The 120,940-nt window shown below is 37.3% G+C and overlaps 1 protein-coding gene and 2 long non-coding RNA genes across 3 annotated transcripts; 2 read left to right on the plus strand and 1 right to left on the minus strand.

Moving 5' to 3' along the window:
* Positions 1-5,870: 5,870 nt before the first annotated feature.
* On the minus strand, positions 5,871-12,180 carry LOC137254550 (uncharacterized). Its single transcript, XR_010954025.1, has 4 exons — positions 11,920-12,180; positions 11,529-11,860; positions 11,327-11,470; positions 5,871-6,353 (listed from the first exon to the last, which is right to left on the minus strand). It is a non-coding gene; the product is annotated as an uncharacterized lncRNA (long non-coding RNA).
* A 23,435-nt stretch (positions 12,181-35,615) lies between these two features.
* On the plus strand, positions 35,616-36,152 carry LOC137252339 (uncharacterized). Its single transcript, XR_010953534.1, has 3 exons — positions 35,616-35,808; positions 35,877-36,009; positions 36,071-36,152. It is a non-coding gene; the product is annotated as an uncharacterized lncRNA (long non-coding RNA).
* A 25,422-nt stretch (positions 36,153-61,574) lies between these two features.
* LOC137252239 (uncharacterized) lies at positions 61,575-120,580 on the plus strand. The gene is made up of 5 exons (XM_067787669.1): positions 61,575-62,054; positions 114,016-114,197; positions 118,685-118,842; positions 118,918-119,095; positions 119,330-120,580. Exons 1-5 carry the CDS (start codon positions 62,019-62,021, stop codon positions 119,511-119,513), a joined length of 738 nt encoding a protein of 245 aa, XP_067643770.1. The 5' UTR covers positions 61,575-62,018; the 3' UTR covers positions 119,514-120,580.
* The last annotated feature ends 360 nt before the right edge of the window (positions 120,581-120,940 follow it).

Genomic DNA, 120,940 nt, shown 5'->3' on the forward strand with positions numbered 1-120,940 from the left:
AATTGTTTCGAAAGGTATAAAATTTCCCATAGGAGGTCTTAAAATCTGGGTTGGATGCTTCGTCATTTTACAAGTGTCACATTTTGCAATATAGTCGCGCACTGTACGCAAAAGCCCTGGCCAAAAGAAATACCGTCGAATACGCTCCGTAGTTTTAGCAATGCCACCATGAGCACAAGTTGGATTGTCGTTCGAGTTGCGTATTACCTCTTCTCTTAAGCCTTCCGGAACCACTAGTTTCCAAGCAGAGTTCTGTTGCGCGACGTCACCTGTGTAGTATTCTGTCCGATGATATATGTAGTAAACGAGTGCTGGTGGAAGAGAGTCAGCAAATACCACCAAAATCAGAAGCAGTCATCTGGGCAAAGGTTGATGGAGATTGTGGGACAAACAAATTGTAGGCTGCCGAAGCAGCAAATAAATCAGCACTGAACATACTTGTAGGAAAAACCCTGGCTATGACAAAACAAGATGGACGTATTCCGGTAAGAGTACTCAATGAGTTCAAGTCACCATTCAATTTGACCAAAGGAGCTATTTTGGGAAGATGCCAAGAGGCCGAAGTAGTTATTAACTGTGAACAGCTCCAGGAACACGTTTCATTTAGTAATACTGATCTTTCAAATGATATCACGGCATGGACGCAAGAGCTAGAGGAAGCCTATCAGAGTAAGGCAAAACAACTGCTCATAAAATACGCGAACATATTTGACCAGGATGGTTCCAAACCAGGCCGCACCAATGTTGTGAAACATCAAATTGACACTGGAGACGCGAGGCCGATACGTCAAGCTCCACGTAGTGTTCCACTGGCGAAGCGGGAAGTGGTGAGTCAAATTATACAAGAAATGAGCGACAGCGGCGTCATCGAACAATCAGCTAGTCCATGGAGCTCACCGGTAGTACTTGTAAAGAAGAAGGATGGAAAAATGAGGTTTTGCGTGGACTACCGGAAATTAAATGACGTTACGAAAAAGGATAGCTACCCATTGCCAAGAATTGACGACACTGGACTCGCTATCTGGTACGAAATGGTTTTCCACACTGGACTTGAAAATCGGCTATTGGCAAGTTGAGGTGAAGGAGGAAGATAAAGAGAAAACAGCCTTCAGTGTCGGTGATGGTCTTTGGCAATTTACAGTGATGCCTTTTGGACTTTGTAATGCACCAGCTACTTTTGAGAGACTCATGGACCAGGTACTGAAAGGACTACATTGGAAAACATGCTTGGTGTACCTGGACGACATCATCGTATTGGGCAAGTTTTGATGAACATCTTAAGAACTTGGAGGAAGTTTTCCAGAGAATAGCTGGCGCTGGTCTGAAGTTAAGTCCCAAAAAGTGTACGCTGTTTAAAAAGGAAGTAAATTATTTGGGCCACAAAGTAACTACAGAAGGTGTCTGTACAGCGAATGAAAAGATAGAGGCAGTAAAGGATTGGCCAAGACCACAGAACCTACATGATTTGAGAAGTTTTCTTGGGCTGTGCACATATTACCGCCGATTTGTACCAAATTTTTCCAGCGTAGCCCATAGCCTCCAGGAGCTTACAAGAAAAAACAAAGCTTTTGAATGGAAGAAGGAGCACGAAGTGGCTTTCCGAACATTGAAGGAGCGTTTATGCACTGCCACAATGTTAGCATATCCGATTCCAGGAGCAACATTTATTCTAGATACAGATGCGAGTGGATATGCTATAGGAGGCGTTTTATCACAACTGGTCGATGGACAGGAGAAGGTAGTTGCATATTACAGCCGTTCGATTGGAAAACCAGAGAGGAACTACTGTGTTACGCGGAGAGAGCTGTTGGCATTGGTAGAGTGCATTAAACATTTTCACAAATACCTCTACGGCCAGCGATTCCGTGTCAGGACAGATCACGCAGCGTTGAAATGGCTTCTGCAGTTCCGTAATCCGGAAGGACAATTGGCACGGTGGATCGAGCGACTACAAAGCTACGACTTTTCCATTGAGCATCGGAAAGGTAGTACCCATGGAAATGCTGATGCAATGTCACGAAGACCATGTAGTTTGGAATGCAAGCACTGTTCAAAATTCGAGGCTAAAGAAGACATTATAGATGTCCGGCTAATGAATATAACATGTACAGATGAATGGGACAAGGAACAGCTAAGAAAGTGCCAGCTAGAAGATGCAGATCTGTCACGTGTTATGCAAGGGCTCGAACGAAATGAAAGACCAAACAGAGAAGAGATGTCAGCAGAGAGTCCCATTGCGAAGTCATATTGGGCACAGTGGAACAGTTTAGAATTGATATCCGGTTGCCTTCATCGAGTATGGGAGAGTGAGGATGGTAAATACAAGAATAAACTGATAGTTGTTCCCAGAAAGAGGATTCCTGACGTGCTCAGCGAGCTGCATAATGGTCCAAGCGGAGGTCATCTTGGAATCACGAAGACGCTCGAGAAGATTAAACAGAGATTCTATTGGGTTGGTTGCCGTCAGTCGGTCACTGAGTGGATTGCGAACTGCGAGGTTTGCAGCAGAGCGAAAGGGCCCAGAACACGAAGTCATGGCCAGATGAAGCAATATAACTCAGGTGCGCCATTTGAAAGGATCGCCATGGATGTCGCAGGTCCATTTCCTACTAGCAACCGCGGAAACAAATACGTACTGGTGGTTATGGATTATTTCAGTAAATGGCCAGAGGTATACCCAATCCCAAACCAAGAAGCAGAAACAGTAGCAGAAGTGGTTAAAAACGAATGGGTTGCAAGGTATGGTGTACCAATGGAGTTACATTCTGACCAAGGCAGGAATTTCGAATCAGCTGTGTTCCAGGAAATGTGTAAGTCATTGGGCATTCGAAAAACACGGACAACTGCATTGCATCCTCAATCCGATGGTATGGTAGAACGATTCAATAGAACATTGGAGGAGCACTTAAGGAAAGTAGTAGACAAGTACCATAAATAATGGGATACCCGCATACCATTATTCTTGATGGCTTACCGATCAGCAGTGCATGAGACAACGGGCCAAACCCCTGCAAAAGTAATTTTTGGCAATGACCTTAGACTGCCAGCTGATTTGAAGTTTGGGATAGATGCCAATGCGGAGAGAAATGTCAGGAAATCCACTAGTGATTTGGAAGAAGAGCTAAGAGAAATACATGATCTGATAAGGCAACGAACAAAGATTATGAGTGACAAGATGAAAGCCAGATATGATAAAGCAATTAATTCAGAAGGTTTTCAGGAAGGAGATTTGGTGCTGTTATACAACCCACAACGTAAAAAAGGTTTGTCCCCGAAATTGCAGTGTAATTGGGAAGGCCCATACAAAGTTCTGAAACGGATCAACGATGTAGTGTACCGCATACAAACCATCGGTAAACCACGAACCAAAATGAAAGTGGTCCATTTGGAAAGGCTGGCAACGTTTAGATCGAGAGATTTGTCTGATCGGGACGATCAGACTTAGGTGGAGGGCAGTGTCACGGATATTAGCATCACTAAGTTATCCCATCACTAAGGCCATGCCAAGCAGTATTTACGTTAATAATCAAATCAAGTATACACATATATAAGGCAGCCCAGAGAGATGTCACACACAGATGCATTTACTTATACGCCTATGTATGCGCGAGAGACTGTAAACTACAAACATTCACATCAATAATTCAATCATTATGTATCTACATAAACGAATAAATAATTGCGTCTACACATATGTACGTATACGAGCAGCGGAGCGGCAATGCACAAACACATGCATATATCTTATCTGAGTTGTCACAAGAAAGAGCAATAATTTGTGCACGTAGTTGTGGCTGGCGATTTTGTAGCCGAAACAAACTAGTAAGTTCTGGAAATCGAAGAGCCTAGAAGTATGCAGCGTAAACTATAAAAGCGGGGCAGGCGAGTAAGAAGTAATTCAGTTTGAGTTGAGCTATCCATCAGTTATTGATTAAGCACGCGATCTGGTGGCCAATAGTAGAGTTTAATTTGAGTTATCAATCAGTTTGGTTATTAAGCCAGCGAGTAGCAAAGTATAAGTGTTATTGTGAAGTACTTTAATAAAGGCCATTTTTCCATTATTCAATATTGGAGTTATTTATTCAACAGTTTAGTGATTCGAACTTAGCAGAGGATTGCAAATAAGAGGATTTGCAGTAAATTCGTTACAATATGTTATACAAAGGAGATAGCCCTAGTACTTTTTACTTAGCAGCATTCATTAGAGATGCCAAATGCAATTTATATTAACCCTACAAATTTTTATGATGGCCTGGTGAATCGGGCTCTTTTTCAAATTTTCTGCCTTCTGTACCTTAAAAAAAGAAACTTTTTTTTATTGATTTTTGATTGAAATTGATACAAGTGCTTTACACCTGCACCAAACACCCTATTAAATAATTGCCTCCTAAGACCTTACTTAATGGGGCAAGTCAATTTACAATGAAACATCATAATTTATTTACAAAAAATCAGAGGATTAAAATTTCCAATATATTTGCTCTGATCAGAGAATTTTTTGGTAACAGACGAACAGAGAAAATCGTTAAGAGAATTTTCTGTTACGTCTTGCACCCTGTTAAGTTAACATGAATTTGGGGAATAGTGGTGAAGTGCAAGACGTGTCACATGCAAATGGATCGTAAGCAGTGGATGCAAAAAAAACGCCTTCTCATTAGGGGGATTCATGTAACCGTATAAATGCCTTATAAAGTGTGTAAACGTATAAATTTATCTAGTGCGTAAACGAGATGTCAAATTTTGTATGAAAAATCATTTACACAATTTGTATAAATTTACGCGCACATTTCATTCTGTAAACGCGGTAAACTCAAAGGAATGCAACCTTGCAGACATTACAGCAGGCATTTTCATCAGAAATCTCCAACATTAGCAAGTCATTTACAAGTATATCTTAGTAAAGACGTTTTAGTTTTGATTTTTCACTTAATCGTGGCATTTTTTAATTTGTATAACAATCAAAGAAATGTTGTTCGGCAATAATACAGCCGATAAACAATCAAGTTTATCAAGAGTATTACTAGGTGCGTTCATATAACAGCGTGTGTAAATGGATATAATTTTACACCTTATAAGTTTATATGCTTTCATGAGTCCCCCTATTGTGTTTAAATTCTCTGTAACAACACAACTTGTACATGCATAAGTGAACTAGGCAACCCTAGTTCAGTTATGCATTAGAAAACACATCTGTATGTACAATGACTAATCATTAAATAAAGCATGAGGTTGAAGACAACACCAGAGAATTTAAACACAATGAGAAGGCGTTTTTTCTAGATTCCAACTTTTTTGCATGTGAACACGTCTTGCACTTCACCACACACAATCCAATTTCAATGTTAACCAGTTAACAGCAGAAAATTCTCTGTCAACAGTTTCAGCTGGTGTATAAATTCTCTAGATTTTCTCTTAATATGATTTCTTTGTGGGAATATAGGTATTTAGTAGGATTAATTATATTTAAATTTTATTATTTGTAGCAATATATTTGCATGTTTTATGATTTAATATGAATTTGAATTTAATTAAGTATTTAGTAGGATTAATTATATTTAAATTTTATTATTTGTAGCAATATATTTGCATGTTTTATGATTTAATATGAATTTGAATTTAATTAATATAATTTAGAAATTTAAAAAAAGGTAAAATAAGCTTAATTTCAATGGTAAATGGAGGGTTGAAAATGGCCTTTTGGCGTGCAAATTCGTATATACGATCAAAGTAGCAGATAAGACAACATGAAAGTCATAGTAGGTTTGGCGCACCTGTTAGGCACTCGTTTAAGGCTGCATGTCTTTCAGTTTGGAACATCAATAAAGCTTGTTTTATATATATTTTTTTTTATTGATGGAAAATCCCGTTAACATATCGAATTATGAATTTTCGATAAGCAAAAGCCGTAAAGTCGATGTCGTTTTGCTTATTATATTTGTTAATTATATCATTTTTTCTGTAATTTGAAATAATATTCCAAGTATACAGTTTTATAGCCCTTTTAATTCTACCCTTACAAAGTGCAAATGTCAAGTTCATAGAAAATTCCGCCGGTTTTTTGCAATTTTTTCCGTTTTTGACTATTTTGCGTTTCAAATCTTTGATTACCTTATTCTGACCTGGAGGTCGATTCTGGAACTCTTCACAATAACAAATGTTGTTAGCGTAGACAATCATTTTTGCTGTTTGCACTAACAATTTGTTATTCTGTAACTCCGTGTTAGCAATGATAAACAGCTGATTATTTTTTATTGCTGAAAATTGTGATAGGTGGCACCTCAGGCGAAAAATGCGAAAAACACAAAGGAGAACGTCAAAATAAATTTTTAAGCGCCAAACAATATTGTGTGAATCTGGAATTGCAAAAGTGCAAAATAATAATATATTAATTAAAAAGCACACATTTTAACCCAAAAGTGGAAAAAATTGAAAATAAGTATTCAAACATAAGGGTAAGTACCTAATACTGCGAATATTTGGGTGCGCTTTAGTTTACAGCCGTACTTCTAATATTAAGCGAAAAAGTGGCTGCGATTTAGCTTGGAGTCGCACGAATTGCACTATTTTTGCTATGGAACGGGAGAGGAAGTCATTGTGTAGTAGTACAAGTGTTCCTGATCACAAATATATAAGTTTTACCACGCGCGATTTTATAGTTCTCCAGTGCATGGTGTCGGATAAACAAAAAGTGTCAGCAGCCATGTGAATCGGTGGTGATCCACAAAGAAATAATGTGTCTCTTCGGGAAGACGGGTATTTGATCGGCTATGGGTTATTTTTTGTAAGCGTAATTTACAGTGTGCGGTCAAGTGTGTAAACTTTCACTAAAAGTGTGTAAATAATGATGAAAAACGCTGTAGGAGTACGTAAAACGTCCAACTTTAACCACTATTACCTCGATTACTATAAAGCTCAGTATGCTAGGAACTATATGTTTGTGATCAGAAAAGCCTCCTCTACCTTCCTATAACAATGGTTTTTTCTAAATCAAAGGGAAGGATTTGATTACTTTTTTCGATTTATTTCAACAGAATGTCTTCGCAATCAAAAAGGAGTTGTGCATCGGGGGAGCAGCTAAGCGGCAAATTAGAAAGCCGTAAGAAGTGGCCTGAAATGGGCGCGAAGCTGAATGCCGTTGGAGGCGCGGTAAAGTCGGTTGAACAGTGGCAAAACGTAAGTATGAGAATTGAGTGAAGTAGTACTATATCGTTCCCCAATTCAATACCCACCGATCTGTATAGTCGAATAACTAATAGCTCCCCATACGTATCGAGAAATGGGCTGTTAAAAATTTTAAATTCCATTGGCGCATATGGGAGAGGCAGTTAGTTTTTCGAGTTTTTTGAACATTGTGATTTTTTGTGTTTATCGCTGTTTAGATCTGGGTGTGCGATATGTACATATGTATATATTTGTAATTATTTGGTACTTACAAATATTTTTCGACTTATTTGTTATAGGTTTGGCGGGACTTAAAAAGTCGAGTTGAAAAAGGAACAGGGGAAGACTGGCAACAGACCCCTTGAACAACCGCCCCTTAGCGAATTAGAAAATGGGGTAATAGCAGTAGTAGGGAGCACCTACATGGAAGGATCCTCGGATGTCACTGAAAATATTCCCGATCTAGAGGTAATGTGTGTTGTGTCATATCAATATATACTCCATTTCATAGTTGTAAGGTTACTCATATTGGCATGTTCTAATTTTGTTTATATTTGGTTTTTAATATTTCTTTAAAGTAAAGAAAATGTTTTCAAAAATGTTGATACTTTTTTGAAATATTTCAAATTAAAATATCGGAAAAATCTTCTTGAATATTTAGAATTTTTTTTCAAAACCCATCATCCATTAGAAAAAAAGTTCTTCAGACTTAAGTATTATAGGTACCTATAGAATCTAGAATTTAATGGCTAAAAAAAATAATTTGAAATATTTTAAAAAAATTTCAACATTGTTCAAACCGTTTTTTTACTTTAAAAAAATTTTCAAATAAAGTAAAGTTTCAAAGTTTACACAAATTTCATCAAACTTCGATAAATTGCCATGAAAATTCGCAGCTTTTTGGACAGAAGTCCTAGAAAATTTTTTAGCGCGCAGTTTTGTAGCCCATTAAATTTTACTACAATAATTTGCAAGTACGAAGTACCTCCAAATATCCAACCCTGTTGTTTCCTGGGACTTCCGTTAGAAGAATCCAATGACAATCCACCATATGGACGTGACAGTTAAGCAGGGTGAAAACACTGCTAACACAACAACAAAAATTTAAAATTTCAGGGAAAATCTTGTACTTCTAACTTGCATATTATTATACTAAAATTTAATGGGCTACAAAACTGCGTACTCAAAAAATGTTTGGAATCTCTGCCGAAAAAGTTGAAAAATTTGATAGCAATTTTTCAAGGTTTGATGAACTTTGTGTAAACTTTAAAACTTTTGTATGAGTTTTTGAGCGGGGATTACCCTTATTGCTTTAAATATATGAAAACATTTATTTGAAGCAATTTTTATTTATAATTTATTTAATAATTTGGGAAAAATTTAAACAACATGGTATCAGGACGGACAAGGCGACAGCTGTTTCGATTACACCTTTTTTAAATCTCTTCAAAGCCTTTTCTCCCGGGAATGGGATACGAACCCTGTAGTCCTACGATGGTTGACGTGTTATAAACGCATTCAGCCACGTCATGCCTTAGTTAAATTTAAAACTTTTATTTATAATGTTTCTGTTATAGATTTAAATAAGCCTGTTAAATTTAAATAATGCTACTTCTAGGAACAACAATTGAACATGGAAGACGAAGGGGGATATTTTCACTTGGTCGTAGATGAAGATGACACTCCTCAATGACCCAGCGTGTCTGAAAGCGAATCGGAGACTCGGTGTACAACTCCGAGAACGGCAAAACAGACACAACGAAGGGGAGCGAAGAGGAAACGGAATGCAGGTTCACCAACAAACCAAACAATATTTTTAAAGATTGCGGAAACACAAGCCGAAACACAAAAGGTATACACACGAAGGATAGATCATAGTTTTTCAGTTTAAATTTGTCTTTCATTTAATAGATGCTAACAGATTCCTCGCAGGCCCAGGCTGAGGCAATAACCAGAATGGCAGCCGCAACTGTAGAAATGGCAAACGCTGTTGGTGAGGGGATGAATGCTTGTGCTCATGCTTTCACGCAGTTAAAATTTTCATTACCTGCAACTTTACTTTAAATGAGAATTAAAAACATTTTTTTTCTTTAATAGTCATTTTTTGATTTTTAGTAACAAATCAGTTTTCGATCATACGGCTTTCTTAAGACCGCTATTCGGTGACATGAAAATCAAAAATCAAATATGTACTACATATATATTTTAGGATAATTTTTTATTGGCAATATAAAATTCACAAATCGAAAAATGAAAAACCGAAAACTGACATATCCTTCTCATTGTTAACTAAGATGTTCTTTGGTTAATAAATAAAAATATTTAAGAATTATTTATATGTCTTCAAACTAATAGACTAACCATTTTGATATATATTGTATATGTATGTACATTAAGCTGGGTCGATTTATTAACCTATATCGCGCCATCGATTTTTCGATAGTTTTTGGGCCCAGGAAAAAAAAGTTCCACTAAGCATACCCAAAAAAATAATTTTCGTGCCTGCAAAATTTGAGTTTTTTAACTTTTTTTCTTTGATTTTTAAGGTTTTTTTCACGACCTACTTAAAAAAGTTTAATTTGATTTTAAAATTTTCATGTATACCCTGTCCGGCTCAAAATTGTCCGCTAAAAACTTTGGCGATAACATTTTTTTTGAAAAAAAAAACCTTAAAAATCAAAGAAAAAAAGTTAAAAAACTCAAATGTTGCAGGCTCGAAAATAATTTTGTTGGGTATGCTTAGTGGAACTTTTTTTCCTGAGCCCAAAACCTATCGAAAAATTGATGGCGCGATATGGGTTAACTTTCGTCCATGCAAATCAACCCATGTACATGCAATTTTTTATAAACTGAATTTGTAAGCCTTTGTTTTGATGAAATATCAGAAATAGATTTATTTATAGATCTAACTATTTTGATACATATTGTATATGTATGTACATTAGAGTCGTCCAAAAAATAAAAGTTGTTTGCTTATCATCTCAAAAGCTTTGTTTAGGTAAAAAAAAAATTCCCTTCAGAGCTCAGCTTGATATCTCAATCCTACACTGAGCTCAATCAATTTTTATTTTCCTATATAAATTACTATGTAAATATTTTTTTTCAAGTTTTTATACGATAAAACTACGTAAAAATTTTTTTCGGAATTTTCCATTAAATAAAATTAAATTTCCTACAACAAAGTTAACCGTGGGCCAATAAAATTTATCAAGAAAGACGTTTTTTTGGTGGAAAATTCCGAAAAAAAATTTTTACGTAGTTTCATCGTATAAAAACTTGAAAAAAAATATTTACATAGTAATTTATATGGGAAAATAAAAATTAATTGAGCTCAGTGTAGGATTGAGATATCAAGCTGAACTTTGGAGGACATTTTTTTTTACCTAAATTAAACTTTTAAGACAATAAGACTTGAAAATAATCAAAAATGTTTTTTTTTTGGACCACTCTAATGTACATGAAATTTTTTATAAACTGAATTTTTAAGCCTTTGTTTTGATGAAATATCAATAAAATTCGTTATAGCTAAAATAACTAAAATAATTTTATTTAAGGGGTATATTGTCCATACAAAATTTTTAAACACTTCGACAATTTCGAAAACACTTAATTTTTGTAACTTTTTCCATTTTTGTTTCAAATTCGACAGAACTTGCTTTCGCATCACAATATAGAGTAATCCCCCTGACTGAAGCCGCACCGAGAATGTTCAACAGGGATAGGGATAGTTATGAGGAGAGGGATGGAGGTAGGACACCTTTTTAAAAGAAATTTGCGATTAGCCGTTCTTGTACACGTATTGCAATCGAGCTTGGAACAACGACATCGGAAACAATTTCTGTTTCGATTTCGGGATCATAAACAACTCTTTCGTCGAAATCGGTCTGTTGTTCACCCAAACGAATATTGTGCAATGTTGCGCACGCGTTTACTATTTTTCCTGCAAAACCAGGTTCATAGATTAGTACCCTTTGGCGTGATAAGCACCGCCATTAACTTTTAAGGACACCAAAAAGTCTCTCGACAGGATTACGTGCTTTACATAGCGCCTCATTGTACCGAAACTTCGGTGTTCCTTCTGGCTGATTTGGCAAAGGTGTCATCAGCAATTATTGCAATTATTTGCTTTTAATATTACAACCCACATGGAATTGAAACACCTTACCTATCAAAAACAAGTTGTGATTTCTAGATTCGTATGACCGCTGCATTACCCTACGTGCTGCAAATGAGCTCCAAATAAACGAATCATGTCTTGCTCCTGGAAATTTGGCGTTCACGTTTAAAATTTTAAGGCTGGATCACATATCTGCAAGTTTAAAAAAAGGCATCATTAATATAATTATTGTGTGTTATTTCCTTCCTACCATTTGTACGTTGATCGAATGGTATCCGTGGTGGTTGACGTAACTAGCTTCGTAATCTTTAGGACCCAAAATCGAAACGTGACTGCAATCGATTGCACCGATAGTGCCCGGTACAAACGGAGCAGGCGCTGATGAAAAAATTTCCTTTGCCGCCTGGCGCTCTGTTTGCGTCATAGGGAATTTCACATGTTGGGAAAACAAAGAATGTTTATTGCGCCTGTCACACGGTGTACGGAACGGCTTATTGACGTTTGGCTCATCGATATTCCCCATTGTTCCCCTACTGATCGTTGGTAGCATCCAGTGGCATAAAACCGTAACGCTGCTAGAACCTGCGAGTTATTTATACATTTATGCAAGTATATAAATAAGCCGATTTTTATAAGATTACCTGCTTTTCGGCTGATAACGCCGTTATCCTTTCTCCTTTTTGACTGGCCACTTAACTGCGATATTATATTTTCAGTTAAGCTGGGACTTAATCGGTATAGTTTACGGAACTCCGATGGTGTCAAATCGAAAGGGTTATCAACTTCCCGAAGCCTGCGCCGGTCAACTGTAGGCACATTAACTTCCTCATTACACAGATGCATTGCAACATATTCAAACGCCATTAAATTAATTTTTTACCCACAAAAAACTGAAAACAACAAAAAATCTTCTTAATAATAACACAAACTGAAATACCTTTAGCTTAGCCACAAAAATAAACAAAGCAAATCAGCTGATTGTGATTGTTGACAATAAACAAGGTCAAGTCTTGTTAAAGGTGCTACAGAATCGCTTAACAACAAAAAAAGTTGTTAAGATGTAGAAACAACATGGAATGTTGTTTAAATTAGTTATAGAATATAATTTAAATATTAAACTTTCAAAATGTAGTCTCGGTGTAAATAAATTAAATTTCTTAAGTTGCGAAATTTCAGGCAAAGGCATTAAACCATCTTTAGATCGAATTGAAATTATAACAAATTTTGAACAACCAATTTCTATAAATAAGTTACAAAAATTTTTAAGTATGATAAATTACTATTACAGATATATTAAAATGTTATCAACAGAACTTAGTCCTCTGCATGAAATGTTAACACATGCAAATAAAAACAAACTCAAACAATTTTTGTTGTTATATCGGCCTACTGATTTTAAGATCGCGGGTTCGAATCGAGCTCAAGGCCTAACAATAATTTTTTTATCATTATTATTGTTATGATAAAATTTTTCTTAATTGAAAAAATTTTTAAATTAGAACAGAAGAAAGAAAAAATTTTAGACAACTACCAAAGCTCGTTGTATAGATCCATTTCGGGAACTGCTAAATTCCTTCATCGGCAACGTTTAGGCGCCGCTGCTATAGCCATTCAGCCACCACAGCGGTTTTTTGTTTGTCTTCATTAATCCTACTTCCATTCTGGTTCGTGCCAATTGATATTCACAACACTGCGACATCTGTTGCAGAATAGCTGTGAAAATTGGACTTGTTTGTTGGCAATCAAAAAAAAATCAATTAAGAAAAAATTTATCATAACAATAATAATGATAAAAAAATTATTGTTAGGCCTTGAGCTCGATTCGAACCCGCGATCTTAAAATCAGTAGGCCGATATAACAACAAAAATTGTTAATACATCCCAGAGCACGGGGAAAAAGTGTCAATAAAATATGACACTATGGCAGCATTGCCAACAAACAAGTCCAATTTTCACAGCTATTCTGCAACAGATGTCGCAGTGTTGTGAATATCAATTGGCACGAACCAGAATGGAAGTAGGATTAATGAAGACAAACAAAAAACCGCTGTGGTGGCTGAATGGCTATAGCAGGGCGCCTAAACGTTGCCCATGAAGGAATTTAGCAGTTCCCGAAATGGATCTATACAACGAGCTTTGGTAGTTGTCTAAAATTTTTTCTTTCTTCTATTCTAATTTAAAAATTTTTTCAATTAAGAAAAAATTTATCATAACAATAATAATGATAAAAAAATTATTGTTAGGCCTTGAGCTCGATTCGAACCCGCGATCTTAAACTCAAACAATTAAATTGGACAAATTAAACCACAACAGCTTTCGAAAATGTTAAAAACCTTTTTGCTAAAAATACAAAAATGGTACTTTATCATTAGCAGTAGATGCATCAAATGTTGCTATTGGAGCTGTTCTTCAACAAACTAGCAATAATATACCAGAACCCTTAGCTTATTTTTCGAGAAAATTAACTACAACAGAAACTAAATATTCAACATTTGATCGTGAACTTTTGGCAATTTACAATCAATTAAACATTTTAAACATTTCTTGAAGGTAGAACGTTTACAATTTATACTGCTCATAAACCTTTAATTCATGTTCTAATTTCTAAAGTAGATAGATCTCCACGTCAACTACGTCATCTTGAATATATTGCCCAATTTACAAATGATATTCAATATATACGAGGAAAAGACAACATAGTTGCCGACACACTTTCCCGTATTCCAGAAATAAATGCAATTTCAACTCAAGATATAAATTTAGAAACTTTATATAAAGAACAACAAACTGATACATTTTTACAAAAAACCATTTCTGATCAAAATTCTAAAAATAATTTAAAAGAAATACATATTCCAGTTATTAATTTAAAGATATGGTGGGATATTTCTCTACAACCTTTTCGACTTTATGCATTCTATGAGAAGAATTATATTTGACAAAATTCACTCATTATCTCATCCAAGTATAAGAGCAACTAGAAAATTAATTCAAAATAAATAATATTGGCCTAACATGCGTAAAGAAATTAACGATTGGACTTCACCTTGTATGAATTGTCAAAAATTCAAAATTTCAAGACATACTAAATCTCCTATTCAAAAAATTCAAATACCATCAGGTCGTTTTGAACATATTCATATGGATATTGTTGGACCTCTTCCAGTTTCAAATGAAAATTGTTATATTTTAAAAATTATTGACAGATTTTCTTGTTGGCCTGAAGCTTATCCACTTAAAGATATTTCAACAAATACTATAGTAAAAACTTTTATTCAAAATTATATACCACGATTTGGTATACCATTAAATATTATAGTAGATCAAGGTTCACAATTCACTTCAAAATTTTTTACGGAATTAACTAAACTTTTAGGTTCTCATAAAATTCATACATCTCCTTACAATCCCCAAGCAAATGGCATGATAGAGAGATTTCATCGAACTTTAAAAGCAGCAGTTATAGCATCAAACGACTCAGTTCATTCGTCTGACATTTTACCATTCATTCTACTTGGTTTACGAACTTCTATTAAAGAAGATTTAAGATGTTCATCTGCTGAACTTGTTTATGGCCAAACACTTAGAATACCTGGTGAATTATATATTCCAAATAGAAATAAAGAACATGATTTTTCTAATGACGCTCTTCACAAAATAAGAGAATATTTTTTACTTGTTCGTTCTGAAGTTTTTTATCATAACAAAGAAAACTTTTTCTTTCCTAAAAAATTAGAAAATTGTTAGTAGGTTTTTGTTAAAGTTCTTTGTAAATCTAAGTTATCTCCAAGAAACATAAAACATTTACAATTCAATACAAAAATACTATTAAAAATATTTTAATTAATTTACTTAAACCAGCAAACATACTTATTAACACTAATTTAAATACAAATACAAATATATTAAACAACAAAAAAAAGGTTACATTTAATATTAATTAATAATTTGTTTGTTTTAAATTTTCTTGGAGGGGGAGTAAATAAAGTGTTAACTACTTTGTACTCTTTACTTTAATTTTTAAAATAATTTTTAATTGAGTTTTCGTGTTAACTTAAAATTTTTTGAATAACTTCAAAAAAGAAAATTCTTATTAGTATGAAAATATTTTAACTCAAAAATAAATAAAAGTAAATTTTGAAAAATAAAATAAATATTTGGTTTATTACCAAATATGCATACTCCGAAAATTTGTTTATTGCTGTTAAAACGATATGTTTGTCAGTTAGGTGAATATCGATGTGCAAAATTTGTCCAGGATATTGGAATGGGTTTTTGGCCTAATGTTGGTTTACAGGGGTGTCGGTCATGTTTGTTTTCTTTACAGACTGTACATTGTTGAATGATTCTATTGATTTTTTTAGTCATTGATGGGAAATAGTAATTTTCAAGGATTTGGGATTTATTTTCTCTACAGTTTCTATGCGCTCTCTTATGGGTTTTGATTACTATTTCTTCCTGTTGGTGTTAATCTGTGACGTCTTGAACTTACATTTGGGTGAATCGGATTTTATAGTTACTAAAGTTTGTAGGATAAATTTCTTGGATTTTTCCCATGATTTTTCATCTGTTTTGATGCAGTTTACCACGGGGGGATTAACGTATCTTTTCAGGCGGTTTGTCAAAATTTCCAGACTGTATTCTGGTCCCTCTAAAATATGTCTGTGATATGTGGGAAATACTATTTTAAATTGATACGTTGAAGTTTCGGCTACTCTCAGAAATAGATGATTTTTGAATACACTTATTGGGGTTTCTACGTGAGGAATTAAATTATCGGATGAGCTTTCGTCGCGGTGTTGGGTTGAGGATAAGGAATTAATTGGTTCAGGTGGCATTCTTGAAAGGGCGTCGGCTACAACATTGGTTGTACCTGTTTTATAGTGGAGTTCATGATTATATTCTTCTAAAATAGATTTCCAGCGTTTCATTTTAGCGTTGTTATTTTTATTACTAAGGGCTTGCGTAAGGGGTTGATGGTCTGTGAATATTTTAACTTTGGCTGACCCATATAGATAGTTTCTGAAATTGTTGAGGGCCCATATTATGGCTAAAAATTCTTTGTTCTTTGTTTAGTGTTCTGGAAATGAACGCGATGGGTTTTTTATCCTGAGAGAGAACTGCACCTATAGCATAGATGCATCGGTTGTAAGGTGAAATTCCTTACTAAAATCGGGGTATGGTAGTATTACGTCGTCAGACATAAGGGATCTCTTAATTTTGTGGAAGGCGTCTTTTGCCTCTTCGTTTAGATCAATATTTATTTTCGCGGACTTGTTATTTGATATTCGTCCCTCTTCCCCTCTTAAGAGTGTCGTTAGGGGTTTAGCCAACATGGCATAATCTTTAATAAAGCGGCAGTAATAGTCGGAAAGGCCTAAAAATGAGCGAAGTTGTTTAATTGTATCGGGGTAAGGTATTTTTGCGATTCCGTCCACCTTTGCTGGGGTACAGGGCTGGGGGGGGGGCATTTGGGGGATCCACTTTTGGGATAGCACCTCACTTATCTGTGGTTTGAGGCTGTCATTACCAAGGATGTCATGGAATGAGCGCAATGTAGGAAGAAGGTAGAATTTCAGTTTATTCGGTGTATTGAAAAGGTGAATTAATATATGTTCGCTAATTTTGATATCGCCTGCTATAGATTTAGCAAAGAAGTTTGATTCATTTTTGATAGGATTGGGAACTATGGATGGTTGTATGTATAATTTTTGGTTGATCCTGTATCTACCAAAATTTTTGCTATGGCTCCACTCTTCAGTCTGCATTCAAAGTAAGGCAGTGAAGAGTGATGCATTCTAAAAAATGTAAGTCAGTAGTGTCAAGGTAGTTGTCATCCTGCGGGTCCTTTTCGTAATAGTCTATGTCGTAACACGTCTGGTAGTCATTCGTTGTCAGGTATTCCTCATGAATATTATCCGGCGGTGGGTTTGTATCTATGTCGCAGTTCCTCTGAATTTTGTTAGGCACTTGTGTAGCGGTGGTGGTCTCTTGTTGGTGGGATCGTTCGCTTTTGGTCTATTCATGTGGTAATGTTTCTAGTCCGTAACGACTGGTCGATGTCCATTGGTTCCGGATGTGGTTGGGGTTTTTGTAATGGACGAGGTGGTGGGTTATTTGGACGAGGAAAAATTGGTTGGGTTGGTGTGGGGTTTGGTATTGGTTGTAGTGGTTCGATTGATTTGGGGTTTGGTATTGATTATAATGGGGAGTCCAATACGGTGGAGCGATATTCAACCTCGGGGGTGCGTTCAGCAAAGGAGGTCGAACGATGTTTGCGGGATTAGCCATTTTCGTTTTCTTAAGAAAATTATTCACTTTTAATGCTTATAAAAAATTTTACACTTTCTTATTTTTAATTAAAAGGGGAAAAATTATTCACTTTTAATGTTTATTAGAAAAAAATTATTCACTTTCTTAATATTAATCAGGGGGAAAAATTATTCACTTTAATGGTTATTAAAAAATATTTGTGATTATTTTAGTTACTCTAATCCTTATTTTGAGATTATTTTGTTATTCTAATCTTTGTTTTTTTTTTTTTCTTTTCACTTAATTTTAAAAGTTCATAACCAATTTTTATTTTTTTTTCTTTTCAATTCTCAAACACTTAAATTAACTTATTTTTAAACTTACATCCCAATTGCTGACATATCTAATGGTTCTAGTGGGAGCTCTTTTCTGCACACTTTTCCCAATTTCCTTGGGCGTGCCTTTGTTGCTTGATGATTAAAGCGGTATTTTTTCCGATTTATCACCTGCTGCTATCTTTTTTTCTTTTTATCCGCGAATTTTTCCGTGTTATTTTTCCGCGTTATGAACGTTTAAAATCTTTAGCGGTATTGTTAACTTTCGCGTTATGAACGTTTGAAAACTTTAGCGGTACTGTTAACTTTCACGTTATACGAAATTTTTGCGACAATTACGCGATAACACCACAGGCTCCTTGTTGAGCGCCAGTTAAGGATTCTTTGGTACAAGAAAAAATAATAATAATTTTTTATAGTCAGTGTAAGATCTAAGGATCTCTTCATATTTTATTAAATCTCAAACACGTCTTGTCTCTTGAAATATTACACAGCCAACTGATTTATTTAATTTTCATATTTCTGACACATATTTCTGAGAGTGCTATATAAATCTAATATTACTCTTTTCTTTTAATTTTTTTGAAAATTATGTTGCTATCCTAATCTTCTTGATATAATCACCCCTATTCTGCATTTCGATTACGTTCACGTTCTACGCTCCGCTTTAATCGAAGTTTGGTATTCTGCATTACGACGGAATCGTAAAGAGAAGAGGAAGAGCAAATGATTTTTCGAAATCAGCTGTTGGTACGGAATGTGTGAACATTGGAACAAAATAAATTAAAGAAAATTTAAAAAAAAAAACACTGAAAAACGTTTATATTTTATTATCCACGCCATTTTGTACAAAAAAAAGCAATAGAATATATTGCCGCAGTGTTATATTTTTTTGAGTGAAGTGCTTTCATAATTGTAAGTGTGTTTTTGTCGTTCTTTTGGCCAATTCCCTGCCGTGGCCACCGAGTTTTGTTAAAACGGATTCCTGCACGAATATAGTTGACATTTTCTGAATTTTAAGGATGCTAATTTCATTGCACTGGCCTAAAGTACTTTATAAAGGTTTATATATTCTTTCCGCAAGGATTGTTTACGTTTTCGCTTCACCTTCCTCTACGCCGGCAGCTTGCTTTGGCATATAACTGGACCCAACGAACAGACACAAATTATAGCTGTCTATTATAATGGAATCAAGAGACGCGACATTATTTATGGAGTTGGAAAGCAACGCATACAAAAATTGCCAGGCGAGAATGGAAAGGCAAATATTGCGAGATTTGTGTAATCCATTTGAGATGAGTGACGAATTGTAAGAAATTGAACATAAAAGTGGTAAAGTTTAAAGACTTATTTTCTTATTTAGGTTCAAAAAAAAACTTTCGACTTAACAAGAATGCTTTCAAGTATGTGTTAGATACTTTTGCGGGGCAAATACGTCCAAGGACTTCGACGTCGACATGTTGTTTTTGACCTGGAAATATATAAAAAACAATCATCATCAAGCCTTCTACGTTTCTTAACAAGTTTTACTTGCATTTTTGTTAAAATTCTGTTATAAATTAATAAAAAAATAAAAAGAAAATATTTTTCCGCCAACTAATTTGCAACTTAGAAAAACGGAACTACGATCGAAATGCAGAATACAAAAAATCGAACGATTCGAAGTTGGATCGAAAGAGATTGGAACACAGAATACCAAAATTGCCAAATCGAAAAAATTCCAATCCAAGTCGAAATGCAGAATAGGGCTGAATAAGAATTACTGCATGTATCGCTGTGGTAGCCGTATTGGCCTTTTATTAGATGCCGGTGTTGCTGGCTCAACAGGAACCTTCTTAAGATGTGCCACATTTCGTCTATATATTTTATTAGTCGCATGATTTTGGATTACTACATCACTTCCTTTCCTCTTTGTGACTTGATGCATTACAGCAGCGATGGGCAAAACGGCTCGTATGAGCCTTTTGCTCATACGGGCACGCTTTGCACATTTAAGTGCTTGGTGAGGGACGATCAAGTGCAGGTATGTGGGGCGAAGAACAAAGGAAGAGAATAATATACAAACACACATAAGATTGATAAAGAGAGAGTATTTGGCCCATTGTAAACTTTACCAAGTAGCGCAACTAACAGCTGATCGCTCAAAATTTGCACACACACACAAACTTCACTAATGGCCATATTACGGAAATCTTAGGGAAATTGAAGTTAAATTTTTAAACAAACATAAAATGTTATAATTTTAGAATATATATCATCTAGGACACCTTAATTGCAGTAATTGAAAGAAAATGTTTGCTTATACTCAAGTATTTAATTATTTTTACTAAATTTATCTTTAATATTGATGCAATGATTGATCCAATGCAACTCTGGTCTTCCTACTGTTCTTCATTCCACTCCATTCGAGTGCCTATTTTCACGGCCTGCGAGTGCCTTCCACTCTATTCGCAACATAACCTCGAATTAAGCTGCCAAACTATATAGTAAACAATGATTTGGCCTTATACATCTGTGCCAGAGCTACCACCGCTCTTATTATGTTCTAATTATTAAGCAGAGAATTTAAACACAATGAGAAGGCGTTTTTTCTAGATTCCAACTTTTTTGCATGTGAACACGTCTTGCACTTCACCACACACAATCCAATTTCAATGTTAACCAGTTAACAGCAGAAAATTCTCTGTCAACAGTTTCAGCTGGTGTATAAATTCTCTAGATTTTCTCTTAATATGATTTCTTTGTGGGAATATACATAGGTATTTCGTAGGATTAATTATATTTAAATTTTATTATTTGTAGCAATATATTTGCATGTTTTATGATTTAATATGAATTTGAATTTAATTAATATAATTTAGAAATTTAAAAAAAGGTAAAATAAGCTTAATTTCAATGGTAAATGGAGGGTTGAAAATGGCCTTGTGGCGTGCAAATTCGTATATACGATCAAAGTAGCAGATAAGACAACATGAAAGTCATAGTAGGTTTGGCGCACCTGTTAGGCACTCGTTTAAGGCTGCAGGTGTTTCAGTTTGGAACATCAATAAAGCTTGTTTTGTATTTTTTTTTTTATTGATGGAAAATCCCATTAACATATCGAATTATGAATTTTCGATAAGCAAAAGCAGTAAAGTAGATGTCATTTTGCTTATTATATTTGTTAATTATATAATTTTTTCTGTAATTTGAAATAATATTCCAAGTATACAGTTTTATAGCCCTTTTAATTCTACCCTTACAAAGTGCAAATGTCAAGTTCATAGAAAATTCTGGCGGCCACCGTGGTGTGATGGTAGCGTGCTCCGCCTATCACACCGTATGCCCTGGGTTCAACTCCCGGACAAAGCAACATCAAAATTTTAGAAATAAGATTTTTCAATTAGAAGAAAATTTTTCTAAGCGGGGTCGCCCCTCGGCAGTGTCTGGCAAGCGCTCCGATTGTATTTCTGCCATGAAAAGCTCTCAGTGAAAACTCATCTGCCTTGCAGATGCCGTTCGGAGTCGGCATAAAATATGTAGGTCCCGTCCGGCCAATTTGTAGGGAAAAATCAAGAGGAGCACGACGCAAATTGGAAGAGAAGCTCGGCCTTAGATCTCTTCGGAGGTTATCGCGCCTTACATTTATTTATTTTTTTAAATTCAAATTCATATTAAATCATAAAACATGCAAATATATTGCTACAAATAATAAAATTTAAATATAATTAATCCTACTAAATACCTATATTCCCACAAAGAAATCATATTAAGAGAAAATCTAGAGAATTTATACACCAGCTGAAACTGTTGACAGAGAATTTTCTGCTGTTAACTGGTTAACATTGAAATTGGATTGTGTGTGGTGAAGTGCAAGACGTGTTCACATGCAAAAAAGTTGGAATCTAGAAAAAACGCCTTCTCATTGTGTTTAAATTCTCTGGTGTTGTCTTCAACCTCATGCTTTATCTGGTTCCTCGCTCTCGTCTTCATTTTCACTTTTGCTTTCATCTTTCTGTAAACTTTTTATGTATTTCTTCCGTTGTTGTTTGTTGTGACAATACATGGCGAAGTGGTTGGGCTTACCGCAAGCATGACATTTGACACCTGCAGCTGGACATTTGTTTTAATGAAACTGTCCACACTTCGTACATTTCGTTGTTGTCGTTTGCTCCTTCTTAGAGGGCTTTCTGCGCTTGCTGTTTGAACGCGTCAATGCCGCAATGGTGCTCACTTCTTGTTCTCCCGAGTTTTCAAGGACGTTTTTGTGAGCTGTAGCTAATTCAATGGATTTTGCTATGTCGAGTGCTTTTTGCAAGCGTATGTCACCTTCGCTCAGAAGCCTCTCCTTTATTTTTGAAAATTTGTGTGACAGGCCACATATAAAAATGTCCCGGACAAGGTCGTCACGGAGACTGCCAAATTCGCACGTCGAACGTAATTGTTTAAGACAGCCACATATTCATTTATGGATTCGCCTGTAAGTTGAGCACGTGTGAAAAATTTGTGGCGCTCCATCGCTGTTGGATTTTGGCACAAAATATCCCTCTAATTTTTTAATCAACTCACTGTATTCGACCGTGTCCACATCTTCATTAAATGAGTTGAATATCTGTAGGGACTCTGCCCCGAGATGGTGTATTAAGCGACTTTTCGCGTGTTTGGTTGGTCCTCCAAATTTGACGCGCGTAAAAAAAGTTTGAATTGAGTAGACCAATTTTTCCACTCTACTGCCAAATTACTTGCAGCCAAATTTATTGGCTCAATGGTTGAAGCGAAAGTCATTGCTGGCTTTTGTGAATTTGCCACAAATTCTTCTTTTCCGTTTGCCATGTTTAATTTAGTTATTATTGATTAAATGGTTCTAACACCTGACACCATGTTATAAATACGTGTTGTCTTCAACCTCGTGCTTTATTTAATGATTAGTCGTACATAGAGATGTGTTTTCTAATGCATAACTGAACTAGGGTTGCCTAGTTAACTTATGCATGTACAAGTTGTGTTGTTATAAATAGTATGGGTATACATATACAACAAACACATGCCGATTTTGTGATGGATCAGCAGACGGCGGACCATATCCTTCTAGAATGCGGCGCAATTTCAAGACGTAGGGCTAAGTTTATGGGCTCACCATGGCCAGAGCATTCCCACATTTAATCCCTCAAGCAAAGAACACTGCTAGGGTTCATCAAGGAAGTCGGCTAGGATGAGGTGCTGTGAAAGAGATGTGGAAGTCACTGTGCAATCATCAATAAATTATCTATCTATCTACGTTCCGGTAACAAGCACCATTGAGGTACTAGCCCCACCATCTCGGGAACCATTGATATGACTACATTAAACCTTCTAGGGATTGAATATTAATAATGACCGCAATGCGAAAGTCTGCTAAAATATACCATTCTCCATGGAATGCTCGATATATAACTTTCCACGTTTTGAAACAGTGATGAAGAGCAAAATTTACTAAAATTTTAACTGGCTGTGGGTAATAAGGTGTTGATGTCCTCTCCTAACGCAATGTAATGACAACTGCGACGAAGGGAAAATGACAAAAATCTTGCAAATCTACTGATAATAATTAATTAATTCCTCCCCTTCTATGCAGTTCTATGCATACATACATATGTATTTTGCTCTCCAAACGCTAATTAAAAAAATCAATTCGTATTTACATGAACTTCGTACTCTGTCGTATTTGCATTCTTTAGTTGATTATCAACAAAAGCATGACAAATTATCACTAACAAATTCATACATGTTGTATATACATATATTTAATATGGTAGACAATTTGCTTACCCTTTCTGGTGCGATAATTCCTGCACAATCGGGCCTGACTAGACGCGATTTTTTTGCCTTAAGAGAGCGTGCTTAACGCGAAGCATATCATGTTATGGCACACCTTTGGTGATGCAAACAATCAAAGAAATGTCTGCTTCTAATGCTTCTAGGATAGCAGCAGCAGCTCCCGGTGGCGCCACATAAATAACAGTTGCATGCGGATCAGTTGCCTTTTTTGCTCCGGCTACCTATTCAATTTTAATTAACATTACATTATCTACTATTGCAATTTTTAATCAATACAAATCAATATAAATTACCGAAGCAAATACTGGGAAACCAAGATGCGTAGTTCCACCCTTTTTTAGGGAAATACATCCAACCAGTTTGGTACCGCATTCCAAAGCATGTTGGTTGTGTAAAGTACCTTGTTTAGCGGTAAATCCTTGGCAAATGGCACGTGAATCTGCATTTAATTGTAGGTTTCCTGTGGTTTTGGCATATTCTGAGCTGAATCGCACTCCGGCGGAGATGCTATCTATTAGAATAATATAACCTTTTTTTTATTATTTAAAAATGCACATACGTATGAATGAAAAGCAGAGAGTAAATAATGTTGTTGTTGTTGTAGCGATAAGGACACTCCCCGTATCGACTTTGTTGGTCCTTTGCCGGATGCAGATCGGGTACGTTCCGGGAACAATTAAGGTACTAGCCCGACCATCTCGGGAGCGATTTAGTATGACATGAAACCTTCTAGGCCATCCCGTCGATTCTATACAACTTAATATGGTAACGATTTAAAAGACGGTGCACCACCTAATTTTTATCAAAAATTATCAAACGTGGAATCAAAAGACGCGCCTCGAGCTCCGTTTTTAGTATCCGAAATATTCGAAAATATAAATCTTTATTTCTGTCAAAACATAATTGTGATAATTTTTAAATTAGGTAGTGCACCGTCTTGCAAAACGTTACCCTTAATATTATTTTGGGTGAAGGCCGCCAACGCAAAAAGGTGTTCTCTGCAACAAAATTTTTAATTTCCGTCAGATGTCACAACTAAAAGCACAAGAATTGTTACTTTTTACACACCAGATTAAGCGAGAGCTTGTAAGAGTTTTATTCATAATGTAATAATAATAATAATTGCATCATGGGTTTATTAACATCTCAACAATTATATTTTTTCTGCGTTTTAATGTTTTCCGGAATAATTAATGAACTGTCATTTCGATGACAGCATGAAACGTCGATGTGTTAGTGGAGAGCGAAAAAAGCTTTGAATGTGTGGGTGAACTAGTTACCTCCGTCTTGTAGGGTAGTTGAACCATGCATTCTTTAAACATGTGGTTGTGTTAACAGTGCTTCGCGGTGCGACCAACCTAACCTAACCGGGCGCGTCCTGGCAAAGGCGTTTACAGACTCTGTGTAGATTTTGTATAGGGCCTTATTATGCTTCTCTGGGCCAAGCGGCTGTGTTGGCAGGTGCCGAACCTCATCATAGTGCTTATGGAAATGCTCCCTCAAGTTTCTTGGAGGCGGGGCTAGATCAAGCAGTTGTTTGCTAGACTGCCACGGTTCCTGACGATTTACAAAAACTGTTCAGCATTTCGTTATGCTCTTTAATGTTGAGCTCTTTTGCCTCTATGTAGATCATGCTAAAGAGTCACAAGAAGACATCCCGTGGCAGCTCTGGGTATAGCATTTTGCAGGCCTGCAGCCTTTTCCAGTGTGTTTTTTGGACCAGGCGCCCAGATTAGTGACGCGTTGCACATCAGCAGTTGGCCTATTGCTTTGTTAGTGGTTAGCAGCGTTCCTTTATCTTTTGCCCAAGTCTGTCGTCAAACGAATTGATTGTTGCGGCTTTGTACTTTGGATATGATTTCGGAGGCATGCGCCTTGAAGGTGAGAGTGTTAAAGAATGTTAACCCTAAGATTTTTGGGTGACTGACAGTCGGTAGCGTAACACCAATATTTGCGTTATCTGTTCCTTACACATCAGAAACATGCTGGTCTTGGATTTTGTCGGTGATAGTACCAGGTCGCGCGAGGTGAAGAAACCAGGAAGATTGGGGATAAAGTTTTTTATTCTAGCAACTAATTCGTCTATTGAAAGGCCAGCTCCTGTTGCCATTATCGTGCAGTCGTTGGTTCAGGAAATTATAGTAACTCCTTCTAATAGGGAAGACAGCTTTGATATGTAGAAATTAAACAGTAGTGAGAATAATACACCACCTTGTGGCTCAATTTTTGGCTGTTTAATTTTTCTAGGTTTTCAGTTTCGTTCCAACCTTCTGTCTTGCAGTAGCGTGCTATGGTTGACTGTATCAAAGCTTTTGACAGGTCAAGTGGCACCGTCTTATCAGTTTTTGCTTCTTCAGTGCGTAATTTATCTGGGTGTTTATGACGTTTAGCGCGATGGTAGTGCTATGCATTTTGCGGAAGCCATGGTGATGGGTGGCTTAGCGGAGATTCGCTGTGAAATGAGGGAGAAAGACAGTTTCCAATGTCTTCGCTACTGACGAGAGGAGTAATTTCGATCGATTCTATATACCGGGGCGACGCGGTTTTTTTCCCGACCGAGGGCTGTCATTTCCAATCTCTTGTTCCCAGCTTGTTGTTGTTCTGTTGACAGTGCTCCGCCCCATTTAATGGGCACGACCACTCAAATTGTCATCAAAGTTCCCATCTTCACTTCCAATTTCGGATCTGATATAGAATAGTAAATTTTAGAAAATCCGAATATGGTTTCGCTTAACTCACCTCCGTAGCAGCCCTGTAGGTATGTATGTATGTAAATGTGTAGCCTTGCTATATTTTCATTACAAATTTCACCATGTACGCGACAATTTTAACAATTTTATAATGCTACCAAAAAATAATAACAGCTTTGAAACTGAAAGCGGTCTTTAAATATTTGACAAAATGAAGATGGACAAGTGTTTAGTCAGTTCCGAATACTCTTCACTTGGTATATCAAAAATAATATTACATATTTCCTTATAGCCATATACATTTGTACATATGTATGTATGTATGTATTTAGTATCTATGAAAAAAGTATATCGAGACCCGTGAGTTCAATGCACACTGAACTATTTTTTTTCAGCTGCAGATAAAATCTTGGTAAAACAAAAAGAAAGTTTTTATGACTCACCCACAATGTCGTTTGACATTATATAACTATTGACAATAAAATATATTTCATTAGATTTTGCTAACCATTCTACTGTACGCATGTGCATGTTGCCAAGTATCTCCCCGAGTCTATTCTTAGTTGACGCTTAACCGGCGGGCCAATCTTGGGCCAGTCCAACCAAGCGTAGTTATGAAGGCGGAAATGTGTTATGCACAGACCGTGAGTTTTAATCATCACTGCGAAGTTCTACGATATAGAACTCCTTCTCTTTTGGAGGACTATTCTCTTAAACCTAACCTTCTCCAGCATGTGAAACTCTCCATGCATGAAGACAGCATTTAACATTATTTCTGGTAACGATGAGAACTACTATGGCTACTCTCACACGCTAATGGGTTGAGAAACCATCTCTTTGGTGAGAAGTATGTGCCTTGCGTATCTTCTGACCGTATTTAAAAATTGCTTCATGTAGAAGTCGATCTCTCTAGAATGGGTTCAATTCGGGAATAATTCTCTAGCCGGATTGCGTTTAGTATGCTCCGGATGTAGCATCTGGTACTAACCGACTGCCTCAGTAACGATTTCTGCGAACCTTTGAATAAATCGATTTTAATGGCCTCAAACGACAGCAAGTCTATCTCTCTTACCTTCTTTACAAATTCCGGCTCAGCGTATGTTTGTTCAACCCTTTTGGTACAAGGAGAACGGCATAGACTGCCCCAGCGGGTTAGGGGGTTAGACACGCACATAAACACAAATTCAGCGCGTCACCAATCACCATCACCGCTAAAGAGGTTGAGGACGCCATTGGTCGCGCTAAACCATCCAAAGCAGTGGGCCCAGACTGCATAGCCATGCCGATGCTTAAAAGCCTAGGGAAAGAGGGTTTCAAATATTTAGCTCATGCCTTCATGCCTGTCTCTTTCCACCTTTGTCTAACCCGAGAAATGGAAAATGGCCAAGGTGGTCCCGCTACTAACGCCTGGGAAACCAGCTAACATAGGAGAGTCGTATCGTCCGATATCTCTCCTATCGCCAGTAGCAAAGACGCTTGAAGCCATTTTGCTCCCTTATTTCCAAGCAAATTTGCACCTAGTCTCTCATCAGCATGGCTTCAGAAAACTCCATAGCACTACCACCGCGCTAAATGCCATTAGCACCCAGATAAATTGCGGTTTAAATCAATACCCCCACCATAGAACAGTACTCGTAGCGCTAGACCTATCAAAAGCTTTTGATAGGGTCAACCATGGCTCGTTATTGCAAGACCTGGAAGGGTCTACCCTTCCCCCATGTCTTAAAAGGTGGACCGCAAATTACCTGGGTGGTCGGCAGGCATCGGTGCAATTCAGAAACAAAATATCAAAGCCAAGAAGAATTAAACAAGGGGTGCCTCAGGGTGGTGTCCTATCCCCACTTTTATTTAATTTCTACATATCTAAGCTACCTTCACCACCAGAAGGAGTCACTATCGTTTCATACGCTTATGACTGCACAATAATGGCCACAGGCCCAGGCCCAAAGATCAATGAGCTATGCAATAAAATAAACGGCTACCTCCCTGATCTCTCCAGTTTTTTCGCCTCGCGAAACCTGGCATTATCACCGACTAAATCTTCCGCGACCTTATTTACAACATGGACGTCCCAAATGTCGACCAGTTTGAACATCCACGTCGATGGCACTACGCTACCGACTGTCCTACACCTCAGGATCTACATTTTGGTGAGTATGCAGCCGCAAATGTTCCGAGAATTCAGAGCCGTATCAAAATCCTCAAATCCCTCGCTGGCAGTACCTGGGGAAAAGATAAAGAAACGCTCATGACTACATACAAAGCAATTAGCCAGCCGATTACGTGCTACGCGTCACCCATATGGTCGCCAAGCCTAAAAATTACCCACTGGAAGAAGCTACAGGCCTGCCAATATACTGCTCTCAGAATTGCCACGGGCTGTCTTCTTGTGTCCCCAGAACACCATCTGCATAATGAGGCGAGAATACTCCCCATCAGGGAGAGAAACGAGATGCTGACCAAACTGTTCCTGTTGAATATCCAGAAACCTGAGCATCCCAACAGACATCTGATTAATGAACCATCACCGCCTAGGGGCTTAAGCAGTCATCTCCGTAAGCATTTTGAGGAAATACGGCACCGGAGAAGCCCGCCGTATGAAGCGAAAAAACACAAGCAGGTCCTTGGTGAACTCCATAAACAGGCGTCGGACCTTTATGCCGGGAATTGCCCGGTGAATCCAGTACTTAAAGAAAAGTATCAACAACTCGCGGAGGAGGAACGCATACTCCCCAGGGAAACGCGTGTCACTCTTGCTCAACTTCGTTCTGGATACTGTAACAGGTTAAACTCTTACCTATCCAGAATAAACCCCGACATACAAAATGCATGCCCCGCTTGCAATGTGTCCCCACATGACACCAACCATCTCTTTAATTGTAATGTGGAACCAACACCTCTAACACCCCTTTCCTTATGGTCCACCCCTGTTGAAACGGCAAGTTTCCTTGGACTCCCGTTAGAGGATATTGATGACAATTTGTGATCGGTCGCGGCTGTTAGGTGGGGCGAGCATTGCTACAACAACAACAACAACAGGGGGTTAGAATATACCCGCGGTAGGTATGCCTGTCGTAAGGGCGACTAAAATACCAGATTCAAGGGGTTGTGTAGCGAAACCTTTTCAGGTTGCCAGCGCAATATATAGCTGTTTCATTAACAGCTTAGGCTCTGGCGACCCCGAACTCCTCATGGATCTAGGGGAAGGAGGGCGCTATGGGCTAGAAGGTCGCATGTGGTCATAACAAATCGTTCCCGAGATGGTCGGGCTTGGTACCGGAACTTACCGGATCTGAATCCGGCAAAGGACCATAAACTCGATAACACTCCCCAAGGCCATCGGGGAGTGTCCTTATGGCTACAACAACAACAACAGGATAAGAGCTCGGTATTCAAGGGACAACCCCGCAACTCTTTCAAAGGGTTGCCAGGGCAATTTATAGCTTCTTCGAACCAATTTCCAACTTCACCTACCTGTGGTGAATCCTGTTTCTTTAGCAGGTGGGTCCCTGGAGAACCTAAGATTCTCATCTAGTTGTAGTAGTGCTTTGTCCCTATCCAATAGGTCTGTCCGATCACAAATTGTCATCAATGTCCTCTAACCGGAGTCCAAGGAAACTTGCTGTTTCAACAGGGGTGGACCATAATGAGAGGGGTATTAGAGGCGTTGGTTCCACAATACAGTTAAAGAGATGGTTGGTGTAATGTGGGGACACATTACAAGCAGGACATATGTTTTGTATGTCGGGGTTGATTCTGGATAGGTAAGAGTTTAACCTGTTACAGCATCTAGATCGAAGTTGAGCTAGAGTGACGCGCGTTTCCCTAGGGAGAGTGCGTTCCTCCTATGCTAGGATTCACCGGGCAATTCCCGGCATAGAGGCCCAACGCCTGTTTGTGGATCTCATTAAGGACCTGCTTCTGTTTTTTAGCTTCATACCGCTATGTTCTCAGGTGCCGTATTTCCTCATAATGCTTACGGAGATGAGTCCTTTAACCCCTGGGCGGTATAGGCTCATCAATCAGATGTCTGTTGGGATGCCCAGGTTTCTGGGTATTCAACAGAAACTATTTGGTTAGCATTTCATTTCTCTCCCTAGTGGGGAGTACTCTCGCCACATTATGTAGATGGTGTTCTGGGGACATAAGAAGACAACACGTGGCGGTTCTCAGAGCAGTATTTTGGCAGGCCTGTAGCTTCTTCCAGCGAGTAGTCTTTAGGCTTGGCGACCATATCGGGGACGCGTAGTTTGTAATCGGCCTGCCAATTGCTTTGTAAGTGGTAATGAGCGTTTCTTTATCTTTTCCGCAAGTACTGCCAGCAAGAGATTTGAGGATTTTATTACGGCTCTGGATTTTCGGTACAATTGCGGCTGCATGCTCACCAAAATGTAGATCCTGATCAAACGTCACACTCAAGATTTTGGGGTGTAGGACAGTCGGTAGCGTAGTGCCATTGACGTGGATGTTGAAAATGGTGGACATTTCGGACGTCCATGTTGTAAATAACGTCGTCGATGATTTAGTTGGTGATTATGTCAGGTTTCGCGAGACGAAAAAACTGGAGAGATCAGAGAGATAGCGGTTTATTTTGTTGCAAAGCTCATCGATCTGTGGGCCTGGGCCTGTGGCCAATATTGTGCAATCATCGGCGTAGGAAACGATAGTAACTCCTTCTGGTGGTGAGGTTAGGTTGAACTGGCCGGTCCATGAGGACCTCACATAGACTGAATGAGTCCGTGGTGTTACCAGAAGTTTGTTTTAATGACTAAAGTGAAAAACCCTATAAAAACCAGGACCTACGTTATAAAATAACTCCGTCCTCTTGGCAAATACTAGAAGCTTTCTAGGGCTTAAGCCACTTGTTGCTTCTAGATCTGACAGCTGCATTAATCCTAATAGCTGGAGTCTTAGCCTGCCAAGCGCAGGGCACGAGGACAGAACGTGCTCGATCGTTTCCTCCTCCAACCCGCACTTCCTACATCTGCTATCACTGACCAAGCCTAATTTAAAGGCATGTGACGCCAGAAGGCAGTGCTCAGTCAGAATACCCGTCATGAGTCTAAAGTCCTCTCTTTTTAATGATATAAGCAACTTTGTTAGTCTAAGGTTGTAAGACTTACACATAATCTTCGACATTTTACAGCCCGCGCTTGAACCCACGCCTTTCCTGCTTGGTCGATCACGTGCACCTCTCGCCTTCGCTTAATCTCGCCCAGTCTAAATGGGACGTCTACGGAGCAAGCTTCAAGGGATGCGCCCTTTTTAGCTAGTTCATCCGCTTTTTCATTCCCATCTATTCCCATATGCCCTGGGACCCAATATAGATGTATGCTTCTCCCTGTCCCGATTCTCTCCAGAGACTGCTTACACTCTAACACACATTAGGTGCTGTGCTATGCGAGATTATTGCCTTAATTGCTGTTTGACTGTCAATATAAAAGTTAACACGGTTGCAGCTTAAGCTATTCTCTTCCAGGGTTTCTACTGCTTTGGTTACGGCTAATATTTCCGCTTGGAAAACGCTACAGTATACCGCAGACCCTACTCCTTCTACTACTTTGGAACCATCTGTGTACACTGTGTATCGCCTCGTCCGGCATTTGAGCACCCTTGCGCCAACCATCCACCTCTATTGTGGCCTTTAGATCCTCCTCGAAGCGCAGATAGGGAATCAGGTAGTCTGTTCGTCTTCTGATTGATGACGCTATACTACTATGGCCGTATGGTCGGCGCTCATGCTGCCCCGAGGCACCGAGCCTGGTTGCAGTTGCTAACGCTATGTTCTTTACTACCAGGTCTACAGATGGAATGTGCAGAGTGGCATACAGTGCAGCCGCCGGGGTTGTTTTAGGGCTCCCGTAATGCTAAGTATTGATAGTCAGCATACCCCCTCTAATTTTTTGACGTAGGTTGTTTTTTGTGTGGGTTTCCACCAAACAAGAACTCCGTAGTATAGAATAGGGCTTACAATCGCTGTAAAAACTCAATGAAAAAGAGAGGGCGATAAGCCCCACGTACACCCCAGCATTCTTTTACATGCATAAAGTGCCGTTGAAGCCTTCTTGACCCTATCACCCACGTTGAGTTTCCATGACAGTATGCCTAGTATGATTCCTAGATACATATTTTGTGCGAGGCTTCTCCTGTAGGGTCACCCCTCCTAACATAGGCCTGGTTCAATTTGGGACCTTGTACCTCTTTGTAAACAAGACCATATCCGCCTTCTCCGCGTTGACTTTCAACCCGACATTAGATGCCCAGGTATAAATATACCGAATATACCGCCCGATCCATCAGCTAATCGTTGGAAGGCACTTTCCAATTATGACGTCATCTTCATAAGCCGTAAGTTTTACGGGTCCCTTATCGAATCGCCTGAGCATTTGGTTGATGACCAGCGTCCACAGCAGAGGTGATAGCACCCCTCTCTGCGGAGTGCCCCTGTCTGCTTCAGAATTTTGCAATTAAACTGTAATGGATGATCTGGGAAGATCACGGAGATAGTCGATTTCATGAAGCGGCACAACATCCGCATTGCTGCGGTTCAAGAGACTAAACTCACAGCAAGATCTGCTCTGCAGACCTGTTCTGCGAATAATGTCCACAGAAAAGATCGCAAGAGCGGAAATGGAGGCGGCCTCGCGTTTATCATACACCACTCTGTGCTATATCATATATTTGATCCCGACATCGGCCGCAGGGATAGTGTCTTAGAACGTCAAGGCTTATCTAATATCAGCGCTTTACTCACTGGCGATAATTGCATTATCTTAGGCGATTTCAATGCCCATCACGATCTATGGCATTCAAACTTGCAGGCAGACAGTAGGGATGAGATGTTGGCGGATCAAATAGAACAAACGACGTTCTGCATAATAAACGGAGACGCCCCCACACGAATGGTAGGAATCTGTCACAGTTCGCTGGATATATCAATCGTGAGCAAGGGATTCGTGTCAACTGGCATTGGCAACTGGTAACATTGGCATCCGACCACCTGCCTATACTTATTTCGTTCGAGTGTACCGCTGACTTTATCGTCACAGAAAAACGCACTTTCATAAACTTTAAAAAAGAAAAGTGGGACGAATACAAATCCTTTACAGACAACCGCTTTGCTGCCCTCTCTATCCCGACTGATGCTCGCCAAGGGGAGCGTGCTTTCCTCAAGGTCATTAAATCCGCCTCGGCTCTCTTCATTGCCACCGGTAGAATTCCCGATATTCGGCCTCTTTTTCCGGCTTAGGCCGCAAATTTAGCGAGAGAACGTGACCTTATAAGACAGCTCGATCCCGGCGACCCCCAAATAAGGGATATAAACCAACGCATCAGATTGCTTGTGGATGAACACACGCGGGCGAAATGGGAGGAGCACCTAAGTGGTTGTAAACTCTCTGCCGTCCAAGCACAATGACAAAATTTCCATGGCCTTTGGCGATGAAGTGCTGTCAGATGCGAAAAAATGCGCGAGCGTTTTTTGCCAACAATATATAATGCTTTCTACGGTCGACAAAGATAGACGGATGGCCAACAGACGCGCACATAAACATAAATTCAGCGCGTCTCCAATTACCATCACCGCCAAAGAGGTTGAGGACGCCATAGGTCATGCTAAACCATCCAAAGCAGTGGGCCCAGACGGCATAGCCATGCCGATGCTTAAAAGCCTAGGGAAAGAGGGTTTCAAATATAGAGATGGGGTTAAAAATAGATGCTATTATAAGAGTTGCCCAAAAACAAAATTGGCAAATTAGTGGGTTTTTATCAAGCACTCTTTTCTCAGCTTAGGTTTAGAAAATGATTTTTGAATAAAAGTTTAATTAAATTTTTTTTCTTTTTTTGATAACTTCACCGGAATTGCGATTTACCTATCGCGATAAACAAATGCATATCAAGTTGTTGTAAGGTCGTGTTTGGTCATTAGCCAAAGTCAAAACCATTGAGACTTGCTCAGTTACTTTCGCTAAATGACCAACGCGACGCATGCGCATCATAAATACCAAATGCTTGTTGCCTCAATGTGCCGTCCATTTCCAGAGATCGTGCCAATGAACGCTTTTGGGCATTTAAATAAATTTTTCTTTTCTGCATTCGCAAATCGTAATACTTTATATAGATTCGATATGGTGGATTTGATTTTGACAATCGGGCAAGTGACGTCAATTTAATAACGCCATTGCTGTCGCATCCATCAACACAGTGTGAGCGAGCAGTTATGTATGTATGTTTAAAAACATCAACATACTTGTATGTTTTTAAGTTTTAATGCCCAGTAAAAAAAATTTGAACCTTATATAAGGCTTATTTCATGTTACCGAAAGGCTTATTGCAACAGGCCTTGATTCTATAAGGAATATTAGTTGTATTTTTGGAGTCAAAAAAGAGTGAGAAAGGTGCACTAAAGTCGGATCCTTTATGCTCATTATCAGCTTATATGTATATGAGTTCGGAATGAATGTATTTCCCTTCTTGCGATGGTCGACCGATATGAGCTTAATTTCATACATTATATGAGTGTTAACAAGAGTCCGATATGACTAATCATAAACCGCTCATAATTTGCTTCTTATATGACTCTTCGGAGTCATTTATTTGCTTCATGTAAGATATTAGATTGGCTAGATCAGGGCGAATTTCGGACGCATGACATTAAAAATGGGGAAGCATATCCTCAATATTGGATGCAAAGAGTAATTTCGGAGCAAACCCATAAATGTAGGACATACCAGCGTTAGCTCTAATTAAAAAATTAAAAGACAGGCTCCACAGACCAACAAGGGCATACCACGGAGGCGGGTTTTTCTTGAAATACTTACATTGTAAAAATGCCGATCATTACGGAGTTGATCCATGCCAATTTAAAACGGGAACAGCAAAATACATTATAAGTTAATTTTATATAAAATATGAATATTTGTTCTTCTTTAGTTGCTTTGTTTGTTGAACATTCTTGGCATATAGCTCATAATTTTCATCATATCGGAGTCACAAAAGACTCTTACATGATCATATTTCTGAGGCTTACATTTTTCACATATTTCACACCCATATCGGACTCCTAAATTATGAGCACTCCGAGAATGTTTGTATTGAGAATAAACCAAACAACCTTTGTATTTTTTGTATATGTACGTGTTGCTCATTAAAATAAATGTTCATTCGTTCTAGATATTTTTATCGACACCATGATACAAAAAATGGAGGTAGTTCCATTTATTGTGACGTTTGCCACTTGACAGGCTAACCTAATATAAACGCACGCAAGTCATTTTCTGTCAAAAATGTCTCATGCACATACAACTTGTATGAGAGCAACCCAAATTGAATTTTCTGCGTGAAAACCTAACTCGATTTCCAATTTTTGTTTTGCGTGACATTTAGATTTGACGTTTACTGCCAGCTGACGTTTAGTTTTTATTTACAAATTGTAATTTTGTTTCGTGCTAAAATGGAGGTAAGAACTCATTTTCGTAAAAAATTATATATTTTTATTAAATTATAACCTTTTTGGATTTATTTCAGATTTGTAATGAGCAGCTTATTACTGCCGTGCAAGCGCACGTTTGTTTGTACAACAAATCCTCGGCGCTTTATAAAAATAAAGCTGCAAAGGATGCAGCATGGGAAGCAGTTGCAGAAGCAATCAACAGCAATGGTAAGTAAATGCTGGCGGTGGTTTATTTTTGTATTTTAATAATTATTTTATTGTTTTTCAGCCTATAACTGCAAAACACGCTGGCGTTCTTTGTGCGATCGATATAGGAAGGAGAAATCCGAGGATGCAGGGCGGTCGGGTGCTGGCACCAGATTTAGAAAGCAGTGGAAGCTGTTCAGCACGATGCAGTTTATTGAAGAATCTGCAGAGGAGGGAAGGTAAGGAAATTTTGGTAATTCTTTACGACAGCATGACACTGTTAATACGCGTCCAAAAATATCGAAAGATGTGTCAAAAGGCGCGTATTGACCTCAACAACAATTATCCGAATGCGGAAAATAAAAATTGTATATGTGTCCGGAGATATTTGCAGTTGAAGTTAGAGATTTTCATGTGATTGTTGTAATTTCGTACCCACAAAAAAAATTGTTTTGCGCGGTTATAGTTTTGGTATCCAAACCGGTGTTGGACCCATCCAGGGTAATTTTTTATAAGCGCGGCCGAAGGCCGCCAATGCAGAAAGGTGTTCTGCGCAAAAATACTATGGATGCCACCCCCGTTTTCGGAGGTACCCACAGGTATTTTTTCGGTTTTTCGTTAATATCTTTTGAACGAGTTAAAATTTTTATTTCCGCCTTCGGATTATTAATACTGATGTCAAGACGCGTCGTTTGACATCACTATTTTTGGACGCGTATTAGCAGTGTCATGCTTTTGTAAGGAATTACCAAAATTTTTTATATTAAAGTAAATATTTGTGCCTGAGTGTCGCTAATGTTTCCACTAGTATATCGACTGCTAAAACACCTTCAAAAATGTCGGTAGCGTAAAATCAAAAGGAATAATTGTGCCTATGAAATGTTTATTACCGTTTTTGAATAGTTGATACCGAGATTTATGGATGTATTTTAGCTGTCTATCGCAGACGTAAAGTACTCTAGCATTTAAGTGAAAGTTTCGATGTCCAGACGTTTGTCTTTGTGATTCAATGAAATATTTCATAACGAAACCCAGAGCAGTTTTAAATATCATTGAGTTTTTTGTTTTGTCGCGGATCGATCCGCAATCCCTCCGCAAAGCATCCGTCGGATATCGTAACAATCACGAAAATCTTTCATTCAAAAAAAAATTTCCAATTTTGAGGCTTATTTGGGATCATTTACAAAAATTTAAATTGCTATATACTTTGAACGCCTATAATAAACTTTTTTTAAATCTTTTTTTCTACTTCCAGTCCAGTTACCAATGTAGATTCTCCTAAGCCACCAGACAAACGCCCTTCACCTCGTGAGCCGCCGAAGAAGAAAAAGGTGGATGACCTTTTTGAAGACGTTTTGATAAAGATGCGAGAAAGGTACTCTGCGGCTAATACGCAAGAAGACGAAATATTTTTCTCCTTGCTTAAATCTAAACTTGCAAGGCTGTCTCAATCGCAAAAAGACGAGTTGCAAGCAGACATCTTAGCACTTGTTTCAAACAAATTGAAACATTATAATTTATAAATTAATATAAAAGTTATCATTCTCGACTGATTCATACACCTGAGAAAAGAAAAATAGCAGTGGCAATTTTTATCACTGAATTCATTTGAGTATGTGGTTTTGTAGCCCAATAAATTTTAGTACAACAAAGTACAAATTATAGATCTCTCATAATTCGCCTTGATTTTTGACAGTTTTTTCGAGGGTATTTCAGATTTTCGCCCATAAAATGTGAACAATTTTTTGTTGGTTGCTTAAAATTTATTGGGCTACAAAATCACATACTCAAAACAATTCAGTGATAAAAATTTCGACTAATATTCTATTTTCTGTAAAATAAAAGCAGTGGTACTTTTTATCATATTTCGTCAATTTATTTCTCTTTTTTATTTTTGATAATTTATGAAAACACTTTTGTAAATTTTGTCGCAGAAACTATGCAAACCAATCTCAAAAACAGTTCCAAAAAAATTCTAAAGCTCGAAAAAATTCTACGAATATTTCGAAGTTTTCGATTTAGAGCTTTCAGATGTTTGTTGAGTATGCAGCTTTGTAGCCAATTCAATTTTACTTTAAAGAAGTGCAAGTTTCAAAACGATATTGGCCAACGTTTAGTTTTGAGAATTTTGTTGTCGATGGTGTTGCTCATTTTCTTCTATATCATCATTCATTATATGAAAGAAAACGATCGTCTTAAAACCTAATTTTCATTAAAATAAAATTGAATTGGCTAAAGAGCTGCATACTCAACAAACATCTGAAAGCTCTAAATCGAAAACTTCGAAATATTCGTAGAATTTTCTCGAGCTTTAGAATTTTTTTGGAACTGTTTTTGAGATTGGTTTGCATAGTTTCTGCGACAAAATTTACAAAAGTTTTTTCATAAATTATCAAAAATAAAAAAGAGAAATAAATTGACGAAATATGATAAAAAGTACCACTGCTATTATTTTACCGGGTCTGTATATCCGTAAAGTACAAAATACATAACAAAGATGTGCCATTTGTTTGTAAAACCTTAAAAAATATAAACATAGATACAATAAGTACAAATTTTGAATTTTAGTAAATAAAAATATTATTTATTTATTCTCAAATTTTTATTTCATTAGTATTTAAAATAACGGTTGTTAGTTACTAAAGGTGGTATCAAAAGACACGTCTCAACCTCCGTTTTAAGAATCCGAAAACGGAAATCTTTCTGTCGAAAGTTATTCACAAAAAACCGTAAAATTACCCAGAGCGGGTCCAAAATATGGGACCTGATCCATAGTTTTTTTGCATAGAACACCTTTCTGCGTTGGCGGCCTTCGGCCGCGCTTATAAAAATTACCCTGGGTGGGTCCGACACCCTTTTGGGGATCAAAACTAAATGCACGCAGAACACCTTTCTGCATTAGTGTGTAAGTGTGTACAACAAATCTGACGAAAAAACAACAACCACATTAAAATTAGAACCGATTTTTTGCTTATATCTTTTGACAGAAATAAAAATTTTAATTTTCGCTTCCGGATTCTGAAAACGGAGGTCGAGACGCACCTTTTGATACCACCTTTGATAATTTTCGATAAAAATTAGGTGGTGCACCGTCTTGTGAAACGTTACCGAATTCGCAAATATATTTTTGTATATGCTTACAAAAGCGTAGCAAAAAGACGCTGCTCTGGATCTATTGCAGGCCTACGAGATTCCTTTAGTAAATATGGTTCCAACAGTCTTAAAAATGTTTCGAATAGGTCGCAAGACATCCTCACGGACTTATAAAAGAGGTCTGGATCTTTGCGCTTCAGAATATCATAGCCAGTCGCTTGGAATCCAAATTCATCCCGAGTTTTAAATAATTGGCGTCTACATCTGCGTCCATGCTGCCTTTGATACATTTCCCGTAATAAAATAAGGTCTTCCGCGTCACTTAAAATTTCCATTATCTCCTTTTATTTTCTTTGTTAAATTGTTAATCAAACGTATTAAATTTGAACTTGTCAATATTTTTACAAACAAATTTGACAGATATGACAGCTCAGTTACGCACGCACGCATGCTTATTTGGGTTAAGGCAAAAAACGCCGGTTGTTTGCGTGCGCAAAAAAAACGCAGTGCGGTTTTATTAGGTTGGCCTGTGACTTTTGCGGGGACAATGACAATTTCACCAAAAACAAGCTACCAGATTGAAAAATGTTACGTATTTTTCTAATTTTGATGGATTTCATACTAACGAATGCGACTAAATTACTTTCATAGTTATTTTAAATAAAAAGAAAAAAATTAGTCCCATGCCTTGGAAATATTTTAATACGAAATATCAGCCTAGAAAAGAAGGTCTTTAATAAGTTTTTCGAGCTTCCGAAAATTCTTTTGGTGGAAAAAACATGGATTGAAGTATGCAAAGCAAGGGAATATAGCCTTCTTAAGTGCCCGTACATTTGCTCAGAACATTTTGAAAAAAACATACACGTTTTCAATTGCTTGTTCAAAGGAGGTCCTTATAAACCGACAACGCAGTTTCTTGATAAATTGGCTACAAGTCCACATTTTTTATTTTTTATTTATTGTATAGTTCTAGCGTCGCGCTTTTGGAGGGAATTGTTAAACCATTTTTTTATGGAGAACATTACCCTGTAGCTCTGCAGGTTAGCCACTAGTTATGAGATTTTTTTTGCCCGTTGTACCAGGGGTCACCTTGGGGCAGCCCCGCCTATACACATTCTGTGCCCTTTTAGCATTGACGTAGATGTCCAGACTTTGGAGGTACACTTTTTCTCAACATGCCTTGAGAAATCTCCACTGTAGGGACATGCTAATAGGGCCATGCTAGATAAACAGGATGTTTCGTGTATTTTTTTTATCTAGGGGTCAAGCTGCCATAAAGATATGAGTCATTAACCAATGTATGAGTCATTATCCACTATTGTTCAATAAAATTGAGATATGTATGCACATAAATTATGCTAAAGCATATTATTACAGTCTCAGATAATCATTGCGTTTTCATCCTAAAGGAAATTTCCATCGCGAAAAACCACAATTTCGCCTTAAACAGTAACGAGATGGCAACGCTTCTGGCAAAACAACAAACATTTTGAAACTTCAAAAATCCCCAAATACGTCAAAAAAATTTTGAGTGGAACTACCTTCTTTTTTGTATCATGATCGACACGTTTATTCTTTACAATATGCTTTGGACATCTAAGTTTCGCATTAAAAATCAATTTAAAACAAAAAAAAAATGTTTGAGCCTGGACAAGAGAAGATGTGCGGTGTTTTTTATATATATATAATTTTCCATTGATTATACCCAGATGTGATATTTAAATAATTGTTAACTTACCTTCCTGAGGAAGACGCGAATATGCGTCGAAACGCGTAGAAGATAAAATAAACGATGGTTTTATTTCAAAAAAATCGGCCGAAAAGCTCCACAATTTAATAATAAAAACAAAAAATTTTGAACATAGTTTTCTTGTTGCTGCTTTACTAACAATTTTTGGAGATGGCATCTATTCACCAAATAAAGACGCTTAATAATTCCAACTACGATTCGTGGAATGTACAAATGAAAAACGTTCAGGTTAAATGTAACAACGAGCATTGCAACCAAGTTGATAGGACAAACTATCAATCGCTTATAGGATCATTGATGTACATATGTGGCACTTGCAAGCCGGCCTGACATAATGCATTCTGTATTCAAACTTTCACAAAGAAATACAGATCCTCATGCTGAACATGAAAATGCACCGAAACACATTCTTCGATACCTTTCAAAGCCGGTGAATTACAAATTGCAATATAGAAAGACGAGGTTTTAATTTTGACGGTAAGCCGATATTTTTTTCAATGAAGATAATGTCAGTGCTCAACATCTTGTCAAATTCTCTATTAACGTACTCCGTACCATGAGGTTAAGAGGCAGGCATACGATTTATCTGAAAGATAACGTTATGTATGAGGCATAAAGCCCATATTAAAAAAAGTTTACATAAGTTATAACGACCTTACTGTAAGGCTTATGGACCAAATAAAATAAGGCCGACATAATGTCTTATGATAATATACTACTATATAAGGCTTATAACCCAGAGTCAAGCTTACATAAGGCGTTGTAATAAGATAATAAATCGACTACATAACCTGATAAAGTTTTTATGAATCAAGTAGAACAAGGAATAATATACCATATTTTAATATAATTATATGTATATTTCCACATATAAAATCAGGCTTGCATAGAACTTATAACGAGACACCATCTGACTTTAAATTCCTTGATTGATCCCTATAATCTATCACCGAAAATAATTTTCAGTTCTACGTTAAAGTTATGGGACAAGTAACATTAAAAATGCTTTTTATTTTTATACTCTTTTACCTTAAGGATAAGTCGTAAATTGGCCTGAAATAAGATGTTATTATAAGATGTACGATGCACTATATTTACCTAACTGTAAGGTTTATCTATCAGAGGTGAAACCAGCATTCCCCATCGCTTAAAAACGCTTATGCCAGTTTTTGCAGGGTGACTCTAAGCCAATTGGTAAGTAATTGTCATTTTCTTTATAACCGTTAACTTATGTTAGCAAGCGAAACTATTATGTTCATATTATGTATGTGCGTGCAGGGCCGTAGAGAGAAAATCCGGGGCCGGGACTAAACAATTTACGGGCCCCCTATAAAAAATCCACTAAAAAATTTGATTAATTTGAATTAATGACGTCTCATTCATGAATCATTAGTGATGGATCACATCAAAAAAATGTTTGCCACATCAACTAAATAATTTTTGGACTAAGAGCTGAAAATAAAATTAACACAGAATATTTACTATTTATACTGTTTTATTGTAACGTAGAAATAAAATTCTCTTTTAACAGCCACATATTGTTTCAAATAATCTTTTCTAGTTATTTGGTAACATTTTAATAAATTTCTCATAAATTTAATGATGATTATAAATTTTAGTTATTCAATATAGAAGGTTCGGATATGAAAGAGTGGCTTTTCTTGCTGCTGCAAAATTTTTTATAATAATATCAAAGTTTAACTGTCTTGCCAAAACGGATTCAACACAAAGCGTGGCAAGTTATGAACCTCGCTCTTTAGATGAACACGATCTATGAAAGTTTTTGATTCTTGAAAGGATGCTGCAGGAACATTCTGCACTAGCTACAGGTAAAGTGCAGGTATAGTGCAAAAGATACGTAAAGCAACACCAATGTTGGGGAAAATTTTATACAGATTTTGAACATAGACGGTATTTAGCAATTTCAATGGTGACAGACCTTTATCAAAATTTGCTTCGTAAATGTGTTTCAAGTGAATTATTTCGCATTCTAAGTTTTGAGAAATGTCCGACTTGTATTTTTCGACAAATTTTGCTACCCTCGCCCGAACCGTAGTTTCATCCATGTCTTCAAATTGCCACAAAAAGGAGAAAACGTCTCGCTCAAATTTTTCATAGCTGCAAACCGTTCAGTAATGCCAGTGATTACCCATTCAAAGATCACCAAGAATGTGTTTTTTGTTTTTAATCACACTCTGAATCATCCTTAATCATCTCATTTAAATTATCTTCAGAACGTCTTTTGGGTTTTCTCTTTCGAATGCCCGGAAACTTTGGCGAGATGTTCAATTGAATAGCAACAGTCTTGCATTCATTTAAAATTGTTTCCCATTGGTTCCTGATCAACATCAAATCAGCTAATAAGGCATCTAGATGTCGGACCTCAACATCTATGGTGGCGTCTCAAGCTTGAAGGACCACGTTTCTTTCATTAATGGTAGTCAGTATTTTGAACCAAATTGAGGACAGCAAGATACATTTGAACTTATTGATATACTTGAGAATGCCGGAAACATCTCCGTATGTTTGCGCAGTCAAATTTGGCTTTTGTCTGAAAGACTATGAAGAGAACTCGGTACATTTTTTTTGAGGATGTCCCATCGTTGTGGACTGCTGCTGAAAATAGTAAATCATTTTTGTACAACTCCGAAGAAAGTAATTGCAGCCGTACAAAATTCTGCAACATCAACACCACATAAATTGAGACTGTGGATTGCCCAAGGGGAGTAATCAGCATTCGAGTTTTTGTCAAGAATGTCACGTAGTGCTCCGTTGTAAGCTCCTTTCATATTGGCGCCGTTACGGTACCGTTGTGCACGACAATCTTTTAATGGGATTTCATCTTTACCTAGAGTATGGCAAATTAGATCAGCGATTTTCTGACCAGTTTTTTGGTTACAATTCACGAAAGAAAAATCCGTTCTTGAATTGTAAAATTTGTTGCTTTCGAATTGAGATGGAGTTAGCGCAAAATGAACGTAGTCTGTTCAACGTGACTAGCATCAACGATAATAGCAAAATACTTGGCTTTCTTGCCTTGATCTAATATAGGTTCCCTCACGTGGTTTGCACAAATTTCTATAAACTCGGTCTGAATGTCTGGGGAAATATAGTGAACTTGTAAACGTTTGTGCTGCTGATGTGAAATCCTAACTTTTTCCAAATGATCTCTAAGTATCGGATCATAATGGCTTATTAGATCTAAGATGCCCAAAAATTTTCCATTGTTTCGTTCACCAAGATATATACTTTCGCCTCTGAAAGCTAGGCCTCTTTCACCCAAAACTAAAATGGTGTCCAAAATTCTATATAAAATTTCTTTCCACTTTTGAGTTTCAGTGATTAGCTGTTCATTGATAAGTGTATCAATTGTAGCCTCCTTTTGAATTAGATTTTGTAAAGATCGCCATTGAATATAACATTTAATGTGATCTTGAGTATTTTCGTGTGATGGCAATTCCATACCTGGATTTTCGAACATCCGCCAGGACAACAAATTTTAGGTTGATCTAAAGTATTGGTGCTTAACAGACGACATGGTAGACAATCAAAAGCATTGCTGCTGGCACGCCACACTAACTAGTCAGGCTACACTTTCTCTCCATTTGGCAAGATTCTGTTTAACAACGAGGTAGGGAATCCCTCGTCATGACGATCACGTGGAAAAATAACAGGACACCTTTGATGACCTCGACGAATTATTTCGTTGACTTCTTCAGATCGCAAAAACTAATTATTCACGGTACCGACATCGACGTCGTTTAAATAATCTTGACTTTGATACAGAGTTGGTGGTATTGTTGGAAGACTTTTTGAAGATTAACCTTCATCAGTGTCACCACGAAAACTTTACGATTTCGGATTCATGTAAACAAACATTTTTGTTTGATGCTTTTATTGTCTCCTCAGGTCCAGGCAAAAAATCATTATCAATATTCGTTGCTTTTGAAATTGGGCTTAAAATTTGCAGATGGAACAACTAACGACTCTCCTGAATTAAAAAAAATGTCTTAGTACATCTAACTCGCGGGCCCCTGAGAAACCCCGGGCCCGGGGGAATCCCCCGCCCCACCTTTCCCCTCGCCACTCATCGGGCCTGTGTGTGTGTTTATATATTAGCTGCTCCGAGTCACGCTATCGGCGAAATACATTTGTATGTTCACACAAAAACAAAAGAAAAGTTGTAAAACGCGTTAAAATCACCGTTTAGGCATTCACATACTGACATATAGACAGCAAGAGGTTTATAGCCATAAAAATAGTCACAAATCCACCTATATATGTATGTAGGTATGTAAACAACGTTTGTTATACTCAGTTGAGCAGAGCTCACAGAGTATATTAAGTTTGATTGGATAACGGTTGGTTGTACATATATAAAGGAATCGAGATAGATATAGACTTCCATATATCAAAATAATCAGGATCGAAAAAAAATTTGATTGAGCCATGTCCGTCCGTCCGTCCGTCCGTCCGTCCGTCCGTTAACACGATAACTTGAGTAAATTTTGAGGTATCTTGATGAAATTTGGTATGTAGGTTCCTGAGTACTCATCTCAGATCGCTATTTAAAATGAACGATATCGGACTATAACCACGCCCACTTTTTCGATATCGAAAGTTTCGAAAAACCGAAAAAGTGCGATAATTCATTACGAAAGACAGATAAAGCGACGAAACTTGGTAGATGGGTTGACGTTATGACGTAGAATAGAAAATTAGTAAGAGTTTGGACAATGGGCGTGGCACCGCCCACTTTTACAAGAAGGTAATTTAAAAGTTTTGCAAGCTGTAATTTGGCAGTCGTTCAAGATATCATGATGAAATTTGGCAGGAACGTTACTACTATTACTATATATGTTCTAAATAAAAATTAGCAAAATTGGATGAAGAACACGTCCACTTTTTAAAAAAAAAATTTTTTAAATTCAAATTTTAACAAAAAATTCAATATCTTTACTGTATATAAGTAAATTAAGTCAAAATTCAACTCCAGTAATGATATGATGCAACAAAATACAAAAATAAAAGAAAATTTCAAAATGGGCGTGGCTCCGCCCATTTTCATTTAGTTTGTCTAGAATACTTTTATTGCCATAAGTCGAACAAAAATTTACCAATCCTTCTCAAATTTGGTAAGAGCATAGATTCTATGACGGTAACTGTTCTCTGTGAAAATGGGCGAAATCGGTGGAAGTCACGCCCAGTTTTTATACACAGTCCACCGTCTGTCCTTCCGCTCGGCCGTTAACACAATAACTTGAGCAAAATCCGATATATCTTTACTAAACTAAGCCCACGTACTTATCTGAACTCACTTTATCTTGGTATAAAAAATGGCCGAAATCCGACCATAACCACGCCCACTTTATCGATATCGAAAATTACGAAAAATGAAAAAATGCCATAATTCTATACCAAATACGAAAAAAGGGAAGAAACATGGTAACTGGATTGGTTTATTGACGCAAAATATAACTTTGAAAAAAACTGTGTAAAATGGGTGTGACACCTACCACTTAAGTAGAAGAAAATGAAAAAGTTCTACAAGGCGAAATCAACAGCCCTTGGAATCTTGGCAGGAATACTGTTAGTGGTATTGCATATATAAATAAATTAGCAGTACCTGACAGATGATTTTCTGGATCACCTGGTCCACATTTTGGTCGATATCGCGAGAACGCCTTCACATATACATCTAAGGGTCACTCGCTTTTAAAACCCTCATTAATACCTTTAATTTGATATCCATATCGTACAAACACATACTAGAGTCACCCCTGTCCCACCCTAATGGCGATATCTCGAAAAGGCGTCCACCTATATACCTAATACCCACTCCCTCTTAAAATGCTCAGTAACACCTTTCGTTTGATACCCATATCGTACAAACATTTTATAGTCACCCCTGGCCCACCCTAATGGCGATATCTCGAAAAGGCGTCCACCTATAGACCTAGTGTCCACTCCCTCTTAAAATGCTCAGTAACACCTTTCGTTTGATACCCATATCGTACAAACATTCTAGAGTCACCCCTGGCCCACCCTAATGGCGATATCTCGAAAAGGCGTCCACCTATAGACCTAATGTCCACTCCCTCTTAAAATGCTCAGTAACACCTTTCGTTGGATACCCATATCGTACAAACATTCTAGAGTCACACCTGGCCCACCCTTATGGCGATATCTCGAAAAGGCGTCCACCTATAGACCTAATTCCCACTCCCTCTTAAAATGCTCAGTAACACCTTTCGTTTGATACCCATATCGTACAAACATTCTAGAGTCACCTTTGGTCCACCTTTATGGCGATATCTCGAAAAGGCGTCCACCTATAGAACTAATGATTACTCCCTTTTAAAATACTCATTACCACTTTTCATTTGATACCCATATCGTACAAACACATTCTAGAGTCACCCTGGCCCACCCTAATGGCGATATCTCGAAAAGGCGTCCACATATAGACCTAATGGCCACTCCCTCTTAAAATGCTCAGTAACACCTTTCGTTTGATACCCATATCGTACAAACATTCTAGAGTCACCCCTGGCCCACCCTAATGGCGATATCTCGAAAGGGCGTCCACCTATAGACCTAATGCCTACTCCATCTTAAAATGCTCAGTAACACCTTTCATTTGATACCCATATCGTACAAACATTCTAGAGTCACCCCTGGCCCACCCTAATGGCGAAATCTCGAAAGGGCGTCCACCTATAGACCTAGTGCCCACTCCCTCTTAAAATGCTCAGTAACACCTTTCGTTTGATGCCCATATCGTACAAACATATTCTAGAGTCACCCCTGGCCCACCCTAATGACGATATCTCGAAAAGGCGTCCACCTATAGACCTCATGCCCACTCCCTCTTAAAATGCTCAGTAACACCTTTCGTTTGATACCCATATCGTACAAACATTCTAGAGTCACCCTTGGTCCACCTTTATGGCGATATCTCGAAAAGGCGTCCACCTATAGAACTAAGGATTACTCCCTTTTAAAATACTCATTACCATCTTTCATTTGATACCCATATCATACAAACACATTCTAGAGTCACCCCTGGCCCACCCTAATGTCGACATTTCGAAAAGGCGTCCACCTATAGACCTAATGCCCACTCCCTCTTAAAATGCTCAGTAAAACTTTTCGTTTGATACCCATATCGTACAAACACATTCTAGAGACACCCCTGGTCCACCTTTATGGCGATATCTCGAAACGGCGTCCACCTATGGAACTAAGGATCACTCCTTTTCAAAATACTCATTAACAGCTTTCATTTGATACCCATGTCGTACAAACATATTTTAGAGTCACCCCTGGTCCACCTTTATGGCGATTTCTCGAAAAGGCGTTCACCGATAGAACTAAAGCCCATTCCCTTTTAAAATACTCATTACCACCTTTCATTTGATACCCATATCGTACAAACACATTCTAGAGTCACCCCTGGTCCACCTTAATGGGGATATCTCGAAAAGGCGTCCACCGATAGACCTAAGGCCCACTCCCTCTTAAAATGCTCAGTAACACCTTTCATTTGATACCCATATCGTACAAACAAATTCTAGAGTCAGCTCTGGTCCACCTTTATGGCGATATCCCTAAATGGCGTCCATTCATAGAACTATGGCCTACTCTCTCTTAAAATAATCTTTAATACCTTTCATTTGATACACATGTCATAAAACCACATTCCAGGGTTACCCCAGGTTCATTTTCCTTATTTTGTCTCCATAGCTCTCAACTGAGTATGTAATGTTCGGTTACACCCGAACTTAGCCTTCCTTACTTGTTTTAATTTGTTTTACTAATAAGTAAATCATTCAATTTACTTACTCGTATGTGAACAAAACAATCTGGAGTGTAATTAATTTTAACGGTAGCTACTTTCTCATCATTCAACATATTCACAATACAAACAACTTTAATAAATCAATATACATACTTAATAAGGGGACTCATGAAAGCATATAAACTTATAAGGTGTAAAATTATATCCATTTACACACGCTGTTATATGAACGCACCTAGAAATACTCTTGATATACTTGATTGTTTATCAGCTGTATTATTGCCGAACAACATTTTTTGATTGTTACACAAATTAAAAAATGCCAAGACTAAGTGAAAAATTAAAACTAAAACGCCTTTACTTGCTGATGTTGGAGATTTATGATGAAAATGCTTGCTGTAATGTCTGCAAGGTTGCATTCCTTCGAGTTTATCGCGTTTACACAATGAAATGTGCGCGTAAATTTATACAAATTGTGTAAATGATTTTTCATACAAAATTTGACAGCTCGTTTACGCACTATATAAATTTATACGTTTACACACTTTATAAGGAGTTTATACGGTTACATGAGTCCCCCTAATGTAAAAGTATACATAAATCTTTAGCTCAATTAAGCTTTTAGCAATTTGGCTAATAATATCCTCTTCGGTGGGCATTTAAAAAGAAAAGTTCTCTCGAGGATCCAAATTAAATGTTGTGGAAGCTTCCCAATTAAGTGTCCGGATATTCAAGAAAAATCGCATAACACTTAATATTAATAGCATAAAGACCACGCAAATCACTTGCTTACTCAATTGGCGCTTAACTGTTTAAACGGTTGTAACCGTCCAACAAGAAGCTCCAGTCGCTTCACCGCTGTGCTGACTAGCGCCAATTGGTAACACCAAAGGAATTTAAATCGTTTTTCACCCGTTCCTTCCAACGTCGTGGTGCCGCTCTCTTTCTTTGCTTCTGAAGGTGGGTTCCGATAAGAATACCTTCTTATCCGAAGCAACATATTTCATTCGCATGGCATGTGCGTATGTGCATATGTTCAAATCTGCGTAAAGCTCGTATAACTCATTATTAAATCTTCTTCGGTAATCATCGTTGCCAACGCGAAGGGGTCGGTAAATCTTTCCAAGAAATTTTTTCTCGAACATTTCTGGAGCCAGCCATGCTGCTGCACCATATAGCGGAAGGGTGCGATAAATGAATTGTGTGTGCTCTTCGTTTGCCAAGAGAGGACTTTACTTTTCAATTTCTTACTCAGTCCAAAGCAGCATTTATTGGACAAAAGTGACTTCGCTGTATTTCAAAGCAAATGTTGTTTGCCTTAATGCTGGTTCGCAAACCACCAGGTCTTTTGCTATTTCGAAAGTATGGCTGCCAACAGTGGCGTGCTTGCAAGGATGCAAATGCGCTGACTCTTTGATTGATGACAGCAGGTACTTCGCTTTGTCCACATTCACCATCAAACCCACTGATCACTGCAGCATCTTCCAAGCGGAAGTTGCTGCGATTAAGGATGCGGTGGATGAAATGCCATCCGGTGCTATTATGGTTGGGCATATAGCATCTACTCTGATAGCCAAGCGGCTGTTAACCCCTTGTGTTCAACTATAGTGCGATCGAGGGTGGTCTGGTAGTGCCTGACCTCGCTTGCGATTGCATCGAACTATTTTATGATTAAGCTAACTGGGTCCCGAGCCATAGTGAACTGAACCTGATGAAGGTGTCGGTAGAACTGAACCGGATGAAGGTGGCTGTAGGGATTTCGGGACCTGCATAGATGGCCCTCTAATAAGCTCAGTAAGCGTTGGGCAGACACCGCCGTTTGCAGGGTAGCAAGATATTTCTGGCCGAAAGTGGATGGCAAAAGGTCTAGCGAAAAATTGGGTTCACAAGGCTCATCTATCAACGGTCATTGGGACTTTGGCAGGGCACTGTCCAATAGGAATCCATGCGTAGGTCTCAATATACTGGAAATCCCACCACTGTGTCTCCGGAGGATGTAGCCAAAGTTGAGATCTCTCTCATTCGAAACTATATCATTGCTACGCAACGATCCTCTTAGTAGCTATAGCTACGTCACCGTTATTTCATTGTTTATGGTATCAATATGTATTGGCGGCCACCGTGGTGTGATGGTAGCGTGCTCCGCCTATCACACCGTATGCCCTGGGTTCAACTCCCGGGCAAAGCAACATCAAAATTTTAGAAATAAGATTTTTCAATTAGAAGAAAATTTTTCTAAGCGGGGTCGCCCCTCGGCAGTGTCTGGCAAGCGCTCCGATTGTATTTCTGCCATGAAAAGCTCTCAGTGAAAACTCATCTGCCTTGCAGATGCCGTTCGGAGTCGGCATAAAACATGTAGGTCCCGTCCGGCCAATTTGTAGGGAAAAATCAAGAGGAGCACGACGCAAATTGGAAGAGAAGCTCGGCCTTAGATCTCTTCGGAGGTTATCGCGCCTTACATTTATTTTTTTTTTTATGGTATCAAAACGTACCTTCATGTTGTCAAAGTGATCTTCCCCTATCAGGACAGCTACAACCTAATCTAACCTAACCATCAAACCCATATTTTCCGCTTACTTTTCCAGTTCGGAGTAAGCAGAACTTAAGGCGCGGGTGTTTAGGCGGATGATATCAATGTCATCAGCATATGCCAGTAATTGCACGCTTTCTTCCGGTCCTTCGCAATTCTGGCTGAGCTGATGGTGTTGCTCAAAGTCATTTTGCACAGCCGTATAATTTTTGCGTGGAAACTTAATTTAGATAAAGCTTCATATAGGCCGCTCCGTTTCCCGCTATCGAGGGCAGTTTTAAAAACAACGAAGAGGCATTGTGGGTCAATTTTTATTTCACGAGTTTTGTTTTCAAGATTTGGGGCATAGTGAAAATCTGCTCGATAGTAGATTTGCCAGGCGTAAAGCTGCACTGATAAGGCCGAATCAGCCGATACACAGTGGGCTTCAATCTTTCGCACAATGCGATTGGCAGAACCTTATAAGCGATACTAAGAAGGATAATTCCGCGATTGTTGGTGCAGTTTGCAGCATTCCCTTCTTGTAAACTTGACAAAGAACAATTGTCAGGCATGCATTAGTCCGACCATATTTTGCAATGAAGCTGGTGCATGCGCCGTACCAACTCCTCGTTGCCGTATTTGAATAGCTCCGCAGGCAATGCATCAGCGCTTGTCGCCTTGTTTTTATACTCAGTTGAGCAGAGCTCACAGAGATAACGGTTGGTTGTACAGGTATAAAGGAATCGAGATAGATATAGACTTCCATATATCAAAATCATCAGTATCGAAAAAAAATTTGATTGAGCCATGTCCGTCCGTCCGTCCGTTAACACGATAACTTGAGTAAATTTTAAGGTATCTTGATGAAAAATGGTATGTAGGTGTCTGGGTACTCATCTCAGATCGCTATTTAAAGTGAACGATATCGGACTATAACCACGCCCACTTTTTCGATATCGAAAATTTCGAAAAATCGAAAAAAAGTGCGACAATTCATTACCAAAGACGGAAAAAGTGATGAAACTTGGTAGGTGAGTTGAACTTATGACGCAGAATAGAAAATTAGTAAAATTTTGGACAATGGGCGTGGCACCGCTCACTTTTAAAAGAAAGTAATTTAGAAGTTTTGCATACTGTAATTTGGCAGTCGTTGAAGATTTCATGATGAAATTTGGCAGGAACGTTACTCCTATTACTATATGTATGCCTAATAAAAATTGGAAAAATCGGAGAACGACCACGCCCACTTAAAAAAAAATTTTTTTTAAAGCCAAAAAAAAAAAGTTAATATCTTTACAGTATATAAGTAAATTATGTCAACATTCAACTCCAGGAATTATATGGTGCAACAAAATAAAAAAATAAAAGAAAATTTCAAAATGGGCGTGGCTCCGTCTAGGATACTTTTAATGTCAAAAATCGAACAAAAATTTACCAATCCTTGTGGAATTTGGTAGGGGCTTAGATTCTAGGACGATAACTGTTTTCTGTGAAAAAGGGCGAAATCGATTGAAGCCACTCCCAGTTTTTATACACAGTCGACCGTCTGTCCTTCCGCTCGGCCGTTAACAGGACAATTTGAGCAAAAATCGATATATCTTTACTAAACTCAGTTCACGTACTTATCTGAACTCACATTGTATTGGTATAAAAAATTTTCGATATCGAAAATTACGAAAAATGAAAAAATGCCATAATTCTATACCAAATACGAAAAAAGGGATGAAACATGGTAATTGGATTGGTTTAGTCACGCAAAATATAACTTTAGAAAAAAACTTTGTAAAATGGGTGTGACGCCTACCATATTAAGTAGAAGAAAATGAAAATGTTCTGCAGGGCGAAATTAAAAGCCCTTGGAATCTTGGCAGGAATACTGTTCGTGGTATTGCATATATAAATAAATTAGCGGTACCCGGCAGATGATTTTCTGGGTCACCCTGGTCCTCATTTTGGTCGATATCTCGAAAACGCCTTCACATATACAACTAAGGGCCACTCCCTTTCAAAACCTTCATTAATACCTTTAATTTGATACCCATATCGTCCACCTTTATAACGATATCCCGAAAAGGCGTCCACCTATAGAACTGAGGCCCACTCCCTTTTAAAATACTCATTAACACCTTTCATTTGATACCCATATCGAACAAACAAATTCTAGAGTCACCCCTGGTCCACCTTTATGGCGATATCTCGAAAAGGTGTCCACCTATAGAACTAAGGCCCACTCCCTTTTAAAACACTCATTAACACCTTTCATTTGATACCCATATCGTACAAACAAATTCTAGAGTCACCCCTGGTCCATCTTTATGGCGATATCTCAAAAAGGCGTCCACCTATAGAACTAAGGTTCACGGCCTTTTAAAATACTCATTAACACCTTTCATTTGATACCCATATCGTACAAACAAATTCTAGAGTCACCCCTGGTCCACCTTTATGCCGATATCTCGAAAAGGCGTCCACCTATAGAACTAAGGCCCACTCCCTTTTAAAATACTCATTGACACCTTTCATTTGATACCCATATCGTACAAACAAATTCTAGAGTCACCCCTGGTCCACCTTTATGGCGATATCTCAAAAAGGCGTCCACCTATAGAACTAAGGTTCACGCCCTTTTAAAATACTCATTAACACCTTTCATTTGATACCCATATCGTACAATCAAATTCTAGTGTCAGCCCTGGTCCACCTTTATATGGCGATATCCCTAAATGGCTTCCACCTAGAGAACTATGGCCCACTCCCTCTTAAAATACTCTTTAATACTTTCCATTTGATACACATGTCATACAAACACATTCCAGGGTTACCTTAGGTTCATTTTCCTTCATGGTGATTTTCCCTTATGTTGTCTCCATATCTCTCAACTGAGTATGTAATGTTCGGTACACAGGAACTTAGCCTTCCTTACTTGTTTTTTTTAACCTTTTAATCTGGTTATTGCTATTCTTACTTCGTTATACTCGGGTGGGGGAACACTCATTCCTTCGTCATCGATAATAAAATTTACGGCGTTATTCTTGATGATCTGGAACAATATCAGTAATTTTCGGATGATTATTTGGAAGGTTTGTAATATGAAAACTCTGGAATGACGGTGTACGGTCCAAGCGTCGAAGTAGACCCTTTGAACAGATAGAGGTGGTGGCTCTACAGCAACGATGCTTCAACAAATCGGACTTATAGACTTAACTAATGGCAAAAAACCTTTGGCTTATCAGAATTTTATTTTAAACAGCTCTGGTTATCCCTGGAAACGTTTGATCAAACAAACAAAACATTGTCCTGACTTTCTCTATCTATCCACCTTCCTCTCCTCTATCTTGCCCTCTGTCTTACCTTTTTATTTCCTCTCCTCTCTACATTTTCTAGTTTACCTTATTGGGCCCATTAAATTTCCGTATCCATTTCATTCCTCCATAAATCTACCTGCTCTTGTTCCTATCCAAGTCTATCCCTCACTATTACTCTTAATCTTATCCTTATTCGTAAACTTCCAGTTTACCTCTTTTTACTACTTTGTCCCAAACCAGTACCCTTATTCTTACTTTTACTCTCTTAACTTTTGCGACTTCCCCCAACTTCCTCTACTTTTTCTTCCCATCTCCTCTATTTGCTCTTCTGCAATATGGAGATTTATCGAAATTGGCTTTTTCCCCCACATACCATTACACATTACTAAGGTAGTAAAAAGTAGCAAAACAATACCAACCATTTTCCCTCCCTTCTACTTTAAAATTCATGATTGGATCAAATTTTTGTTGTACTAATGACTTCACCTGTCTGGTTTTATTGCGTCATGATTTGGTTTAATATTTCAGAAAAAATTACAATTGTCGCCGTTGTGACTTCTAAGAAACTTGCATCTGGTTGAAAGAAAAACAAATTTTTATTTGACCAGTCTAATGCACTTACATTTCGATTCAAAAATTTCTCGCGCCTTATTTTCCAGTTCTTTTATTAAGTTTGGTTGTAACAAATTGTCCGGCTCATACTAACCTTCACTTGACATACCAAAAAGCTGGCATACGTAATACCTGGGGTAAAATAAAAGAAATTTGTTTTTGAGTATCTATGTAACAAAAGAACGTGTAAATAAAAAGTTGTTAAGTACATACCTACGGAGGAAAAGTAATAAATACGTGCTTCCAACAACTACTTAACCAATTATAAGTAATAAAGCTAATATTTTCTGCGAAAGTTCGTTTGGTTACACGGCATTATTTAATTGAGTAATTCAGCCAAGCTTGTTCGGAGTTTTTAGTTATCATCCCTAATTGGCGCTTAACCACCTGGGTGAGGTATGCATCAAGATAACTGGCGAGAATTGGAAGTACCAAGGGAGTTCAGGACATCCTCCATCTCCAATTTAGTGGGAGACATACGAGAAATATTTTTCGACACCGTTGCACAGTGTTTCGTGTAGAACAAGCTAGCTGGACAAAATTATTTTATGAGATTTTCCATTTCATATGCAGTCATTTATTACAACTACGTCATTTTTTTCAGCCATATGTTCTTTTTTTTATTTTTTTCCAAAATTTTACTTCATATGCATACATTTGCTTATTTCATATACAGTAACTCATGTGAATAAGTGACATATGTAGATCCAAAAAAATTTAAAGGACTTAAGAATATTACTTTATTGTACTTAAATTGAATGGACTACAATACTCAATACTTTAAAAAATTCTAAAAATTCCAAAAAAAAATTTAAATTTTTTATGAAAATTCGTCGAATTTTTCAAACATTTTTTAAATATAATTTAGTTTTTGTTATAGATCGTGACACATTTTCTTATGGGAAATTAGGTAAAATATATTTGCGAAAGCGAAAATTGTAAGAATTGGCCAAAAAGGGGTGTCTACTTATTTATATGAGTGACTGTACATATGTACATACATATTTTGTATTTGAGTATTTATCCTGGCACTACAATTTTTACAAAATTATTTTATAGTACCAGTCAGGAATGTAAAAGTGAATTACAATAATAATAATAACAATGTATATAATTAAATTAATTATGTGAAAATTACTTATTACAAAAACTTAAAAGTAAAATATCATACAAAGTAGAAAAGACAATAGATTTAAATTAAATAAAACCTGTTATTATTCGCTATTATCACTTTCTTTCGATGAGTCACTTGTGGAATAGTCATGAGCATCAGCAACACTACTGTGAAAGCTTGAAATAACTGGGGTATTTATTGACTCCTCAACATTATCGGGGTACAGTAAATTTAAGACTTCTGAAGTCAGACTTTTAAATTTTTTCTTAGGTATCTCCCTAAAACTGTTAACTAAAGGATCCGATGTTATAAGCAACATATACATAAGATCTCTATTTGTGGCTTCACGCGACTACTTTTGTGTGTTATCATCCCTGAATCGTCTCAAATCTTTGTTACGGACTTCCTGTGCTTCCTCAGAAAGTTGACCAATAGGTAAAATTGCTGATTTTATAATATCAGTACTATGCACTAAGATTTTATGAACTGTAACAGGCATATTAAACCATGGATAGAGATCTATGTATAGTGTTTTAGTCTCGACCGCAAATTTTCTTTGGATATTTATATTGTACCCAGATGCTAATGCGCGAAGGAGAGTGTCGAATCTTTTGATGAGCGTTACATCCAATCCCGTAATTTCAGCACTAGCCTCAGAATTTTCGAAAAACCTACGAGCAGTGTTGCCGTCATTGGTATTGCCGAAACCTGGTTTTGGTTTATCTACTATCAATCCAAGTACACTTTTAAATTTATTCTGGATTTCGTTGGAACGTAGCTTTACACTCTCTTTATCTACCTCATTCCTAAGCTGCCATTTTTTTACTTGGAGGCGATAACTTATGTGAAGCAAGCATTCAAAACATCTTATCCATGCATGGAGAGTAGACAAACCAAAACCAAGATTACCTCGGTTAGGCGTAAAGTCCCGTAACTCATTATTCATATCTTTTGGAGTGGCACCACAAATATAACACTTTTGTGCGGAAGAAGTTTCAGTCAAAGCATTGCAAACTTTTCCGTCAATCATTGTTAGAAGCATATTGTGATTTACGGAAACTTCGTATTCTTCGAGCATGTACTTTGTTGGCAACAACGCATTTATCTCCTCTAAAACTTTGTTCGTTTCAAAAAGAATAAAATCTTTTGTTTCTTTAGAAAAAGTAAATTTAATTGGTAGAAGAAGGTCGAGGATGCTGCCAATCAATGTTACCTTTTTCATCCTGTAATTGAAGAGGAACGAAAGAAAATATAAACAAAAACTCATCAGTGTCAGAACTGCATGTAAACTTTTGCTTATATGTGCTATGTCCAGAGCTTCCATCGCAACCCCACTTGCTGATTAAAGTATACGTCAAGTTTGTAGGTAATAAACTAACAAAAACGTCTTGATTTGCTAAAACTAAACGCTCAACAGTTTTATCTAATAAGGACTGGACTTTAATTTCCGCACGTGTTTCACCCACATCAATTTCATTTGGATAGCATTCTGCCTTAGCTTTTCTTAGACTATAAAATGATGGATAAACCTTATGGCCTGCCTTGATGCTCCACTTCCAAGTCGTTTTGTACCCATGAGTCGTCGACTTGCTATCTACGTAGTATGCTAAAGCTTCTACATTGCTCAATTATCTTGCATCTGGCTCACATGTCATCTTTTGCCGGATATTTGAGTGGTTTCCTGTGATTTTTTTTATAATGTTAGCAACATTTCTGTTGCCGGACATACGCGTTGATACTTCTGCCGCATAAAGTAACTCACCAGGACTTCTAGATTGCAAGAGGTCATCCACTCCACGCCGTTTGGTTTTTTCACTGCGGCTAACAAAGTCCTTCTTTCGTTTTCCGGGGTCGGGGTTACCTGAAGAAGTGGTTGGTTGGTCTGATGGCAACTTTGAATCCACCGTTATTGTAAATGTGAAGTCTGGACTCGAAATCCACTCCGAGTTTTTATTCAAAACTCGCTCCTTATGTCTTCCAGAAGTGTTCCACTTTTGATCCAGCTTCGACGAATATGCCGATATTTGTAAGCTTAAACTTTTTATCGAATACTCGGCTGCTTCGCTTAAATCGTACTTAAGTACAACAAAACTCAATAATTCTTTTTATCTGGTTTCCTTCGAATGTTGAACCCAAATGTCAAAAAACTCCCTTCTTGGTACGGTTATAACTAAACTGCTTTGTGTTGTTGGTTTTCCGACAGGGTGAATAGCTGATGATTGTTGTGCTGCCATCTTAAGTGTCGTTGATCGTTCTGATTTGTTATCAGTTGTGCAGTATTTATATTACATTCAGGTATTGGCGTAGATGCTACCAAATGGGGTTGTTTTGTGTAGCGTTCCTGTGTGGTTATACCTACATTAGGATTGTTTTGTGTGTACCTGTTTTTATGCCTTGGTGACTGGTGCGGTAGGTTGTGGCAGGTTGAAGTCAGTGATCTTCGCCTTTTTGCTTTTGGTGTGCTCTTGTTGACCTTGCGCGTTTATTTTTGTGTGTTTTATGGCTACGTGTTTGTTCCCTGTACCTGGGAATTGGTTTTGCCGTTTGTAGATCAGCTTTAAAGGTTCAAATATCTCGTCGGAGCTGGTACGTACATACATCCTATTTTATATGTGGAGATAACAAAATCTACAAAAAAAAAAATTAAAAATAGATGTGCAAAGAATTCGCAATGGTTTTTTCTTTCTACTATTAGAGAATACTTGCGACTATAACATATGTAAAATTTAGCCCGGATGTCCGCGGATGTATGTAACTTTTTTGTCCCTAAAGTTAAAAATATAGAGAAAAAATACCTTTTCTTATTAATAACAGAATGTTAAATATATTGAAAATACTCTAATTGCAAAAGAATTACTATTAGAAAATTTTACTTACCTTCGGCTTAGAATGCATCAAAAAAATTATATAAAAGTGTTCACTTAAAAGAAATATGAAGCTTAATATTCAACAAGAATTTTGAAAATTAATCAATGCATTTTACGGTCACTCCTGCCTTCTTACTTCAATTACTCAATATATATGAGCAAACATATCAAAAAAAAGCAGAAATCCAGTTATTTTGTTTGTTTTCTTTCATTTCTCATTACACTTTTCTTGGAATAAGAACTTTGTTTTTTTCCAGCTAGCTTGTTCTACACGAAACACTGTGCGTTGGCGTGGCTGCAAGGTGCTTATGCCTTAAATCTTTCTTTGATAATAGCAATGACTTCGTCTATACCTCATTCACGGTATGACCAACTTCTGATCTGGTCATTTGTAGATCTACCAGATCTAACAAGGGCCAATAATTTCTTCGACTTTGGTCAGGTCACTTTGGCCATCCTTTAACTAACTCTACGCCTCCATTTTTGAGCAGCTCTTTCCTCTCTAGCTATAAGGAGAAATGTTCCCTTCATAAATTTAGCACGTTCTCCTCGACGTACACCATGACCATTCCTAATGGGGTTTCCCCGATAAGAAGCGCATTCCTGTCAGCCAGCATCTGAAGCTCCATGCATAATTTTTTGTCATTTAAACAGGCGTCTCTCTTCGCGGCACTATAGCGTTTCCAACAACTCTGCGTTGGGGTCCTCTTACACAGCGTGGCCTTATAGTCAGTGTTCTTTTCCTATCGCAGAAGTTGTTTTTCCGACCCCCTAAAAACCTATGGTGTCCGCTGCGACGGTGGTTTTCTTGTAATTGAGAAATATGCAGCAGTTAGCTGTGGAGGAAACACGGTTACATCGTCAGGTCGAATGTTGGTACCCTAGTCCGAGTGAATGTTTGAGCTTCATAGCGTACGCATATCCATGACACTGTCTGTTCATTATCACCATGTCCCCGATGGGGAAACCATCCTAACAAAACCTTGTATTTGGGTCCCAGACCAATTAGCAATCCAAAGCATTCACCCACTAGCTTAGAAGTAATTGTGTAGACCGTTGCATGGCTGTCTGATATAATGAGGACAGTCCTCGAGGGTAAGCTTCCTAGTAGACATTCTCTAGCATGCTCAAGCTTCTTTTGTATTGATTTCTTTTGCATGGATAGTCGGGCAGCATCCTATAGGTATCGGTTTTTTGAAGTTCGGCTCATAGATGTCAGCCCCCAATTTTCCGGCATCAAATCCGTGAATCAAACCTCTGGGACAGGGTCGGCTGATTGCAATACAGGATTTCCTATGAAGGGAAATGGACTAGGATAGTTTTGTTAGGATTGATAGACAAACCTTCAGTACCATTGCAGCAGTAACTGAAGAAAGTCATCTATGACTAGGGTCGAAAAGAGACGAAAGAGTACTCCCCCTCTTGAGGGCATTCCGTAGCGGCCACCATTGATTAAGCTGCCCTTCCAGCTCAAGCCTGATTTTTCTTCTCTTTCGTATTGATAACACTCAGCGATTGATCATTTTGGGCTTATATCCTTCCCAATAATCGGTTGTTCGATAACTTGATGTGCCGTGTTATCGAAAGCCCAGTTTTCGACAAAAAGCGCATACGGCTATATTTTTAGACTCCAAAACCTTTTCGGATTTTTTCCGTGAGGCTATGAATAGCGTTCTCCGTGGATTTTCCTGACTCATAGGTCTCGATAACTTGAATAAGTTGAAAGTGGTGGTTGTTGAGTTTTGATGCTAGGCTTTTTTCTTTACCACTAATAAGGGTGTAAGTGCTGATAACCTGCTATACTGTCCGGAAAGTGAGTTTTATGTAAGAGCTTAGTTTTTGAGTATTTCCAAATACTAGGCTTCGCCCGGGAAGCCGACTTGGGTGAGGTGCTGTGAAGGGGATGGGGGCGCAAAAGACCAATGGTCGCAGTGCAATCCTTAACAATTATCGATCTAAGAGCTTAAATGTCTCTTCACCAGTTTTTCATCCGATTTTTCAATAAAAATAGACAGGAATATTGAAAACGAAGCGTTCTAGGTGAAAATTTGGAATAAAAAATCGCGCCATATTTTATTCAAAATATTTTTTTAGTTGAATAAGTTCTTCTAAGTTTGATTCTTTACTATAATGAGACCAAAATATAGAAGAAGGATATTTAGAATTTAGTTTATGTGACGTCCTTACTGGCCAGTTCAACCTAACCTAATCTACCATGCTTCGGCATCCCTTAATCCAACTTTAGTTTTGTTAGACCAAAAAAGAGCCAATTTCTAAAACAATGGACAGCCTAATGTATTTACATATTTGTACTAAATGATGGATGCATTAGTAAATAAAGAAGAAAACATAATTTCTTGTGGTAGAGAAAGAGCAGAAAATAAACAGAAAACCTGCTATAGCAAGCAGCCAAATTCATTATGTTGTGAATTGTCGTACCGATCCATAAACCAAGCCAAGCAGCTGTTGAACACAAAACGGGCTCCAAAATCACAGTTGTGTACCTATGTTGGCTTAAGAAATCGCTTAGCATATTTTCAAGTCAGTCCAAGGTGAGCTCTCGATGTGTACGGCACGTGAAATTTAAATAACGCTCTATTTATACGAATACGATTTCTTATCGAACGCTTCCGTCTGATGTTCTTTGCGTACAAAATGATTAAGATCTAACTGCATAAGCTCCTCATACATTTAATCCACCTTTAAACACAAAAGAGAAACGGTATTATAACAAGAAACAGCATAAATTATAAATGCAAATCGTGAAAGCGCTATAAAAGTGATTGTTTTTTGTATTTGTTTTAGTAAAAAGTGAATTGAAGAAAATTTGTATTCTTTTTATTTAAATGTGCATACTTAAAGTCCAAAAATAATATCGAAACCAATACGATCGGAAATTAGTAGCTGAGCTTTATCAGAGTTGATTTTGCTTCTTCTTGGAATTATTTGCTATACAATACACACACATTACCAAAAATGGCATACCGGTGCTTTTGGAGAAGTATAACCAATGTAAGTGACCCGATTAAAAAAAAAAAGTATGGAAGGCTAAGTTCGGGTGTAACCGAACATTACATACTCAACTGAGAGCTTTGGAGACAAAATAAGGGAAAATCGCCATGTAGGAAAATAAACCTAGGGTAACCCTGGAATGTGTTTATATGACATGGGTATCAAATGGAAGGTATACAAGAGTATTTTAAAAGGAAGTGGGCCATAGTTCTATAGGTGGACGCCATCTCGGGATATCGCCATAACTGTGGACCAGGGGTGACTCTAGAAGTTGTTTGTACGATATGGGTATCAAATTAAAGGTTTTAATGAGTATTTTAAAAGGGAGTGGGCCTTAGTTCTATAGGTGGACGCCTTTCGGAGATATCGCCATAAAGGTGGACCAGGGGTGTCTCCAGAATGTGTTTGTACGATATGGGTATCAAATTAAAGGTATTAATGAGGGTTTTAAAAAGTAGTGGCCCTTAGTTGTATATGTGAAGGCGTTTTCGAGATATCGACCATAATGTGGACCAGGGTGACCCAGAACATCATCTGCCCAGTACCGCCAATTTATTTATATATGCAATACAACGAACAGTATTCCTGCCAAGATTCCAAGGGCTTTTGAATTCGCCATGCAGAACTTTTTCATTTTATTCTACTTAATATGGAAAGTGTCACACCAATTTTACAAAGCTTTTTCTAAACTTATATTTTGCGTCAATAAACCAATCCAATTACATTGTGCCATCCCTTTTTTCATATTTGGTATAGAATTATGACATTTTTTTGTCATTTTTCGTAATTTTCGATATCGAAAAAGTGGGCGTGGTCATAGTCGGATTTCGGCCATTTTTTATACCAAGATAAAGTGAGTTCAGATAAGTACGTGAACTAAGTTTAGTAAAGATATATCGATTTTTGCTCAAGTTATCGTGTTAAGGGCCGAGCGGAAGGACAGACGGCCGACTGTGTATAAAAACTGGGCGCGGCTTCGACCGATTTCGCCCATTTTCACAGAAAACAGTTATCGTTATAGAATCTATGCCCTTACGAAATTTCAAAAGGATTGGTAAATTTTTGGTCGACTTATGGCATTAAAAGTAGTCTACACAAATTAAATGAAAAAGGGCGGAGCCACGCCCATTTTGAAATTTTCTTATATTTTTGTATTTAGTTGCATTACTGGAGTTGAATGAAATAATTTACTTATATACTGTACAGATATTAAATTTTTTGTTAAAATTATACTTAACATTTTTTTTAAGTGGGCGTGTTCGTCATCCGAGTTTGCAATTTTTTATTTAGCAGTAATAGAAGTAACGTTCCTGCTAAATTTCATCATGATATCTTCAACGACTGCCAAATTACAGCTTGCAAAACTTTTAAATTACTTTCTTTTAAAAGTGGGTGGTGCCACGCCCATTGTCCAAAATTTTACTAGTTTTCTATTATTCGTGAGGTCAACCTACCTACCAAGTTTCATCGCTTTATCCGTCTTTGGTAATGAATTATCGCACTTTTTCAGTTTTTCGAAATTTTCGATATCGAAAAATTGGGCGTGGTTGTAGTCCGATTTCGTTCATTTTAAATAGCAATCTGAGATGAGTGCCCAGGAACCTACATACCAAATTCCATCAAGATACCTCAAAATTTAATCAAGTTATCGTGTTTACGGACGGACGGACATGGCTAAATGAATTTCTTTTTTCGCCCAGATCATTTTGATATATAGAAGTCTATATCTATCTCGATTAGTTTATGGCGTGCGGATTACCGTTATGCGAACAAAATTAATATGCTCTTTGAACTCTGCTCAGCTGAGTATAAAAGCTAAAGAACAAAGACACAAAGTGGGAGAAAAAAGTGCTGGCAAATGGGAAACGATTCTCTGTTGCTCATTGTTGCAACTTGATATTGTTTGTGTATTGGTGCATGATTCTATAGCTATTATGGCTATGAAGATCTTGTGTATGCTTATACTGTGTTCTTGGCCTTTTGTCAGTGTCAAACCAGTATTGGCTTTTAAAATGTTATTTACCTACATACGAGGGCTGCTATTATCATTTTCAGACTTTCAAGAAAAGCACGTGAATTGAATTCGAACTTAAATAACTTGCCGTCATATGGAGGTATTGTGCTCGTTTGTCATACCAAAGACCCAGCATTCCTATTATTGAGGCTAGCTTGACCAATAGTTCCTGGGACTGCAGCGTTTAGCCTCCTCTTTCTGCCCCTTAAAAGCAATTTTTCGTGTTGGGTCGATACGGCTGCAAAATTGAGGATTGCTCGTAGCAAAGCCTTTGACAGTGAACTGATCTCGACATTCTTCCACGGGCCCACACTAAGCGTTCACTGTCGGTTGGGTTGACTGCTGCACCCAATAGGTACACAATTCTTAATGCTACACGGTATTGTAAAAGGGTTCTTCGGGTCTCCTTAGTTGCTAGTTCTTTGTCCTGGCTGGCAGAACACTCTTTTACCTAGTGCACAGACTACACACTTCCCTCGCTACCCGCATCCGAATCATTGCTGATAGCGATTTATTCTTCCCCAGCTTGCATCGCTATCACCTTTCCTTCTCATCTTTCCTTTGTTCTGAAGTTTTTGAGTTCATCTTGGTTGTAGCTAGAAAGAATTAGTATATGGAGAAGTATACATCTGTATATATTGAGCCATTGGGCATATGGGAATAGATGGAAATGAAAAAGCGAATGAGCTTGCTAAAAACAGCGCGTCACTTGAAGTTTGTACCGTAGACGTCCCAATCAGATTGGGCGGTAGTTGCACATGATCGACCAGGAAAGGCGGGGAACCAAGCGCAGGGCCGTAATCGAAAATCATGTGCAGGTCTCAGACTAATATAGCTACTCTTGTCATAAAAAAAGAGTACTGTAGGCTCATGATGGGTATTCTGACTTAACACTGCCTTCCGTCATCGCATGTTTCTAAAATAAGCCTAGTCAGTGATAGCAGGTACGGGTTGGTTAATACTGGCACAGTTGTCAGATCTAGAAAGAGCAAGTAGCAAAAGTCTCAAAGAGCTTTTAGTATTTGCCAAGAGGATGGTGTTATTTTATAACAAAGCTCCTGGTTTTTGATAGAATTTTTTCATTTCAGTCGTTGAGCGAACTTTTGGTAATATTATGGACTCATTCAGTCTATTCGAGGTCTTCACGGACCGGCCAGGTCAATCTATACTAAGGTTTAATTTTGGAAAAGAGGGTATCGTGTATGTTGAAGACCAAATAAGAACTATTTCAGGAACCCTTTTGGGATAATTTTGTGAGTGATTTGATATCACTACGAGAATCTTTTATGATCACTTCGCGATCATACCGCATTAAGTTTCTAACATGAAATACCCCAGTTGCTATTACTTACAATTGGCAGATTCTAATTGCGCTTGGCAGACGGATGTGTTGCGTGAACTTAAGTTTGATTAAACTGTCTGCTTCGACGGAGTTGTCGATTTTTGTTCAGTTTGTGCACAAAACAGGGAACACTGTTACCTTAAAGACTCCAACCCCACTCCAGTGCACTGTGGAGGGGATGCTGTTGTTTTTGTAGCGATAAAGTTGCTCCCCGAAGGCTTTGGGGAGTGTTATAGATGTGATGGTCCTTTGCCGGATACAGATCCGGTACGCTCCGGTACCACAGCACCATTAAGGTGCTAGCCCGACCATCTCGGGAACGATTTATGTGGCCACATTCAACCTTCAGGCCATCACCTCCCTCCCTACCCCCCAAGTTCCATGAGGAGCTCCTCGTTTCTTAGTGAAACAGGATTCGCCGCGGATAGGTGAGGTTGACAATTGGGTTTGGAGAAGCTATATATGGCGCTGGCAACCTGAAGGGTTGCGCTACACAGCCCCTTGAATCTGGTATTTTAGTCGCCTCTTACGACAGGCATACCTACCGCGGGTATATTCTGACTCCCTAACCCGCTGGGAGTATGTGGAGGGATCATAAAGTTGAATGATCGGAGCCATCCCTTTATATAGGAAGGGGTTGGGAACTATCTAAAGAGTGTAAATTCGTCCAACCTAGCAATTACTGCCAACCTCACAATGTACTTTCTAATCAAAGTTTCGCCCTTCTTAGGGGGCAGTCACGCCAACCCAATCATGCTCAACAACTGAATCGAATGTAAACCAGATAGTAGCATTACCTTAAAACATGAATATCAACGAAAATCCCACAAGGTGAAATGCCTCGATTAAGACGCTTCAGTAAATTAAGGTCTGTGGTTTGTCATGCTCCAACGGGAATGTGACAAAACAAAAAAATCATTTTTTTTTATGAAAGCACAACAATGAGCTCCCATAGATTTAGAGTCATCTCTTAAGTTATTTCTTTATGTACAATGTATATAGTACGTATATATGTAGGTAACTTGTAAGTATGTATGTACTCGTACATACAAACCACAGTTTGTGAACAAAGTTGTTGACGGAAAAATGAAATTCTTATGAGCTCGTAAAAAGTAAAAAATCCGCTTAATTATGCAGTTTGGATGCATTCAAGCAAGGCTTGAAAGACTAAATTTTGTCTACATACTTTTGTATGAATATATTCTATGGATGTTAAATCACACAACAACAAAGACTTCTTTTCATAATTTTTGTTGAAGTTCAAGCACGTATTTACACTTTGCCTTGTGGTGGGACTTAAGCCACAGATATTTCTTACAGTTTATCTTTTTAAAATATATGTCCATCAAGGGATTCATGTTTAACAGAACAACATGCCACAAAGCTTCTGAAATATGCATATATTCTTATGTATTTATGAGGGATGCTTCGTCAGTTTTACGACTTGGTGATGCTAAATTAAAGTTGATCCTAGCTTGGGTCAGTTGTTCAAAACATGCAACTACTGAAGTTATCTTGAGAAGAGACATAAGCTCAACGCCACAACGTCAAGTTTTGAGAGATGAGCCCTGTTTAGCTAGCTCATCCTATTATTCATTTCCATCTATTCCCATAAGTAAAGGGACCCGATTCTTTTCAAGGATTGTTTACAATCTAATACATTTTTAGATGTTGAGCCATGCGATATTGTTGCCTTAATTGCTGCTTGAATGCAACTGCAGTTAAATTTGTTTTCCTCTAGTGTTTCTTCTGTTTTGGTCACGGCTACTACTTCCGTCTGAAAAACACTACAGTGGTTCCGCAGCTTGTAGGATCCCTTTATTTTCGGATCAGCGCAGTATACCGAGACAATACTCCCTCCATTACTTTGGAAACATCGGTGTGCAAGTGTGTCATGTTGTCTGCTGTTGCCATTTGAGGGCCCTTGCGCCACCATTCACCCCTATTGTGGCTCTAAGAGCCTCATCGAAACACAGCGAAGGATTTATGTGGCCTGTTCGTCTGGTATTTTATGGCGCCATACTACTATTGCCGTATGGTCTGCTCTCAAGCTGCCCCGAGGCATTCAGTCTCCTTGCAGTTATTAACGCTATGTTCTTCGCCACCAAGTGTACAGGTGGAATATGCAGAATGGTTTGCAGTGCAGCCGTCGTGGTTGTTTTCAGGGCGCCCACTATGCTTAACATTGATAGCCTGTATACCCCTTATAATATTTTGATGAAGGTTATTTTTTTTGTGGCATCCCACCAAACAAGTGCCCCAAACAAGTTTTATAATTGCCGTAAATATGCAATGAGAGAGAGGGCTATAGACCCCACGTATACCCCAACATTATTTTACATGCTTAAAGTGCAGTCGAGGCTTTTTTCACTCTCTCCTTCACGGTAATACTTGATTGCAATAATGATAAAGTTATGAATAAACATAACTTGGATTTTGGATGATTCCACCTCGTCGTCACTCCAACATCTAAGACAGCTGTGTCTTTCCAGAATATTAAAGCGTATCGCATGCACTCCCATTAGGATCTACTCTGTTAATACTCCAATAGCCATAGACAGATGCATTTTTGTAAGCCATATTAGCTGCGCTAAGCGCTTTCTAGCGGGATCGAAGCCTAACTGTACAGAGCAGAGAACAAGTGGCCACCGTAGTCTCAAAATCACCGACATCCTTCGACATTTCGGCGGCAGAGCTTTAATAGACATGTTGTTGTTGTTGTAGCAGTGCTTCGCCCCACCTAACAGCCGCGACCGATCACAAATTGTCATCAGTATCCTCTAACGGGAATCCAAGGAAACTTGCTGTTTCAACAGGGGTAGACCATAAGGAAAGGGGTGTTAGAGGCGTTGGTTCCACATTACAATTAAAGAGATGGTTGGTGTCATGTGGGACATATTGCAAGCGGGCCATACATTTTGTATGTCGGGGTTGATTCTGGAGAGGTAAGAGTTTAACCTGTTACAGTATCCAGAACGAAGTTGAGCAAGAGTGACACGCGTTTCCCTGTGGAGTATGCGTTCCTCTTCCGCGAGTTTTGGATACTTTTCTTTGAGTACTGGATTCACCGGGCAATTCCCGGCATAAAGGTCCGACGCCTGTTTGTGGAGTTCACCAAGGACCTGCTTGTGTTTTTTCGCTTCATACGGCTGGGTTCTCAGGTGCCGTATTTCCTCAAAGTGCTTACGGAGATGACTCCTTAAGCCACTAGGTGGTGCTGGTTCATCAATCAGATGTCTGTTGGGATGCTCAGGTTTCTGGGTATTAATAGACATCTGACCAACTGTTGAAGCGGAGGATAACATTCCATCTGAATGTTCTTTAGCTCCGCAATCCGAGCCTTGGTGTCAAGGTAGCGTGATCGCCTCCCACACCGAATGTCCTGGATTAAAGGTTAGGGAAAAGTAACATAAAAATAATTTAGAACATTTTTTCCAAGCCGGGTCGTTCAACGGCAGTGGTTTGGCAAACACTCCAAGTGTATTTCTGTCATAAAAAGCTTCCCGCAAAAATTCAAAAATCGGCATAAAACATGTATTTTCCTCCCTTGTCAATTTGTAGAAAAATTAAAAAAGGAGCCCAACCAAAATTGGAAGAAAAGCTCGGCCTAATTCCCCTCGGAGGTATATCACGCCTTAACTTTTTTTTGACTATAAATCTATAATCAATTTACGTATATGTCATCATTATATCCGAATGATTCATCTCGAATCATTATTAAGCAAAAAGTATAAAAGGAAGCTGAAATATTCAATCGGAGAAAGAACGATGTGTGCCAGTTACTGAACAAAACGTTTACATATATACGCAGTTTGAATACTTACATTCAGAAAAGGAGTACAACAACAACATTTTAAATTTGCAAGCAAAATAAAAAATGTTGAAGCGTGAAGCCCAACCCATTATCAACATCTGACGAGCGAATATGGTGAAAAAATTCAATTTTAGATCAAACGCTTCTTGCTACATATTTACATTAAGGTGTCTTGCGAAAAATATTGCGTTTCTTCATAAACAATGAGTGTCATGTGATGCTAAGAAGTGGAAGTGGTCCTATTTTTCTTGCAGGTCTAGTCGAGCTTAGCTCATAAATGAGCGTTGAAGTAATGTTCGCTAACAAGACATTTTAAATAGTTGGTTTTATTATAAACAAGTGAAGGTGTCTAAGTTCGGGTGTAACCGAACAGTATATACTCAGCGTGAGCTTCAATTGTACATTCCATTTCAGATAAATTACTTTTCTACATAACACGTGGCACCGCCCGTTAAAAAAAAATGTCTCCCCATTTCCTTTTACAATAAAACTTGATAAGTGAAATATCATTGATTCAAAACTATTTTTTGTTAAGTTATAGCTTATTATTCTAGTCTACGACCCTTTTAAACTTGTTTTATATCTAGGTTGCCGTGGTCTTTAACCGATTCCGTTAATTTTTACTAGAAATATTTTCTGCTATAAACATAGAAAATTGTTAGTCATAAAAGGGGCGGTGTCACGCCCATTTTTAAAAATTTGAAGTTTTTCCTATTTATTGTTATAAATCCACTTGGGAAATAAAATACCATTTATATAAAGCTCTTTTTTGCAAAGATATAGCTTATTTTATTCGTGCACGACCCTTTTAAAAATCTTTTGTATAAAAGTGGGCGTGGTCCTTCACCGATTTCGTAAATTTTTCTTAAAAGCATTCCTTATAGTAAAGGCAACCTCCCTGCCGAATTTTGTTACGATAGGTTTAACGATTTTTGATTTATGATTAATAATATTTGTAACATTGATTTTATCACAAGTGGGCGGTGACACGCCCATTTAAAAATTTTGTTTTCCAATTTTTATCAAGAGTCTCAATACCACACGTCAAATTTCAACATTCTAGGTGTATTATTTACTAAATAACGAGGTTTTTGTGTTTTCCAAAATTTTATATATACAAAAAGTGGGCGTGGTTATCATCCGACTTCGCTCATTTTCAATACCAATCTATTCTGGGTCCAGATAAGCTCGTGTACCAAATTTGGTGAAGATATCTCATTTTTACTCAAGTTATCGTGTTAACGGACAGACGGACGGACGGACATGGCTCAATCAAATTTTTTTTCGATACTGATGATTTTGATATATGGAAGTCTATATCTATCTCGATTCCTTTATACCTGTACAACAAACCGTTATCCAATCAAAGTTAATATACTCTGAGTATAAAAAAAAGCAGAAAATTTTGGGGTTTCGATAAGTAAACGTTTCAGGCGGGGATGCGCAAGTTTTGATTATTGAAATCAAACCAAAATTTATAATGAATCGTCAGATTTTTTGGCAAACGGAAAACGAAAATTTTAACAGAAGTAGTCTACAGCGCTATCTAGTTCTTCTTCTTCTTATTGTAGCGATAAAGACGCTCCTCGAGGGTTTTCTGGAGTGTTATCGATGTTTATGGTCCTTTGCCAGATAGAAATTCGGCACGTTCCGGTAACAAGCACCCTTAAGGTACTAGCCCGACCATCTGGGGAGCGAATTAATATGATCACGATGAATTTTCTTGGTCATCCCGACGCCCAGGCCCCAGTTCTATTTCTCCCAGGGTATAGACATTTTGGGAACAGCCTTTTCAATCAGTTGCTTATATACTTTTTCTCATCTCTCTGCCTTTCATATTCGATATTGCCTTCTATACATATGTGTTTAGTTTATCTAATGTCATATGCGCTCTTTGTTACTGTGTATATGTGTGAGTAATGTCGTCTACGCTCTTAGCTGCTGTGTACTTCTATGCGTAGCTGTTTCTTGCCTCATTTGCTTAGGTTGCTGTTGTGGGTGTGCGTGTGATGTGTAAGGATTGCTAATATTCGCCACAGTATCGAATCTTGGGTAAAAGGTGAGGGTATACACGAAGAGTTAATCGAACAAATAGACGGTTCTGTATGTTTGTCCCTTTCAAAATTGCTTAGATTAAAAATTTTATTTCTGTCAAAAAATATTTCCAAAAACCGAAAAATGGACCCGGAGCGCTCCGAAACCGGAGGTGGAATCCACAGCATTTTTGCGCAGAACAACTTGCTGCATTGCTTATAAAAATTACCCTCGGTGGGTTTGGAGATCAAAACTAAACGTGAACAGTTTTGTGTGGGTACAACGAAATCATCAAAACTGCACAACCACATGAAAATTTGCAATTTCGTTTGCAAATATTTCTGCATTCGTGGTCCTGGGTCCCAAGCACGTCACCCGATACTTTTGGACGAGTTTTAGAAGTTTTGATCTTATGTAAAGAATTACCTGAAAGGGTTTTCAGTGAAAACTCATCTGCCTTGCAGATGCCGTTCGGAGTCGGCGTAAAGCATGTAGGTCCCGCCCCGCCGATTAGTAGGAAAAAAGGAGCCTTAAATATCTAGAGAGCTATCGTGCCTTGCATTTATTTTATTTTTATTACTCAAAAAAAGAAAAAAAAAACAACTTGACAAATAATACACTCCCTAATGTGCTTATAAAAATTCAAAGATGTTTCAGCAATGTTCGCGTCAAATAACAGTAATTACATTGCCGTAACTCCAATGTCAGTTAAGATTTTCGGAACTTTCATTTTATTTAATATCAAAGTTTGTCAGCTAGCGAATTTCTTTGGGAGAAAATTGGAGGAAAATTTATATTAGGCTTGTCCATCAGCACATCATAATCATAATAATAAATCTCGCACATTATACCTGACTTCGCGTTAAATGTATATAAGTTAAGATTTGAATTGTAATTTATTAACAAAGTGAAATCCTAGCTTAAGACGCTTGTAAAAGTAACTGGTTATTGAATGAAGAATTCTCACGACCATAGTAGTTAGTCGATGGGATAAATGGAAATGTCCAAAACATCGAATCAGTTTACCTGTTCAAAAAAATGTTTGTGTGCATGTATGAGTGCATTCATCTGTCAAATTTATTAAGCTAGAAACTAGTATTTTAGGTTACTATACTAAAACATTTGTTTTTGGTACGAGTTTGAGGTCTGCAAACAAATCCGTACCATCAGTAAAAGGAAGTTTTTCATTTCAAATAGTTTCTGTGCTAAGAAATTCCAAAAGCTGTTCAAACGTTCCTTGAGAATATCAATCAACAAGCTTACTGATCTGTAATTACCAGAATTATTATAAAAACTCTACTATTTACCCCTATTCTGCATTTCTACTTGGATTGGAATTTTTTTCAATTTGGCAACTTTGGTATTCTGTGTTCCAATCTCTTTTGATCCAACTTCGAATCGTTCGATTTTGTGTATTCTGCATTTCGATCGTAGTTCCGTTTTTCTAAGTTGCAAATTTGTTGGCGGAAAAATATTTTCTTTTTATTTCTTCATTAATTTATAACAGAATTTTAACAAAAATGTAAGTAAAACTTGTTGAGAAACGTAAAAGGCTTGATGGTGATTGTTTTTTATATGTTTCCAACACAAGTGCAGAATGAGACGTTGGCTAATTTAATGGCAACAAAGCGGGATATGATGACTCCTGGGAAGCTAGCCTTTGCATAAAATTCTTGCTTCGCTTGTATTTTCTCCTCTTCACTTTGTTCAAATGTTATCCACTGAGGGCATATTTCTGGTTGCATTACATCCAGAAACGTAGACAGTGACTTTGACACTGTTGACTCTGCCATTCCTACATTATAATCCGCCCCTGGTCCATGCCGGTAACTGCCTTCTGCAAAATTCTCAAAGCAGCTACTAGGATATTGAGGGCAGATGTCGATGCTGAAGTCCTTGTACGAATTTGCCCCGCAAAAGTATCTAACACATACTTGAAAGCATCCTTATTAAGTCGAAAGTTTTTTTTTGATCCTAAATAAGAAAATAAGTCATTAAACTTTACCACTTTTAAGTTCAATTTCTTAAAATTCATCACTCATCTCAAATGGATTACACAAATCTCGAAATATTTGCCTTTCCATTCTCGCCTGGACATTTTCGTATGTGTTGCTTTCCAACTCCACAAATAATGCCGCGGCTATTGATTCCATTATTATAGACAGCTATAATGTGTGTCTGTTCGTTGGGTCCAGTTATATGCCAAAGCAAGCTGCCGGAGTAGAGGAAGGTGGAGCGAAAACATAAACAATCCTTGCGGAAAGAATAAATAAATCTTTATAAAGTATTTTGGGCCAGTGCAATGAAAGTAGCATCCATAAAATTCAGAAAATGTCAACTGTATTCGTGCCGGAATCCGTTTTAACAAAACTTGGTGGCCACGGCAGGGAATTGGCCAAAACAACGACAAAAACACACTTACAATTATGAAAGCACTTCACTCAAAAAAATATAATACTGCGGAAATATATTCTATTGCTCTTTCTTGTACAAAATGGCGTGGATAATAAAATATAACGGTTTTGAGTGTTTTTTACAAATTTTTATTTTGTTCCAATGTTCACACATTCCGTACAAACAGCTGATTTTGAAAAAGCATTTGCCTTTCCTCTCGTTACAATTCCGTCGTAATGCAGAATACCCAACTTCGATTTAAGCGGAGCGCAGAACGGGAACTTAATCGAAATGCAGGAAAAGGGTGATTATTCTTGTTAATAATTTATTTGCTACTGAGCACTAGCGGTGAACATTTAATTTTGATTGCCAATCCAATTTTACTTCCACTTGTCTTTTACTGTTTATAGACTATTGACCTCATTCTAGCGGTTTTTATTATTTTCAATGCGTTGTATTAGCGTTTGGCTGCTAGCAATTTTCATAGGTGTACGTTCGTGTGAGAAAACATATCGATATAATCAAACAAATGGAAATACTATAGGCCTGGTGACTTCAATTCAATCCCGAAAAGAAGAGAACTTACAACAGCTTTCACAAAACCCATTACACAATTGTATTAGGCTCGTATGTAATACTGCCTCACACAAACAAAAAAAAAATTGTAGGATGTGGCAATGCGGAGGGGTGACATAAGGTCAACGGCTATATGCCAATTGATCTTATGACTTCTTAAAATGGCCACAAAGTCAATTGAAGCTATAACATGAAATATTCACAACTCCAAATTTCAAATGGTTACAATGCGAACCACATTGACATTGTGACCATCCTGCTTTTCCGATGTGGCAATAAAGCCAACTCTTTCTTTCTCCAGTGGCCATAAGGTCAATTATTTTGTTTCGAAACTCCACGTGTTCAAATTTTAACAACTGTTTAATTGCAGTTAAGTTTTATTGTTTTTTGGCTGTATGTGTCTGAATTTCTTTTAATATTTTTGGATACGGCGCTACTTTTCATATATTTTGGTCTTAAATAAAAAAGTTTTGAAACAATTTGGAATTAAAGTTCGCGCGATTTACATTTTAGCGAAAATCGGATTTAGTACTGGTCCAGGGTGGATTTATTTCAAAAAATAAGAAATTATTTAATGAAATTTAGTACTTATTCAATCCTGCAGACGTTCTTTTACTATTGTGCTGATCTTAAATTGCAGTATGTGGTTGTGGTCGGTTTACCGAAATAGTCAAAAGGTCATACGGAAATTTACTAAATGCTCATTAAGTCAAATAAAGAAGGGCCATAAAGATCTTATGGTATTTGAAGTGGTCATAACGTTAATTGACTTTTTGATCGTTGACCCTATGTCACCGCACCGGTAACGCGATACGTGTATTCCAAAGCGTCTTGATGAAACCCTCGAAAACTGGCATTTTAATAGTCTAACAAAATTATATATTACACCGCCAAAAACAAAATTGAACCGAATCCGATATCATAGTTTGCCTAGCGAGTTCCGTTTTGGCCTTAGTCTCAAAAACGCTCAGCCGCCAGTAATTTTTTGTCTGATTTTTCAAGTCCGGTAGCCGATTCGGATTCAGCTCGTCAAAAATCATAGGAGTACATGTGTCGCATTACCAGATCTTTTTGCGAGTGTTTCAAAAAAAGCTTAACCGGGTTCTTACTTAAGACACTATGCCAAATTTAAAACAGATGTGTTATAGCTGAGGTCGATTATCCAGTATTGGTCCCTCAAAAAGCGCTGAAACACCTGTTCGACACTGTAGTCTCTTTACCACGATTGAGGTAGATCTATCACATTTTTGGAAAATTTCCCTTTCTACCTTCTTTTTTAAAAACCTTCCACAATTTTGTTTACCAATATGTTGATATCAGCAATTTTCAGAACAAAGGCCGTATCGTATTATAAGATCCGTGATTGAAATAAATTTTTTTAGTCGCAATAGCTCTGAAATGGTTAATGGGAAATAGTCGCTACCAGTATTCATTAGATCTATACCTTTTTATCATTTTTACGAACCTTTTGACATTTTCGTATTTATCGTTTGAGTAAAATTGCTTTCGATACGTGATTGTATAACACGATACGGGAAAATATGTATTTCATAATACTATTCTGGTCACCCGAAATGATTTTAACTTTATTATTTCATGCAAAAAATACATTTTGGCGATCTCGGTTAACATTTTCCGGGTACAATGAAAATCATTTGATTTGATTGGAACACAATATTCTTTCACGCTTTTCTGGATATCTACCGCGGTTTTTTTTTTAATCTACCACTGAATTGGTTTTGGAAGTGGCAACACTGTTGCTTGGTCTTTAGTTAAGTGGAAAGATTTTTCGAGAACGGGTTCCAGTAACTCAGTACGACTTTTGTAAGAGCAGATTTAGAGAAAAAGCTCTTCATTTGGTTGTTAAACTAGAAGGGCAACGGATATCAAAGACTTTATGCAAGGCATCTTCCTTAGCATGGGTGTAGCGAACGATTAGATATAAGTAAGATAGGGTGCGCCTCTGGGGTTTTTTCTTTTTATCTCGTGAATGTGGATGATCTGCTGTGGTGGAAAAAATGTCTGAACAAACTGAGGGACGGGTATATCAGAGTGTCGTGACCAGATGATCTGAATCATGCAAATTAGCAAAATGGAATTGATGTGGTTTACGAGAAGGTACAAGATTTCTGTATTTGAACCACTCTTCATCTGACAAAAAATATCCAAACTGTTCACCTATTCTACTGGTGCTGGGATTGCAAATGAGATCCCGTATGGCCCAAGCTTTCGGGCTTCGCGTACATAACATTTCTCGTTGTAGGCACGCTTTTTCTTATTCGTTTACACAGTTTTTCAGTTCGGAAGTTTTATTTGTATTCTGTTTTCTTTACAAATGAATGAGAAAAGCTAAGAGCTTAGTCATTTATTGTTACCTCCGGCTGTTTACTGAAGCAATATGCAGACATGATAATTAGCGTTCACGTTTAGATGAATTGTGCAAACAAACACACAATATTTCTATATATGAGCATATTTTTTTTTTTAAGCAAAACTAGCAAATCGAGAAAAATGTTGCTGTAAACGCTCCCCGAAAGCAAATAATTGTTGATCCCTCGAGGCTTGCGCTAGATGATTTTTTTATCATGTCTTACGACGGGCATGCCTTGACCGCTGGGGCTTTTAAATAGTAATACATACAAGTGAAAATTTTGGCACAGATACAGCTTTTTCACCTGGTCCTTGTACTTGCACATAATTTTTTTTAAACGTGTTTCCGCGCTCTCATATAAAATTATTTGTATGGCATTGTAGTCTACGAATCAAAACTTACACTATAACCCATAAAAAATTAAAACCGATGCTCAAACCGAACCAAGTTTAAACCAGAACAAAAATCGGCCCAAAAACTTGACCTACACCTAGACTGAAACTAAAACCACACCCAAAATTGAACACGAGATCGAAACTGAATCCAAAACTTAGGCAAAAACAGGAAACGAAGCTGAATACAGGAAGGGGTCAAAACAAAATACCAAAGCAGCGTGCGGAAACAGCAAAAATGAAATCAAAACTGCATCCGACACTAAATACAAACCAAAAGCGTTAACGAAACTTGAACCATACTCAAAACAGTATGGGAAATTAAAACATATACCACTACCAAAACTTTAGCTGAAACACAAACTGGAATCGATACCGAACCTAGACTTTAATTTGTTCATTGATTCATCTTGGTTATATTATTAGGGAACCAAAAACAGCGACTGAAACTGAATGCGGCACTGGATCAGAACTAAGATCGAAACTGAAACCGAGTCCGAAACTGGCGGCGGGTCAAAACATAAACTAAGTTGTGAACTGGAATTCAGAAATAATATGGAGACAAAAAAAAATCTGTGACTGAATACAAAACTAAAGCCAAGACCGAGATTATCACAGCAAAGCGCAAACCAATTCGGAAAACGTAACTAAAACTGAGATCGAAACTAAAACCGGAACATAAATCAAAGGCGAGCCCGAAACTCGAACGAGATCCTATTTTTGTGTTTGTTTGTTTTAATGGTGTGTTCAATTTATACTTATTATTAAGAATTCATGAGCTTAACACCGGCTTATAATAATTGAGTATTCAATTATTATGTTTTTTCTAAGAGAAAGTGAAAAGAAAGAAAGAAACAATTACTGGCATATTGCGATGGTACCATTTCGAAAACCGCCACGTAATCATCATCAGGTAATTTCGTAATATTATCAAAGGTTTCACCAAGATTCGAACCGCGATCCTGTCTTCTATTCTTCTTCAATTTTTGTTTATTTCTTTATAAGGTTTGAGAATTTCGTGACTGAAATCATGGCCAAAATCGAAATCCAAAGCGAAACTGAAGGTTAGATCGAAACTGAATCCAAAACTGATATGTAATGAAATCGGAGCCTGAACTGAAAAGAATACCAGAAGGACTACCAAAACGGAAGCTGGAACTAAAACCTAGACGGAAACTAAAGCTATAATCAAAACCAAAGCCGAGTCCGAAACTGAAACGAGGTCTCTAAGTTTTGTTAATATGTTGATTCAAAAAATGTAAGGCTCGATAACCTCCGAAGAGATTTTAGGCCGAGCTTCTCTTCCAATTTATGTCGCGCTCCTTTTAAATTTTCTTACAAATTGGAAGGACTAGACCTACATGTTTGATGCCAACTCCGAACGGCATCTGCAAGGCAGATGAGTTCTCACTGAGAAGCTTTTCGTGACAGAAATAAACTCGGAGTGCTTGCCAAATCACTGGCGAGGGGCGACCCCGCTTATAAAAACTTTCGTCTAATTGAAAAAACTTGTTTCTAAAATGTTGATGTTGCTTTGCCAGGGGCGTGAAGCCAAGATCTTCGGTGTGGCGGCCGCAGTGGTTAAGTTTGTAAATTTCGATTTTAACGAGAAACCGGTACCAAACTCTAAATTCAATCGAAACTTAACATAAGAGCGAAACCTGATCAAAAATCGAAACTAAAATCGCAGGCGGGACTGTGAAGAATACTAGAACGAGGACCAAAAAGGAAACCGGAACTAAATCCGAGCCCGAAACTCGAACGATATCTTTAGTTTTGTCAATATGTTCATCAATTTTGTAAATTTTGAATATAATAAGACTGAAACCGGTACCAAAATCGAAATCTGATCCGAAACTGAACATTAGATTGAAACGGTATCCAAAATTGATCTGGAAAAATCTGACGTCGAACGAAAAAATGGATGGCGGAAAAATCGGAAAGAAAATTTCAGCATTACGAATTGATCACTTTCAAACTTCTCTAAAAAGTGTATGCCTTTGCAATAGAAAAGTTCGAAAGAGAAAAATATTCCCACCATAAGTCTGCAGCAGTAGCAACATAATATGAAATTGTTATTTATATAGCAGATCAGAGTTTAGTGACACCTATAAATCAAAATATACAACAAGTTTGTGCTTTGATGACAACAATAATGTGAGATTTATGAGTGCAGTAATATGAAACGTTTGAAAAATCAAATTGTCACGATGCAAGAAAAAAGTGCTAATGGAAAGTTGTTTAATAAAAAGTGACTTATGTATGTATGTATGTATGTATATACGACTAATATTGCACTAATATATTGATAGCAGATAGATATAAATGTACCTTTTTAACTTTTCCTTTTTTTTATTAAGTGCAGAAAGTCATATTTTTATGTACGGGCGAATGTATACTTTCATGTTTAAATATTTGTTTATATTATCCAACCCACTCAGCATTTAGATGACTAAATTTTCAATTTCCCTACATATAAATACAATTTGATTACTCTTTCTGACTAAATAATGAGTTATCATACAATTGAACAAAAGAAATAGTCAAATATGAATAACTTTGATGATCAAAAACTGAAAAGCATTTTTTGATCACTTTTTGGAATCATTTTTGAAGTCGTTTTATGATTAAATTTTAATATTTCATAAAAACCAACAAAAAAATAATCAAATATGCTTACCTTTGATGATCAAAAACTGAATATAGTTTTTCAATCACATTTTGGAATCATATTTGAATCAAATGTGTTTACTTTAGGTGATCAAAAATTTATAATAATTTTTCAATCAGCATTCTGAGTGTTTTCTGACTATATTTGTTGACTGAATAATGAGTTTTGTACCTGTAAAAACCTTACTTTCCATTGAAAATCTTTTTTTTTTCACATACACACATTTTTTCAATCATGAAGTTCAGAAAAAATATGAATATAAAATTTTTATTACTAAGACATTCTTCAAGACAATGTAATGCAAATGCTGCTCGTGCCCGAAGATTTCCCCAACCATTTCTCCACCTTCGACTTCCCAGAAAATACATAATAGCTGGACAATACAAAAGTTGTGAGCTATTTGACCAGGTTTGTGGTTCAAATAGCTCACTCCCGCATACTTTCTTCCCCTGATGAAATAAAATTATTATGTAGTATCTTATTTTGAATGAAATATGAAGAATAAATGCATCATAATCGCATTCAAAAATGATTCAAAAATCTCAACCAAAACGATTGAAATATGTTCACGAATATGATCAGAAAATGACTCTGAAAAGTAGTCAAATATTACTCTAAAACAATTAAAGCTCAATTTTACAATGATATCAAATATGAATAAAAAGCGTTTCGAAATATGAATCACAAATGATTATTCAAGAATAATCACATTTATGGTACATTTTTCTCCCGACGATACGTTAATTTTCGAACAGAAAATGCTTTTAAATTTGAACGTTTTTAATCATCTTGGGGTATGATATTTGAATATTTTTTTATCAAAATTTTCAAAAAATGCTGGCTGGGAATATTACATGAGCAAGAAAAGGTTTTGTCATTCTAAAATTGTTATTATTAAATATATAATTGGCTTATAAAGTTCATACATGATCCACAACTTTCGAATCGAGTATTTTTTTATAGTAAATTCCATATATGTAAATAAATTTGGGTCTATATTAGACGGGCTCGAATAAACAAACTTATTTTGGTTTCAAAAAAGTTCAACTATTTCATTTTTGTTTCAAAATGGACGGTGAGTTCTTAGTACTAATAAGTCAGAAGCCAAAATTCTAACTACGCCTGTATAAGTTTTTAAAGGGACATCAAATCGTAGTCCAAGGTGACGGGTGGAACATTTCATTCATTTTTCCCGAAAGTGTAAGTAGTAAGCTCGTCCTAAAAAGTCTTCGGGGGTTATGGCGCTTAGCAGGTATTTGTAATTTTCTCAATTTAAAACAAGTAAGAACGGGACTGTCTTCGGCTGTGCCGAAGACTTCATACCTTTCATGAATGGGACTGAAAAATAATCTTATCCCGTTCGTAATCTCCGAATAATCGGATGCATAAGATAAGAAATATATAGTGAACAGATCTACATACCTTAACGATTTTTAAGATAAATATAAAATAAAAAACAGGCAGGTACTTTGTGTGAGGATGCAAAGTTTCAGGTTTTTTGTGGTCTGCGTGTAAAAACTATGACTACGAATCACGTATTTCAACAATATATGACGTAAACGTAACTATTTGATGAAATTTGATGAATTTTGAAGCTTCTAGCCGTAAAAAGGGGGCAAAAATTAGAGTTTATATGGGGTATATAATATATATACCACCGATCTCTATGATTTTTTCAGACAACAATATATGCTATATACGTAAGCATATGGTGAAATTTGAAGCGTCTAGCTGTTAAAAAGGGGCAGAAATTGCGCAAAGTTTCTTAACTGAACAATCGGTTGTATGAGATATATACTATATATACCACCGATCTCAATGATTTTTTCAGACAACAATATATGCTATACACGTAAGCATTTGGTGAAACTTGAACATATCTAAACGATTTTTAAGATAAATATAAAATAAAAAATAGGTAGGTAATCTGTGTGAGGATGCAAAGCTTCACGTTTTTTGTGGTCTGCATGTAAAAACTATGACTACGAATCACGTATTTCAAAAATATATGACGTAAACGTAACTATTTGATGAAATTTGATGAATTTTCAAGCTTCTAGCCGTAAAAAAAGGGGTCAAAATGACAGTTTATATGAAGTATATAATATATATACCACCGATCTCTATGATTTTTTCAGACAACAATATATGCTATATACGTAAGCATTTTGTGAAATTTGAAGCTTCTAACTGTTAAAACGGGGCAGAAATTGCGCAAAGTTTCTTATCTGAACAATCGGTTGTATGAGATATATACTATGTATACCACCGATCTCAATGATTTTTTCAGACATCAATATATGCTATACACGTAAGCAGTTGGTGAAATTTGAAGCTTCAAGCTGTTAAAATGGGGCCGAAATCGTAAAAAAAATATATATATACTATATATATATACTATATATACCACCATATATATATTATATATATCACCGATCTCTATGATTTTTTGACACAACAATACATACTATATACGTAAGCAATCGGTGAAATTTGAAGCTTATAACTGTTAAAATGGGGAAGAAATTGCGCAAAGTTTCTTATCTGAACAATCGGTTGTATGGGATATATACTATATACCACCGGTATCTATGATTTTCTCAGACAACAATATATGCTATACACGTAAGCATTTGGTGATATTTGAACATATCTAAACGATTTTTAAGATAAATATAAAATAAAAAATAGGTAGGTAATCTGTGTGAGGATGCAAAGCTTCACGTTTTTTGTGGTCTGCATGTAAAAACTATGACTACGAATCACGTATTTCAAAAATATATGACGTAAACGAAACTATTTGATGAAATTTAATGAATTTTGAAGCTTCTAGCCGTAAAAAAAGGGGTCAAAATGACAGTTTATATGAAGTATATAATATATATACCACCGATCTCTATGATTTTTTCAGACAACAATATATGCTATATACCTAAGCATTTTGTGAAATTTGAAGCTTCTAACTGTTAAAACGGGGCAGAAATTGCGCAAAGTTTCTTATCTGAACAATCGGTTGTATGAGATATATACTATGTATACCACCGATCTCAATGATTTTTTCAGACATCAATATATGCTATACACGTAAGCAGTTGGTGAAATTTGAAGCTTCTAGCTGTTAAAATGGGGCCGAAATCGTAAAAAAATATATATATACTATATATATACTATATATACCATCATATATATTGTTACGAATATTAGCAAAACTGAGGAGTGCTGCCATCTCCAGGCCGATGCTAAGCAGTGACGTGAATTCACATCAATAATTCAATCATTATGTATCTACATAAACGAATCAATAATTGCGTCTACACATATGTACACATTCCGACAAGCAACCTTTACATACAAGGCAGCGAGAGATGAGATGTCATACACCGATGAATTTACTTATACGCTTATGTGTGTGCGGGAGACTGTAGACTACAAACACATGCATATATCTTATCTGAGTGGTCACAAGAGAGGGCAATAATTTGTGCACGTAGTTGTGGCTGGCGATTTTGTAGCCGAAACAACTAGTAACTTCTGGAAATCGAAGAGCCTAGAAGTATGCAGCGTAAACTATAAAAGCGGTGCAGGCGAGTAAGAAGTAATTCAGTTTGATTTGAGTTGTCAAGCAGTTTGATTATCACGATATCTAGCGAGCAATAGCAGTATTATTTTGAATAGTGGAGTTTCATTTTAGCTATCAGTTTGGTTATTAAGCTATTGGTTGCACAGTTTGAGTGTTATTGTGAAGCATTTTAATAAAGGCCATTTTTGCATTATTCAATATTGGAGTTATTTATTCAACAGTTTAGCGATACGAACCTAGCAAAAGGGCAAATAAGAGGATTTGCAGCAAATTCGTTACAATATATTATATATATCACCGATCTCTATGATTTTTTGACACAACAATACATACTATATACGTAAGCAATCGGTGAAATTTGAAGCTTATAACTGATAAAATGGGGTAGAAATTGCGAAAAGTTTCTTATCTGAACAATCGGTTGTATGAGATAAATACTATATATACAACCGATCTCTATGATTTTTTCAGACAACAATATATGCTATATACGTAAGCAATCAGTGAAATTTGAAGCTTATAGCTGTTAAAATGGGGTAGAAATTGCGAAAAGTTTCTTATCTGAACAATCGGTTGTATGAGATATATACTATATATACAACCGATCTCTATGATTTTTTCAGACAACAATATATGCTATATACGTAAGCAATCGGTGAAATTTGAAGCTTATAGCTGTTAAAATGGGGTAGAAATTGCGAAAAGTTTCTTATCTGAACAATCGGTTGTATGAGATATATACTATATATACAGCCGATCTCTATGATTTTTTCAGACAAAAGTATATGATATATACGTAAGCAATCGGTGACATTTGAAGCTTATAGCTGTTAAAATGGGGTAGAAATTGCGAAAAGTTTCTTATCTGAACAATCGGTTGTATGAGATATATACTATATATACAACCGATCTCTATGATTTTTTCAGACAACAATATATGCTATATACGTAAATATTCGGTGAAATTTGAAGCTTCTAGCTGTTAAAATGGGGCTAAAATTTGCGAAAATATATATATATATACTATATCTATATACTATATATACCACCATATATATACTATATATACCACCGATCTTTATGATTTTTTCAGACAACAATATATGCTATATATGTAAGCATTCGTTGAAGTTTGAAGCCTCTAGCTCTTAAAATAGGGCAGTAATTACGAAAAGTTCCTTATCTGAACAATCGGTTGTGGGGGATATATACTATATATACGACCGATCTCATAAATTTTTTCAGGCAACAATATGCGCAATATACGAAAGTATATGGTGAAGTTTGAAGCTTCAATCTGTTAAATTGGGTAAGATATTACAAAAATCCTCTTTTTCTGAAAAATCGGTTGTATGGAGGATATATGCTATAGTGGTCCGATCAAGTCGGTTCCGACAAATGTCTAATCGGACACCCAAATACACCCGCTCACCAAATTTTATCAAGATATCTCAAAAATTGAGGACTAGTTTGCATACAAACAGACGGACGGACAGACGGACATGGCTAAATCAACTTAGTTCTTCAACCTGATTATTTCGGTATACTTAATGGTGGGTCTATCTATTTTCCTTTAGGGACTTACAATTTTCGGTTTCGTGACGAAATTAATATACCATTTCATTTTTATGAAAGGTATAAAAATAGGTAGGTATTCTGTGTGAGGATGCAAAGCTTCACGTTTTTTGCGGTCTGCATGTAAAAACTATGACTACGAATCACGTATTTCAAAAATATATGACGTAAACGTAACTATTTGATGAAATTTGATGAATTTTGAAGCTTCTAGCCGTAAAAAAGGGGTCAAAATGACAGTTTATATGAAGTATATAATATATATACCACCGATCTCTATGATTTTTTCAGACAACAATATATGCTATATACGTAAGCAATTTGTGAAATTTGAAGCTTCTAACTGTTAAAACGGGGCAGAAATTGCGCAAAGTTTCTTATCTGAACAATCGGTTGTATGAGATATATACTATGTATACCACCGATCTCAATGATTTTTTCAGACATCAATATATGCTATACACGTAAGCAGTTGGTGAAATTTGAAGCTTCTAGCTGTTAAAATGGGGCCGAAATCGTAAAAAAAATATATATATACTATATATATACTATATATACCATCATATATATATTATATATATCACCGATCTCTATGATTTTTTGACACAACAATACACACTATATACGTAAGCAATCGGTGAAATTTGAAGCTTATAACTGTTAAAATGGGGTAGCAATTGCGAAAAGTTTCTTATCTGAACAATCGGTTGTATGAGATATATACTATATATACAACCGATCTCTATGATTTTTTCAGACAACAATATATGCTATATACGTAAGCAATCAGTGAAATTTGAAGCTTATAACTGTTAAAATGGGGGGTAGAAATTGCGAAAAGTTTCTTATCTGAACAATCGGTTGTATGAGATATATACTATATATACAACCGATCTCTATGATTTTTTCAGACAACAATATATGCTATATACGTAAGCAATCGGTGAATTTTGAAGCTTATAGCTGTTAAAATGGTGTAGAAATTGCGAAAAGTTTCTTATCTGAACAATCGGTTGTATGAGATATATACTATATATATAACCGATCTCTATGATTTTTTCAGACAACAATATATGCTATATACGTAAATATTCGGTGAAATTTGAAGCTTCTAGCTGTTAAAATTGGGCTAAAATTTGCGAAAATATATATATATATACTATATATACCACCATATATATACTATATATACCACCGATCTTTATGATTTTTTCAGGCAACAATATATGCTATATACGTAAGCATTCGTTGAAATTTGAAGCCTCTAGCTCTTAAAATAGGGCAGTAATTACGAAAAGTTCCTTATCTGAAAAATCGGTTGTGGGGGATATATACTATATATACGACCGATCTCATAAATTTTTTCAGGCAACAATATGTGCAATATACGAAAGTATATGGTGAAGTTTGAAGCTTCAATCTGTTAAATTGGGTAAGATATTACAAAAATCCTCTTTTTCTGAAAAATCGGTTGTATGGAGGATATATGCTATAGTGGTCCAATCCGGTCGGTTCCGACAAATGTCTAATCGGACACCCAAATACACCCGCTCACCAAATTTTATCAAGATATCTCAAAAATTGAGGGACTAGTTTGCATACAAACAGACAGACGGACAGACGGACAGACGGACAGACGGACATGGCTAAATCAACTCAGCTCTTCAACCTGACTATTTCGGTATACTTAATGGTGGGTCTATCTATTTTCCTTTAAGGACTTACAATTTTCGGTTTCGTGACGAAATTAATACCCATTTCATTTTCATGAAAGGTATAAAAATAGGTAGGTAATCTGTGTGAGGATGCAAAGCTTCACGTTTTTTGTGGTCTGCATGTAAAAACTATGACTACGAATCACGTATTTCAAAAATATATAACGTAAACGTATCTATTTGATGAAATTTGATGAATTTTGAAGCTTCTAGCCGTAAAAAAGGGGTCAAAATGACAGTTTATATGAAGTATATAATATATATACCACCGATCTCTATGATTTTTTCAGACAACAATATATGCTATATACGTAAGCAATCAGTGAAATTTGAAGCTTATAGCTGTTAAAATGGGGTAGAAATTGCGAAAAGTTTCTTATCTGAACAACCGGTTGTATGAGATATATACTATATATACAACCGATCTCTATGATTTTTTCAGACAACAATATATGCTATATACGTAAGCAATCAGTGAAATTTGAAGCTTATAGCTGTTAAAATGGGGCCGAAATCGTAAAAAATATATATGTATACTATATATATACTATATATACCATCATATATATATTATATATATCACCGATCTCTGTGATTTTTTGACACAACAATACATACTATATACGTAAGCAATCGGTGAAATTTGAAGCTTATAACTGTTAAAATGGAGTAGAAATTGCGAAAAGTTTCTTATCTGAACAATCGGTTGTATGAGATATATACTATGTATACCACCGATCTCAATGATTTTTTCAGACATCATATACACGTAAGCAGTTGGTGAAATTTGAAGCTTATAACTGTTAAAATGGAGTAGAAATTGCGAAAAGTTTCTTATCTGAACAATCGGTTGTATGAGATATATACTATATATACAACCGATCTCTATTATTTTTTCAGACAACAATATATGCTATATACGTAAGCAATCAGTGAAATTTGAAGCTTATAGCTGTTAAAATGGGGCCGAAATCGTAAAAAATATATATGTATACTATATATATACTATATATACCATCATATATATATTATATATATCACCGATATCTGTGATTTTTTGACACAACAATACATACTATATACGTAAGCAATCGGTGAAATTTGAAGCTTATAACTGTTAAAATGGAGTAGAAATTGCGAAAAGTTTCTTATCTGAACAATCGGTTGTATGAGATATATACTATGTATACCACCGATCTCAATGATTTTTTCAGACATCATATACACGTAAGCAGTTGGTGAAATTTGAAGCTTATAACTGTTAAAATGGAGTAGAAATTGCGAAAAGTTTCTTATCTGAACAATCGGTTGTATGAGATATATACTATATATACAACCGATCTCTATGATTTTTTCAGACAACAATATATGCTATATACGTAAGCAATCAGTGAAATTTGAAGCTTATAGCTGTTAAAATGTAGAAATTGCGAAAAGTTTCTTATCTGAGCAATCGGTTGTATGAGATATATACTATATATACAACCGATCTCTATGATTTTTTCAGACAACAATATATGCTATATACGTAAGCAATCGGTGAAATTTGAAGCTTATAGCTGTTAAAATGGGGTAGAAATTGCGAAAAGTTTCTTATCTGAACAAACGGTTGTATGAGATATATACAATATATACAACCGATCTCTATGATTTTTTCAGACGACAATATATGCTATATACGTAAATATTCGGTGAAATTTGAAGCTTCTAGCTGTTAAAATGGGGCTAAAATTTGCGAAAATATATATATATATACTATATATATATACTATATATACCACCATATATATACTATATATACCACCGATCTTTATGATTTTTTCAGACAAAAATATATGCTATATACGTAAGCATTCGTTGAAATTTGAAGCCTCTAGCTCTTAAAATAGGGCAGTAATTACGAAAAGTTCCTTATCTGAACAATCGGTTGTGGGGGATATATACTATATATACGACCGATCTCATAAATTTTTTCAGGCAACAATATGTGCAATATACGAAAGTATATGGTGAAGTTTGAAGCTTCAATCTGTTAAATTGGGTAAGATATTACAAAAATCCTCTTTTTCTGAAAAATCGGTTGTATGGAGGATATATGCTATAGTGGTCCAATCCGGTCGGTTCCGACAAATGTCTAATCGGACACCCAAATACACCCGCTCACCAAATTTTATCAAGATATCTCAAAAATTGAGGGACTAGTTTGCATACAAACAGACAGACGGACAGACGGACAGACGGACATGGCTAAATCAACTCAGCTCTTCAACCTGATTATTTCGGTTTACTTAATGGTGGGTCTATCTATTTTCCTTTAAGGACTTACAATTTTCGGTTTCGTGACGAAATTAATATACCATTTCATTTTCATGAAAGGTATAATGAAAATTCTGAACGTGAATTATAGTTTCCTGAATTTAAATTGGAAATCCTAAACTTTAAATAAAAATTCTGAACATGAATTGCAACTTTCTGCAATTAAATTCGAAAAGATGTAGATATTCAACATTACTTTGTTGTGTGCAGAAGTTGCACGGTATGTGGGATGTTTCCTGCTCGCACGCAATAAACTTGCTTATGGATAAACACTTACTGGCGTTCACCAACGACTCCAAAACGCTTCTCCGGAGATCCTAGAAATGTGATTGGTACTCTGAAAAGGACAGAGGAGAGCTACACTAACCAGCCGGAAGGGACATTTAGCTCTTAGCTAAAACTCAATTTCCGGACTATATAGCAGGCTACCAACACTCACATAGGCTTGTAGACTATAAGTGGTAGAAAAAAAGCCTAGCAATGAAGCTCACCAATATCAAGCAAGTGCAATGGGCCTTGCCTGAAATCCAATGGATTTGACACACAAGGGTATTCAGATGACTTAGTAATCTGCATCACAGGGATACACGAGGAAACAATATTCAATCGCTTGCAACAAGATCTGCGCATCGTAGAAAGGTGATGTGATGCTAACAGAATTGTCCAAACTAGTATCTTTTACCCGGAAAGGACTACTATTCAAGAAATCGATACCTACAGTATACTACCCGGCTATTTTGCAGGCAGAAAACTACTTACTTACTTACTTAATTTGCGCTTAACCGTCTAAACGGTTATGGCCGTCCTACAAGGCGTGCCAGTTTTCCACCTGGTCCTTCCAACGGAGTGGGGGCTGCCCTCTACCTCTGCTTCCATTGGCGGGTTCCGATAGAAACACTTTCTTGGCCGGAGCATCATCTTTCATTCGCATAACATGGCCTAGTCAGCGCAGCCGCTGCGTTTTAATTCGCTGGACTATGTTGATGTCTGCGTATAGCTCGTACAGCTCATCATAAAATCTTCTTCGGTACTCGCCATCGCCAACGCGTAGAGGTCCATAAATCTTTCGAAGAACTTTTCTCTCGAACACTCCCAAAATTGCTTCATCTGCTATTGTCATGGTCCATGATTCTGCCCCATATAGCAGGACGGGTACGATAAGTGACTTGTAGAGTATGATTTTCGTTCGCCGAGAGAGGACTTTACTTTTCAATTGCCTACCTAGTCCCAAGTAGCATTTATTGGCAAGATTGATTCTTCGCTGGATTTCAGTGCTGATGTTGTTGCTAGTGTTGATGCTGGTTCCCAAATAAACAAAGTATTTTACTATTTCGAAATTATGGCTTCCAACAGTAGCGTGGTTGCCAAGGCACGGCTCTTTGCTCGATGACAGCAGGTACTTCGTTTTGTCCTCATTCACCATCAAACCCATCTTTACCGCTTCTTTTTCCAGTTTGGAGTAAGCAGAACTAACAGCGCGGGTGTTTAGGCCGATGATATCAATGTCATCAGCATATGCCAGTAATTGCACGCTTTTATAGTATATTGTTCCAGTGCGGTTAAGTTATGCAGCTAGTATAATTTACTCCAGCATCAAATTAAAGAAATCGCATGATAGGGGGTCACCCTGTCTGAAACCTCGTTTAGTTTCGAACGGCTCGGAGAGGTCCTTCCCAATTCTGACTGAGCTGATGGTGTTGCTCAACGTCATTTTGCACAGCCGTATAAGTTTTGCGGGGCAACCAAATTCAGACATAGCGGCATATAGGCAGCTCCTTTTCGGGCTGTCGAAGGCGGCTTTAAAGTCGACGAAGAGGTGATGTGTGTCGATTCTCTTTTCACGGGTTTTTTCCAAGATTTGGCGCAGTGTGAAAATCTGGTCGATGGTAGATTTACCAGGTCTGAAGCCGCACTGTTAAGGTCCAATCAGCCGGTTCACGGTGGGCTTCAATCTTTCGCACAATACACTTGAAAGGACCTTATATGCGATATTAAGAAGGCTGATTCCACGATAGTTGGTGCATTTTGCAGTATCCCCCTTCTTGTGGACTGGGCAAAGAACAGTTAGATTCCAACCGGCAGAAAACCATGCAAAGGAATTTGCGATGGAGAATGTCTACGAAAAAACTAATCCTCGAAGAGTATCGTCATTATTTCAGACAGCCAGGCAGTCTTACGTGCCTTGCAGTCTTACAAAATTTCTCCTAAACTAGTAGACGAATGCATTGATCCTAAAGGATCTGGGATCCAAAAACACGGTTTTGCTATAATGGGTTCCCGGCATCAGCGCATTAAGGTAATGAACATATGGACTATAGCCACTGTGTAATCCATTACACAGTCCCACAGAAAAAAGTGGAATGTTAAGCGGACATGAGAGCTTATCTTATGGATTTTACGTGACTGAAGAATCCGTGGTGAGAACTCAAAAGTTAGCTCTTGGTTTTGTGGCAAAACGTCACTTTTTGGAGTTAGAAACTAAGCAAGAGCTAAATTTTGTGTTCAGCCAGTCAAAATCCATAAGAGTTGACGTGTCCTGCTCGTTGAATATGCCACCTTTTTTTTCTGTCGGGCTGTGAAATCAATGATGGGTGGAAGCTTGCCTTTAGGCCTATATTTTTTTCTTCTTAAAACTCGCTAATGAATTTTGGAGGACTATATGAGACGGTCGATTGACTCATGGCAAACTCAACACACATATTGTAAAGGGAGATCAACAGAAATTGTTATCTGTCATTGATAGGTTACCCGACTTCGCAGAATATGCTGTGATAGAATTCTTGGATGAAGTGATTCAAGGGGTTGATAAGCACAATAAAAAGTTGTATAGCTTCAAAGCTTCCGCACCTCAATTGCCAACCTCACCTCCGCGAGGGGAATGCTGTTTCAAATATGAATGTATCATATTCATACACATAATTAGCAGGCGACGCTCTGGCGACCCCAAATTCCCAAGAAGGTTTAATGTGGCCATATAAATCGTTCCTAAGATGGTTGGGCTAGTACCCTAATGGCGCTTTGTGTCCGGAACGTACCGGATCTATATCCGGCAAAACACCATCAACATCGATAACACTATCCAAAGCTTTAAGTTAATACAACAACAACAACACGCAGGCGCCTTTAATAATGTAAGCGATTGCTTCCGTAACCTTCCGTAATGAGCCTGTAAAACATCGTACACCTAGTTTAGTTCGTACGCAAACTTACCAGTGATGCAATTACAAATGGAGCTAGGTGGAAATACGATCGTTATATAGGTAAATAGAAGCACCCCATTGTGACTGAAGCAAGTTGAGCGCCATTAAATGTTTGAGGGTGTGGGCGATATTTAAGTATATACCAACCGTATCTTATACGAAAAGTAGAATATCTGAGAGGCATTCTGAAGCGGAAAATTTTTTGGGGTGACAGTATAGCAGAGCGAGTAAAGAAGTATGATGTTCTGGTATCCTCTCATCGAATCTGGTACTAGAGGTCTTTTTTCGCCTTCCCGAACAGTACAGCGTATAGCAGTTGGGAATATTATAAGTTCGCGGTGCAACAAATTACTTGGCACCCCTGCCATAACATTAACTAATACATAAGTTCATCTTTATAAAACTCAGACACGCAATTAAAATTTGAAGCTTACAGCATAAAACATTGTTTACGTTTTAATCAAGTCGAAAAACCTGTGTAATAGAAGAAGAACCACAACAAAAATTTAACAAAAAAAAATCCCTTCGTTTATGACTTTGTACGAAGTGATGAAAGTGGCAAGCGGTGCACACATCACACTAACGTCATTAAGTTAGGCGTAGTATATATCTACATATCTACATAAAAAAGCATACAAGCTGAGCCTATTTACATATCTACACGGACAGACATAATGATGAGCATTAATGCAATTTAAAGGCACTTTTTGTGAGCAATTGTAATAATAAATTTGAAATGGACTTGCTTCTTCGTCAATTAAGACAGAAAAATTATTTAAGAAATAGAATAACAGAATTTTCACTTTCATTATTTACAACATAAATGAAGTTTGAAATTATTTAGCTACATATATACATATGTAGTATGAAAAACTAAAAAAAGCAAGTAAAGGTGTCTAAGTTTGGGTGTAACCGAATATTATATACTCATAGTGAGATTCAATTGTACATTTCGTTTCAAATAAATTACTCTTCTACATAACACGTGGCACCGCCCGTTTAAAAAAAATGTCTCCCCATTTCCTCTTACAACAAAACTGGATAAGTGAAATATCATTGATTCAAAACTATTTTTTGCTAAGTTATAGATTATTATTCTAGTCTACGACCCTTTAAACTTGTTTTATAACTAAGTTGCGTGGTCTTTAACCGATCCCCTTCATTTTTACTAGAAATATTTCCTGCTATAGGGAAAATTTGTGTACCCAATTTTATTACGATCCGTTAATTTGGTTATGGCTCTCGAAACATAGAAAATTGCTTAGTCATAAAAGGGGCGGTGCACACCCATTTTTTTAAATTTAAAGTTTTTCCAACAAAAAAATGTTTTTCCCATTTATTATTGGAAATCCACTTGGGAAATGAAATATCATTGATATAAAGCACTTTTTTGCAAAGATATAGCTTATGTTATTCATTACTACCCTTTTAAAAATCGTTTATATAAAAGTGGGCGTGGTTCTTAACCGATTTCGTTAATTTTTCTTCAAAGCATTCCTTATAGTAAAGGCAACTTCTCTGCTAAATTTTGTTACGATAGGTTTAACGATTTTTGATTTATGATTAATATTTGTAAAATTGATTTTATCACAAGTGGGCGGTGCCACGCGCATTTAAAATATTTTTTTTTTTTTCAAATTTTTATCAAGAGTCTCAGTATCAGTCCACACGTCAAATTTCAACATTCTAGGTGTATTATTTACTAAATAATCAAGTTTTTTGTATTTTCCAAAATGTTTTATAAATAAAAAGTGGGCGTGGTTATCATGCGATTTCGCTCATTTTCAGTATCAATCTATTCTGGGTTCAGATAAGCTCGTGTACCAAATTTGGTGAAGATCCCTGCAAAAAGTACTCGCTATGGACCAAGCGAGGGCTCCAAAATTAACTAAAATTCATACAAAAAATATGGTCCAATTAACATTACGATGTCCTAGGACTGACCCATATACTCCAGCTCCCCATTACATCAGAGTTATCTATGGAGTACCCACATTCCAATAAACATCGTGTATTGATTACAATCGTTAAAAACTAGCAATGATCGGCTTACAATATGTTCGTGTAGAAACATGAGTTCGTCCATTGCTGTATGACAGTAAAGTATAATGGTAAGTAATCCAGTGGACCACATGATCCAACGATTTTTGCAGGGATATCTCAATATATGGAAGTCTATATCTATTTCCTTTACACCTGTACAACCAACGCAGAGTATAAAAACAGCAATTAATACGATATCCCTTTATTATTTGCACTAAGCATAAGCAGGTGAATGGAAATGGGACAATAATATAAAAACAATAAAAAGAAAAAACAAGTAAGGAAGGCTAAGTTCGGGTGTAACCGAACATTACATACTCAGTTGAGAGCTGTGGAGACAAAGTAAGGGAAAATCACCATGTTGTAAAAAGAACCTAGGGTAACCCTGGAATGTATTTGTATGACATGTGTATCAAATGGAAGGTATTAAAGAGTATTTTAAGAGGAAGTGGGCCATAGTTCTATAGATGGACGCCATTTAGGGATATCGCCATAAAGGTGGACCAGGCCTGACTCTAGAATTTGTTTGTAGGATATGGGTATCAAATGAAAGGTGTTAATGAGTATTTTAAAAATGAGTGGGCCTTAGTTCTATAGGTGGACGCCTTTTCGGAATATCGTTATAAAAGTGAACCAGGGTTGACTCTAGAATGCGTTTGTAAAATATGGGTATCAAACGAAAGGTGTTAATAAGTGTTTTAAAAGGGAGTGGGCCTTAGTTCTATAGGTGGACGCCTTTTCGGAATATCGTTATAAAAGTGGACCATGGGTGACTCTAGAATGCGTTTGTACAATATGGCTATACATGAAAGGTGTTAATGAGTATTTTAAAAGGGCGTGGGCCTTAGTTTTATAGGTGGACGCCTTTTCTAAATATCGCCATAAACGTGGACCAGGGGTGACTCTAAAATTTGTTTGTACTATATGGGTATCAAATGAAAGGTGTTAATAAGTGTTTTAAAAGGGAGTGGGCCTTAGTTCTATAGGTGGACGCCTTTTCGGAATATCGTTATAAAAGTGGACCAGGGGTGACTCTAGAATGCGTTTGTACAATATGGCTATAAATGAAAGGTGTTAATGAGTATTTTAAAAATAAGTAGGCCTTAGTTCTATGTGTGGACGGCTTTTCGAGATATCGCCATAAACGTGGACCAGGGGTGACTCTAAAATTTGTTTGTACTATATGGGTATCAAATGAAAGGTGTTAATGAGTATTTTAAAAGGGAGTGGGCCTTAGTTCTATGTGTGGACGGCTTTTCGAGATATCGCCATAAACGTGGACCAGGGGTGACTCTAGAATGCGTTTGTAAAATATGGGTATCAAACGAAAGGTGTTAATAAGTGTTTTAAAAGGGAGTGGGCCTTAGTTCTATAGGTGGACGCCTTTTCGGAATATCGTTATAAAAGTGGACCATGGGTGACTCTAGAATGCGTTTGTACAATATGGCTATACATGAAAGGTGTTAATGAGTATTTTAAAAGGGCGTGGGCCTTAGTTTTATAGGTGGACGCCTTTTCGAAATATCGCCATAAACGTGGACCAGGGGTGACTCTAAAATTTGTTTGTACTATATGGGTATCAAATGAAAGGTGTTAATAAGTGTTTTAAAAGGGAGTGGGCCTTAGTTCTATAGGTGGACGCCTTTTCGGAATATCGTTATAAAAGTGGACCATGGGTGACTCTAGAATGCGTTTGTACAATATGGCTATACATGAAAGGTGTTAATAAGTATTTTAAAAGGGCGTGGGCCTTAGTTCTATAGGTGGACGCCTTTTCGAAATATCGCCATAAAGGTGGACCAGGGGTGACTCTAGAATTTGTTTGTACGATATGGGTATCAAATAAAAGGTGTTAATGAGTATTTTAAAAGGGCGTGGGCCTTAGTTCTATAGGTGGGCGCCTTTTCGAAATATCGCCATAAAGGTGGGCCAGGGGTGACCCTAGAATTTTTTTGTACGACATGGGTATCAAATGAAAGATGTTAATGAGTATTTTAAAAAGGAGTGGGCCTTAGTTCTATATGTGGAAGCCTTTTCGAGATATCGCCATAAACGTGGACCAGGGGTGACTCTAGAATGTGTTTGTACGATATGGGTATCAAATTAAAGGTATTAATGAGGGTTTTAAAAGGGAGTGGCCCTTAGTTGTATATGTGAAGGCGTTTTCGCGATATCGACCAAAATGTGGACCAGGGTGATCCAGAACATCATCTGTCGGGTAACGCTAATTTATTTATATATGTAATACCACGAACAGTATTCCTTCCAAGATTCCAAGGGCTTTTGATTTCGATTTTGTTATCGTGTTAACGACCGAGCGGAAGGACAGACGGTCGACTGTGTATAAAAACTGGGCGTGGCTTCAACCGATTTCACCCTTTTTCACAGGAAATATTTATCGTCCTACAATCTAAGCCTCTACCAAATTTCACAAGGATTGGTAAATTTTTGTTCGACTTATGGCATTAAAAGTATCCTAGACAAATTAAATGAAAAAGGGCGGAGCCACGCCCAATTTGAAATTTTCTTTTATTTTTGTATTTTGTTGCATCATATCATTACTGGAGTTGAATTTTGACTTAATTTACTTATATACAGTAAAGATATTAAATTTTTTGCAAAAATTTTAATTAAAAAAAAATTTTTTTTAAAAAGTGGGCGTGGTCGTTCTCCGATTTTGCTAATTTTTATTAAGCAGACATATAGTAATAAGGTAACGTTCCTGCCAAATTTCATCATGATATCTTCAACGACTGCCAAATTACAGCTTGCAAAACTTTTAAATTATCTTCTTTTAAAAGTGGGAGGTGCCACGCCCATGGTCCAAAATCTTACTAATTTTATATTCTGCGTCATAACGTCAACCCATCTACCAAGTTTCATTGCTTTAACCGCCTTTGGCAATGAATTATCGTATTTTTTCGATTTTTCGAAATTTTCGATATCGAAAAAGTGGGCGTGGTTATTGTACGATATCGTTCATTTTAAATAGCGATCTGAGATGAGTGCCCAGGAACCTACATACCAAATTTCATCAAGATGCCTCAAAATTTACTCAAGTTATCGTGTTAACGGACAGACGGACGGACGGACGGACGGACATGGCTCAATCGAATTTTTTTTCGACACTGATGATTTTGATATATGGAAGTCTATATCTATCTCGATTCCTTTATACCTGTACAACCAACCGTTATCCAATCAAACTTAATATACTCTGTGAGCTCTGCTCAACTGAGTATAAAACAACTAAGGAAGGCTAAGTTCGGGTGTAACCGAACATTACATACTCAGTTGAGAGCTATGGAGACAAAATAAGGAAAATCACCATGTAGGAAAATGAACCTAGGGTAACCCTGGGATGTGGTTGTATGACATGTTATTAAAGAGTATTTTAAGAGAGAGTAGGCCATAGTTCTATGGATGGACGCCATTTAGGGATATCGCCATAAAGGTGGACCAGGGCTGACTCTAGAATTTGTTTGTACGATATGGGTATCAAATGAAAGGTGTTACTGAGCATTTAAAGAGGGAGTGGGCCTTAGGTCTATCGGTGGACGCCTTTTCGAGATATCGCCATTAAAGTGGACCAGGGGTGACTCTAGAATGTGTTTGTACGATATGGGTATCAAATGAAAGGTGGTAATGAGTATTTTAAAAGGGAATGGGCTTTAGTTCTATAGTTGAACGCCTTTTCGAGAAATCGCCATAAAGGTGGACCAGGGGTGACTCTAGAATATGTTTGTACGATATGGGTATCAAATGAAAGCTGTTAATGAGTATTTTGAAAAGGAGTGATCCTTAGTTCCATAGGTGGACGCCGTTTCGAGATATCGCCATAAAGATGGACCAGGGGTGTCTCTAGTATGTGTTTGTACGATATGGGAATCAAATGAAAGGTGTTGCTGAGCATTTTAAGAGGGAGTGGGCATTAGGTCTATAGGTGGACGCCTTTTCGAGATATCGCCATTAGGGTGGGCCAGGGGTGACTCTAGAATGTTTGTACGATATGGGTATCAAACGAAAAGTGTTACTGAGCATTTTAAGAGGGAGTGGGCATTAGGTCTATAGGTGGACGCCTTTTCGAAATGTCGCTATTAGGGTGGGCCAGGGGTAACTCTATAATGTGTTTATATGATATGGATATCAAATGAAAGATGGTAATAAGTATTTTAAAAGGGAGTAATCCTTAGTTCTATAGGTGGACGCCTTTTCGAGATATCGCCATTAGGGTGGGCCAGGGGTGACTCTAGAATGTTTGTACGATAAGGGTATCAAACGAAAGGTGTTACTGAGCATTTTAAGAGGGAGTGGGCATTAGGTCTATAGGTGGACGCCTTTTCGAGATATCGCCATTAGGATGGGCCAGGGGTGACTCTAGAATGTTTGTACGATATGGGTATCAAACGAAAGGTGTTACTGAGTATTTTAAGACGGAGTGGGCATTAGGTCTATAGGTGGACGCCTTTTCGAGATATCGCCATTAGGGTGGGCCAGGGGTGACTCTAGAATCTTTGTACGATATGGGTATCAAACGAAAGGTGTGACTGAGCATTTTAAGAGGGAGTGTACATTAGGTCTATAGGTGGACGCCTTTTCGAGATATCGCCATTAGGGTGGGCCAGGGATGACTCTAGAATGTTTGTACGATAAGGGTATCAAACGAAAGGTGTTACTGAGCATTTTAAGAAGGAGTGGGCATTAGGGCTATAGGTGGACGCCTTTTCGAGATATCGCCATTAGGGTGGGCCAGGGGTGACTCTAGAATGTTTGTACGATAAGGGTATCAACCGAAAGGTGTTACTGAGCATTTTAAGAAGGAGTGGGCATTAGGTCTATAGGTGGCCGCCTTTTCGAGATATCGCCATTAGGGTGGGCCAGGGGTGACTCTAGAATGTTTGTACGATAAGGGTATCAAACGAAAGGTGTTACTGAGCATTTTAAGAGGGAGTGGACATTAGGTCTATAGGTGGACGCCTTTTCGAGATATCGCCATTAGGGTGGGCCAGGGGTGACTCTGGAATGGTTGTACGATATGGGTATCAAACGAAAAGTGTTACTGAGCATTTTAAGAGGGAGTGGGCATTAGGTCTATAGGTGGACGCCTTTTCGAAATGTCGCCATTAGGGTGGGCCAGGGTGACTCTAGAATGTGTTTGTACGATATGGGTATCAAATGAAAGGTGGTAATGAGTATTTTAAAAGGGAGTAATCCTTAGTTCTATAGGTGGACGCCTTTTCAAGATATTGCCATAAAGGTGGACCAAGGTGACTCTAGAATGTTTGTACGATATGGGTATCAAACGAAAGGTGTTACTGAGCATTTTAAGAGGGAGTGGGTATTAGGTCTATAGGTGGACGCCTTTTCGAGATATCGCCATTAGGGTGGGCCAGGGTGACTCTAGAATGTTTGTACGATATGGGTATCAAACGAAAGGTGTTACTGAGTATTTTAAGAGGGAGTGGGCATTAGGTCTATAGGTGGACGCCTTTTCGAGATATCGCCATTAGGGTGGGCCAGGGGTGACTCTAGAATGGTTGTACGATATGGGTATCAAACGAAAGGTGTTACTGAGCATTTTAAGAGGGAGTGGGCATTAGGTCTATAGGTGGACGCCTTTTCGAGATATCGCCATTAGGGTGGGCCAGGGTGACTCTAGAATGTTTGTACGATATGGGTATCAAACGAAAGGTGTTACTGAGTATTTTAAGAGGGAGTGGGCATTAGGTCTATAGGTGGACGCCTTTTCGAGATATCGCCATTAGGGTGGGCCAGGGGTGACTTTAGAATGTTTGTACGATATGGGTATCAAACGAAAGGTGTTACTGAGCATTTTAAGAGGGAGTGGACATTAGGTCTATAGGTGGACGCCTTTTCGAGATATCGCCATTAGGGTGGGCCAGGGGTGACTCTAGAATGTTTGTACGATAAGGGTATCAAACGAAAGGTGTTACTGAGCATTTTAAGAAGGAGTGGGCATTAGGTCTATAAGTGGACGCCTTTTCGAGATATCGCCATTAGGGTGGGCCTGGGGTGACTCTAGAATGTGTTTGTACGATATGGATATCAAATTAATGGTATTAATGAGGGTTTTAAAAGCGAGTGGCACTTAGATGTATATGTGAAGGCGTTCTCGCGATATCGACCAAAATGTGGACCAGGTGATCCAGAAAATCATCTGTCGGGTACTGCTAATTTATTTATATATGCAATACCACTAACAGTATTCCTGCCAAGATTCCAAGGGCTGTTGATTTCGAATTGTAGAACTTTTTCATTTTCTTCAACTTAATATGGTAGGTGTCACACCCGTTTTACAAAGTTTTTTTCAAAGTTATATTTTGCGTCAATAAACCAATCCAGTTACCATGTTTCATCCCTTTTTTCGTATTTGGTATAGAATTATGGCATTTTTTTAATTTTTCGTAATTTTCGATATCGATAAAGTGGGCGTGGTTATGGTCGGATTTCGGCCATTTTTTATACCAAGATAAAGTGAGTTCAGATAAGTACGTGGGCTAAGTTTAGTAAAGATATATCGGTTTTTGCTCAAGTTATTGTGTTAACGGCCGAGCGGAAGGACAGACGGTGGACTGTGTATAAAAACTGGGCGTGGCTTCCACCGATTTCGCCCATTTTCACAGAGAACAGTTACCGTCATAGAGTCTATGCCACTACCAAATTTGAGAAGGATTCGTAAATTTTTGTTCGACTTATGGCATTAAAAGTATTCTAGACAAACTAAATGGGCGGAGCCACGCCCAATTTGAAATTTTCTTTTATTTTTGTATTTTGTTGCATCATATCATTACTGGAGTTGAATTTTGACTTAATTTACTTATATACAGTAAAGATATTAAATTTTTTGTTAAAATTTGAATTAAAAAAATTTTTTTTTTAAAAAGTGGGCGTGTTCTTCATCCAATTTTGCTAATTTTTATTTAGCACATATATAGTAATAGTAGTAACGTTCCTGCCAAATTTCATCATGATATCTTCAACGACTGCCAAATTACAGCTTGCAAAACTTTTAAATTACCTTCTTGTAAAAGTGGGCGGTTCCACGCCCATTGTCCAAAATCTTACTAATTTTCTATTCTGCCTCATAACGTCAACCCATGTACCAAGTTTCATCGCTTTAACCGCCTTTGGCAATGAATTATCGCATTTTTTCGGTTTTTCGAAATTTTCGATATCGAAAAAGTGGGCGTGGTTATAGTCCGATATCGTTCATTTTAAATAGCGATCTGATATGAGTGCCCAGAAATCTACATACCAAATTTCATCAAGATACCTCAAAATTTACTCAAGTTATCGTGTTAACGGACAGACGGACGGACGGACGGACATGGCTCAATCAAATTTTGTTTCGATACTGATGATTTTGATATATGGAAGTCTATATCTATCTCGATTCCTTTATACCTGTACAACCAACCGTTATCCAATCAAAGTTAATATACTCTGTGAGCTCTGCTCAACTGAGTATAAATACTAAGCAAGCCGTTGATCACGAAAGTATTGAAAAGATGAAAAGAAAGTATGTCGCTTAAGTCTTTCGTGTTGTATTGACGTGCCCAAGAAAGCTTACATATATTGATACGCACATACATACATATATGTATGTACATGCATACCACACATTCTGATTACATTTCCAACAAAAAAAATTTAACCTTATTTTGACCTTATTTTATTTGGGCGATCGCGTGGTGTGGGGGTAGCGTGCTCTGCCTAAAATTTAGAAACAAGTTTTTTTCTATTAGAAAATGTTTTTTCTAAGCGGGGTCGCCCCTTGGAAATGATTTGCCAAACCCTCCGAGTGTATTTCTGCCATGAAAAGCTTGCCAGTGAAAACACATCTGCCTCGCAGATGCTGTTTGGAGTCGCCGTAAAACATGTAAATGTAAATGCAAATAGCCGAAAGATTCAAAGAAAAATGCTGCAACAAGGTTTTAAATTTGACGGCCACTTAAAAAAATTTGAGTTTCTCAAATAATTATTTAATTTTTTCCGTTTTTACTTATTACATCTTATTGCCTTTGTTACTATGGACAGCAGTATAACCTTTAAGATGCATTGAGTGTCAGAAGCGTGAAGTTGTGGTATAACCATACGGGCTTCGATTGTTTTATTGCGAATTTATCCTACCCTGTAGGCTCTTGCTCAAATTAAAATATATATATGAATTTAAATTTAAGCAAATATTTTAAGAATTATTTTTATTAGTTATTAGGCCTCGATGCACTGCGACCTTTATTTAGATCTATTATGCTTAACCATACAGCATATTACTGAATATGGAGGCTCTTAATGTATTCAAGTACCTCTTCAGGCTTTTTACGCCATATGACGAAGGGATTTAGAGTCACGCCACATAGATGGAAGAGTCTCGGCCTTACCAGAGCGCCGCATTCGCAGAGAATATGAACTTGCGTTTTTATCCGCCAGCTCACAAAAGCGACAGTTTTGTGTATCTGATAGATTTAACTTACTTAGGTGATATCGTAGACTACAGTGTACCGTATAGTACCCTGTGCGAGTTCGTAGGTCCTCTCTGCTTAGATTAATGGGTTTGAGTGATACTCTTGTTGCTGGGATTAAAAACAATTAGGCCTATCTTTGCCCTGGGCATTCAATCCAGTGTTATCTGAACATGGTTTGTTTCACAGGTACTTATGGTTGCCCTAGTGTGTGCCTTTGTGAGTCCACAGAAGGGCTCTGGACCATAGAATGCTGTGAAAGCACCCTTATTGGTTAGGTTGCCTAACAAAACCTTGTTTTTGGCTTTCAGATCATTTAGAAATTCAATGTACTCATACACTGGCTTGAAAGTAATTGTGAAGACTGCAAGTACGTCCCTTGGCTACCTGGCTATCTGACATAATGAGGATACTCCTCCAGTATAAGTATCTTCGTAGACCTTCTTTACCGCAAACTTCTATTGCATGGATTTCTGCCTGAAAAATAGTGGGCTAACATTGTTATCGATTTCTTGAAACTCGGCACATAGATGCCAGATCCCGTTTTTTTGACATCTAATTTTGATGCATCCGTGAAACAGACCTCTGAAACAGGGTCTGTATATTTTGGCGAATTTTAGCAGCACTAAGCTGTTAGTAAATAGAGGCACAACAACAATAAAACATACATGAATATATGAATTTAATTCATTTACACACGTACATAAAAGGTGACGAAGAATAACTCACGCACACACTTGTGGTCATCAGTCGGAGTAGTTGCTCACACATACAAACGCATATATGTAGCTCAATTACCAAGCAGGAGATACAGCAGTTCTAGAAGGCGAAACGTCTAGACTTTAGCAGAAATATGCGAATGAAGTAACGGAGAGTATAAAAGCAACGCAAGCTGAGTAGTCAGTAATAAGTTTGATTTAAAAACGCTATTAGTTGCAAAGTGAAGTATAATTGTGAAGTATAATTGTACTATTCCCAAAGTAGTCTAATAAAGACCATTTTACAATACAGAATATTGGCGTGATTTATTCAACACTTTAGTGATTCGAACGTGAGCTGAAAGTTTCAAATAAGCGGAATTTCCCTAAATTTGTTACAATATGAATGCCCTATTTCCCAAAGAGCTCTGCCCTTTCTGATGGTAGGGGCCATAGCATCACGTAGTTGTAATAGGGGACCTCCTATGCATTTTCTTATTACCTAAACATGCCCTGTCATGTTTCCGGTTTTCAGCTCAAAGGTATTTTAAAGCTTAAGTGTTGCCACTCCATTAGCTCTATTCCCACTTAGGCTGTAAGTTCATCAGCAGGGAACGAACTAGTCGATGCAGTTTGCTTCATTTCTTTATTGCTGTACTTTGCGTGGTCTTGGGCCATCAGATTAAGGAAGCATAGTTCACTTTTTGCTTCACAACAGTATTAAACGTCCAATATACCATTTTGGAAAATATGGGGGCTGTTTTGGAGTAGAGTCGAAGAAGAAAACTCTTGTTGCCTTATTTAAGGCAGCAACTACATGGATGAGCAATCTACGCGAGAATTATGTCCAGTGTAATCCCTAGATATTTTGCTTCCATGGAAAATCCGAATTTGGTGCCACCTAGGGATGGTTCTGGCATGGTTAGATTTCATCTCCTCGTAAAAGGCACTAGAATAGTTTTCTATGATGCGCAAGGGCGGTTGTTGTTTTCTTGTTCATCCCAGTGATGCAGATTCCTTCTCTTCTATTTTATTTCATTTTATTTTGTTTAAGTTAACTGTATATTTTTGTTTTATTTTACCAAAACCAGCGACGCTGCATGCAGAACTTCTGCTTTCAATTGCTTCAATTTTGGGCTTTACTGCTTTCACTTATTTACACAATTTTTTGTTGAGTTCCTCATATACAAAAGTGTTTTTTATCCAATGTTCATTATCGTATAATTTGCATTCTATCATTCACTATTTATGTGGATTAGTGGGGCAAAATATTTATATGTATTTTCGTGTGCCATGCATTTTCTTTAATTATTTTAAACCATTTTTTTCAGCAGATGTTAAAAATTTCAAAATATGTATTTTGATTACAATATATTTTAAGAATAATAAATAAATATACTTTCAAATAAGTAAATTTTTCAAATTTCTTTTTGCCTACTCCCAAAAATGGTAATGTAAATTAGACAGACAACCGGTTGAGCAGCTGCCAAATAAACACATACATTTGCATAAATTTGTAATTAACAACTTCTAAATCAGGAAATATTTAGTGAAAGTGGTATCGAATTTATTTGTTAACTTTTATTGACCTACAAATATTTACTTAAGAGGATATTAATAACACTGTGCGAAATATTGTATTTGTGGGAGGGACGCAACAAATTAAATGGGGGTTACCCACTGGAAGAAGCTACAGGCGTGCCAAAATACTGCTCTTAGAATCGCCACAGGCTGTCTTCTTTTGTCCCCAAAACACCATCTACATAATGAGGCGAGAATACTCCCCATCAGGGAGAGAAATGAGATGCTAACCAAACAGTTCCTGTTGAATACCCAGAAACCTGACCATCACAACAGACATCTGATTGATGAGCCAACACCGCCTAGGGGCTTAAGGAGTCATCTCCGTAAACATTTTGAGGAAATACGGCACCTAAGAACTCAGCCGTATGAAGTAAAAAACCACAAGCAGGTCCTTGGTGAACTCCACAAACAGGCGTCGGACCTTTATGCCGGGAATTGCCCGGTGAATCCAGTACTCAAAGAACAGTACCCAAATCTGGCGGAAGAGGAACGCATACTCCCCAGGGAAACGCGAGTCACTCTAGCTCAACTTCGTTCTGGATACTGTAACAGGTTAAACTCTTACCTGTCCAGAATCAACCCCGACATACAAAATGTATGCCCCGCTTGCAATGTGTCCCATCTCTTTAATTGTGATATGGAACCAGCCTCTAATACCCCTTTCATTATGGTCCACCCCTGTTTAAACAGCAAGTTTCCTTGGACTCCCGTTAGAGGATATTGCTGGCAATTTGTGATCGGTCGCAGCTGTTAGGTGGGGCGAAGCACTGCTACAAGAACAACAACAAAATTGTATCGTAGACTTCGGGTTTAGTTGCAATCAACTTTTGTTGGTCAAAATAAAAAAAATAAAATTTTCTGAAGGGGTCATGTCACTCACATAAGAGATCCACCAATACATTACACAGAGGATCAAAAACTATTGACTCTTATTTTTTTTTTAGTTTCACTAAAAAACTCGTAAAAATTATTTCTTTTCGAATATTTTACTTTGCTTGGTAAATATTCGGGTTTTTATTTCGTTGGAAAAAGCGATTTACATAACATTGTTTGTGAGGTTACTGCAAAGTTCTTCATACACATTGTAACGAATTTACTGCAAATCCTCCTAGTTGCAACCTTCTGCTAAATTCGAATCACTAAACTGTTGAATAAATAACTCCAATATTGAATAATGCAATAATGGTCTTTATTAGCTTACTTGAAAATAACACTTATAAATCGCAACTGATGGCTTGCTTAAACGAAACTGATTTTTAAAATAATACTGCTATTGCTCGCTAGATAGCGTCTTAAATCGAACTGATTCTAGCGCCTCTACTATTGCTGCCTTTTATACTCTTTCATTTCCTCGTTGCGTCTTCTAGGCGCTTCTGTTCTAGAATCTACTAATTGGTTATCTGTTATAATTATAACTACAGATGTACGTGTATAGCTCTCATATGCGCGTTTTTTTGTGAGCGACACTTCCACAATTATAATTGCATATCTCAGATAAGATATCTGCATGTGTTTGTGCGTTGCTTCTCCGCTGCGTGTACGTACATATGTGTAGACATAATGATTGAATTATTGATGTGCATTCACGTCACTGCTTAGCATCGGCTTAGAGATGACAGTACCCCTCAGTGTTGCTAATATTCGTAACACTGCCCTCCACCTAAGTCTGATCGTCCCGATCAGACAAATATCTCGATCTAACCGCTGCTAGCCTCTCCAAATGAACCACCCTTCTATTTCGTGGTTTCCCAATTGTTTGTAAGCGGTAGATGACACCACTGATCCTCTTCACAACTATGTACGGGTCTTCCCAACTGCACCGATATTTGGATGGAACACCTTTCCGCCGGTGAGGGTTGCATAGCAGTACCAAATCTCCTTCCAATAAACCTTCCGAATTAAAGTTATTGTCATGCCAGTGTTTCATCTGACAACTCATTACCCTGGGCCGTTCCCTCACACTCTTGTCTTTGGCCAATGAAGAACTACTTCGCAGAGCTTGATCTTGACGGATCGACTTTGTATCATCAGTATCGTCTTGACGTTTCACAACAGTAGTACGCGCTGGCTTGAAACCACCTTTACATTCTTTCTGGAAAATTCGTTCCTTCATTTTTGTGCGTCCATTTGTTTTTGTCAATGCCAGTGTTTCTCTCGCAGGTACTTTTGATTTCGCTTTATTTGGCCCATTCGATCCATCAACCTTTGCGTTTGACCTTCGTGGTCTTTGTCGAGTTTTCTCCACCAGTACTCGATTACTACTGAACCCTTTCGCCAAACTGAAGTTAAGTGGTATATCCTGGTTCTTATAACGCATAATCCTTCTCTGCATGTCGATCCTGATGTCATGGTCAACTAAGAAGTCCACTCCCAATATGACTTCATCAATAATCTCCGCTACAACGAATTTGTGTAGAACTATGACCTACCCAATTAAGACTTCACATACCACTTCTCCCTGGACTTGATTACACTCCCCAGTAATCGTACGCAATCTTTCTACAGGTAATGGCTTTACTCTCCTGTTGACCAAATCAGATCGGATCAAGGAATTAGATGTGCCCGTATCGACAGTCAGTACACGTTCTTTGCCATCCACATTTCCTTTGACGGTAAGACTGCTCGATTTCCTTCAAGTTTGCGAGATAGGTATCACACGGCATTCAATAGCTGAGGCAAGTTCTCGATCTTCACATTTGAATCGCTCTTGTTTATCTCCTCCAGCAAAGTTGGACCAGCAAAGTTGGAACTACCATGACCGGTGCTGCAATGACGTGCAATGTGACTTGGGTTACCGCACTTGAAACACTTCATAACTCCGGCATTTTTTTTGGTGTAATCCCTTCAGTGCTTTCAAAATTGTGTCTACCCAATCTGGCCTTTCCACTTCCACGCGATGAGCTATGTATGCGGGCTTACTCAAAAGTGACGCTGTTTCCTGAGTCAGTGCATGGGATACCGTTTCAGCAAATGTTGGCTTTGGGTTCGCATATGTAGCTCGGTTCGTTTCGGCCCCCCGTATTCCATTTATAAAGCTCTGAATTTTAACCCTCTCTGTGTATTCCACGGGTGCGTCTGCATTTACGAGATGGGCCAATCTTTCAACATCTGACGCAACTCCTGCAAAGTCTCATTCGCCTTTTGGTAACGATTTTGCAACTCAATTTGATATATATGTTTCCTATGCTCGCTTTCGTAACGTCTCTCTAGAGCGCTCATCAATGTTTCATAGTTGTTCCGTTCGTACTCTGAAATTGTATGTAAGATTTCAGCAGCAGGCCCTTTCAATGTCACGAACAGTGCAGCAACTTTATCTTCAGCATTCCAGTTGTTCACTGCTAACGTCTTCTCAAATTGAAGCTTGAATACCTCGAAAGGAACAGAGCCGTCAAAAGATGGAGTTTTTACCTTCGGATTGCTCGCTGGAACAGCTGGGCGATTTAGTTGTAACTGTTGCATAAGACCTTTCAACGCTTCTATCTCGGCATCAATTTTGTCCTCGAGTTGTAAAATTTTTGCATCCTGCTCTTCCAGTTTCGCAAAGAGCTGCACTGATACCTGTACCGAAATTTTTGTCGACATTCCAGATATACGTGCCTCTTGCGCTTCCAGTTGAGATGATATATATGTCTTCTGTTCTTCCAATTGAGATGACATTTGCGACGCCATTTCTGAAATGCGTGCCTCCTGTGACTCCAGCTGAGATGCCATTGTCGATGTTTGTGCAGATATTGTGCTCGTCACTGTCTGCGGTGTTTCGTTTTTTTCTTCCATTGTTGTTGTTGTTTTGTCGCTATCATAATGAAAGACATACTCCTCAGCATTGATTCCTTCAAAAACCATAGCTACACTTAGTCGTCTTTGTAGCTGGGATTTATCACCAAAAGTAGCGAATCCACGGACTTCCAACTCCTTCAGTTGCTGGATCGTCAATTCACTCAACTTTTCCATGCCCAAGTTGTATTCGAAGTCTTCGGAATTTATTCAACAATTCCTCTTCTGACACCAATTGCAACGAATTTACTGCAAATCCTCTTATTTGCAACCTTCTGCTAAGTTCGTATCACTAAACTGTTGAATAAATAACTCCAATACTGAATAATGCAATAATGGTCTTTATTAGACGACTTGAAAATAACACTTATAATTCGCAACTGATAGCTTGCTTAAACGAAACTGATTTTTAAAATAATACTGCTATTGCTCGGTAGATAGCGTCTTAAATCCAACTGATTCTAGCGCCTCTACTGTTGCTGCCTTTTATACTCTTTGATTTCCTCGTTGCATCTTATAGGCGCTTCTGTTCTAGAATCTACTAGTTGGTTATCTGTTATAATTATAACTACAGATGTACGTGTATAGCTCTCATATGCGCGTGTGTTTGTGAGCGACACTTCCACAATTATAATTCCATATCTCAGATAAGATATCTGCATGTGTTTGTACGTTGCTTCTCCGCTGCGTGTACGTACATATGTATGTGTAAACATAATGATTGAATTATTGATGTGCATTCACGTCACTGCTTAGCATCGGCTTAGAGATGACAGTACCCCTTAGTGTTGCTAATATTCGTAACAATATTGTAACGAATTTTGTGAAATTCCGCTTATTTTACACCTTCTACACCCTAAATTGTTGAATAAATAACTCCAATATTCAATAATGCAAAATGGCCTTTATTAGACTACTTTGAGAGTACTTCACAATAAAAGATATACTTCGCAACTGATAGCGTGCTTAAATCAAACTGATTGCTGCTTACTCAGCTTTCGCTCCTTTAATACTCTCTGCTGTCTCGTTCGCATATTTCTAGGCGTTTCTTCTGCTAGAATTTTTTACTTGGTTACCAGCTATACGCGTCGCGTTTGTACCTGTAGCTTATAGCCTCTCGCATAGCCATATGCGCGTGTATATCTGAGTAATGATGATTGCATACTTTTGTGAGTATCTCAGATATATGCATGTCTTTGTGCGTATCTCTCCGCTGCTTGTATGAAAATAGGGGTAGACATTATGATTGATTTGTTTATGTACAAGTGACTGCTTAGTATCGGCTTAGAGATGATAGTATCCCTTAGTGTTGCTAATATTCGTCACAATATTTTAAACCAAACAATAACGTTAAATCTTAATTATCGCAACAATTTCCTTTTTTCTTTTTCTATTTCTCTATTTGATTTCTTTGCATGTATTTGAATGGGTGGCTCGAAAAACGTTGTAAGCGTAATTTTTCTCAAAACTAGTTTTTTTCCCGAATTACCGTTAAAACCACTCTAGATAATGTCAGATGGCGCTCGATCTGCCGTTCCCCATAAAAATACGTGCAATCTACTCATAGTGCATAAGATAGTGTTAAACGCATCTACATGAAAAACTGCTTATGTGACGGGGCTTTTATGCTCAAATGTAAACAAACGCAGCGGTGTATACCAATTTTGTTGCATGCAATTATCGCACGCCCGTTTACACCAATCAACTCTCAGATATTGTGGAAATTGGAAAATCGATCAATTCAAACGGAGTTTTATACTCGTACACCGAAGTTTAAAAACATGTCATAAAATTTCGTTCAGTGCGTCATTAAAAACGTCTTTTCGCCTTCCTCAAAATTTTACATTTTGCGCTTAAAACAATTTTCAAGCCACCTATTCTATGGTTTGTGTTGGACTTGCTGTAATCTTATGCATGCCAGTAACATCGTCACAATCACGCAAGATGTTGTGTTTTTAAATATAAAGGAACTTCAGGGAATTGAAAATTTTTTTGCCATTCACATACAAAATTTCGCGAAGCAGTTTTTAATTTTGAAAAACTGTGGAAAAGAACAAAAGAGTGGGAAAAATGATTTCACTTGCATAGTGTTAAAGCATCTTTAGCCAAAGCAAATGTCGAATTCTTCTTCTTATGCTTTGCTTGCAACAAAGTTGGAAGTTGGTTACTTTTTTCATGTCAGTATCGCACGATTTGCTGTTCTCCGTAAAAATACTTGCAATTTACTCATCATGCAGGAGATTGCATTACATGCATCTATATGAAAACCTTCTTATGTGACGGGGCTCTAAGATTTCGTTAATTTCCGATCATTGTGCGTGCCTACAAGTGACGAATGTTTACCAAAATGACAAACCGTTCACAATAGTAAATAGCCTGGATCACCTGTTAAATCACTGTTCGACAAGGTAATTCCCTGCAAAAATCGCGAGTACTCCATGCACGCATGTATGGAGTACTCGCTATGGACCAAGCGATTGCTCCAAAATTAACCACAATTCATACAAAAAATATGTTCCAATTACCATTGCGATGTCCTAGGACTGGACCATATACTCCAGCTCAGCATTACATCAGAGTAATCCATGGAGTACTCCATAATGACACAAGTGGACCACATGATCCAACGATTTTTGCAGGGTTGAAACATTTCCTCAATAGCTTTGTTCTAACAGTTTTGTAAATGACTGGTATATTGCATTATTTATATATTTGTAAATTTTTGCTTAACTGACTGCTCATATATTCTGTATTAACTAGATTTGAAAAATTAATATTATTATGTAGTCTGATTTTCTATAGACTCATTTAAAAGAAAAGTTGGTTGGAAACACAAAGGAACAATTAAATTAATTTACCGCAAGCATTCCATTTGCTGGCCCTTCGCTACAGCCGTTCTACCTGGAAGCTTATTTGACAGGTAGGTGTGGCAATTTCCAGCTGCCGTGGTGTGGTGGTAGCGTGCTCCGCCAACCACTCCGAAGATCCTGGGCTAACGCCCCGGACAAAGCAAAATCAAAAAATTGTATAAGGAAGTTTTTTCAATTAAAAGAAAGTTTTTCTAAGCGGGACCACCCCTCGGAAGTGATTTGGCAAGCATTCCCAGTGTATTTGTGCCATGAAAAGCTTCTCAGTTAAAAGTCATGCCGTTCGGAGTCGGCATAAAATATGTAGCTCCCGTCCCGCCAATTTGTAGAAAAAATTAAAAGGACCACGACGCAAATTGGAAGAAAAGCTCGGCCTATAATCTCTTCAGAGGTTATCGTGTCTTACATATTTTATGGCAATAGAGAAATGAAAAATGAATTTTGGCAAGTTAAACATATTTTTAATCCTCAATTGCCAAACCTACCTAACAAATAAGCTGACTGAGAGAATGACTGTCGTGAATGAAGAGAGAATGGAGGAAAGGCTTGTTTATTTACTAGCAGATTTGAATTGCCATGGATTGCCCATGATTGTCCGTGTATACTATTGTGTTCGTTTCTTAAAAGTTCCTTGGAGAATGAATTATCACAGCATTAGAGGCTTCGTTCCCGTATGTATGCATTTTGATGTATTTCGGCACGTAGTTGGAGGCCGAATGGCGAGTGTGAACAAATATTAGAGCTTTCGTGACTAGGTAATAACCAACACTTCGAGAAATAAGTTTTGATCACACATCTATATATATAAAAAGAAGTGTACATTTTGATTGTCACTCCATAAGTCGAGAACGGCTCGACAGATTGCCATGAAATTTTTAGGAAAAATATAGGAAGGAGAGATAATGGTTAGTTGATTTTGAAATCCCAAATCGGTTTAGCCATGGAAACGTATTTCCCACATATCAATCATCACCAAATTTTGGTTATGGGTATCTTCGATCAACGGGAAGGTTTTAGGTTAAAAATAATTTCGATATATAAAAGGGCGTGGCACCTCCCATACAAATGGAATCTTTGGTACTGCATACCTTTTGAAGGTATACATGCCAGAACATTGAAATTCAATGAGGAGTTATATGAGGTCAATCCCTAACACCACCAAGAAAATGCGGAATTTGGAGAAAGGAGGCGTGGCACCTCCCATACAAATGGAATCTTTAGTAATGCATAACTTTGAAGGTATACAAATGGAATATATTATACTGCATATATCTGGATGTCGTAATGGTAGGATAATTAGAATTGGTAACGAGCTATGTGACATTAAGTCCTAAAACCTCCAGTAAAATGTGGAATGGGGAAAAACTATGGCTGCCGTACAAACTTAAGTCATTTTAACACCTAAAGTTTGACTGCATTGTTGAGTTTAGCTGTTATGCCTTTTGGACGTTTAGTAATCTGCCGCTGTTAAAAAAATTGTTTAGCTTCAGTCTATCTACATCTTCTATAAAAATCAAATTCTGTGCGTGTGTTCCGTATGAAAACGTGTTTGCTATACTTCGATCATCACCAAATTTTGGCTCGAGGTTCCGTCGATCAAGACGAAAGTTTTTCATATTTCAGAATTAAGAATTTTAAATTTAAATGTTTTTGTTTTTTGGCTATGCGAAAGAACTATCTTAGCTCCCAAAATGATCATGTTAACAAAATCAATGATCGCTTTCAAAATAACTTTCCTGGTGAAGTGACGAAATATAAATCGATCGACGCAGTTACAGATGGAGATAAAATTGTGAATTATCCAAATGAATTTCTATACTCCTTAGAACCAAAAGGAATGCCTGCGCATATATCAACTTTGAAAATTGGCTCACCAGTCATGCTTCTTCGGAATGTAATCAAAGCAACAATCATCAGCGGTAAAAGCAATACAATAATATAAAATAAGATACAAGAATAAAATGATTTAACAGAAAATTTCACCAAATATGCGTACAAAATTCAATTCAATTTACAGAACAATAAATTAAATTATCAACAAACAAAACAGAAAAAATAACGCAACATCCATTCGATCTCGGGCGTTACAACGTGCGCCTGGTAAAGCTAGTCTTTTATAATATCAACGAGCACACCCGGCACACGTTGTTCTGCCCAAAATTTGGTCCAGCTGCATAACTTTTAAGAAGTTTTTACCTCTAACTATCCCCCCCCCCCCCCCCTTTCCTTTATCCTTTTACTCACTCCTCTCTCTGCGTTTCTTTCTCCCTCTGAGTCTTTTCCATCCCTTATTTTCTCTAGCTACCCATGACAACAAAATTGTTTCTAAAAAAATAAGGCGTGAACCACTCTCACCATTTTGGGGTATGAAAAATAGATACGATCCGATTCTGAGACCTACTCAATATGATCACAAAATTTCATGAGAATCGGTAGAGCCTTTTCGAAAGAGTTGAACCACAAAGCTGTGATACGAAAATGTTACATATAAAATAAACATACTTTTTTTTATTTTCAGCTAAATGTGGGAATAATCGTCATAGCTCTTAGCATACATATTTCGGGAGCGACTCTTTGGCCTAGTTTTAATAGTGAAAACGCTGAAAAATGCGCCGGAGGAGCGGGATTAAAATATTTATCAGGCGATGCATTGATTGATTCATCAGACTGTCTGGGGCCAAATAATACTCCTTATCCAAGGTAAAATATGAACACTTTTGCTATGATCTAATCATCCTATAATATGCGAAGAGTTCCAAGCAAAAACGCAATAAATGACACATACCGAGTTCCTAGGTTAAAAGGAAAAAAGTTCCCAGTCTTAAATGGAGCCGCATTTTGAAATGACATAACTTTCATATCATATATATTATTGCAGTTGTGAAAGTACAGACCTACAGCCAAAAAATCACATTTATCGGACAGCGAGATTTGAAGTTAAGACAGGTAGTTGGTTGTAATTATTGCGTTTATTCTGAAAAAAATTATTATTATTTATTGTTAAAATATAATTAAAATTACAAATTAACATAATTTACATGCACTAGCTAGCAGGGCTATCGCCTTAAAAAAATTTATTTATTGCGTTTTGGTTTGAAAGTTATTGCATTTTGAGCACTTTGGCGTGAACAATATTTACTATTTATAGAAAAAAGGTCTGGTGCCATTATTTCAGCGGTCCTGGAAAACATGGCTGGATCAAGTGTACCATTTTTCTCATATTAGTATTCCAACATGAAGTACATGGCCATGGCTCCTCCTTTGTTTGTGAGCAGTCCATTAATTAAATTTGGAGATTTGGAATGTTCGCTCTTAGATATTCTATGGAGTACTCTGAAGAAGTGTTTTGACCTGGGGGAGTATGCCAAGTTGAAGTAGGTGATTCTCGTCTAGGATATCACTATGTAAATTGGACCACGTTTTTCATGCGTATGAGGGTCAGTTGTGGTGTAATCGTATACTCATTAAACACTCCTAAGGTAGTCGCTAAATTGTCCTAAAGGAGTATTCCAGTACTTCACAACTTATCCTTAATCATATCAACATAACAAAAACTTCAGCTTAAGATTGTATGAAATTATTGCGTTTTGCTATGAAAAGTATTTCTTGGTATGTTCCACAATAGCTAAACTTTCCGTTTAACATCTCATAAAGATTATTGCGTGGGTTTTAGAAAGGAAAGTGAAATCCCATCCATATCTCAAAAATATGTACTTATTGCGTTTTGGTTTGGAATTCATCATATGTGACCCGGTCTATGAAGAGGTGACTTATGACTAAAAAAAAACAAGTAAGGAAGGTTAAGTTCGGGTGTAACCGAACATTACATACTCAGTTGAGAGCTATGGTGGCAACATAAGGGAAAATAACCATGTAGCAAAATGAACCGAGGGTAACCCTGGAATGTGTTTGTATGACATGTGTATCAAATGAAAGGTGTTAATGAGTATTTTAAAAGGGAGTGATCCTTATTTCCATAGGTGGACGCCGTTTCGTGATATCGCAATAAAGGGGACCAGGGGTGACTCTAGAATGCGTTTGTACACTATGGGTGTCAAACGAAAGGTATTAATGAGTATTTTAAGAGGTCGTGGGCCTTAGTTCTATATGTGGACGCCTTTTCGAGATATCGCCATAAAGGTGGACCAGGGGTGACTCTAGAATTTGTTTGTACTATATGGGTATCAAATGAAAGGTGTTAATGAGTATTTTAAAAGGGAGTGGGCCTTAGTTCTATAGGTGGACGCCTTTTCGGAATATCGTTATAAAAGTGGACCAGGGTTGACTCTAGAATGCGTTTGTACAATATGAGTATCAAACGAAAGGTGTTAATAAGTGTTGTAAAAGGGAGTGGGCGTTAGTTCTATGGGTGGACGCCTTTTCGGGATATCGCCATAAACGTGGACCAGGGGTGACTCTAGAATGCGTCTGTACAATATGGGTATCAAATGAAAGGTGTTAATGAGTATTTTAAAAGGGCGTGGGCCTTAGTTCTATAGGTGGACGCCTTTTCGAGATATCGCCATAAAGGTGGACCAGGGGTGACTCTAGAATTCGTTTGTACGATATGGGTTTCAAATTAAAGGTGTTAATGAGTATTTTAAAAGAGCTTGTGCCTTAGTTCTATAGGTGGACGCCTTTTCGAGATATCGCCATAAAGGTGGACCAGGGGTGACTCTAGAATTTGTTTGTACGATATGGGTATCAAATGAAAGGTGTTAATGAGTATTTTAAAAAGGAGTGGGCCTTGGTTCTATATGTGGACGCCTTTTCGAGATATCGCCATAAACGTGGACCAGGGGTGACTCTAGAATGTGTTTGTATGATATGGGTATCAAATTAAAGGTATTAATGAGGGTTTTAAAAGGGAGTGGCCCTTAGTTGTATATGTGAAGGCGTTTTCGAGATATCGACAAAAATGTGGACCAGGGTGATCCAGAACTTCATCTGTCGGGTACCGCTAATTTATTTATATATGTAATACCACGAACAGTATTCCTTCCAAGATTCCAAGGGCTTTTGATTTCGCCCTGCAAAACTTTTTCATTTTCTTCTACTTAATATGGTAGGTGTCACACCCATTTTACCAAGTTTTTTTCTAAAGTTATATTTTGCGTCCATATTGGCGGCCACCGTGGTGTGATGGTAGCGTGCTCCGTCTACCACACCGTATGCCCTGGGTTCGAACCCCGGGCAAAGCAACATCAAAATTTTAGAAATAAGGTTTTTAAATTAGAAGAAAATTTTTCTAAGCGGGGTCGCCCCTCGGCAGTGTTTGGCAAGCGCTCCGGGTGTATTTCTGCCATGAAAAGCTCTCAGTGAAAACTCATCTGCCTTGCAGGTGCCGTTCGGGGTCGGCATAAAACATGTAGGTCCCGTCCGGCCAATTTGTAGGGAAAATCAAGAAGAGCACGACGCAACTTGTAAGAGAAGCTCGGCCTTAGATCTCTTCGGAGGTTATCGCGCCTTACATTTTTTTTTTTTTTATATTTTGCGTCAATAGACCAATACAATTACCATGTTTCCTTCATTTTTTCGTATTTGGTATATAATTATGGCTTTTTTTCAATTTTCGTAGTTTTTGATATCGAAAAAGTGGGCGTGGTCATAGTCGGATTTCAGCCATTTTTTACACCAATACAAAGTGAGTTCAGATAAGTACGTGAACTGAGTTTAGTAAAGATATATCGATTTTTGCTCAAGTTATCGTGTTAAAGGCCGAGCGGAAGGACAGACGGTCGACTGTGTATAAAAACTGGGCGCGGCTTCAACCGATTTCGCCCTTTTTCACAGAAAACAGTTAGTTCCTAGAATCTAAGCCTCTACCAAATTTCACAAGAATTGGTAAATTTTTGTTCGACTTATGGCATTAAAAGTATCCTAGACAAATTAAATGAAAAAGGGCGGAGCCACGCCCATTTTGAAATTGTCTTTTATTTTTGTATTTTGTTGCACCATATCATTACTGGAGTTGAATGTTGGCATAATTTACTTATATACTCTAAAGATATTGACTTTTCTTTTAAAATTCGAATTAAAAAATTTTTTTTTTTAAAAAGTGGGCGTGGTCGTTCTCCGATTTTGCTAATTTTTAGTAAGCAGACATATAGTAATAAGAGTAACGTTCCTGCCAAATTTCATCATGATATCTTCAACGATTGCCAAATAACAGCTTGCAAAACTTCTAAATTACCTTCTTTTAAAAGTGGGCGGTGCCACGCCCATTGTCCAAAATGTTACCATTTTTCTATTCTGCGTCATAAGTTTAACTAGCTTACCAATTTTCATCGCTTAATCCGTATTTGGTAATGAATTATCGCACTTTTTCGATCTTTCGATATCGAAAAAGTGGGCGTGGTTATTGTCCGATATTGTTCATTTTAAATAGCGATCTGAGATGAGTGCCCATGAACCTACATACCAAATTTCATCAAGATACCTCAAAATTTACTCAAGTTATCGTGTTAACGGACAGACGGACGGACGGACGGACATGGCTCAATCGAATTTTTTTCGATACTGATGATTTTGATATATGGAAGTCTATATCTATCTCGATTCCTTTATACCTGTACAACCAACCGTTATCCAATCAAAGTTAATATACTCTGTGAGCTCTGCTCAACTGAGTATAAAAAAGCTGTTAACAGCTGTTTCTCGCAATTTCTTTTTTGAGACATAAGCCACCTTTTCATAGACCGGGTCACATATATCGACCTATTCTAATAAAAAGGTCGTAACATAAAAGTTTTGTTATGAAGAACGCATCTCAGACATTCTGTCAATAAGCTCGTATCTCAGCGAAGCGGTTAGTAAAATTGTATTTTAGGAAACCGATTGCAAAAGTTTGATTGAAATAAGAAATGTTTACAGAAGATATATGAACTAAATTTAGTTTAATTTCTTTTCACAATTCGTTAACTACTTGAAATTCTAACTACATTATAGAAGACACATAAATCTATATTTTGGTACGTCTTTTGCGAATTCGGAAAGGAAATAAATTAAGTTAAATTCAAAGCATTTTTGACACCAAATAATTTTTTCAGTTGCAACCTTTTCAACCGATTTCTTGAGATACGACTTCGTCCAGATACGGCCTTATAAACAGAATGTCTGAAATACTTCCTATTGTATTAAAATTTCTTGATAACATTTTAAATTTTCAAATAAACTTTGTTTTGCAGCGCGGCTGTAGCACGCACCTTCTCAAATTGGAACGGTAATTCTAGGCGTGGCCGCCAAAGCAAATTCCCTTCAAGTTTGGATCCGGCGATAACAAAAAGTGCTCTTTTGCGAGCTTATGACGAAGTGAATAATGATGTTCCTTCCAATAATCGTTATGGTAATTTAAAAAATAATTCACTATAATTCTTTAATATAATGTTTGTTAATTTATTTAAAACAAAAACACATATAGGACGTTCATTATCGAATGGGCAGGTGAGCCAATGTAGAGAAACACCGTCTCGTCTATGCAAAACCCGTTACAATACAACGGCCCCAATGTATGGAGTTAGTTTAACATCTGGGCAACCTGTGACTATTGTACAGAAGTTCCCTGATTTATTACAACAAGTTGTATTCGAGGTTTGCGAGTAAGTAATATTTTATTATAAGCATTTATCCTCAACGCAATGCTGATTGTCGATTTCTATGTGATATTGTGAAAACAAGTTCTAAGATAGGGCGTTTACGATTCTTCAGCTCAGTTAGTATGATTTCCCACCAACCCTCGATATGTAATCTGTCTGATAAAGATTAAAACCAGTTAATCTCGGATTTAGTTCATATTTCAACTTTCAACTAAAAAATTATCTGTGCATTTTCAGATCGGGTGAATGCGATGTTGTACGTGGTGAGTGTACTCAAACTTATGTGCCGTACCTATTTCTTGTCATACCGCTGGGTCCGGTCACACTAACAGGTCAAGATTATGTGTTGGTAGAAAGTGGATGCGTTTGTAAACCTAAATATTCGACAGGAGCAGCGCAGGAGCCAAATATGATACCGTAATTTCACATCGGAACCAAATAAATCTGTCTAATATCCAAATTTAATGTACTGACAAATACGTGTACGTGTACATGAATAATTGATCATTGAACATGGACATTTGAATGCAAAAGGCAAAGTATTTTGTTACTTCAAAACAATGGGAATACTCCCAGTCAACATTAAGTAGTTACTAATTTTAATTACCTACTTAATTTTAAATTTGAATACTATTTGCAATGAACTCCCATTTTATATGTCAAACAATTTTAAAATTGATTTCAACAAGTTTTCTTTGTTGCAAATTTATAATTATTCGGAGAGTTCAGGATCCTGTGCAAATCGACTACGGAGTGGAATATCACCCTATACGAGTATCGGCTACCGTTTTCGAAAATGTCCTATTTAAAAAAACGTTTGAATAACGCCCTATATAGGAATTTTTTTCAAAAATCCTCTATCTCCGAATTCGGTTGAAGACCGCCCGACCTTAGCTCAAATTCAATATTTTTTGACATTAGCTGGGGGTTTATAAAAAAAATACTGACATAGGGCTCTCTGAAATAGGGTATTATTTAAATGTTTTCTGAGATAGGGCGTTTCCGAAAAGGCAGCCGAGATGGGGTGCTTTTCCACTCAGCAGTCCGAATGGGTTTGTATAATTGCATTTGCAGACTGGTTTAGTATATTTACACAATATTATTAATATATTGTGGCTGTGTATTTAGAAATACACAACATCAAAGTTTGATCAAACACTAAAGTATATTTCTCCAACACAGAATACAAAAGAAAATGTGCACAGAAAAAATTTAAAATTAGAAAAGTTTTTTGCGATCCGTAGCTTATATTTGCTATTGCAACGTTCCCAAAATCAAAAGCACAAAACTCTGAGCTGCCTAATTATGTTATTTTAAGGGCCAATTAATGGTGGCTTATGACCATATAACCATAACCAGATAAAACTGCTGATTGAACCCACCTTATGGAAATCAACGTAAGCGATTAATGGTGCCATACCATGACGCTAACGCCATAACCATACCATAGCCAACCAATTGTTTTTTGGTTTCTCGCCATATCCATAACCTAAAAATATTTGAGTTGGTGAATTTAATAACTTTGTGTGGGTTTTATTCATTGTTTTGGATACGTTATGATTAAGAGAGTTATTTTTTGTGGAATATGTTTGTAGTTTTTTGCGTTTTCTTCATTTTTATGAAAATTTTACGATTTTTAGGTTAAGGCACCATTAATCATTAATCACATTGGAGATGGTTATGGATTTGGGTTACGACTACGGCGTTAGGGTTACGGAAGTTTAGTTGGCCCTTTAGGTGTAAAATATTTTAGTTTAGACATATTTAGGTAAATACTAGTAATATTTTAATTACGAGTATTTGAGTAAATAAGCCAATAACAGGGTTTTCTAAAAAGTTTCGAATATA

The sequence above is a fragment of the Eurosta solidaginis genome, chromosome 5 (assembly GCF_040869045.1).
Source record: "Eurosta solidaginis isolate ZX-2024a chromosome 5, ASM4086904v1, whole genome shotgun sequence".
NCBI lineage: Eukaryota > Metazoa > Arthropoda > Insecta > Diptera > Tephritidae > Eurosta > Eurosta solidaginis.

Excerpts from the sequence above, each read along its gene's own strand:
- LOC137252239 (XM_067787669.1), top strand. The coding sequence starts at position 62,019 with ATGGCATACCGGTGCTTTTGGAGAAGTATAACCAAT. Across the intron at positions 62,055-114,015 it reads TTTGGAGAAGTATAACCAAT|CTAAATGTGGGAATAATCGT; the intron begins GTAAGTGACCCG and ends TTTTATTTTCAG. Across the intron at positions 119,096-119,329 it reads GTTGTATTCGAGGTTTGCGA|ATCGGGTGAATGCGATGTTG; the intron begins GTAAGTAATATT and ends GTGCATTTTCAG.